The following is a 131,079-nucleotide window of genomic DNA, read 5'->3' as shown; positions in this document are numbered from 1 at the left end:
AGCCTGGCTGGTAGTGACCTAGAAAGTTCACAATGTGGCCATGTTACAACAGCCAAAGGCTATGAACCAAATGAAATAAACCACACAAAACACAATTAGACATTAAATCACAGAAATAAAAAACCAGGCTTACAAGACAAAGAAATGTTGCTCACTTCACAATCTTCGAGGAACACACAGAGCAAAGGGCTCAAGGATAACCCAAAGGCTGGTGGTTATATATTAAGTGAGGCTAAATTATACCATCACATGCAGCTACATCATGCATGGACGGACGGCTCGGAAGCTAGCCAGTAGCCACACACTAGTACAACCAGCTTTTATAACCATATGCAGATGCAAGGTGAGCTAACGAAAACACATAATGAATCACGATGATCACAGTGATATTAAATGGCAGCAGAAAACAACAGTGCCGTCTTAGCGACGTTATCAATGGAGCATTTTGCCTCCAGTCCACAATGATGAACCGCTCACAAGTGGTTTACTGCACTAAAAAAGAGAGAACGATTAATGAATGAATTTAAGAAAAACCCCCACCTCAGGTAATTCAAGTGGTTAGATTTACCTACCCCGTAGTAGATCGCTAGACCCACAGAGGATTAAGTTACTCACACGCCGTCTCGTTCACAACAGGCAACCCGCCAGCGTACAGAGATGTTACATCCGTTCAAGCACATTAGCCGCACTCGGATAGGGACAGCCTGCACCCACAAGCAACGTCGCAATAATTCGGACAGTAACCTGGCTCCCACGGAACTGCACGCGCACAACAACAAAGTCTGTGACGATGACGTATAACCGGGTAACCTGAACTCCGCCTTAAATAAGCCAGGGGTGGCTGCCGATAGGCTGTCAGCCCCGTCACTCAACACAAATCACAGGGCGGAATCTAACCCGCCTTGCCACAATCTACCCCCAGCTTTTGCATCGTCGCCCCGACGATGGACCTAGTCACACTACCACTAAGCGACTCCTAGTGCCAGGGCCTAAAGAGGGCAGAGACCGTATTAGACACAGCGGCCACCCTAGAGGGGTCATCCCTCACAACTTCCGGTGCCCGAGGGAGGTGGTGTCGATTCGAATGATGACCAGCATTAGCTCGCCCCGTCCGTCGCAAGGTTACCTCACCATTACCAGGTTGATCCACAGGCAAGGGTTCCATTACCCAGGCGGGTTCTGGAGCGACCGCACCAAGCTGTCTAGGGGTCAGTAAAGCCGTAGGGCTAACGCTCTCGGTTAAACATAGAGGAGCCGGCCCACTAACAGCCTGTGGGGTTTCAGGTACCAAAACCCACAGATCAACCTCCTCCGATGGAGATCCCTCCGATGGTGGTGCCTCAATCACCAAAGGGCCCCCTGTAGAAACTTCAACAGGAGAGTCCCTTCGTACACGGGTCTTCAACAGGGAGCGGTGGACCCGTTTTACACTACTCAAGTCATCCACCGGCGCAATTGTATACACAGACCCACCTGCCTGCGGTGCTCTCACCACCTGATACACCACTGGGCTCCACAGGTCCTGGATCTTATGGCGCCCTCTCACGCTATAATCCCGAAGGTAAACCAATTGACCCTCCCCCAATGGTGCATCTCGAACATGTGGGTCGTGCTGCTTCTTACGACGATCTGCCGCTACCCTTAAATGTTCTCGGGCCCCTTCGAAGGCCACCAACAACCTCGTTTGGTGCTCTATCACCCACTCATTCACCTTTCCGGATGCCATCTCTTGGTTTTTACCCAAAAGAAAATCAATAGGGAGTCTGGGCTCTTGGCCAAACATCAGGAAGTAAGGTGACTCACCAGTCGCCTGATGCGGGGTAGTATTGTAGCAGAAAAGCACCTGAGGGAGCGCAGAAACCCAATCTGCCTTTCGGGAGAGGGGTAAGGTGCGCAGAAGGTTATGCAGAGTCCGGTTAAAACGTTCGCACTGCCCGTTGCCAGCCGGGTGATACGGTGTAGTGCGAGACTTCTCAACCTGATACAGATGACAGAGCTGTTGTATTAGGGAGGACTCAAAGCTGCGGCCCTGGTCAGAATGAATGCGACCAGGTACACCAAATTTATAGAACCACTCCACCACCAACATGCGGGCCACAGTCTCAGCTCGTTGGTCTCGAGTAGGGACTGCAAGAGTGTATTTGGTAAACACATCAGTCATCACCAAAACACTTTCCAGCCCTGAGCGAGAAGGTTCTAGCAGCGTAAAATCAATGGCCAAGATCTCATTTGGCCGGGAGGCCAACAAGTGACCCATAAAGCTGCGGGCAACTGGCTGCGTATCCTTGGCGACCTGACACCTTTCGCACTTCCGACACCACTGGGCTACATCAGATGTCAAGCCTGGCCAATAGAAGCGCTGCCGCACAAGCTCGGTAGTCCGCTCGATCCCCTGATGCCCATGCCCCTGATGCATTTGTGTCAACACTTCCTTATGCAAGGCCGCAGGGAGAACTACCTGGAGAATCTCTTCGCCGCCATTGGAACGGAACACACGACGATGCAAAACCCCTTCTCTATCTAGTAGCCGGTCCCACTGACCTAACAGGACCCGGGCAGTTTTGGACAACTGTCGACGCTCCTCAAAAGTAGGGCGGGTTCCCAGTCTCCAAAACACCAAAACCTCCTCAATCACCGAATCAGCTTCCTGTAACTCCCTCATGTCGCCCACCAAACTAGGCAGAACAGAAACTACAGCCTGGGTAGCTTGTACCCCCAGATCTACCCCTGATGCTTCCGTCACTTCCGATGGAACCTCAGTCCCCAATAACAACCCTCTCACTGCCCCATGGCTAGCAGGGTCCTGTCTGGAAAGTGCATCGGCATTCCGGTTACTCCTTCCTGACCGATACCGGATCTCAAAATTAAATGCTGCAAGCTGCGCAGCCCAGCGCTGTTCGGTAGCCCCGAGCTTTGCAGTGGCCAGATGGCTGAGAGGGTTATTGTCAGTGTACACAATACACTGCTGCCCTAACAAGTACTCCCTAAATTTCTCAGTCAAGGCCCACTTGAGCGCCAAAAACTCCAACTTCATGGAGCTGTAGTTGGACATATTGCGCTCAGTGGGCCTAAGACTGCGGCTCGCATATGAAATTGGCCGTACCTTACCTCCTTGTTCCTGTGAAAGGACAGCCCCTAGACCGCCATGGCTAGCATCTACCTCCAGGATAAAAGGCAAGGAAAAGTCGGCATAGGCGAGTACTGGGGCGCTGGTAAACCTACTCTTCAACTCATCAAAACTCTGCTGGCACTGCTCAGTCCAGGCACTAGAAAAACCCTGCCCTGCTCGAGTCCTAGGCTTAATATCAGCCCATGCGGCAACCACTTTATGAAGAGGGGCTGCCAGTTTTGCAAACCCCTCAACAAAACGGCGATAGTAGCTTGCAAAGCCCAGAAATGAACGCAGCTCTAAGGCATTAGTGGGGCGTGGCCAATTAGCCACTGCCTCAATTTTACCGGGATCGGTTGACACTCCCTGTGCTGAAATAACATGTCCCAGATACTTTACCTCACGTTGGAAAAATGCACATTTACTCAATTTAGCCTTCAAGCCCTCATGCTCTAAACGACTTAGAACCACCTCCAACCGCTCTAAATGCTGGGATACCGAGGAAGAGAATACTATGATGTCATCAAGGTACAGAAGTAAAGACCTACACTGCTGGTCCCCAAACATCCGCTCCATTAACCGCTGGAAGGTGCTTGGGGCATTGCAAAGCCCAAAGGGCATGCGATTCCATTCAAACAACCCAAAAGGGGTGCAGAATGCGGTCTTAGGTCTATCTCCCTCAGTGACCGGGACCTGGTTGTATCCACTTGCCAAATCCATCGTGGAAAACCAGCAAGCCCCGGTCAAGGAGTCCAACGATTCCTCAATGCGAGGCAGAGGGAACGCGTCCTTTCGAGTCTTTGAGTTTAGTTGACGGTAGTCGACGCACATGCGTAGACTACCGTCTTTCTTTTTGACAAGGACAATTGGTGACGCATACGGGCTGCAACTCTCCCTTATAACTCCCGCCTCCAAAAGCTGATTGATGTGAGACTTCACCACCTCATATTCTGACGGAGGTATACGCCTGTAACGTTGCCGGACAGGAACGGTGTCTAACAGGGGAATGTCGTGAGAAATCAAACCTGTACATCCCAAGTCACCCTCGTGCATAGAAAACACAGACTGAAATCTGTAAAGCAGATCCCTTACCTGACCCTGTTCTACTTCCGATAAAACAGACAGATCAAGTGCTTCAATTTGTTCCTGAACACGAGGGCTCGCTTCAGGGGCTATAGAACCCACCATTGCCTCTACAGACCTGACCTCACTAATTCCTGATGGCAAGCTAACCACACAAACGTTATTTAATGTACCAAGGACAGTGTTAGCATAGAGCAACACGTCGATGGTTCCCACATTTACCACGGGTAAATAAACAGTACCTCGCGTAACTTGCACTAATGCAGGAGAAGCCAACAAACCAGCTGGTAACCCAGACTCTGGAGGCTCAAAAAGAACAGTGTTGTTGGCATATTGCTCGGAACAAGTAGCTGCCACAAACTTCATCATGCCGCCTGGGATGCGCCATGGTCTCCTCCCTCGCACTCTGACCCTTCCTGAACTTACCTCAGGGGGCTGGTTATCAACTAGATGACAATGTTGCAGCGCCTGCAGAACAGAATTTGGAACCTCGATGGTCAAAGGCAATTCGAAAAGGGCCGGGCCATGTTGTCCAAAACACTCCCGGTAGCATCGGCTAAGCACATTCATTCCCAGAACACCTGGGACCCGAGTGCACAAGCCACCAGGAGGGTCCCGTACAACAAGCACGCCACATCCCGAAATCAACTGGCCGCACAATTCTATGTCCAATTCCACATAACCAATATAGGGAATTGAAAGACCATTAGCAGCTCGAAGCTGCAACCACTGGCACGATTTAAGTCGATCCTGACCCCATGGCTCAAAATGTTTCTGAAAACAGCTCTCAGTGATCGTGGTTACCATGGAGCCAGTATCCACCAGACAGGACACTTGAACTCCGCCAATCACTGCGTCAAGGTGCGGGCAAGATGACATTAAATGCGACATATTTGAAAGTTTTGAGCCAGTTAATTCCCCATCCGTGTTATGGCCCTGAATCACGGTGGGAACTAGTTTTCCAACGTTGCAAATGGGCCAGGCTGTCCTCTTCCAGCTACTGACGCGACTGAGCGTGAGGGAAATTGAGCGCGAGAAGGAGCACGTTCCCCGTCGCAATCCCGAGCATAATGACCAGGTTTTTGACACCTTCTACATATTACAGGTCCCTGCCGGGGAGGTTGACTCCGTGACTGGGGGTTCTGCAACCGGGCAAAACTTTGTGTAAGTTTAGTTAACTGCTCCTGTTGGCTTTTAAGCATATCCCTCAACTCAGCCATCTCCGAACTCCCCGGTGAACTACGGATGCCAACAAAAGGATTCCCTTGCACCCCATATTGGATCCCATGAGCAGAGGGAACAGAGTGACTTCGGGCCCTTGTGCTTCCTGGCATACCCTCCCTCTCCCATCTAAGGGCTTCGCTACGAATCTCCAACAGAGTTAACGCAGGTTGCTGACGAATCAACTGTTTTAATTCGCGACGGAGGGCGCTATCAAAAACATGTTCGACAAATTGGTCTCGCAGTAAAACATGCGAATTTGGCATACCGTGAGGAGACTGTTGCTTCACTTGCTCAAGGAGACCCATCAGGACAAGGGAGAACTCCAACAAGCTCTCCCCTTCCTGTTGCTTTCTCGAAAAGAAAGCCTCCTGCAATGAAACATATGACTGTGAGCAACCATACAATTCTCGCAAAGCTGAAATAATCCTCCCTGGGTCCTTACGCTCCACTTCTGGGCGGTACTTAATCTCTTCCCTTGCCTCCCCTTCTAAGTGGTCAAACAAATAAAACGCCTTATCGGTTTCAGAAAGGTGACGAACGCGCATACAAGCCTGGGCCTCCTCAACCCACTCTTCAATGCCAATGCCCACCCTGCCATTAAATTTTGGACACTTTCTGTCTCGTGGTACAAAAACAAATCGGTCCGGTCGGGTGGCATCAACATTACTGTGTTGCAAAGGAACAGAAGGCCCAGGTAAAAGCGGTGCATCAACAGGACCTGGAGGCACAGGAACACGCTCCTGACGCAACCTCTCGTTGTCTGCTTTAAGCTGATTAATCATTTCCCTCAATTGTTGTAACTCCTCTTCCATATTTTAACTACAAAATCACTTACCAATGAAAGAAGAATAAGCCCACAATAAGGGCTAGAATTTATACACAAGACGTGCACTGTTGCTCTGCTGCCACTCCAAGGAAATGTCAATCCTAAAATACAAAAAGAAAAAAAGAAAAGACAAACAAAAACAACAACAAACAATTGTACAATTAACCCACGTCTCTGTCTCAAAGTGGAGTTCCTGCCGACTACGCCAAAATGTGGCGAGGTGATGGACCGGGTGAATTACAGTTACACTTATGAGGAAAAGTATAACTAATTGAAAAGCAGACTACGCCACCCCGTTTCACTGAACGGAGAACTTTATACAAGACACGCTGGTTCGTGACCACAGAGGACAAGAGACGTGGATCAAAATACAAAAATACTCTTTTATTTTCTCAACAATAATTTAATATATAAAAACTTTGAGGTAGACAAGTTTTGCACTGTTAAGTGTGCACCAGGCCAAAAACAAAGAAAAACAAAAATAACAAAACAAAAACACTTTTGGGCTGAGGCTTGCCAGCAGGGAGCTAGCTGGGCAGTGAGTGTCCTAAGGTCACCCCACTCATGAAATTCCACTCCACACAACACTCACACTCACTAGGTGAAAGACACACAGGCGCCCACGGCAAAACACTCTGTGAAGGAACCACCACCAAAAGAGGACAGACAGCTAGCTCCTCTGCAAAGGGCGGGCCTTCAGCTCCTGAAAGAAACAAAAACACAATATAATACACCTTCACAGTTGGCTGCGAGCTTATGAAGTTATAATAAAACAAATTCAACAAAGAAATCAACAGTCTGCAATTTACTGAGCACCGTAGTTAGCCTGGCTGGTAGTGACCTAGAAAGTTCACAATGTGGCCATGTTACAACAGCCAAAGGCTATGAACCAAATGAAATAAACCACACAAAACACAATTAGACATTAAAATCACAGAAATAAAAAACCAGGCTTACAAGACAAAGAAATGTTGCTCACTTCACAATCTTCGAGGAACACACAGAGCAAAGGGCTCAAGGATAACCCAAAGGCTGGTGGTTATATATTAAGTGAGGCTAAATTATACCATCACATGCAGCTACATCATGCATGGACGGACGGCTCGGAAGCTAGCCAGTAGCCACACACTAGTACAACCAGCTTTTATAACCATATGCAGATGCAAGGTGAGCTAACGAAAACACATAATGAATCACGATGATCACAGTGATATTAAATGGCAGCAGAAAACAACAGTGCCGTCTTAGCGACGTTATCAATGGAGCATTTTGCCTCCAGTCCACAATGATGAACCGCTCACAAGTGGTTTACTGCACTAAAAAAGAGAGAACGATTAATGAATGAATTTAAGAAAAACCCCCACCTCAGGTAATTCAAGTGGTTAGATTTACCTACCCCGTAGTAGATCGCTAGACCCACAGAGGATTAAGTTACTCACACGCCGTCTCGTTCACAACAGGCAACCCGCCAGCGTACAGAGATGTTACATCCGTTCAAGCACATTAGCCGCACTCGGATAGGGACAGCCTGCACCCACAAGCAACGTCGCAATAATTCGGACAGTAACCTGGCTCCCACGGAACTGCACGCGCACAACAACAAAGTCTGTGACGATGACGTATAACCGGGTAACCTGAACTCCGCCTTAAATAAGCCAGGGGTGGCTGCCGATAGGCTGTCAGCCCCGTCACTCAACACAAATCACAGGGCGGAATCTAACCCGCCTTGCCACACATGGATGACATATTTTTGTTGGCCAAAACCCAGAAACAAGTTATCATTTTAGCACCTCTGGTCTCATTGTCCTGAGGTCAGTGTTTTTGATTTTTGGTTTAATGCCTAAACACAAGCCAAAATTTAGTTTCCATGTTTTATTCCACTACATAAATGATTTTTTCTAAAGCTTTTTCTTGCCTTTAAAAGGCGATTGCTAATAAGTGGCTAAATGTCCTTTTGGGGACATTAAAACTCATTATGATGAACAGTTAAACTCATCTACTCACTAGTCCATACTTACAGTTCGTTGTGTCTATAATCACGATCTTGCGCTTATCTCAGAAATTTATAGGGATTTTTTAAATCCAGTTTTGTGTTATAATTTATTAGCTTTGATAGTCTGATCAAATACTAATTCCAGTTGGACACATTGTATTGTGGGAAAAGGATTTCCATGTGCTTTTCTGTTTATTCTGTGGCTACGTTCCATTTTAAAAAGCCCATCCCTACAAAGGGTTTACCCTCCTGAGTGAGAGCTTTGAAGGAATGAAGGGTTTAGGGGACCAAAAAACTGTCCTTGGAACACACTTCTGTGGCATCTTGCTGAGCCAAACAATAATTAAGCCTGTGCAAAGAATCATGGGATCAAAGTGTCCATCAGTTGTACCCTTTGAAATCCTTCATTTCGAAGGGCCCTTTGAAGTGGACAGTTTTGAGCACTTCGGTTTGGAACAACTCTTCAATATGGGGTCCATGATTGTTCTCAGTCTGAGGTGCCCTTTGGAGGTGGAATAATCCCGTTTGGAACGCAGCGTAGATGTAGTAGGTTGTTTGAATACTGTGCTTAGTGAGCATGTTGAATAGTGCAGAAATGCTATTCTGAACACAGCCATTGTGAGCAGTATGCATCAGACAGTCATTGAACGGACTGTGGGCGGTCTGTGGGCATGTAGCCTGAGGTTTTTCAATAGGTAATTATTATTTCAAAATCGCAAAAAAGACAACTAGCCTTAAGTAAAACAAAAGAAAAAAATATTACTGAAAAATGAAACCAATTGAGAGGTTGAAATTTTTAAACTCCAGGCGAGGAGATCACAACAGGAATGTAAAATATGTTCCAGTGACACTGAAAAGAAGGCGAAAGAAGGATTGAACAGGATACTGGGAAGTGTCGTGTAGCCTGCAGTGGTCAATTCCCCACGGTACGGCTTCCTTTGTCAAATACCCTCGCTACCGTCTAACAAACACACACACATATACCCCCCCCCACACACACACCCACAGTGCCTGAGGGTTTATGTCCACCATCTTATCACTATGCAGTGGCAGCTCTCTCTCTCTGGACTCTGGGTGAATTCCCTGCGCTGTCAGGGCACTGTCACATCAGCAGAGCTAACAGAATATAAGAGAGAGAGGGAGTAATTTCCAGAGTGAGATAGACAGAGGGAAAGGTGGACAGAAAGAGAGAGAGAGGGAAAAATACTGTATGTGTTCTATATAGATTCACAGCCATAGGCTACGTCTCAGCTAACCTTCCTCCACCCCTCACAACCTGAGCTCTATACTTCAGCTTCTGCTTCAGAGTTGCACAGCTGCATAAAACATCCTCTGTTAGAATTTGGCCCTCAAGCAAGATGTAGACTTCACCTGGAGCAACTCATGCAAGCTTAAATTTGTTGGTTTATCAATTTCAAGCTGAGGAAAAGATTCTTAATATGATATGGTATAGCATAGATAGGTAGCTTTATTTGCATATAATCACTTGAATGATGAATATTATGTTGTGTTTTATTGTTTTACTCCCTGATGATACACTTTTATAAATGGTTGTGACGAGTGGGGCGGGGCCGAGGGACATGTGAGCGAGGCCGGGGGAGTGATTGGAGATGAACTACACCTGTTCGTCCCACCGGTCTCGAGGCCCATGGTGGAGATGGAAGGATATAAAACTGGAGCGACGACAGTGAAGGACGAGAGAGGACCAGGCCTGGGCTTTTAGTTGTGTTTTGGTTTTTATTTTATGCGCACCAGTCGTCCGTGAGGGGCTGGTGCGCTGTTTTGTGTTTATTTTGTTATTAAAATGTTTTTGATTGTCCGCCGGTTCCCGCCTCCTTCTTCCGGATGAATATGAAGGTTGATATCGCTACAGTGGTGCCGAAACCCGGGAGAAGGAGGGACGCGCTGCTGAAGATCCCTCGCCGCTGTGGTGAATCCGCGGTGCCATCGAGCTGGCGAGGAGTGTGCCGCCATGGACGCTCGAGGCGGTGGACTGGAGCGAGTTGCCGGGGACGGGCGAGCTCGCTACCGGCCGCCCACGATGTGGAGAGACGGCTGCCGTCCGTGAGGGAGCGGAGGAGTCGGCGCCGTTCGCCAGGTGGCCGGAGCCTGCTGCCTCCGCCGGAACGGGGAGGAGCAGGGAACGGGGGACTCCTGCCGGCTGCCCAAAACCGGAGGAGCCGTCGCCGTCCACCGGGCGGCGGAGGAGTGTCGTGCCGTCCGCCGAGGGCCGTCCAGTGCCACCGCCAGGCACCGCGGAGGGGATCACCCAGCTGGTGGAGGGCCGAGCAGCGGTGCGTCTGGGAACCGGAATTTTTTTTTTTTTTTTTTTTTTTTTTTTTTCCTCTCTCCCCTCTCTCGTCTCTGTCGCTCCTCCTTCCATCTCCTTTTCTCTCGCCTCGCCTGTCCTACCCCCAGGTTCCCGCAGGTCCCCGGGAGCGGCCCCCCCGGAGGGAGGGGGGGGGGGAGTAGAGCGCAGTCTCGGGAGTACCCCCCGGCCTGCGAGGGGCGATGGGGGTATGTGACGAGTGGGGCGGGGCCGAGGGACATGGGAGCGAGGCCGGGGGAGTGATTGGAGATGAACTACACCTGTTCGTCCCACCGGTCTCGAGGCCCATGGAGGAGATGGAAGGATATAAAACTGGAGCGACGACAGTGAAGGACGAGAGAGGACCAGGCCTGGGCTTTTAGTTGTGTTTTGGTTTTTATTTTATGCGCACCAGTCGTCCGTGAGGGGCTGGTGCGCTGTTTTGTGTTTATTTTGTTATTAAAATGTTTTTGATTGTCCGCCGGTTCCCGCCTCCTTCTTCCGGATGAATATGAAGGTTGATATCGCTACAATGGTGTTTGCTAAGTCAGTTGCTCAGGTTTGAAGAACATAACCATAAGTATTCTAAAGGTGTGTTCCATTTAGGGCTGCACTATTAATCGCATGCGATTGTCATGCGTGTCTTGTAAGTATACCCAGTTCTGTGATTATCGGTAAATGTCCATCACCTCCTTTCAAATGGAGTGGCGATTATGAACACGATCTTGTGTAGCTTGTCAGCGAACTACGGCTCTGTCTATTAAGTGCCGCTTGACATGCATGACAATCGCATGCCATTAATCGTGCAGCCCTACTTTCATTCGACTGTAAGTGGACTCCGAAGTGGGTTTCACAGGATATTCCACCATCTTAAGTGAGATTCCTGCAAACATGTTCAGTTCAAAAAGTACTGCGAACCACAACTTTGACGTTCCAGGGCATTCCAAATGAGCGATTATTGTCAGAAAAGTCTACTTCAACAGATTTCCCATGCTTAGGAAGTAGAGAGCAGTGAACACTGTGTGGGGACTCTGTTAATTGGAATGTACCTTAAATGTGTAAGCTGTCCTTTGTTGAGTTAGTTGACCACTCAGAAAACCTTGACAACTGCATAGCAACAACCTTGCAACCAGTCAGAACATCAAACCCAACAGTCACCAGTAAGAAACCAGCTAGCAACAACTCATAACACCTTAGCAATCACATAGCAATACATTAAAATGACTTATAACACCTGAGAAACTGCATAGCAATGTGCTGACAATCACTTATAACAGTGCCTAGCAACAACCTGGCAACCAGACAAATTCTGAGGACTTTCTCATACATTGGGAGGTTTTCTTGCTTTTCATTTGGGCTAGATAAGTTAGCACTTAGAACACCTTAGCATTCACATACCTGGCAATCAGCCAGAACATCATAATAGGGGAACATAATCGACACATGGGGTGGAATATTTCAAGAGTGCTAATGAAGAACCACCTAACAATCAGATAGCAATACATTAAACTTGCTCATAAAAACTTTGCAACTGCAAAGAAACATGCTAGCAACCACCTGTAACACCTCAGCAACTGCATAGAAACAAACAACCTGGCAACCAGCTAGAATTTGAGGACTATTATTAAAACTTTGAGATAGCAAGGAACCACACAGTAACGGCCTAGCAACCACATAGCAATGTGGTAACGATCTTTTACAACTCATGCACATAAGCAAAATAACTTGTTGTCAACCACTCAAAACATTTCATAGGAGTATTATAGAGCCTCATTGGAAGCCATATAATAATGCCCTAGAAACCACATAGTAACATGCTAAAATCATTCAGAACACCTTTGCAACCATATAGTAAAGAGGTGACAATCAATCAAAACAAATCTGCAACCACATAGTAATGCCTTGGCAACCAGGCAGAATCTGGGGACAATCACTGAGACTCGGAGGCTTGCTTTTTTTTTCCCTTAGGCTTGTTTGCAAATTAGCTCAAAATGGAAATTTCAATTAAATATATTTAATTACAACTATTTTATCAATTGCCAGTAGTAACTACAGCAGAATTCATATTAAGGCAACTAATCTTTTCATCCAGTGAAAATTAAGTGTAATTTCATATCAACTACATTTTCATGGCCACAGAATATAACTTTCTTACAATAGGCTACTAGTGCATTTGGAGCATGTAACAAGAGCGAATCGTTAAAGGGACATTATCCACAAGCAGTGGCAGAATCAAAAACTAATTTTTATACACTGCTTTCGGTTCAAAAATCGTAGTTTACTTTCAGGGTATGTAAGTAACCATAGTAACTTGCTCAAGGTTAATCAACCGAAAGTTCAAGGTTTAGCTGGGTTCAGGGTAAATTAACCATGCTTTCTGGAATACACCCCAGGATTGAAAACCACTGCGTTAAAGAAACCAGAGAGTGGAAATATGGGAACGAGTCAGTTAACCACCTGAGCAGAAACCATCAGAGCCATTTTACAATGTGGTCTACAGCTTATACCAAACACCTGTTTTGTTTAGTTAAATGTACGATACTTGCATTGCCCTGGCCACTTAACGAGTGTCCGGATGCAGTCTTGGGTGAAAGTCTTGATGGTTTGAAGGTTTGGTGGTGTTAGAACAAGTTATTCCAGGCTTGAAGAGTGACGAACTGTAAAGATGTTTCTCTTACTCTGTGGGGATAGTGAGAGTTCTCTTCAAGGTGAAAAGTTGCAAAATGGCTTGCTGCAACTTTGATGTCCTGCCAGCGGACTTGTGGGTAGGACTCACAAGTTGTGGTCAGACTGGATGTCCAAGAGGCAAGAAGGTAAGTGCACAGAAGAAGAGAGAAGAGAGAGACAGGTCACTGATGTGAGGTCTTTTAACTTCTATGGTGATCACACCTCCAGGGGGTCAGTGAGTCAATGGTGACTTATACTTTCAGAGGGAATGTTTATGAATCTTTGTCTTCGAACAAAGGTATTTTGAATATGAATTAGATTCAGTGCTGATGCAAAAACTATTAAAGATTCTTAGAACCAGGGGCGGGTCTACACGGTGGAAAGGGGTGGCACCAGCCCTCACTGAAATCTGGTTGGCTACTCCTGGTAAATGTAGGCAGTTTCTACAGAGTTATCTTACTGACAAATGTCGAGAATACAGTAATGCAACAAGATAGTGCATCCATGTAATGCCCAAGCATGAATCTATCCGCAAGCGGATTTTCTTGGCTCTCACACAAAACTGGATGTGCACTTTTAAATAGATGATGTTCTCTTATGAATTGGCTCTGCTCTGGTTCCGATATTGCATGTGCGTGCTCAGACTTTGTCCTTGCATCATTAAAGACCAGAATCTTTTTTTTATTCAGGTGAGGAGTAGGCTTATCCCAACAAAAGGAAAGAAAGATGATTATAGTCAACCTTCTCTAGTTATTTCTTTTATTATTTAATATTTATTTGAGTTAAATGCTTATTGTTAATATGCATTTATTCGATTATTTTATTTAGTGCATTTGTGTTTTGTTGTTTCAGATGATTTGTCATTGCTTGCCATGGTAACTGGAGGCCTGTTCTGCCTTTTTGGGATGTTAGTTGCTTTTCAGGGGTTGTCCACATCACTCTAACACATAGTTTGCTTTTTGGGTGAGGGGGTTTGCTGTATTATTCATTAAATAACTGCATAGCAACATTTTAAAAATCACTCCAGGACCAGGACACTAGAATATGTGGAATATAACAGAGACACAGTGGAAGCCACATAGCAACTAAAAACCATTTAGAACATCTTAGCATCTGCATAGCACTAGCCCTGGCAACCAGAATAGGGTGAAAATCCTAGAGACACGTTGGAGACCACCTAGCAACACCCTAGCAACCACACAGCAACATGCTAAATGATTCAGAAAACCATAGCAGCCACATAGCAAAGTTCTGACAACTAAACAACTCAGCAACTGCATAGCAGCGCCTTAGCAACCAACTGGGGGCAATCACTGAGACTTTGAGGTTTGCTTTTTTCCCCCACTTTGGCTTGAAGGGAGCCAAAGCCATAGCAACCACATATCATATTGCAAGAAAAGATTAAGACCTTAAAGGTGATTACTAACAATATCTCTAATGTTTTCAACTACTTGTAAATCATGAGAAAATTCCCATTCTAAACAGTGACATGGGGCAGTGCAGTCGCCTGTCAATGACGTAGTTACCCCTTGTTACCGCCTTTACTGACGTAGAACCACATGACAACAGTTTCGTGGACAAATGCGGAAGTAGCTTCGTGACAAACTTCAACTAGAAAGAGATGCCTTTTACTCGACAGGTGAGTTGTTTTGATTCGTATTTTTACAGAAAACTTATGCTATTATAACGATCAACAAGATTAGTATTATGGGGCCTACACGCCAAACCCTGGGCATCGCGTCTCTAGACCCGCGTGAGGACGCATCTGATCCATCGTCTGATCGCGTCTTTGCATTTACTTTGTATGTAATCTACTCGCGCAAATCGTTGAACTCACGTTAAATCCATGATTTATTTTTCCGTCTGATTGATGGCCGTCAGCAGTTGGATAGAAGACAACACATCCCATCATTCCACGCTCCTTCTTAGCGTCATCAAACCAAACGATTGTTATTGTTTTGATAGTGCGCCCTCTCGTGGCAGGTCCTACAACCTGTACCTTTAACAACTGCACAGTATTGCTCTGCCAACCAGAACTGGTGGAAAATCATTAAGCAGGGATAAGTAACGTTGGTCCTGGAGTGCTGCTGCCCTCCAAAGTTTAGCTCCAGACCTAATCAAACATACCCGAACAAGCTAGTGTCTTCAGGATTACTAAGGCTGCAGGCAGGTAAGGTTTTTTTTTCAGGGTTGGAGCTAAACTCTGCAGGACATTGGCACTCTAGGACTGACGTTGCCTATCCCTGCCATAGAGACCCCCTAGTAACCACAAAGCAATATGTAAAAAATCATCCAGAACCCCTGATAAGCCCCCAGAACACCAAAACTGCAGAAATATCATAAAGAAACACAAGAAACTACATAGAAACATGCTAGAAACCAAACCTAGTACTGTGGCAGGGTTTTGCAAAGGAAAGCAGCACTCCGAAATCTAGTTTTAAGGAGAAAGCTGTTTCTCACTACCACAGACAGCTGAGAGGCATGTAGAGATCACACTGATAGGTTGTAGCATATAAATGTTAAAGACAGATAGACAGAGAGAAGCATGATGGCCCACGAGTGGAAAAGCAAGACACTGAAAGCGAGAAACTGGCAGTGAGGAAGGGAAAGAGCGAGAGTGAATGAGTGAGTGAGAGAGAGAGAACAGGCGGCTGTAATTGGCAGTCATTCTTTGTTGGAGAAGGCCGCTGGCTTTAATAGGCTCTGTTGGTGACTCGAGCAGTGAGGTGAAAACTGTGTACACACACACACACACACACACACAAAGCACCCATCCCCCAGATCTGGGAAGTGCCTCAACGGCCCTCTCACCTCTCATTGCCCTGTACCATACTATCAGAGCAAGAGAGAAAGAACACTAATGTCGTATTACAACACCAGCTAATACAACCTCACAAAACCTTACTGAGGAAAAAAAACATTCTGAATCCATGTACATGGTAATGTTAAATAGGTTTCACTCCAGTTTTGACATACCTGTATATCCAGCAGCCAAGCAGCGCAAGGCTATGTAGATTTGTGTGTGTGTGTGTGTGTGTGTGTGTGTATGCATGTTTGGCTGTACTAGGGTGTAATTGTTGAATGGGCCATAATTCCCTTTGGTAAATACTGTGTATAGATTGGTTTAGAGGAGAATGTCGGGTAGCTGCCGTGTCCAGTTAGGATTGAGATAGACCTCTCACAGTTCGTGAAGCTAAAAAACATGACATCATCATGTGCAAAGGATCCACAAGATGTGTGATTTCAACACTGAGCACATCTGAGTTTATTTAACCACATCACCAATAACTGTAGTGTATGTTTTTTAAAGGAATAGTTCATCCAAACATGTCACTATTTACTTGTCCTCATATCGTTCCAAACCTCTATGACGTTCTTTCTTCTGTGGAATGCAAAAAATATATATTTAGAAGGATTTTTAGACATTTTATACTTCAAAGCAAGTAAAGAAAAATACATTGAGACAATGTTTATAGTAATCATGGCAAAAACAACAACAAAAAACTCTCTAATTCACACTAAGATTGATAAGAGAAGATTTAATAATCATTTTAATTCTGTGTAAAGTCTACACCATAAATATAAAGTTTACAACAGAGGAACAATATGAATGGAATCACTTTCAGAATGATTTTATTTCCAGCGGATGATAAAAACATTGACTCCAAGAAGATCTATCCATCCATTTAGCTTTAAAGAGTTTAAAGCAACAGACAAATTAACTGCAGTACATGCTTAAAATAGAAATAAAGAATAAAGAAAATAAAATTGGAATGATTTGAGGGTGAATAATGTTGTCATTTTGAGTTAACTATCCCTTTAATGCTTCATTATGAAACCAAAGCCATATGTTTAGGAAAAATCATTCACCCAGTTAGAGCTGTTTACAGCACACACTGAGGCTACATTTAAATGACAGTGATGTAGTCAAAAATGGGAAAGTTTTCCCTTGCGTTTTTAAAAATTGTATACGACAACGTTTTCAAAACAATTAGTCTTTAAACATGTCCGCGAAAATGGCCAAAAACGCTTTATTATGTGTGCCAGGCCAGTAGTTAGTGCTGTCACCTTGTTAGTAAACAGTACCTGTAGGGAAGTGATTATTATATGTTGTATATGATGCGTCTCCGCTGTTGGATGTAATATTGGTGAAGAAAATCTACACTTTGCTGAAGAAGCATTAGCAAACTCTTGAGCAGCAACAACAGTACCATGTACTAAGCCATTGTTGTGTATGTTTGTTCGCACTTGCCTTTAAAATCGGCATTTACTGCGCATTTCTACATACCTTACACATACTATACTACTACGCATGCTCTCTTGTCATGTAATATGTCATGTCTGTTATAGGCTTATGTCTATACCGGAAAAATTCATAAATAAATAAAAAAAACCATCACAGAACAAACATTACAAATCATCAACTTTTAATCATTAAAACAATTAAAAAAAATGGTTTTCTGTAGTGTGTTTTGGGACATATTCCATTAGGATTTATTGGTTTTAACAAGCCACCAATAGAATGCAACCAATTACCAGTAGAGACCCACAGTTTAAATTACCAGTAAAACCAATACAAGTCCCATTATAACCAGTAAAACCATTATAAATTTTGTAATTGTGTCTATTGTTTGTATGTTTTTTTTAAATGTATCTCTGGACAAATGTTTATTTTGTGTTTTTTAAGTTTGTGCAAACATGTAAGTTGTTGTCTTGTGTATTGCGCATTTGACAAAGGAGTGAAAATATATAGAGAAAAGGTCGCAGGAGATTCAACTCCGCGTCAGCTGTGCAGCTTGTGAGTTTGCAGTGCGGAAGGGGGGGGGGGGTGAATTAGATGGCTTCCTCTCTGAAAGAGACCTGACCGTGGCCAGCAGCGTTTTCCTGCCACTGTACGCAATTAAAGCCAGACACCGCCTGGACAAAGTGGGGGCTGAGGGGGACCGGCAATTTCGAAGAGAGGAAAAAGAAATCTTTCTTTCTGTCTGTGGTGATAGTCCTCTCCCGAGCCTCCATTCTGGTAGATTGGCCTGTGAAAACAGTCACCATGTGAGGTTTCACTTCAAAAAGATCTGTATTTTTGCAGATAGAGACAAAATTACACGTCCATTTAAAAAGGTACAGTTTTCCCAGTGTGTGCTTAAAATAAACACCAATGACAGTATCATTGTGTTTCTATTTCTCTGAATCCGTGGTTGATTCTTCAAATTCATAAAATGGCTCTATATTCTGATTAGATGAGACACTGTAAATAGCCAAAATTATGTTGTGTTCATGTCACTGTTGGAATTACCATAATTACTGGAAAATTAGAACTTAGAGGGTAAATTCCAAATGGCTTTTTTGAACACTTCAAGGTATTTCGGCCTTCTCCAGAAGTCTGTTAGTGAAGGGATGGGGTTGACTTCGACTTCACATACAGTTGTTAGTAGAATAGGCTAATTAAATTTGTCTTTATTTTTATGTGATAAAATGTTTTTTGTCAGTGATACAAACAAGACTTAGGATGATAGTGTCAGCAAGTTTAAGCATGTTTAATTTGAAAAAGTTTAATATTAAATAAGACACAGTGAGACAATATTTAAATAAAATAACAATAATTAGAAGAAATATTTATTTGCAACAACTGATGGAGTAAAGAATTATGCACACATGCACATTATTGTCAAGGTAATGTTTGGTCAGTCATTCCCTTCGCCAAGGGAGTTTTTCAAGACAGCAATGCCCTACACCCTTCAAAGAACACACTTCAAGAGATGCTCACTTCCGTTTGGAATTCGCCCAGAGATTTTTCTGAGTGCTGTTTATGTCCTTAGACTCTAAATTATTTGTTACCATGGCAACTAACACCAGCATGGATCCATGTGCAACTTTGTTGGTGTTGTTTACAGTATATAAGTAATTACTAAATTAAATTGAACTTTAAGCTCTTGCATTTAAAAATGAAAGTACATTTACATTCCTGTAAAGAAAACTGAAAATTCCAGCAGCTGGGATGCTATAACAGCTTTTTTTTACAGTGTAAACCAAGAAATGTTGAATACAATAGCATATCAAATAGAAAAGTGTATGTAACTACCTTTAACCTTTTGAGGTTGCTGCCATTTTTGTTGTTTTACCCCGATGTTACAATGGATTTTTAAGGTCTTTGATAAAGAAGATGCACTGCCTGTACCATTGAGATGATGATGCTAACAAAGGTTCCTTTAGGGAAACCTATTTGGCAATAATAATCATTCCAAGGTTGGTGCAACTAGTTCTTCTGAAAGTTTATTTCTAAATAAAACAGGATATTTGACAAGAAAGAACTGAGCCAGACCAAATTCTTGTTTACTAAAAAGAATGCGTAAATAGCGGTTTGATTATTGGTCAAAAAACCATAAAGGCCTACTCACATAGTTATTTTAATTTCATTGTTCACAATAAGATCAGTTAAATAAACAATTTCTCTTATTCTCATGTTAACTAAAACTATATTATTTTGCAGAATAATTGTTTATTGTATGCTGTAAGACCTAACAAATGTCTTAACACTTTTTATTTGTCTTAAAGTGTTAGTTCGCCCAAAAATGAAAATTAGGCTGCATTTTACCCACCCCTGAGGCATCCTAGGTGTATTTGACTTTCAGACGTTTTGTTTTTACTTTTAGACGAATCCAGTCTGAGTTATGACAAAAATGGTTCTTAATGTCCAAATAAGTTATTTTTTTCCTTCGAATTGAATTCCATTAATGTCCAGATGCATAACAGTTAAAAAATAATAATAAATTGAAGAATTCCATTCATAGCCTTCACTACACTTTAATTAAGAGCAAAAAAAAGGCTTAGTGTAAATACCTATTTAAGTACATTAAAAGTTTCAAATGGCATGAACATTTCAAAGAAAAATAAAATGTTACTTATCAAAATAATAATAATAATACTATTTTTAAAATTGCCCACTAAAATAAAGAGGACAGAGCAATATAGGGGAGTAGGAGGAGGAGGATAGAGGAGATGAGAACCGGACACGTTGTGCTTTTCCGCCGTCTCCCAGCGGGAGTGTAATATCGTGGCTCCTGCGCGCTGACACGCACCTGGAAGTGCCGCTATGCTGCTCGCAGCACTGCACCAATTATAGCGCAACATCTCGCCCTGCCGTTACCATAGTAGCGCCGTGCTCCTGTTCCCCTGGAACGAATGAACCGTGGGGGAGCGAATATCTTATCAACCATCGCCCTGGTTACCGCGCTCTCTCTCTACGCGCGCCCCATCGCTTGAGTGAGAGGCCAGAGCAGGCGCCCTAGCTGCAAATGTGTGTGTGTGTGTGTTTTGGAAAGAGCTGCAGACGTGAGCACAGAAGGGTCTGGGTGATGTTGATAAGACTGAAGGAGCCTTTGCAGCGTCCCTCAGCCACTCTGTGATCATGGGCCATCATTTAATACGTGCACACGCACCCTAAATTGCATGCTAACGAATCTGATTTGCTCGGATATACAGATTCGATGTCGCATGTGGGGCAGGGCAGCATTCAAATCGTTTCTGATGGCCGTGCACCTGGATGAGAACAAAACACGCTCGGCCCCCTCTCTACGCAACCCCCACACACTGCGTTTGCTCTCTCTCCATGCGGCCCTACGGCTCGCTCTCTCTCTCTCATCGGATTGATGGCCTCGAGGAGTGAGACAGACTGACGCGGCCTGCAGAGAGAAAAAAGCTTTCACACTCTCATTCACTCCTACACTCCGGACAAAAATATCACGCTCAGTTCACTGGTTTAACCCACCCACAACACACACACACACACACACACACACAATCAACACGCATTCATTCTCACACTTGCGCACGGTTCAGTCAGAGGAAAATTATGAGTGCTCATTGATTTCACCTCACATGACTTATTCTGTCCATGACTTATTTGTGAACACAAAACAAAAATGAAAACAAAATGTCAAATAAGCATGTTTTAAAGAGCTTAACAAATGTTTGGTTTCACCTTGGTTTATTAAATTGAGGACTGCCAAGACCTCAGAATGGTTGGCTTTGGACACAAATACATGCATTCATTTACGCAGACCAATAAATTTGGCCCCATACGGCACGAGAATGGTGTGCTGTTGGATTTTGACTTGAAATCATTTTGGTACTGTGCATTTCACTCAATCTAGATCAGTATTTAAACTGGGGCGAACCTGTTCAGTAGGATTTCAGCATAAAAAGAAAAAAAAGAAAAGACAATTACAGCCAAAAAAAGTCACTTATCCAACATGTTGTCTGTGTTATGTGGATGGCCTTAAGCCCCTTTCACATGATTAGCATCAAGGATTCGATCCATGTCTCAACAAAAGCATCTTATGTTTTGACGCTTACATGAAAAGATACCATTACAGAAGGGTGATTTTATACCGTTGCTGGGAAGAAAGAAACCAGAGAACCATACACAATGAAAATGAAAGATCTCATGTTTGTAAGCTCAAAACAGAAAGAAAATCGCTTGTCAAATAAGAGTTCTTGAAACTTTTCTCATAATAAAGTTGTGTCATACAACTCAATGTGTCGCAATAGTGAATTGTCTGGTAATCCTTGTCTATATTATGAAATCTAAACAACAAATGAGTTTCATAGAACAATCGCTTGCCACAACTAGAGTTCATTGGAGTTAACCATGTGAAAAGGACTTAAATGAGTACTGAAATTCAGGTCTTGGTGTAAATCAGCAATAAAACATCCTAATTATAGAAATATTATCATAAAACATCAATAATGTCCTGAATTTTGGAGGCCCAGATCTGCTAAGGACCATGTCTTCCATCCGACCAATCCCATAAGGCTACAAGAAAAAGGAGGTGAGTCCTACACATAGCTGGTACACAAATACACCATCATCTGGTCTATATTGTGTAGTTCCATCAGCTTCACCCTCCAATCCCAGCAGACCTACAGCATTTAAAAACAAACAACCAGAACGACAAACCCAAAAGGACCTTTCAAGCATGTTTGAAGTAAAGGATGCTACATTGGAGCGTTTTTCAGGGTCGTCTTCGTATCAAATATTGAGCAACTTGAAAACTGAATAACAAATAAAAAACAAAAACAAATAAACAAACAAAACTTGACATAAAAAGGCAATCGTAACATTGTGGCAGTCAGTAAGAACCACTGTGCTAAATTACAATAGTGCTCCTTAATTATCACAAGCTTTAAAACAGAGCCTTGGGATTACATTCTCTAAACAAAATTACGGCATTTCTCCACACATGGACAAACAAAACCACTAAACACAAATAAAAATGATTGTCCGTTTACCATTTGGCGGCAAATAGTTCCAAAGCATCCAATAAAGGGCAAGATTCCGAAGTAGAACTCACATGGTTCCAAAATGGAACACAGGAAAAAAGAAAAACAGAATGACATTCCGCCATTCACTGTTTATTTTTGGTTCAGGACATGTTCATTCTCAAATAGTGCTTTAATTCTGCTCTTCTTTTGTTTTATTTGTTTGTTTGCACCTAGTGTTTACAAGCCCCACAGCTTTCCGAGGGGGAGTGGCGTCACCGTCAATCGGGAGTCCTTCATTATGGGATGGAAGTCATGGGGGGAGGGTCAAGCTGCCCTACGGAAACCATCGGAAAGGAGCTCCAGTTGGCAGCATCACCTTCTTGGAAAGACAGGAAAGACAGAGGAATGAAACAAGGAAAGAAAACAATGTGAGTCATTGATAATTTGACATAAACACCAACAGTAGAGCAACAAGGAAATGGGAACTGTCTCATTAAACTGGAATCTCGACCCTCATCTCCAGACCTTTTCCCTTTTCTGTTTCAAATCCCTCTCTTTCTGTGGAGCCAGACTTGCTAAGAACGTAAAGGGCTGAAATACCGCAGTGGTGCAAATGGCAGATTTTTTCCCAGCCTGCTTTGGGACTGGGCAGGGGTAGTCTTTGGCTGTGGGACTCTGGGAGAGTGGAGACAACGGCAGCATTTCCTGGGAAGACGTCCAGAACGAAAGAACGAAGGACCGAGGGAGAAAAAGAGGGAGGGGAGCATTCCCTTCATCATGAAGTAACATGCACAGGCAATGATTTCACCTTACATGACCTAGTCCCTCTCTCTGTTTCCCAAACACACTCTCCCACAGTCCTGCACTCTCATTACTCTCTGACAGGGTTTGGCGTTTGTATGCACGCACACATGCATCCAGACCCCCTTTTCCCTCACCGACCCCATAGACAAGCCAACACAGATGGGCTGTCGGCCCATGCACATGGCCAATCAGACAGAGCGTGAGTTCATGGACAGACACACACACTTTTTATTTTTTAACCCATCATCTCCTCTGTCTCTAAATCACACACAAACACACAAACACATACAAATACACAAGAATGAAAGTAAGAATAGTATTTTAATAATAATAATAATTATTAACAATAATATTTTAATGCAATTCTTTTTATTTCTATTTTTGTCAAAACTTAATGATTGTGCAACAAAATACAAACATCTATTTTGAATATGCTAATAATACACAATTATTATTATTATTATTATTATTAAAATAAAAATTATATTATAATTATGCTTTTATTACTTATGGTGATTGTTATTTTTCTTAATACTACTTTTTGTTATTTATGTAATTATATTGTTATTGTAATCATTGTTTATTTTATTGCCGTTTATTTATAATATATACATGTGTGAGTGTGTGTATATATATATATATATATATATATATATATATATATATATATATATATATATATATATATATATATATATATATATATATATATATTACAGTAGAAAAAATGTAAGTGGTGTTTGCTTGTGCAGAAGTCATCCCCACAATGCTAAGGTTTTATGGGTTGTTGTTAGGGTGGTGCTATGCAGCACTAATGACTTGCTTGTATTTTTTTATTTTTTATAAACACCACAAAATAAATGTCCAACGAGTATATGTAGTAAAGGTAAGCAGGTACAGATATATGTTGATATATTGTGTGTCGACCTGTCTTTGGCTCTTTCACACTGACACTGACACACGCTGTACCTAAAATACTTCAGCCACCTGGCTGTGAGACTGAGATTCCTCTACAAGAGGAAGGGGTGGCATCTGGAGGGCAATGTCTGAGGCCCCACCCACTTAATCTCTTTCTGCTTCCAGCTACATCAGGGACTTTCCGAGATACCACCCGCCACATGGACACAGTGAGATGTGTCATCATGCAGTAGACACACATCAACAAAAGTTGCCAGCAATGACATGCAAGGTAAGATCAATGGCCAGAAATCGAATGGGATTTGCACAAAACACACACACCTAACCTGGCTCAAAACACATGAAAGGTCCTACAAATGAAAACACATCTATCCATCCCAAACACACACACACATCAAAAAGTCAATAGACCCCCACACCACTGACTGTGACCTGTCAATAATGGCTCTTTAAACTCCATAAGTCCTCTATGCCTTATTCAACCACTAGACCAACCCTTCTGTCAATAAAAGCACACAATACACACACAGAGAGATATATGCAAACTCACCATAAATATATGCCTAAAACATTTTTAAAACAATGATGGACTGGTGCAGCTTGGATTGGTGCAACAAAATATTCCTTTTTTAGAACATAAAAAAAGATTCAATGTCATTGTTTACTGTCATCTTAGCAGTAGTGATGTTCATATGTGTTATTAGGGCAACTAAATTTACATTTATGAACTAGGCTGATGCTTTTTTCCAAAGTGATTTACACTGCATTTAAGGCATGCATGATATCAGTTCATGCATTCCCTGGGAATCAAACCCATGGCCTTGTCATTTCTAGTGCTATGCTTTATTGTTAGATCTACAAGAACTGAACACCAGCTAGTGACCAACCAGTACAGGACCTAGCAACACACAGGGACAGTCACTGAGTATGTACAGGATTTTAAGCAATACTTTACGCAAGTAGGCAAATGCACCACAAGCACACTGTCCCAAAGTGCTTGCATCTTTTGAAGCATCTTGGCAATGACACATCATTCTAAAAATGTGGCACTCAAATTAAAGCTACACTGTGTAACTTTTGACCCTTGAGCATTTGAAGTATAAAACTACTAAACAGAAGAACATTGTGTTGGTCATTATGTTAGTGCTGCTTTGGTTCTGCTATTCTGCTCAAATGAATGTGATGGCTTTAGACGGACCACTGTGTCCATGGTTACAAATGATTGCCTTTTCTGTATGAAAATATAGGCTTATATTTCTATTTACAGGTTAAAAATATAGAAATAAAGGCACACAGACCAAAGTAGTAACTGGTTAAGAGACTTGCATTGTTACCAACAAACAACAAAACTGGTTTGCTATAAATGTTGATTCATGTTTTATTACGGATACTGTCACTTTACATTTCAGCTTACAAACTAATTTCAGTTCGTGATTCAAGTTGTTGTGGCTTCAAACTACTTCCACTGTATACAGTAGTAGCCTGAACTTCTTTTCTTTATTTACAGATATGATGTAAAAAACAAACACACAAGAATGACAAATGTATGGGGAATCTGTCCCAATGGGTCTAAAATACAAATTAATATAGGTATCACAGTGATTTAAGGCAAGGCAAAACTGATGTATTCAGTAATTAATTAAATAATATACATTTTTAGTAAATTGTATTAATTTATTAATGAACAACAACAAAAATTTACAGTGTAGTTTTAAAAATGAGTTTTTTTTAATTCCACTGCCCTGATTCTCATGTTTTAAAAACATAAAAAATTCTGTGTGAATCACCTCTTAAGAATTAGCTATCATTAAATATATTTCCAGTTTAACTTGCTTTAAATTTCTAAGTGAGGTTATCTTGAAATTGTTGACTTCCAAGACAGTAGTTGACCTAAAAGCTGAAACTCTCTACAGATTTATGCTAATGCTCTATAGCGCCCCTTGCGGCAACATATTTGTTTTACATTATAGATTATGAATGCTACAAAATGTGAACATGTAGCTTCTAGCATTGGAATTCAAATACTTGCATGCGTTTTGAGCCTTATACTTTATAGAGACACATAAACACAAACTGAGACATCTAAGCTCTGGCACATACTGTACCAACACCTCAATCTTTACCTCACAGCTGTTATTCTCAAAGAAATCAAGCCGGTCAGTGGTCAATACACACCATAAACACAACCCCTCTCTCTCACACACACACACACACACACAGAGAGAGAGAGTTCATAATGACTTTCACTGGGTCTGTGTTTGCCTTTTCCTGCAATTCTATACACATAAACAGACACACAAATGCAGTTCAGGGCCTCTGGAGGACGAGAAAGAGAGGGGTTCTGGGACACATTGACACCTGGCGCTCCAGATGACAGACGCAAAGGCCAGATGGACCATATGAGGCTGCCACACGCACACAGAGACTCACACATGCGTGTATGTGAACATACATGAAAACAAACTCAAATGCTGTTAAAAAATAAATAGACAGTCGCACATCATGTATGAAAGGCCCCATCTGCACATTCACAAATTATTTTTATTACCTGTCAAACATTTATAACAAGTTTGCAGCATCAAGTAAAAACATGGACACATTTACCATTATTTAATTTTTTTAGCGACTTCTTATTTTTGCAGCAAAATCCAGTAATTTCGATGGGAATACTTGAAGATTTTGCAGTGTTGGCCAACAGAAAGCTGCTTGGTTTGAAAGTGACTATTGACATTAGACAACAGATCTTTTGCCTGCAAAAATAGCTAACATGATTGCACTCTGACGCAACAAAATCAGAACCCATTTGATATTTAGCATACAGATATATTGAGCAGGATTTTGAGACAATGAGATTTCTCTTGTGGATTGTGCCATTTAGTGCAATCAACCAAGATGTTTGGAATACCATACAAGCACTCTCTTGTTGAAGTAAATGGTATGTATACTATAAACAAAATGTAAATTTACCTACAGTACCAGACCTATTACAGTAAGGAGTACTGTATCACACAGTGCAATGTAATTGACCTTCCATTTCAAGTATGATGGATGATTTTTATATAATTTTTTACATATTTAATTAAAAAGGCAAAATTACCATTTTATTTAGAGTCATATGCAATGTGATGAGGTCATGTGACAACTTACTACTGTTTGAATCATTTATTGTGGAATAATGTCTACAGTTTTACTTACTATTTTTTAAAGACAATAGGCAGTTTGTTTTCGACAGTGTTCAGTAAGTAGTATGGTAGTTTTCCATTTCCAAACATACAGTATACATGATATGTAATAAATAGAGATACAAGAATATGTAATAAATAGAGATACAAGATATGTAATAAATAGAGATACAAGATATGTAATACATAGAAGGAGTGCTATGCTAGTATGCTATTTCCAAAGTCAGCTTTATAAATGGTTTTGTTGTGTTCAAGTCCTCCTGGGAATTTCATAATTACGATGTCAAGTGTGTTCAAATCACTTTGGTCCAAGTACTTTTTTTTATACAAAAATTCAAAAGATTTTTAAACTCTACGTTTACAAAATGAAGAATGCGCACTGGGATTTTTCAGCAAACTGAATCTTAATTGTAAAATAATATAGGATTTTGAATAGGCAACCTATAAAAAATTATAATTTAATTAATTTTAACAAATTTACCATTAATAAAGATGCTGCATCACCTACACGCCCCAGCTTAAAAACTCTGGGTTTCCCACTTGTAGTTACGACTTTGTGGTGACGTTCGTTCATGTTCACTTAGCTTGTAAATACGATCTTTCTGACATCACTTGAAAGCACCATATGCTATTGTCTTGGTGTGTTGGGTAGCCCCTCCCACAGTGAAATCTTATTGGTCCAAAGTCCCACATTCAGTACTTTTAGTAAAGACAGTAAACTTGATGCTGGAAACTTGTGCGTTGTGGCTGGTTGGAATCTGGTGTTATTTCAACATTTTATATTCATCCCATTCATTCAAATTCATTAAATGTGATAGCTGAAACTCTGAATCATCTCATCATAGCAGACAGTGAAGGGGAATGTTACCTGTGGAACATCATGATGCCTTAACATTTTCCTTGCAAGAAAAAAATATGCAACCAACTAGACCAATCTTACCATGACACCAGTCTCGCAAAGTTAGATCCTAACTAGCTTACATCAGCACAGACCCAGAGCTAATTTTCCCACACCTGAACCTGCCTGTAAACAAGGCAGAAACGTCTCAAATTACGGAGATGGGAAACCACATTCAGCTTGCCATTTGTCAGGATGAGTAATGCCCATATACTGCTTATGAAACACAAGCAGCATTAATTTATATGTAAACTGATGTAAAAACTAGGGCTTTTCAAAGGATCAAACATTATAGTTGAATTAATAATAATAATTAAAAAAATCTGATTAACTGATTTAATCACAATAAAGGCATTATATCACTGTTCCAAAAAATACAGATTAGGAGTAATGTACAGAGTTATGTGATATTATTTAAATGTTTTCTATATGCACAAGCGTGAGATGGGCTAATTTGTTTTCCAGTTGGGGTCACAATGCTTTTTTAAAAAGTGTCTTATTCTAAACAAATCTGCATTTGTTTGAAAAACAACTCAGTAAAATAGCAATATTGCAAAATAGTATTACAAATAAAAAAAGAACAGTTTCTACCTTAATATATTTGATAATAATTATTTCTGTGATGATAGAAACTGAATTTTCGGCATAATTTCTCCAGTCTTCTGTGTCACACGATCCTTCAGAAACTATTCTAATACGCTGATTTGCTGCTCAATAAACATTTCTTATTATTACTATATTATTATCAATGTTGAAAACATTTGTGCTGCTTAATTTTTTTGTGGAAATAACTGAATTTATTTGAAAGGGAAAATTATAAAAGTCTTTACTGTGACATTTGAACAATTTAATGCATTTGTGCAAAATAAAACTATTAATTTTTTTTTTTTAAGAGCCCAAAATTTTTAACAGTAGTGTAAATTGCTGAGAAGGTAGAAAATAGTTTGCTACTGTATGTGTCAGAGGTCATGATTTTACTACATTAATAGTTTTATTTTGTTATTCATTTTTGACTTCTTAACTTTTTAACTGCACTAAAATAACACATTAAACTAACAAATCTACTGAAATCCATTTTTAAACAAAATCCATAGTAAAGTCCAAAAATCATTTGCAATGAACTGAAGTCATTTACACAAAACTGATCCCTAAAATTATTTACACAGAAATTTGTTCTGCTTGTGTCAAAAACTTTTATTTTTTACTTTTAGCTGCTTTTATCCACAGGGATAGTAGATCGAACAGGAAACAATAAGGAGATTAGGGGAGAGAATCAAGACAATACACAAACTTGCAGCACCTGCATGAGCATCACAGCTCAATGTGTCAGAAGTGTGGCCTATTATGCCATGGTTCCCATGCAGATGATGCTAGCTTGCATTCAGGCAGAATTCAGTGAGAATGTTTATGAATTTACTGTGCATTGCTCACCATCTTACCTCAAGCCCGCCAGCAGGTTTCTTTTTGAGCTCTTCGCACTTGCGGAACTTGCAGATCTGATGGCCGGTTTTGCGGTTGCGGCAGCTGCTGCACTGTTCGCAGTTAATCCTGCGCCGGCAAGGTGGACAGAGGCCGCATCGCTTCCGCTTTTTCTTCCCATTAGCGCTGATGGCTGAAGAAATCTCGCTCTGCGTTTGCTGGTGTTCCGACGTGCCTGTCACATGCGAGAGTGCCCCATCAGCGAGGAACACTCCCGCTGGCGTCATTATGAACAGCCCCGGGTGATAAGGAAAACTCCCGCCCACTCCGCCATTGCCAAGCAATGGGAAGTCCATCACACTGCCCAGCGAATCAGAAGCAGAGACGGTCTCCATGTCCCCGCCCACACTGACACTGGATGGGTCGCTGACGGGAAGCAGCATCCCCGCCCGTCGCAGAAGCTCGGCGGCCTGGGCGAGATGCAGGCCACTCGGAGAGTCCAGAAGACCAGACATCAATGCAGCCCGGTCCAGTTTGGCGTACCCGACTTGTGACCTGTGCTGGCTAGCGGTAGAGTGAGCTTTGACACCTGTCGCCACCATTGAGCTCTGGGCGAGTCTGTTAGCGTTCGCGACACTGGCCACAGCGGCGGCCGAGCAGGTTGCGATGTACTGCGAGAGAGCTCTTGAACGCTTCAGGCTTTTGCTGAGTGGAGCGCTGATGATGCCACTGCGGTTTCTCCGTTCCACCACTGGGGATGAGTCTTCATCCCCGCAGCAGCTGTCCTGCGCCTCCTCATCCTCTACAGCTCGACTTCCCTCCATGGACCCTCCACTGGCAGACATGGGCCACGACGTGAAGGGGAGGGAGAGGGAGATGTTGGAGTTTAGGATGAACAGGGAATAGAGTTGCAATGTTCCTACAAGGACTGAAGCCAAGATGAGATTGACGTGTGCACAGCTGGAGAATCAGACCACTGGAGCGGCGGTCCACACTAGTCGAGTCTAAAGAACATCTCAGGGGTCCGTTCACTATGTCCTGAGAATCCTAGAAAGGGAAAATAGTACACATAGAGGTTAAAGACAGCATGGTTTGATTAAATGTATGGTAGATGTAAAGATAAATAATAATGGACATAATTTTTAAATAAATAATTTTTTTTCTTATGTTCCCCTAGGCTGCATTTATTTGATCGAAATAGAGCAGTGAAAACATGAAAATATTATTACAATTTAAAATAACTGTTTTCTTTTTTAATATATTTAACATTTGATTTATTTCAGATTCAAAGCTGATATTTCAGCTCTCAGAATCACATGATCCTTCAGAAATTATTCTGATTTGGTGCTAAATTATTATTATTATCAATGTCAAATTTTTCCTGCTTATTTTCTGAATCCTTTGATTAATAAAATGTTCAAAATAACAACATTTACTTGAAATAGAAATCTTTAGTATTTTTTTTTTTAATCTACTGCAAAATTTTGATTGGTAATGTATTACAATTTCCACAAAAATATTAAGATTTAATATTTAGCACTATTTTCAACATTGATAATAATAATAAATGTTTCTTGAGCAGCTAATCAGTATATCCGAATGATTTCTGAAGGATCATGTTAAACTGAAGACTAGAGTAATGGTGCTTTTTTCAACTTTGCATCACAGGAATAAATTACCTTTTAAAATATACTAAAATATAAAACTGTTTTTTGAATTGTAATAATATCTCTCAATATTACTGTTTTTACTGTATTTTTTGATCAAATAAATTCAGCTTTGGTAAGAATAGGAAACTTCTTTCAAAATAATGCAAAATGTATTCCAAACTTCTGATCAGTGGCATATATCCAAATCTAAAGAGCATGAGGAACACATCACGTCTGCCTCACCCGTCAACCGCAAATTAAATGATGTGATTCGTCTCGGCACAATATCACACTTCATCCTTAAATGCTAAAAAACATTTTAATGAATCTAATTCTTCCAAAATAATCATGTCTATAAACATATGCCATTTTATTTGTTTATTGTTTTGCCCTGCTGAAATAGGTGCAATTTCATGGTAATAAATAATGTACTGCTTGCTGTGGCCTCATCTGACCCATTTAGATTCCTTAGCCAACATTTATGTTTTACACATAATATCTGTCCTACATATGTGTTTTAGTAACAATTACACTTTGTTCTGTGTGAACTGTGAAGCTCATGAGAAAAAAAAAGAAGAAAATTTTGTGTGGATATTGAATTGGGCGGTTTGAGCCTGTAAAATTGTTATATTTCATAACCTTTACGTGTGGAAGCCCGTTCCTTGTGACAGCAATTCCCCTTTAGTGAGAGACGTCTATCAGGGTCCACAGGCGGTCTGTTCTATCATGAAACCAGAATCGTGAGCTCAAGCGCAAAGCCCCTGGGGTGATCCGACAGTGAAATCAGGATGTCTAGGTGCAAGCTCACCCACACTGACGCACATACACGCGCTCGTCAATGACTTAACATTTCAATTAACTGCCAAGCCTCAGTAAATCATGCTATTGGTAATAATCAGAGAAAAAAACATCTTAGGTTGTGAGTGACTGCCCACGAAGATGGGGTAATTGGGTATTCATTCATACAAACATGCATGAATGAAAGAATGTGTAAATAAATAAATAAATATGCATGTTAGTGAGAGTGGGGCTTGTTGTCACACAGGGAAGATGTCTCAGTAACTATAAGTTTTTAAATGTTGGTGTCAAATGAGTATTTTTCATAAATATCAGATTGGTTGTTTTAAATGGTATAATTTACAGTAATGTTGGCTAAAACAATGCATTAATATTAAATGATTTAATATTATTAATTACTATAATAGTACTAATATTACTATTGTGAATTTCCATTTTGATGTTTCATTTATAATTTTTTATATTTCATAACTGTTTTACTGTGTGACTTTTGTTATTTAATGACAAATTCCATTGTGACAACTTACCCCATAGTGTGACAACATGCCCCGCTATAAGAGCATGCTGTCACAATAGGTTAACATGTGATAAATGAACGTTACCTTTTTTTTAGGTAATAAACACTATAATGTTTGTGTCTATTTAAAAATAAACCTACTGTATGCTCCATAATGAAAACTGTGACAACTAGCCCCGGTCATCACAATAAATGTAGAGTAGGCTATTTCTTAATAATCTAAAAAAATCCACTTACTGGTGAACACTATGTATTAAGTTGATTCAGTCATACAAATCATATATCTGACCTGATTAAAAACATATAAAACACACTTTTACTGTAAGTTACCTGGCAAAACATTTGTATAGAGTACTCTATCCGTTAGCGAAACATATGACCATATCAATTATAATTACATCACATCCACATCAAAGACCTGTGCGTACTACTGGAGACAGGTAGCTCTCATCTGCAGGTAAACCAAGACAAAACCTGCATCAGTAAATTATTGACCTGGCTTACAGATAAATAAGTTTCTAGCAACAGTCCGAATGCCCATTCAGCAATTGCCTCATGTCAAATGCATGTCAAACATATAGCCTACGAGGCTCACATGCACTTGGAAATTGCTGTGTCCAGTATTGCGGCGAGGGACAATAGCGTGACTTAGAGAGATCTGGACATCACCAGGGAACAATAGCCAAACCTGCACAAATAGCCCAACTCTGCCTAAACAAGATGACCTGCTCATCAAGATCTACATGTTTTGTCAATCACCTCAATTAAACCTTTCCCAGATCAATCCCCCAAACAGACCAGGATAAACTGCATATATTCACGTTAGATTGTTTAAATAATTAAAATGCAAATAGCACCACAGACAAAAAGTTTGCATGTGACTCATAACAGATTAATAATAAACAGCACATATAACTTGCAGTCATACTTAATAATCTCCAAGAGGACTTCTGAATAATTCAGACATTCCCACTCGGTAAAGCCCACATGTTTTAATCCAGACAACCAATAAAAATGAAAATGTCACAATCGTATGTTTACAGTGACCACAGTACAGCCAAACAACAAACAAATTCCCGTGAATGCAACTATTCCGTGCGCATTATTTGGTTACGCGTGGCAAAGTTGCACCAATGCAGTTAATGCATATGGGCAAATTATCAAGCAGATGTAACGCCGATCATTTAGAAAGTAAAACAAAATCCCTTTTGTCTCATCTCGAGCGACGTGTCTATGGTGACAGCGCGCGGTATGCGCCAACACGTCGCGGTGGTTAAGCACATTCCCTTGTTATTTCACTGCCAACTTGTTCGTCTTGGCTGGATGTCATTGTAACTTTGAACAGTCCTCAACAAAGTCTCATTCCCCTCCGTTTGATAAATATAGGGCATCTGCATATTTGCAAACACAGGCGTCTTTTCTTTTGCACCGCTCGTGAGCCGAGGGGAGCGTTCCGACTGTCCGAGCGGTCCGGTGCTCTCACGCGCTGCGGAGATTTATATATAAAAGAGAGAGAGAATAAAAGGTAAAAGAGCCAAACGAAGGCAAATGCTCACCCAGACTGAATTATTCTCGCTGCTTCCTTCAGCAAAGCCCAAACACCGGCAGATACACGCAGAACGCACTTTGTCCGAGAGCGAGCGCGTGCGCTCCTCCAGCCTCTCGCGTTTCTCTATCCCACCTCCACATCCTCGCGCCCGGAGAAGAACATGCAAACACATTTCATAGATTTTTGGAGCTTCACACAAAAACCGAAGTGGACTTTCCGTCACGGGGGAAAAAAAAGAAAAGAAATAAACCTTAAAGAGGTGTGGATGCGCGCGAGGGCTGTCTGTTTCTCTGTGCATATGAGAGTAAAATATTGAATGAAGTATAGTTTTGGGAGGGCTGAACTTAGCCCATTGTTGACTCCATTCTTAATGGCTGTTGGCTGCGCTAATGATTGATTTATTATATCAGAACGTTTACACATTCATGCTTTCCAGGAACCTGAGGCTGATTGCTATTTTAATATGCAAAACACGCTTCCTAAATAACCATTCACTCATCTGAAATATAACCCTATTGGGTGCTCTATAAATGAAAATAAAATGCAAATTGTAACTAACAATTGCACGTTCATGGAAATTTAATAATAACAACAATAAAACAATTATTTGTATTACTTGTATATTTATGCAATTTGATATTGTTTTAGCACATTTGATATCAAATTGATTTTAATTCGTATTATTAATAATAATTTATGCATTAATTATTAAATCAACATTACCTAAAGTTTTTATTGCTTATAGTATATTTTAATTAAATATCGCATGTATTTAATTAATGCGTTTAACAACAATGTACTGTATTTATTTTTTATATTAGGCATATATTAATATTCATTTTATATTAACTGTTCTATAATGAATATCAAAGCAACTTATTCATGTATTTAATAGGAGTACTCATTATATTTATTAATTAATTATTTTGTAATCAATGAATTTCAGTGCAATCTATTAATGCATTTTATAAGAATACCCATATTGTTAATATTATTTAATAAATTATTATATTTTTAGGTAAATTATTTTTTATAATTAATATCAATGCAATTTATTAATGTATTTATTAATATGAGTACCCATTAACTATACCCCTATAAAAAATACATTCATTTCAGTTTCTCTAACAGCATATAAAGTGTTATTAATCTTTGTGAAGAAATCAAAGGAACTGGACTTGTTACCAAAATCGTCGTGTTTTCTCTGTGTTGATGACTTCATCTGTGACCGAAGAGCCATTTTGCTGTGGGTCCATCATTTGTCCGTCCGTCCGTCCAGTCGCTCCTCCTCGTCGCTTCGAGTCCACTCCACCTCTTGTGAGCGTCCTGTGTGTCTGGCAGGCGGCCAGCTGAAGTGTGGGGAAGTGACACCGCCAGGGCGGCAGAAATTTTCCTCCGTTTCGGGCTCCTTCCCAATCGCAGACGGGCGCGCGTGCATTGGCTGGAAAGTGGAACAGCTCGTCAGGGACGATCAATGCGGATCGATGAGTGCGGCGCTGCTGGCCGCGGGTTTAAGGGGGGTTGCGTGTTACAGTCCTCCACAGCTGCATTAAGGGGAAAGTTTAGCCTTGAGTAAAGTGACAATCCTTAACGGCTCCACTTCCCATCATAGTTTTTTCTTTTCTTTTCCATTTATCTGTATTCACAAAACGCTAAATTATATTCTAAGAGCATGGAATTAAGTTTTCGCTTACAATAGGTCTACGTCCTGGGTTAATACTATGGAAGCATACTGTAGCCCACTTCAAAAATACTATAGTATTACCATCATGGTTATGTCCAAAAATATTGGGATACGGTACGATTAACATATTCATTTATACATTTTTTTTTACACGTGAATGGTTGAACTCAAATGTATGGTAGCATCCATGTACCACGTTCCACACCATTGCATTCTTGGAAGTTTACAACTTTTTGGACTGTACCAAAACTGTACCATGGCACACAGCCACAGCACTTTTTGAAAGGGATGGCACTCAGTAGTATATCAATACTGTGGTATTAGATCATAGTTGTGTGTCCAAAAACATTTTAGCACTTTGGTAATTTGATACTTGTTTTATGTTTTATATACTTTAAATCATACAACAATTATACTATAATTTATTAATATTTATAAATATAATTATATAATTTATTTATTTAATATATTAAGATATATACGAAAAATTAAATAGATTTACACAATATAATATATAAAGAAAAAATCAATATAAACTATGTCTAATATAATTGATTTTTATAAATTGAGAAAAAATAAATATGTATATTTATAAATAAATATAAATATTTATAAATATCAACCATATCTAAATCAATCTATATATATATATATAGCAATAATATAATCAGTGTAAAGTGGATTACTCAGAGCACTATTCCAGGATGCTTGACTTGAGCCAGGGTTGTTTGTGAGCTCATTGACCAGACCTTTGAGTCCTGAGTTGCATCACACCCTGAGTTCACTCTGGAGGTCCTTGCTATGTGACAGAACACAGATCGTCTCCAAATGAAGCCACATGACAGATCATTAAAATAAGTAAATAAATAAACAAATAAACACTTGCCTATCCTTGAGGCCACATTATTCCCAGATAAGTTTTAAGACCTCAGGTCCCCTCCTCTCTGAGGATCTGGGGGGGATTGTGTGGTGGTGATTGGGGGGGGGGGGCGTTGGATTAACGTCACATGGCTCTCTCTGGCATCCAGACACATGACCCGCTCCACAGGAGGGGATAAAACCCACTTGAAAGACTACTGCATAGAGATCGAGGGAGAGGGTGGGGGGGGGGGGGGGGGGGGGGCAAACGTCCAGTTTTCTTAGACACTGAGGAATGCTGTCGGCCTGCTTCTCGAATGCAGAAATGAAGTAGACTCATTGCCCCATGAGATCCTTTCCATATTTCTTCTGCTCTCTCTGTTTCTCACTCCTGTGAGTTACCTGTGGTAACTTGGGCACCATGTTGTGACTGAGATCTCCACGGCCCCCATCCACATACTGTTTCAAAAAGATATATTAGACAAGGAATTACCAGCATACTGTTAATGGACTTGATATTGGTCTCTATTTCACTAGCAATTTCTTTTTTAGAGATTTGTTTAGAGAATTTATTTAGCCTATCCCATGCCAATCTGCTACGAAGATGAATCATAGCTAAAATTGTGTGCCTATTTCAGGAGAGGTATACAAGTATTTTCCAAGCAATTAGCGGATTGATAATTTTCTCCTAGTAGATGATAAAATCATTATATTTTTGTAGATTTACATTGAAATAGGTTTTCATGTGCCTACCTTTAACCTCACGGATTACCAAACTCAAGGTTTCTGTAATACGTATACACCATATATCTAGATATGCCAAAAATTCACTTCCAAATTAATCACCTTTAATACATTTATATTGGTAAATATGGTGAATGGTAAATATGCATGGTAAAAGTTCAACAACCTTGAATCCGGTGCAAAATCCGCATGGAGGTAACTTTTTGCCTCACATTTCCTTCGCACAGCATTATAGATCATGAGGTCATGTTTACCGTTGCTCTGTGAAATTTTGTCAAGAAATCCAGTCATTCCAATAGAAATCCACATTTTCGCGCGAGGGCGAAAAAAATTCCCAACGCTGTTATCACAGTGTGCTTAAGCTGACCAACAGAAAGATACTTGGTTTGAAACAGACTTCTGAGAAATGTGCTTCATACATCATTACATGGACAACACAATGGACCTTTTTTTTTGCCAGAGAAATAATACAAATTTGATAATGTGACCGTACTTTCACAATGAAAAACCTACATAAAACTGAAAAACACCATAATAAAGATGCAAGAACAGTATTTAAAAATCAACTATAACTCTTTAAAATAAACGCAAGAGCACTGAACTGATACAGCGGCTCCCTCTGGTGGCTGTACGCGGAACTGCAAAAGGGCGACCTCCATTATTTCCTGTGTTTTGCAACATTACAGGAAGTAGATCACATTGTCTCCCACATCCTGTTTTAAAACTCTAGCTGTTATAACCCTGCCAAACGACACAAGGGTGTACATTTCAAATTATGTTTATTCAAAATGTACATCTCTATCGTACAGCAAAATACACATGGCGTCGTATAACACATCATGATAGAAAATATATTTTTATGCTGCTTTCAAATGGAACCTGGTTTAGTTTTACACCCAATATGGTAAAAACTGCACAAATGTTCAAGTCATAATCACTGAAATGTTAATGAAACTGCGTAGTAGTTCTGACATCCTCTCATTCACATTCATCTGCTCTGTGGTGCCGAGATATTTTACAGTATATTTAAAGCACATTTCAACGATACGGTTTGTGTTAGAGGCGGAGAGAAAGATCAAGTGCAAAACCACACGTTTACAGGAAATACAGTATGTTTGCTGATGCATGTCTGCAGTGCTACAGGAAGTCCTTATGTAGATGAGAAATATTAGCATCGAGAATTACAGTTATTGTGATATTTAACACTAAACCAGTGTTCCTGTGGCTCAGTGGTAGAAAACAGCGTTATCAGCACAAAAGGTTGTGGGTTCAAGTCCCAGGGAACACACATACTGGTAAAAAAAATAATAACAAAATAAAATGTGTAGCTTTGGATAAAAATGTCAGCTAAATGCATAAATGTAAAATTCCTCAAGGGAAGTCGTGGCCTAATGGTTAGAGAGTCGGACTCCCAATCAAAAGGTTGTGAGTTCGAGTCCCGGGCCGGCAGGAATTGTGGGTGGGGGGAGTGCATGTACAGTGCTCTCTCCACCTTCAATACCATGACTGAGGTGACCTTGAGCAAGGCATTGAACCCCCAACTGCTCCCTGGGCGCCGCAGCATAAATGGCTGCCCACTGCTCCTGTGTGTTCACAGTGTGTGTGTGTGCACTTCGGATGGGTTAAATGCAGAGCACAAATTCTGAGTATGGGTGACCATACTTGGCTAAATGTCATCATCAATTGCATCACTAACACGGATGCAAGCTGAGTATTTAGGGGTTTTTCTTCTTTATGATCAGAGGTCCAACATTATCGGCAGTTTCCTCATTGTGTTTGGTGTGCGCGCCGTCACAGTAGGGAAACTGTCCAGGGAACAAACCAATACATACAATTCACAACCACACATGATGATCTTTCAGACAGTATGATGTTGACATTTTTAACAATATGAAAACTTTTCTTATGATTACTCTACAAAACAAATCATTAAATATTTCACAATCAAAAGAAACGTGTACCACATCCTGAAGGGGGCGTTTTTACGATTATACTAAAAGACCTTACTTGCTAAATAAGTATCAACTATATCAGATGACACAAGACATGAAGAAGGTTGAGTATAACAGGATTTCTTTAAACAATGTTTTCATCTTGTTATTAATTTAGAGGCCTTTGAATTCTGCTGATACATTATTCTTTATATGGATAAAAACGATTCATACAGATGAGCTATAATCAGACTAGCGGGATCATTCAGCACAGGCATAAAGAATCAACACACCATCCTATTAATATGAACTCAATCACATGATCCACTGAGGAGGTTTCACTCACTTTCTTGGACCTCCAGCAGCGGCAGTAGACGGCCTTGTTGCCGATGTCCTCCATGTCGAAGCTGTGGACTACTTTGGGGCTGTCTTTGTTGATTGTCATGTTGACCCTGCACTTGGGGCTGCTCTGTGAACTGAAGTAGCGTGTCAGCAGGTAGGTGCTCAGAGCAGCGGCCGCTGCAACGGGAATGATGGTGGTCAGCTGATCTGCAAATGTACGCATGAGGAGGCACTCGTTTTTGTGAGGGCCGAATAACTGCATTATCTCAGCATTTGAAATAAGTCCATCCTTAGCTCAGAAAATAAGACTGAATAGTATGTGGTCATATTTTAAAGCTCCCTGGTTCCAATAAAAATACAAATAAAATGATTTTCTATCTTCATCATCACTTATTTATATATTTTATACAGCCTAATCCAATAGCTAAATATAATCCATATTATTTTCTCAAATTAAGAAAATGTGAATTTAAATTTAAAACGCCAGGTAGTTATTAATTAACAGTTTGGAACAAACTACTTGCCGTTTGGAACAAACTACTTGAGACAAAATAACTATGTTGCAGCCTTAAAACTAATGTTATGCATGTAAATATTACAACTGTAGCACACATTTAGCTTATACAGCTTTTAGTGCCCTATAAAACACATGCAGTACAGAATAAAGGTGTTTATTGATATTATAGAGCAGGGATGAGCAACTTTAATAATGATGAGGGCCAGTAGCCTACTTTTTCTCCTTTATATCAAGGGGCTAGATTACTAATTCACATCCACACACCTTTTATACCGTCGTACTTACTTTCCCTTTTAATGAAGGAAATCAGAGTATAATTTACTTTGTTTTAAAAGATTTTATTAACTATGAAACTTGTGAAGTTATGCAAATTAAAATTGGAAATTTAGTTGTCAGTTGACGCTAATATTACCCCAACAAGCCACTGTAAACATCTCAATTGCATTGTCTGTAAATTTGCAACAAACAAATGTACAGAGGTGCAAAATGTAAGATTTCGGTTTAGGGTTGGGGTAGGAGTAGACGTTAATAAAACACAATCTCATAGGTAGACATTATCTATTGTTAACTATTGGTAAATCCAAGGAGTACATCATCTCAGACTGTAAATCCTGGTCAGGTGAGAAGGATTCACTCTTAACTAATCATAGTATGATAGCAATTCTTTGACAACATCACTTGATCACTGACATCTCGACATGACATATTATAAAGCTAGAGTAAACTGTTTTATAGTTCAGCTGCAAACGTATTTTAGCATGTTTTTTAGTTGTGAATGTGGACGAATCGTACATAAAACAATCGAGTTTATCAAGCTCATGATATATCGCATAACAAATGATGCAGAGCGACATGGCAACAATATGCATCTTTATTATCTACTAAAACACCACATTCATTTAAATATACTTTAAATATAAAAGCGATAATTGTATTTGAATGTTTAAGTCAACGCAACATATGTAGCCTACTTATGTGCATGTTAAATAGCATAGCACAACATAATGTATAATCTAAAAGGAATACAACACAGAATCAAACACGCTGACAAATGGGTGTTGATCCTTTCTGAAATTGCTAGACTGCAATCGATCAAGGTTGCCATCGGCTTTATATTAAAATAAAACACCACTCTTACCTTTAGAAACCTTAAAACCCGGTATAAGCCCCGGTTTAATCAGAGCTGAAAGCCCTGGCACTTGGGATGCCATGACAGAAGGGTAGTTTGGACTTCAAATTAAAAGGGCACCACAAGGTCTGAGACGCTGAACCCGAGTGGCGGCGTCACTGCAGAAACTCTGCGTGATTGCGTCACTAGATATCTGACCAATGGCTGGACAGCGCTGTTCACGCGCACTGCTAGTTCAGATTCCTGTAAACATGGGGCCCAGATCCCTCGTTAGTGTGCAGCTGGCAGTGAGGGTTTTTGTTATACTTTTCATCCCTGATATTTAAATGTTATGTAATATTAAAGGTTACATAAATGTCAAACATTTAAAGCCTATGCACATCTATGCTCTTAAAATAACTTTAACACTTCACTTTAACCTGAATCAAAAGATTTTAGTTAAAATAAAAAAATAATAAAAATGGTCTCCGATCTATGGACAACCAAAGTATTAAAAAAAACTTGGTAAATGATACAAATAAATTCATATATTTTTTTAAATAGCCCATATAACACTTCATGATTTCACCTTTATGAAATATTAACACAAACTGCACATGGGGCATTAAATTGATCCAGTCATTTTAAGTGCTTTGGTCCTCTACACCAAACTGGGGAAAAAGCTCCTATAAAAGGTTTGTCTAGCTACAACGTGCTGCTCAAAAATCCCTCGCAACTTTGCTTGCTAAAGTACAGTAATTGTGACAGTGGCTATCACGAGGCACACATTAAGCAGTCATTGCACATTTAATACACTTTTTCTATAGAAAAAAAAAGTCAATTGGACAAGCAGAATAGATCTGTGCAATTTTTCATTTTCAAAAGGACTTGAAATCAAAAGGTTTGCAACAAGACCATCACCTTCTTAAACACTAGGAAAAACCATGCAGACACAAAGCATTTCAGACTTTAGTAATCATTTTATTACACAGTTTTAATCAACACACAAAGCTCAACGAGCCTGTCAGGAAATTAAATATACAGAAGTTTGTCTGAGGAGCTTGTGTCCTCTCACCCAGGGACCCAATCGAATCTGGCTGAACCATGTTAGCATCTAATTCAACAAGAGCAGGAAAAAGAAGAAGAAAAAAGCAACCTAAGAGTTACAAGGGTGATTTGGGGGAGAAAGAGAGAGAGAAATGAAACAAAAAACAAAACAAAAAACAGTAAGACACATGTTATAGAGACTGTTTTAAATAACTGGTCTGAAATCCTCCATGTGGTGAACGTTTGTAAAGTTGGTCATGGCTAAGGAAAGGGGTAGAGACTGTCTTCGCAATGACAAATGGAAACAAAATATATATATATATATTCATAGTTTTCAAGTCCATTAGAATACTTCGGAGGAGAGGACAGGAGGTCCATTTTCCTTTAACTACTATGATTTTAAAAGAATTTGTTATAGATTTTATACAAAAAGATAGCCAGCATACCCCTCCCTTCTCTGCAATAAAGGAAAAGAGAGAGAGAAAAAAAAAAAACTTCCTGATCCAATGTACAGTTGGAAGCCCAGGAAATGGAAATGAAAAAGTAAACTGTAAAAAAACATATCCCTCTATGTCCAGACTATCACAAATTGCAGGGAGAAAACAAAATATAGCCCTCCCTTCCCAGTTCTTAAAAATGACAAGGAATGCTTTTAGAGCCATAAACATCTTCTACAGCAAAACTGATACGGACTGATCCTAAGCAGCGGGTACGTCGCTATAGCAACGGAGAAGATAAAGCAGGAACTGTAGAGTGGAAGTTTGAGTTTAGGAAGGAAAAGGGGCTACAGTTGTGGTTGGAGTATGTACACCATGGCTGCAGAAGGCTAAAAGTGGGGGGAGGTGCTCTGGTGAGGGGAGGCGTGGCTTAAAGAAAGCACTCCAATGGAAACCAACAAGATCGTTTTTTTTCTTAAGCTTTTTTTCTTCTTTTTTTTTTTTTTTGAACGTTCGAAATCTCCCCTAATCTTAAGATGGAGGTGTAATTTTTCTCCCATCATGATTCTAACTCCAAAACTACATTGCATACTTTTGTGTCCATTCCCGAGCTATTCTGTTGTACCTGTGAAGGAAGAGAAATAAAAACATTACCATCACATCAATTAAGAACCATTTTGGTTCCCCAATGAACCTTTCAGTGAACCGTTCTTAAGATTTTTTTTTTTCTTGTGTGAATATTTAAACAAATATTAAGAAACTTTTTCCACTATATAAAGAATCTTTTATGCAACAGAAAGGTTCCACTGATTCTAAAGTTTCTTCATGGAACCACAGATGCCAAGAACTCTTATTTAAGTTTAATAGGTAATGCAAACTTTGCAAAGAGTAGTTGAAAGATGGGGCGGTTAAAATTATATTGGAATTAAATATCAGTGTGGGAAAGTAAATGGCCGAAAGAATGCCGTTTCTGAGCTCTTAGCATGTATGTGAAGTACAAATGAACTTCTCAAATGATAAAAGAAAAATGTGAATTGTGCCCTCTGACACGGTCAATAGCCCTCTTCATGTATTAAGGGAAACTTGGAAAAAGTTGGGCATCGGCCAGCAATTTACAATCTATTATAAAGGAACTCTTGAGTTCTTACAAGGTCTGGCCCTCAGCCTCAATTGCGTTTTCCACCCACATTTGCTAATAACAGTAGTTTAAAACAATAATAATCTTACAGGAGTTGGCATTTAATTACTTTCTGTTGAATTTGATGATAATCATTTTCCAGTTCAATTTATTACACCCAGCTCAGTCTGGTTTAGATAAAATAAAACACTGTTGCACGCTGAGCTATTGAAGCCTAGTTTTTGGAATTGCAGCTGATAACATTTTCACATTGTCTCTACATAAGTCAGCTTCAAAGCTCAGCAACAATAAAAGTAAATTATTCACAAAACAGGTCTTCAGGGTGTCAGTGTATAAATACAATCTCCCCAGGGAAAAAGAAAGTTGACGAATCTCAAAACGGGAAACTGCATAGACAATAACTTGGCTATTAATGCTAACTTAGCTAATGAATGACTGCATGACAGCACCTGTGGAAAAGCATTGGGGCAAACACAGTGTGCAGTACTGATCTAGTGCATAAGAGGACACTTACTTTTCCCTGTCAGTCTTGTAAATGCGGGCGATCTCAGGTACTAAGGGGTCGTCCGGATTGGGGTCACACAGCAGAGAGCAGATAGACAGGAGAACTGAAGGGCAAGATAAGAACAATATAGAAAATTCAACTTAAAATAAAGCAAACAAACATAAAAAGAAAAAGCAACAACATTCTTGTTTTAACAGACACTCATTTCTTAATGAAAATATTTGAACACACCAATAATTTGTTATAAGCAGCTCAAATACACATGAATAAAAATGTAATCGATGTAGTCAGAAATAACACTCAAACACTAAAATGCCCTTAATCACTAAACATGAATAACTGCCAATTAATCAGATTCAGATCAAGAATCTGGTGTAAAACATGAAATATTTCAATGGTGTTTGAGTTTATTGCCATAAATGTTTCTATTTCATGACACATACATAAGGCCCTATGATTTCCGCGATGCAGAAAATGCAGAATCCAGTCATAAATGCAGAATGTCATGGAATTTGTCGAATTTTTTATGAATTAAAGTATGTCATTACACTTAAATAAAATCCCAATATTACCTAGTGTCTGTAAATATTAAGCCGCAAATGTCGATTTAATATGCATGTTCTGCTCGTCTCTGTTAATGAATGTCAAAGACGCGCGGTTTCGTTTACTACACACATACTGAAGCACGCGTGATGCTTGCGGTGATTTCAGCGACTGTCGTCTCACTAAATGACAAACACATGAACATCTCCAGAACTGCTCTGATAGTCACTTCATGTGCATTTGACCGTGTGATTAGAGTAAAACTAGCATCATATCACATACACAGAACTGTAAAGGTATTCACGGCAACCCGATTATTGTGGCCAACCCGAGGGTCTAGGGCAGATGCGAGAAGAGTTAAAAACATCAACTTTTCAGAATGCCGCAAGCGCAACGCAGGTTATGTGACAAGAACTAAACATTCAGCTTCATCCTTTCCCTTAACAACGTTGAAAGCTCAGCCAAGATGAAGGAACAGCTGATCATAGCTGTATATGGATTGCCATTTTGAAATAAATTTAGTAGCAGAGCTACTGAAAGCGATTTTTTTTGCTGCAAACTAGTGTTGTCATGGTACCAAAATTTCAGTTTTCGGTACCGATACCAGTGAAAATCCACGGTTCTCGGTACCAATTTCAGTGCCAAAGCAAAACACAATATGCTAATTAAACAAAAAAAATTTTTTAGCACTAAAAATAAAACCAATGCCATTCTTTCTACTTTACAATTGTGTTTAAAGTTTTTCTACAAGTTATATAATTATGAAAAACAGTAAACAAGTTTCACCCAAATTTAATTTGTCTTTTAAATGTATGAAATTTAAACATTTTATTTTTGGTAAATAAAGGGGATTTGCTATTAAAATTAAAACATGTAAGAAATATTGTGATTTCTTTAAAAAAATAAAGTTTTATAAATTTTTTCAACAGTAGTAGCAGTATCACATACATTTGACTAAATAATAGTAATATTTCTAGCACAATGCCTTTATGTAAAAATTAACTTTTAGGCCTAATGAATGCATATTTGTTATTTTAACTGAACTTAAGACTGGTGGTGATGCTTAAGATATTTTTGGTCATTAAGGGTTTCTGTAAAAAAATACTAATGTATATACAATGCACTATGAATTAATGAGCTGCTGGGTTCATGAATATTAATCACGTTGTCTGTGTTCGGTCAAAATGATTTGCTGAAATCAAAACAGGGACGGTAAGAGATCAGCGCCAGCCAATGAAATTGCCATTTGCGCATTAGCTCCGCCCACTGCCAGAGAAACCGGTATGTCTTCTGCTTGGTCGAAAATGAATATGAATAATTCTTAATGAACTCTATTTTGACAAGAGAAGATAACAAAGAATAGATTACATATAGCGTGTCGCATCTTCATGGAGAGAGCAGGTCATTGTTGCTTAGCAACAGCAGACGCCTCTGGAGCGCTTCTGCCGAAGCGCTTTGGAGAAGGAGAAAGCGGCGCACCTAGCGTTTTCCACACGTTTTTAGGCGCGATATGTGAACGGCCCCTTATTCATTCATTAATACATTTTTTCTTGCATACATCTTCAATTATGCCGTGGAGAAATCACAGAAAGTGACCAAATTAGGTTTTGTGATTTTTTTTTTTTTTTGCGAAATTCGAATATTTTTATTTATCGAATAATTAGAGCAGAACGAATATTCGACTATCCGTGCACACCCCTAACTAATATCTGTAAATATTAAGCTGGAACAGTCCATTTAAATATGAATCCTGCATGTTCCGTGTGTCTCTGTTAATGAATGGAGCAGAAGCGCGTCTTCATTCATTAAACACACTGAAGCGTGCGTGACGCTCCGGTAATTTCTGCTGTCTTACTAAATAAGGACGTGAACACACAAACAACATCTCCAGAACTGCTCTGACAGTCACTTCATGAGCATTTGACCGTTTGATTTGAGTAAAACTAGCATCACATCACATACACAGTACTGTAAAAGTATGTCAACCCGTCAAAATAAAAGTCCTGTATTACTATTGTTCAGCAAAATGTACATAGCCTATTACTAAAAAAAAAAAAACATTATTTCTTTTAGGTTTAATCACACAACATTTCTTCCATGTTTTATTTTTAATAGTAAATCCCGTGTTTACCAAAAAGTTAAGTTTGCTTAATTTTCAATAATTAAAAGATGAATTAAATTAATTTTTTTTTTCTGTGTTTATTGTTTAATGTGCATCTCAGAAAATGCTTTTTTTTTTAAAGCCCAACTGAATGGCACTTAAATGCACTTAATTCATTTGTCAACTTTATTGTCATTGTTCACAGTACAAGTACAGACAGAGAAACAATGTGTAATAATTAAATTTTTATTTTTGATGTATGCATTGCATTCTATTCATTTAAAAGGTAAAAAAAAAAACTAAAAAAGGAAACGTAGTTGTTCATTTTAAGAGACCCAGGAGTCTTATTTTCTCTTGCATAATTAATATTGCACTTTAATTAAGCAAAAACACATTTTATCCGATTACTCGATGGAATTTTTGGTAGAATACTCGATTACTAAAATATTCATTAACTACAGCCCTGTAGAGACTGTGGAATCTACACTGTAGAGACCAGTGGAATTTCAAACAAACAAAAAGTCCTTAAAATTAATTCATCTGTCAGTAATAAAAAAAAGCAAAGGACAAATACAATAGAATAAAGAAAATACAAATGAAACAAACTGCTTTAATTTTTTTTTATGCTAGGCTCTAGCAGTTTACAGCCTACTACAGAAATGAATAATTAAAAGTAAAATAAAAACCGCAGTTTTCACTGTAAGAATTAAACTTTTGTGTTTCTTAAAGCTACAAAAGTCCTTCACTCAAGAGGAGTGTGATTATGAATTTGTTTTTTGTTGTTTGATTAATAAGCACAGTCGCAGCACAGATCCAAATGACTGTTACACGTGCATTTTCATTCTCAACTCTTTATGTTCATTTATTACATGACAGATAAAGGTATACATGAATAATCACCAAATGCAGCATTTTTACACATTTTTGCGTGTATCTGACCATTTAGGCGCGCACCTTGAGCTAAAAGATGACTTTTAAATGTTCATGTTCTGTTCAGTCTCTGAGTGAGGAGCAGGTCAAGTTCTCTTTCACGCTTTTAAAAACATGAATAATTGTACTTCGATAAATCAAGCACGTCCCATTTTGCAAATGTCATGTTACATGATATTACTGATTTGAATGGGAAATTGGGCTTTTATGGAGAAACGAGCAGCGCTGCTAAAGGGGGCGGAATGGGGCACGATAATCATTTCATCTCAATTATTGCATTTACGTAATCGTTGGGAGGCCAAAATCGGCTTTTGCTGTAAAACAATGTTTGAGAACAGAAGTGTACCTTTGGAGATGGTGAGTGCTGGTGACCACTGTGACCTCAGAATATCAAGACAAATGCTGCCATTGCTGTTGATATTTGGGTGATAGATTCTTGTGGTAAATGCAACCTGAGAAAAGAGTGACAAAAATAAGCATGTAAATCACAACCTTTACAGGCTTAACAGTAAAATTACAGCCAGTTTCTAATTACTGAATATTGTAATCCAAACACTGGCTTCCTTCAAACGCTTTCCTTAAATTCAACAATAGGATTCTCTGCATTCTACAACTGCATATGACGTACAGTCATAAGATGAATTATTTGACTATATGGTGGGAGGAAAAACATTTCCTTATGTCATGACAGAAAGTACAGGTTGGTAAAAGGAGGATTCAAAGGAACAAATAATTAAGCAGCACCTGAGAATAACCAAAACACCTGAGAAGCTGTGCCTGAGTCAAACAGGTGTAGATATTACTGACCTTTGGCGGTTTGAAGGGGTAATCTGTGGGAAAGTGTATGGTCAAGAAGAACACTCCGCCCTGGTAAGGACTATCATTCTGTAGGGTAAACAAGTTTAATTAGCATGAATTACATATAAAAATATATACATCACAATTCAATAACTCAAAATTATATACATTTACTAAATATTTCAAGAAACCAACATGCTTTAAGTTCCAGAGATTCCTGTAATGTTACATGCTACTATAGAAGAAACAAAATAAATACTTACTGGTCCCATTATTGTGGCCTGCCAATGAAACACTGAAACAAGACAAATGTCAGAGAAAGGTTTTATCAGTCTCACCATGTTCATCATATTCTTAAAGTTCTTTTCCTCAAAAAGAGGAAAATAATTCTCGATTGCAAGCTTAGAAATCACTCTTGTCAGAATTAAAAGAGCCCATTGAGGAATACAGTATTAAATATGATGAAGCAAATTTGGGTACAATTATGTTGTCATATTTCAGTCATGTCTCTGAGGCACTAAGTGGGTCAGATGGTTGCACGAGTCAGTTTAATAAAGTGGTGACTCTCTTGAGGGAAGCTATATATGCTGTTTGTCAGTTTAAACAATCCACCGTCTTGATATTGAGCTTCATACTTAATATTGATGAGCACCATCGATCACAGGACACAAACACCGCAAGACAGGAAAAAGCACCTCTGACAGCATGTCTAAAGCCATTATGACATTCAGTTCCTATAAGTTCTGTATACACAAGACACCAAGAAAAACTGATTCTATTGATTTAACTTAACATGCTAATAATAATAAAATCATATCTATGCTTTATAGACTCCACTGTTTAAAAAGTCAACCGAAAGATGCTGACTAGTTCTTAAACCACAGGTATTTCTCCTCAAAATAAACGTACATACATGAGAGGCTTCTACTATAATGTAAATATATGTATGTGTGTGGTCTTTGTTAAACATACACATATAAACAAAGACTCATTTTTAATGCAAAGAAAGTAAAAACATGGCAGGCTTTGAATGAACTGGCTCATGAAACGTGGTCTGCACATTAAAATGTGGTCGATAAGGAAGATCTGAGAAAGAAGGGATCTGGCTTCACCCGAAGTTTTTTTTTCTTCTTTGGAGAATAACGTGCACTGATTAACTGTTCACAACAAGACCAGCAATATGGATTTTTGAGAGATTTTGACAGTTAATGCTATCACAGACTTACATCCCACCCTCCCAAAAAATAACTAATATTTTTTGCACTTTTTGGAGGGGTTTTCCCCCTACCTCATTACACCTGTGGCATTACTGATCAAAAATGGCCAGCAGATATAAAATTGCTTATAACTTTGCTATGCTATATTACCTAGATACAATCTTTTCATATACTTGTTTCTTTAAAACAGCACAGGTTTTTTTTGAAGTGATTGATAATAGGCCTCATCGATTAGAGCTGAAAAAAAAACACCTTATTTGTGGATAATTGGCATACACCCAGAAATGGATGTGCTTAAGATCAGTTCAATGAGGCCCACGGCCAATCAGTTTCAAAAAGAAATTAAATACCTGAGCTAATTGAAAGAAAACAATTTGACAAAAGGAATCCTAAATTTGATGATAACATAGCATAAGAGATTTACAAACATTTTTTAAAAGGCCGGTCATATTTTAACAAACACCAAACTAGGTAAAGGTTTTTCAGCACAGCACAAGTGTTAAGAGTTGAATTTTGGTTACACAATCAAAGCTGAAACTAAGATGATTATCTGCAAAATACCTGTAACTCAAATTTGAAGTTTAAACTTACACCAGTTTATTGAATACACTGGTGGGCAAAGCAAGTTACTTACTATCATCCCCTACTGGGCCCGCTGAACACTGAGCAGGTGGGTCACGGCCCAAATCATGCAGCTCCTGCAACACACCACAAATAAAATTGCAGTTTAAAAACAGTTCATCTATCATGACCTGAAGACCAGCAGGTAAAGCTCTCCATCCCCGGTCCAGACCCCTTCCTGAAACACCTGCAGTGTCTGCTGCTTCCAATGAAGCGCACCAAAATAAAACAGAGAAACTGATACAGAAACTTAATACTCCAAGTATCTGTGCTTTTGATAAAGTTACAGAGAAATGCACAGAACAAAAGCAATGGATTGATAATTTAAAGAAAGAGTTGAATATCAAATCAGACACATAACAGTCTGTGTAATGGACTTATTGCTGCTGTAATGACAGAGAGGTAACCACTGCTTATATAACTCAGATTTTTCCGGGTTAGTCCGTTCTACTAAACCCCAAGATTATTAAATCGTTAAAATTGTAAGAAAAGCACAATGAAAGGTCTGAAATGTGAAAATGAATGCTTTGGACCACGTCCATAAAGCCATTTGCTTGCGCCACGATCTAACTTCAAATCTCCAAGTACATAACGTAAGAGTTTGGCTATACAAATTAAACAAATCTACTAAAAGGACTAAATATTTAGATCGTGGCGAGCATAAAAAGACATACAATATGAACACCACCAATATATTATGAAAATTATGTAAAACATCAATGCGATTATAAACTGAGTCCAGGTGCCTCTACCGGAGCGGTTAGCCAGTTAACAACCCAAAACAGCACGAAATAAAGACATGTAATATAATGATAAAACACACTAATATTTAAGTAGTAAAAAGAGCCAATTCAAGAAGCTGTGGTGGATACAAATGATTTGTGTTCAAGGTTTCCAAATGGGCCTTAGCATTGGTGGCAACGAGGGGTTAGCATGCTAACACGTTATCGTGATCTTACATTAATCCTCAAGTAAAAAAAACCTTTTCAACCCGACTTCAATTCCAAATTACTTTTTTTTTTAGTTTGAGATATTAAAAAAAGAGTGGAAATAAAAAAGCAGTGACCGAATATACATTTATTTATCAATCACACACAGTTCGACGGAGGATCGCTAGCTGTCGTGCTAACCTTAGCCCGAGCCGAACCGTCGAACCGGGGTGTTTCACTACACTTGTCACCCCACGAAATGCCACACTTAACACGCGTAACTTCTCAATAATATCTCTTAAATCGCCTTTCCGGCGTAAACGAGGAAGGATGGTGCGTTTTCGGTGCGGAACAGAGTTAATGGCGCCCGTGACTTCCTTCTCTTACCTTGTGGATTCTTTTCAGAGCCATTGTTGTGCTGATACTGCTGTCAAAAACACACAAAACCAGCCTTGTAATCGACTAAAACAGCGTTTCTTCAACTTCGACGCGACCGACCCCTCCGGTGTCTTAATAAACGCCTTGGGGTAATAATTCAGTCGGTGTTCAGTGTGTGACGGAGCCGGTTGGTGTAATTTGAAGGCGAAACTGAAAGGTGGTGCTGGTAGCGGTTCGATCCTTCCTCCTGCAGCAGCGGGCAGCTACCGCATCACGCACACTGCGCAGCTCTAATCAGATCCTTCCGCCAATGGACGCAGTCGCCAGAGACAGATTGCGCGCCGACTCCAGTTACTAGATAGTGCTGTAGTGAAACACGAAACTGATGCAATAGTTTCGCCAGTATGGCGGATCGCGCTCAGTAGTTACTTCAACGCTTATTGAGCCCAAATGAAAGCCTGTTGAACGCTTCCTTTTCGAGCCGACAAACGAGTAGATGATCAGCTCAGCAATAGAGTGGAAAGAACTAGGAGGATATAAGTATGAAATGTCGAGATGTTTATTGTAAGTGGTGTTCATGCGACTCATTTTCATATGCATATGAACAAAACGGTTAATATAATTTTTACCATGAATGGCAATAACATATTTAAACCCTCGTTCAGAGGAAGTTTCACCAGTGCGAAGGGATATTTGACAAATTGATGGTTTATCGCGGCAAGAAACGAGATTATCTTCCATAGATAAAAGAATGTGTTTAATTTAAATTACATTTAAACCTAATTATTTTACCATGCCACATTGATCTGTATGCACTTTACAAGTATGTTTTGTTTAGTTTAATCATATATATATATATATATATATATATATATAGCCTATATATATATATAAAACCTGCTTTTGTTCTCATTTCTAATATTTGATTGTCCTAACAATTACAGTTTTTCTCAATTGCTTTGGCACATTATTCGAAACGGTCTTAACATTCTCTAAACTGTGAGTGCAAATGTCACAACTGTTTGCAGGAACTTCAAAACTTTATAGCATGTCTGCAAAATGTAGTTACTCACCCAAAACATTTAATTCATGCTTCAAAACCTAGTTATTGTGTCAATAATTTGGCCAAGGCCACCAAAATCTAAAGTATTTTTGTCATTGTGTGACCCACACTGGTCAAAATGTTTAGTTGTTTTTTCACCACAACAGTCAACCATGAAAATTAAGGGTTTTTAAACAACAAAAATCTCATATTTGTTGAGCAAAGTCAATAGTATGTAGAAAAGAAAAAAAAAGTCTATGAATATTTGTATTTTTACAGTGTTTATTTTTGTACTTCATGTGTATATACACAATACAAGTGTATTTACTGTACATGTAAAGTAACTGACAAGAGTAACAAGATTTCACTTTACATTTCATATTTGTGTATTACCACAAATACACAAACAACAAATAACATTCATGGGGAAAAAAAAAATTATTCTTGGTGGACATCTTGTCGCTCACGTTGGTCAGGCCAAAGATTTTCATCAACATCACATCTGATGTTTTCCATTGCCACACACCGTGGAAAAAATCTCCTTGAATGCCGCACCCATCCCCTGCAATGGTCAGCTGTGATGTCCTCACATGCAGCATTCATGGCATCCAACAAAGACATCTGATTTTGTGGTCTATGATCATACACTTTCCACCTCCATGCTGAAAAAAACTCTTCTATTGGATTTAGGAATGGAGAGTATGGTGGAAGGAATTCCACTGTTATCCTTTCATGTGCAGCAAACCAGTCCCTAACACTGTTGGTTCGGTGGAAGCTGACATTATCCCAGACAACAACATAATTAGGCAAATGTGGTCAAACTAAACCTCTTTCTTGTTCTGGAATCAGGTCTCTGTAAAGTGCATTTAGGAAGGCCAGGAGAAGTTGGGTATTATAGGGCCCAATGTGTGGAATATGTGTGCTCACACCGTTCTCTGAAATGGCAGCACACATTGTAATATTGGCCCCACGTTGGCCTGGTGTGTCAATTGTGACTCGGTGTCCAATGAGATTGCGACCACGTCTCGGCACAACACAAAATATTGCTGATTATTAATGCATGACAACAAAATAGTGCAAACTAGAGAGTGGTGAAAGCATAAAATATCAAAATGGACCAGGTGGTATATTTAAAACGCACTGTGTTGTTGTGGTAGCATGAAAACGTGATTCTTTGATAGCTTGCTATTGAATGACTACATTATGTACGCGGTTCTCTGTTATTTAAAAAATAATAATACTAATAACATTGTATTGCCATGGTACATGTTCAGAAGTCAATGGTATTACCATGTGTGGGATGTAGTGACCAAAAACAATGGAAACCATGAATTATTTTGTACTTATGTTAATGAAACAGAATTACAAAATAGTATTTGTACAATATTTGGTTGGACACACAGATAAATAGATAGATAGATAGATAGATAGATAGATAGATAGATAGATAGATAGATAGATAGATAGATAGATAGATAGATAAAAGAACAAAGATAAGCTGGTTGTTTTTGCAACATTCACGCCGCCTTCTGACTTTCTACGTCATGAAGCATTAAAAGACTGACATCAATAAAGCAGCAACAAGGCCTAGCGCAAGCTCTCTCTTATCTCGTGCGCAGGGAAACCCCGAATCAGCCTCCGCGTGATGGCAGTATGAGGCAGTCCCTGCAAACCAGTGCGTGGGAGTTCCTCTCTTCGCCATGTCGGGGTGGTGCTGCAACGAGCTGAGGATACCCTGAACCGAGCAGAAGTGTCCCAGCCCCCCTCCTGCTACTCAATCCATCCATCTAACTGTCTACCCATCCGCCCCCACACGGCACCAGGCAGAGTCCAACATCTCCAGCAACCGTTTTGCCGGATCGACTGCGACATATCTTCCCCCTGACCGTCGGTGGACGGAGGAGAGACGCACCAAGTGATGCGGCTTCTGCAGCCCGCGCATCCCGCAGCACCGAAGACCGCACGCTCGCCTGTTAGGAGTCGGCGCACTTTCCCCATTATCTACAACAACCCATGAGAATGTCCAGCGCAGACATCATGGGTTTAAACGCTACCGACCGCGTAATCAAATGTAAGTGCATTGTGTTGTTGGGTACCTTTTTAATCATACTCAGCATGTTTGAGCATGCATCGTTTAGTGCGATTGTGCATGATTCGCGATGATTCTGTTTGATGCGCTGTAAGGAAGATATTTTTTTTTATCAAAGATGTTCTGAAAACCTCATACGTCATGCATTAATGATTGATCAGTGATCAAAGGATGCTTCGGATGGTGTGTTTTGCATCCAAAAAAAGTATTTCCATTATATGAGATTGCCAACCCATTAAGGTTCCCTAAATGCCCAGCAATGCTGATGCAGACGAGGTAGCCTACGGCAAGTCATTTTAGCATTTATTTTTTTTAAACTAACATATACCTTAGCAAATTAGTAACGTGCTTATTTATCAGATACTACACTGTAAAACTAATTTTAAAAGTTAGAAATAAAAGATTATTGGAGTACGTTTTTCAAGAAAATACATATTCAGGTTTCAATTTCAAAATGTCAAGTTTAATTCAAGTGTTAACATTTCTATGTATCTGTGAAATTTACTACCACTTTTGGAGTGAAAATGGTTTCTTCTGTATTTATTTTTTGTAACGAGTCACTTGAAAGTATCTACTAGTCATCTAAAAATTAAAGGGAAAACACAGTTGTTAACTAATGAAATAAGAATGCTAATAACAACTGGGGTGATGTCTAAATGGGCACTAGTATCTAATAAGTGCAATTAACTGAAATAGCCTACATTGTTCTTCTTTTTCGAAGATGTAAATAGATTACTGAAGGACGTTTTTTTAATACCATTTTCATGTTTAATTCAATGTAACTTGCCTTTTCTTTGTAATTATTTGTGAATTTACTAGTAGTTTAGATGTAGTCACTAATAGGTACTAAAATCTATATTACATATAAATATGTAGTAATTAAAACAAAATTGCAGTCACATAAATCTAAGAAAGTTTTTGAAGACTACATGCGAAACGGCTTGCCACATCCGTGGAGCGCATCGACGGCTGCGCGCGCCTGCTGGCGGATGGATGAACTGTTATACAGTGCCAGGTTACCCGAGAGAGAGAACCATAGAGGGGGAGGAGAGCAAGAGAGGGATTAACATCTCGATCCAATGAAATATTTTTGGCAGTTTGAGGATGACAGCGAAAGGACGACTTAAAGGTAGCGTGGCTTTTGCATTGCATTCCTGCATTGTTTCATGCATCTCCTTCATGCATCTCCTTGCGCTCGCCCATACGCATCTTTTACTCCAATGTCAGTGAGCGCGCTTGTCGGGTAGCTACCAGCGCTCGGATAACGAGGTGATCTCGTGAGTTACCGTGTCGATTGTACGTGCAATGATGTTAAATGCCTCGAGACTTTGCAAGAGTGCACTCTTGTCAAGCGGGGAAAATGCGCTGAGATGCTCGCAATGTCAGCTCGTGCACTGACATGCACATCCTTGCATAGATGGCCTATGAGGGTATTTTAGTGTATCATTCCGAGGCAGTTTATCGATTCGTTGGAATCATTACAGCATTACACACTGCAAACAAGGCTGAACATAGAAAATGCACTGCATCCAGAAATCCCAGTGGCATTAAAGCTAAATTATAGCAGAAAAACAAGTTGCACTGCAGTACAATAAATTTTATGTGATGATGATGAATCGATACGTTAAAGAACTATGCAAACCCATCATAACTACCCTATATTAATGTATGCATGCACTGTAAGCTCAGATTATTCAAAGCTATTTTATATTTCCAGTTTTTGCAATAGATAATAAATATAAAATAACCATTAGAATGCCAAATAGTGAAGATGTGGGCATTACAGCATTACTGGATGATGGGATATGTGTGGATGTATAGTGTGGGCGGTTAGCGGAGAGAGGGGTTAATTAGACTTCAGCAATGCCTGTGCATACTGAAAAGCTACCAAAAAAGCATCTGTTCCCTGTGTATATGTGATCAATTTGTTTGGATTATGGAAGACAAAAAAAGCAACATGGGAGGCACGTTTTGGACCACACCATAGTGTTTGAGCAAGTTGGTTTGGGCAGATAGAGATGTACTGTAAGGTTTATCCCTTCAACCCTGGAGTGTGGCCGCCTGTAATTATTTAGCAACATATGCCATTCTGCATTAAATAATCATAGTGCAGCATGTGTGTCACATTTATGTAATATTAACCATTAGGTATCTTGGGTAATAAGCTTTAGGGAAGGTCTGTGTGAGAGTGTGTCCAGATATAGCTGGTGTACGAGGAAAGCAAAGCAGCCAGTGTGAAGGTGAGAAAGGTATGAGGAGGACACAGCGTAAGTTAAAAACTGCATGATGGTTCATGGAAACCTTAAGGAAAAAGTACAGTGGGTTATCCTTGATATGGAATAATGGTAATCAGTGTTGGGGGTAACGCATTACAAGTAACGCGATTTACTTAATCAGATTAAACTAACTCAGATGAAACTTATTTCATCTTTTTTAACTTTTTAATTTACAAGAAAATATCGGAGTTACTTTTTCAAAAAGATTAATAAAATAATGCTAGTTACTTTGTTTTCCCATTTATTGACTGACAAGTCTCCTGTCTCCATATTGGGAGGAATCTGAAGTACAGAGGCATTGTGTGCACTGTGTGAACATAAAGTAGTTCTAGACTAAATGTAGTGCATTAATTCATCCCACTCTAAAAAAATTAAAATAAAATTCACCGGATTTAGTTTTTATCAAAATGAATTAAACCAGTGAAATGCAACCTCAGAATAGGATGCAAACCTGTGATAATTAAAAATGTTAAACACAAATGTATCTAATCCCATTTTCTTGCTGCTGACCTTTGATGATCCAGTTCAACCATACTAATAAGCAAAAATGACTTTAGATAAACTAACAATTTTGCTTCATTGTTTTATTATTGCTTAAGAGTGTTGAACCTTCTTCTCCTGTGTTCTATTGTACAGATGTGAATTTACTTTTCTTTCAGCCTGATGTTTATTCATTAAAATGTTTGGTGTGAAAGGGCTTTTACATTTGCTATAAATAGAACTTCTTATATTAAAAACAATCAAGCAATGCTCATATTTAAAAAGTAATGAAAAAGTATTGTAACATTACTTTCCATAAAAAGTAACTAAGTAACATAATTAGTAACTTTTTTAGGGAGTAACGCAATATTTTCATGCATTACTTTTAAAAGTAACTTTCCCCAACACTGGTGGTAATACCATGGTGCTTTGATATTGATATTTGATATTTGGTATTTACATGTACTTCCGTGTAGGTCAGACAGTTCTATGGTATTACCATGATATTTATATGTGTTCTAATCTAGAAACTATGTGGTACCAATGTTCAATATTTGGAGAATGGCATTCTTGACATGATTATTTCAATGTTCTCCAAAAAAACCCTCCAAAACTTTTACTATAGTACAGTATCCATAAAAAAGCATGGTTTTGCATTGGAAGATGGCACGATTGAGACAAACACAAAGTGAGTAAGCGTGTAGATTGCTTGTTATGAATTTTCTCATTTCCACAAGTTATGTGCTGCATTCTCTGAGAGACAGAATGTGCCTCTCTGCCATCTGTCTCCTCAAAGAATGTTGTAATGCGACAGTAATAACTAGATTATTCTAATTGCTTCATAGTGTATTTTTTTATGATTTGTACTAATAGGTGTTCTTGGCCCCTAGGAATGGAGAGGTTTTGAAACAGGACAGTATTATTTGCATGAGGTCATAAACACACACTTTCACTGCATTATCTAAACAGCTTCAAAGATCGACATTATCTCCAGATTTTGTGTCTGTTCTAATTCATGCATGCCTCCTGCGGAGCACCGACACGCAACGGGATGTTAAGCCCAACACTAAAACTAAGAGTGTTGACATGAGCCTGGCGATAAATGAAACAAGAGCAGGTGAAAGAAAAGAGAGGGGGAATGTGTGAAAAGTGCAGAGGATGAGAAGTGGCAGAGACAGGGAATTAGGCACTTGACAGCAGATAGATGGATGGATGTGCATGTGCTTGTGTCCCAGCAATCTCTTTCTCCCAGACACAGGGGCAAACTCTAAGGCAGTGTTTGGATGAATACTGTGTACACAGTGTACACAGTGTATAATGAAAATTGCCAACTATATTTAAAAAATAGTATGTAAAAAAAATAGTATGCAGACATTATGCAATTCTAATATTGTAGAGAACAAAAATGCTTTTTGCAAGCAGAATGGTGTAGCTAACTAAACCATGCTAACTAGCCAAACCCATGTTGCACAAAGTAGGATCAAAGTACTTTTTAAGGAAAATAATATTTACTTGGTGGCCATATTTAAAATGCCTCCAGACAGCTGCTTCAGGCATGCAATACAAACTATATATATATATATATATATATATATATATATATATATATATATATATATGTGTGTGTGTGTGTGTGTGTGTGTGTGTGTTAATAGGGAAATATTTTCAGTTTTCAATGCTAAAATTGAATAATAATACAAATTATAATGAATGCTAACCAAGGAAGTTTATAATACTTAGAGAAAAAAACATTAAACCAATAAAAAGCAATAAACAATACAAAACAGTAGAGTTAAATGTAATGCTTGGCAAAAAAAAAAAAGACATGGTAGTATTATTACATTGTACTTCAAAAAAGCATGATAATGCTTTTGCTTTTAGTGAGGAAGGTAATTTACATATTACTCAAAAACACCTCAAAGAATACCATGGTATTAGCATGATACTTGTAAATATCATAGAAACAATGGTAATATTATTGACCAGTGTCAAATGTTGGGAAGATGGAATGGAATTGATCCAAAACATAAAATCTGACCTTAAAGGGGTCATCGGATGCCAACCAGGATTCCAGCAGTTGATATCTTTAGTTGAATCTTTAGGGTCTTAATGAAAAGTCTGTAACATAGTTTGGTTAAAATTTCTCAATCGTAGTGTAAAACAACACCCTTTTACTGTCAAAAACAGCTCTTTTCAGATCAAGCAGTTTTGTAGCATTTTCCTTTAAATGTTAATGAGCTCTGCTGACCCCGCCCTTCTCTTCCAGGCCGTTCTCTGAGGCTACGTCTACATTAATCCGGATACATTTGAATACGGCGTTTTCATTTTAAAACTCTTTCCGTCCACACTACCGTTTTCAAGCGTTTTCCATAAGTGTCTCATCCACACTGAAACATCAGAAAACATTACATTTGCTTTCTGCGCATGCGTAAAGCTCAAAAAAGCTCACTGCAGATGATACACCCGGAACAGAAACGAAAAGTTTTCATGCATTTTTTCTGACATTAAACTTTATTTATTTTATTTACGAAAAGAATTAGCCATTCACTGACACGTCCAGATAGCACACACTCACGATTGTATGTCTGATCTATAACGCAACTTCCCTCATGTTTTTCCGCAAATAGAGATCGCGAGTAAATTTGCTTTCATCTTTGAAAAACTGCGATATGAAGAGTGTACATAATAACATATCTATAGTAATAGTGTGAAAGTGCATAGCACATAACATGCACAATACCAGTATAAACACGGATATCTTTTGGTATAATATGCGTCACATGACAACGTATTAGTGTCTACATGGCCTGAGGAACTGTTTACTTTAGTTGCATTCATAGTGAAACTTGCTAATTAGCACATTATTAGGTCGGCGTGATTTAAGAAAGGGGAAATTATTTAACCACATCAACTCTGGGGACCCACCGGTGGGTTCAATACTGCATATGCCTAATTCTCAAAAAATCAAAATAACAGCTGAAGTGGTTAACGAGATAAAAAAAAAAAAAAAACACTTAGTGGATTTTTATCATTATAGGGCGTTTGTGTACACACACTGCCAACACACATTTCAGTTCAAACAGCTTGTAAAAGTGCATGTAGCATCCGCTGACCCCTTTAATCTTAGATGAGAAGCTAAGCATAACCAGGAGCTATGAGCTTGACTAGACAAAAACAATTGCATGGAACAGCTAAAGTGCTTCAGTACAAGGAAAAATGGCAAATCAGGGTTTAATTGCAAGACTATGTGTTAATCACATGACTCAATCAATGACAAAACACAACTACTAAACAAGATAACAAGACAAACGGACATGAACCAGTGAGTGAACAGAACTAATAATGAGAAAAGACGATGAACCAATGAAAACATGACATGAGAAACAAGCTGGAAAAGGAGGTCACATGACACAAACATGACTGAAGTAAAAGTAAAGGAGATGACATAAAAGACTTGACTAGATAGACCTGAACTGAAAACATGAACAAAACCCTGACAAACGTGACATATATAGCATTTTCAGATCGGTCCTGCCACTGCACATGTGCAGTCCTAAGTGCGAGTCTCAGGTTTCTATGGGAACCAGAGCTTAATGGCAGCTGCAGTGGTGAAGTGACAAGAGCCATCATATTGCGCATTGCAGTTTCTCCCATTCATTAACTTTGTCACATGACCTCATTAAATGCATGTATAATCCTCTTGGGATGTTCCTGTTTATGAGTTTGGGGTCATAATTATGATGTGGCTACATTTAAGATATTTTTTGGGGGGGGGGGGGGGGGGGGTGTATTTGTTGGCCAAAATCTAAATTCTTTTAATTTCACTACTGACAAAAAACATTTAAAGAAAAAAATTGCACATATGGTGTGTAATTGATGCTTTGTCAGAGCTAGCATTCTCGTTCTGCCACAGAGAACAAAATGAATGCTTTAATGCTAATTTACAATAAACAAAATGTGTACAAATTACAATTGTACACAATTACACAGTTGTCACAATTACTTAATCATAACCAATACCAATTAGTTTCCGCCATTATTTTTTAATTTACTTGCCTCCAGCTTAGAAAGTCAGACTTTCTTGCTGGTAATTACAACATTTTGTGGGTTTCATATGCATTAACTTTGCAAAAATTATCATTCTTATGACTTAAATGCAGCATATTACAGTAAGTGCAGTCCAGTTTCAGTTTTTGGAATTTTTTTATCCAATTTTCTATAGTCATCTTAATGCCTGGCAGAATGTTCAAGTAATGAGGCCAGAAAAAGTTGTGAAACATTGCAGCTGATAATACTCTCTTCATTTGTTACACTGAAAATGGAAGTTCAAGTGAGTACACTGCATTGTGGGATATAGTGCTCAGTTCACTGCATACTGCAGTACACTGTTGTATTCTGCTCATTTTGGCAAATGGCATACTGTAGGTCATCCAGGAAGTTCATGCATAGATGAAATGAGTATGCTGTAAGCAGTGTGCATCCTTCATACTGCATAAATAGTAAGACTAGTACTGTAGTATGAAATATGTAGTATGCTGTTCTGAAAGTAGCCACAGTTCAGTTCTGCTTTCATGCATGTGAGATGCTTTTATCAAGGACTAAAGTGCTGGCCAGCTAACCAGATACTGAGCTAATCAACTTCATCGCCCACCTGAATGATGCAATGGAGAGAGAGAGTGAGAGAGAGTGAGAGAGAGAGAGAGAGAGACAATCTTGCATCAAATGCGGTGTACAAGACTGCAGGAAAAATTATGAAAACTGTTTCCTCCCACACAGATGCACAAACACACACAGACACACACATATGTTACGGGTCACTAGAGATGTTAACTTGAGCACACACTCACACACACGATGCAAACAGATGTGTGTAATGGAGAACGCTCACACGCTTGACAACTTTCACAAACCACAATCTATTTCACACACACACACACGTTGTAGGATGGAAAACAAAATGCAGTCATCTGTGCCCTGGGCAGGACCTCTGGCTAAAATCACACTCACCCCATAGTCTATCATTCATACTTTTTATATGTCATGGCTTCCTTCAAATGAATAGTGCAACTCTGACATTGTTTAATTGCTTACAAACCTGTATGCTATGGCTGTACAATTCATTGAAATAAAAGAAAATCATGGTATGGCCCAGAGCACAGGCTGTTGTCAACAAAAGAAAAATATTAAGGACTTCCACCAAAATAAAGGTTAGATGGTATAAGATTTGAAAATGAAGAAATTGAGACTTCCTTAAATATTAGTTATTTACAGTTTATAAATAAAATTATTATAGTATTTTTCTTGAATGGTCATATTTTTTCTTAAATGGTCATTTATTGATGTATTTATCAACTGCAATCTTTATATATAAAAAAATAACAATTGGGTTTTCTTCCCTTAATCATGCAGCCCTGTAATATTTTATCTTTTTCCATAAAGCTGTGCATTATTTTTATTTTATTATATTATTATTATTATTATAACATGGGGCCAATTTGTGCTGCCCAACAAGCAAGAACAACTTGAAGCTTTATTATGATTGTTGTTGTTATTTTTTATTTAATCATATTCATAATCACAGTTTTTTTTCTCAGAAAAATCATAATTAGATTTCCCCAAAACTGTAATCCCTACCATATGCTGAATTTTTTTTTTTTTCTTTTTTTTTTTTTTTAGAATTGATCCTTTGTGTTTGATGAACAAAACATAACATACATGTTTGTCTCAACATGAGGGTGAGTAAATACTTCTAGATTGTTCATTTTTCATGACTTCCAGGAAATTGTAGGATATTTAGAATCATTAGTGCACAATATAGGATTTGGACTGGGGTAACAGTATCATGCCACCACATACAGATACCCATACGAAGAACCAAAACAGACAAAAGGTGAAACAGAGAGGAAGAGAGGAAGAATGAGAGAGACTAAATTTAGCCTCTTTAACATAAATACTTTGGGTGTGAGTTTGGAGCACAGAGGACAGTAGATAGCGCAGAGCTGAGACCTAACGAGGCCATGCAAAAACAGGAATGCTTCTGTGATCCAGGAATCCAATAGAACGGTTCTCTCTGCCATTTATCCTGTGTTTACTGCTGCCTGAGTGGATGACCTCATCATTTCTGGCCTGTCAGTTAACCCAGCATAATCTGCTGATTGGTTAATCAGTCTGTTTGTCATCTCAAAGGCCTGTCTCCCACTTTTGTGCATGCGCAGATGGCCCCTTCATGTGTGAAGTGTGCATTAATTGTGCAATATCAAATCAAAAAACAGCACTTGTAAAAATCCCTTCGTCAGAGGCATGTGATGCTGTACCTTCTCTCAATCTGGGTCAGGCGCAAGTCTCCCTCTTATCCATCTCTTTAGTCAAGTTCCCATTCCTTCAGTCCCTTTTCTTTCTCTTTGTCTCATCTCTGCAGAATTCGAGGATTGTCAGAGGACGTGGCGGGTGTATCTTTGAAGCTCGACTGTAGTAACAATATAACACTTCTGTCTGACACGCAGCAAAATGTGTCTACCATCGTTTTTAGGTCTCAGGGGCTGAAACTGAGCCGTCCCGTGGTTGTGTGATCACAGGATGATGTATTTCAGATTGTCAGCAGTTTAATTACAGGATCTTGCTGCTTGCACAGTGGAAGTGCTTCTGGAACGGCACCGTGGGTGTCTGATGGTCTTCGGCTGCTACAGTTATATGCCGCTTTAGATCACACAAGTTTGTTTTCTGACATCGCATCCCCCGCCCCCATCCACCAAAAGCCATACGTGAGCTTTTCCACTGACAACATCTGCAGCGGCAGTGTTGTATTGTACAGTGAGTTCACTAATAATCCAGCACGGCTCCAGTATGACCTAATTAGGAACAGTAAATCTCTGCCTCTGCATACGTTACTGTGCCTGAATCATACCTGATGTACCTGTGAATCACTAGTCCAAAGTCCGACATGTAAAGACTGAATAAATTTTTTCGGTTTGGAAGTTTCCTCATATTTTAAAACCCCCTAAATGAACATTCGTCATCATTTACTTGAACCCTCGCATCATACCAAACTAATGAAAGGTTTAGATTTTCAGTTGTCGGTAAGTACACTGTCATTCAAAAGTTTGGTATCAGTAAGTTTTAAAAATAATTCTATAATGTTCACCAAGCCTGCAATTGTTTGATAAAAAATACAGTAAAAACTGTAATATTATTACAATTTAAAATAACTTTTGTCACTTTTAATACATTTTAAAATGTAACCTATTGTGATGCAATGCTGAATTTTCAGTATCATTACTCCAGTCTTCAGTTATCAGTTGTTATCAGTGTTTCTGGTTTCACAAATTCTGTGATTTTTTGTGAAAAACATAGAACATTTTTTCATGATACTTAGAAAGTCCAAAATTAACATTTACTCATCATTTATTTGAAATGGCATCTATTGAACAGTAGAGTATATTGATAAGAGTAGTATTTTCAAAAATAACTTATTTTATTAAACCCAACCAAACATTTCTGAAAACATAACCCCAACAGTGTACATGAGTGTTTTATAAAACTGCATTTCACACAGCTGCGTAATGGTACAGGAGGTTTGAAGTAGTTCTAAGCAGGTGTGTGCATTATAATCACCGCAAAGCACTGTATTTTGTGCCAACTCAACATATATTGCTCATGCCCCTACTGGAGAATCATCAACAGGAAACTGCATGAATGTCTGAAATTGTGGATGATGAGGCTTACACCCATAAATAGTTTGTAGCTTACTGATTTCAAGATCAGAAGAAAAGGAAAAGACCTCTGTAGGGATAATAACACATGTGGAGATGTTAATCAGAGTCTCAGTTAGTTGTAGTAGGTCCCTCAGGTCTCATAGGCCAAGGTTGTTTTTTTTGATCCAGCATTCCTCTATTATAGCCACAAGGGGGGCTGTATCCAATATATTAGTGTACACAGTCTTCTTCAGTCATGTTTCTGATGTTTACTTGATTTCAAATGTTGGATTTAATTTGGTATTTTTTAGAGTAATGTTTACAAAGCCCTGAGGGTTCGAAATCTCTGTTTTCAAAAATGTGATATATTTTGACATAATGCTGTCCAAACACAATGGCAATCAAACAAACAATAACAAAAAAGCTATTTTACCATCCGAAAATTCAGCATAAAAAAATTTAAAATCTTCAGGGCACAAGAACAACAGCAATAACAGCAGTTTTGAATGCATAAGATCTGAATGCAAATCACTCTCCAAAGCCACGCTTCCTCCAAAATAGATGAACGCACACAGGCAGACCAGAGGTTAACCAGCGACACAATGAGAGATGACGTTGGTGGAGGGTTGAATGCAAAGCTGTCAGATTACCTCATGTCTCATTCAATGGTGAAAAAAACATTACAGTACAAAGTGTATAATATTACAATAATAACGGCTTCCATACTCGGTCTGCAATAGCGCAATGGAACACGCTGATGATATATCATGTCTGTGCAATTATTCTATGCTCCTATGCCTTCCACAGACAATACAAATACATATGATTAAATATAGATCACTTAACTTGATTGCTGTTGGGATGCGAAGAGACTTTCAACCAGCATAGCAAACTTTTTTTTTTAACCAAATCACCTACCATGCCAACAGAGAAATCCGATTGTAAAAGAAGACAGCTTACACAAATGTCCACTATAGCACTCCTAGTGGCAACACTGAGAACGCAGCATGTACCTGAGTTGTCAATTACACACTGACACATGTAAAATCAAGTTTAGCATTGCTAGAGGAGTCTACATTCATGTACTTCAGAGTATGTTTTGACCTAAAACCCTAAAGAAAGCACAATCTACGTAGCATTCAGCCTGCAGTATTACAGTATAATCAGTTTGAACTTGATTCCCAGATTTTTGTTAAAAGCAATAATCTTTGTAAACTTTTGCTCTGCTATGACAGTAGTTGAATTAAAAGAGAAAAGCCGTTGTAGAAGAAGACAGCTTATGTGAATGTCCACTATAGCACTCCTACTGGCAACACTGAGAATGCAGTATGTAGTTGTGTATTTTGCGCTGACAAAATTGTGTGAAATACATTTTAGCATTGCTAGAAGCATCTAGATTCCTGTACCTCAGAGTATGTTTCGACCTTAAATACTTACAAAAATAATCATGTTTGGCTAATGTGAATCTTTATGATAAAACGGTAGTCTTTGAAGTCGGTTTGTTTTGAGAGGGCGTGCTCATGGCGTTTCTCCACGTGGAGAGGTGAACTCGAAGGCAACCCTTTGTGAGTGTTTTCCTGTAAGTTGGGGTCAGGACAGGACGAGGGCAGGAGTGAACGGCCAGGGAGGAGGTGAAGGAAAGAGTGAGAGAGAGAGAGAGAGAGAGAGAGAGAAAGAAAGAGTGAGAGAGGCTCTAGCACAGCTGTGACCTGAATGAGTCCCTCCCCTCGTACCTCTGGGGTCCGGGAACAAGCACGAGCCTGTCAGCGGCCTACTTTCCCAAAGTATGATTCTAGGCCATTATGTGTGTTACCACTGGTGGGGCTCCAGCAGGCTCAACGGATCCGCAGAACAATCCTTTTCATTGCCTGTGAACATTTGAGGGAGGGCTGGCCAAACGTTTGTAAGTGTTACTCTGAGAGGTGTACCTTACAGGAGGGAGTCAAGGTGAGGTTGACTACTGGGAGCATGAGGACAGAGAAAGAAAAAAAGCAAGGAGATTTGGGAGGGAGATTATCAACCAAACTACTGCACATTGTGACTGGACATTACTTTTTTTTCATTTTAAATATAAGGTTCTTTATTGGCATAGATGGTTACATGAAGAACATCTGTTTAACATCCTTTAACTGCCATGGAACCTTTCCATTCGACCAAAGGTTCTTTATAGTGGATAAATGTTCTTTTGTTCTAAAAAAGGTTCTTTTAAATACTGTTCACTGAAAGTTTCTATGGGGAACCAAAGTAGTTCTTCTAAGGCATCATCACAAAAAAAAAACCCTGTTTGGAAGAGTAAATTAGTAATGAGTATTTTGAAGAAAAAAGCAGTGAAACCAGTTAAAAAGAATATCCTTGGTCATCTCTATTCCAGTTGAGATCAAGAACAATAACTATAATGAAAACTATATTAAAGGGTCATATAATGCAATATCAAGTTATCCTTTCTCTTTGGAGTGTTACAAGCTGTTCGTGCATAGATAAGAGTCCTAAAGTTGCAAAGACTAAAATCTCAAACCCAAAGAGATATTCTTTATAAAATTTACAACTCGTCCACGCCCTCCTAAAGTGCTTCGTTTAAAAACGCCCCCACATACCTACGTCACTGTGTGGGAAGATTTGCATAACATTGCCCAAATGGGAAGTCGTAACTTTTATTCTCGCTGTTGCTGGCGCCGCCAGGTCGTGGAGACGCTGTGTGTTTCTTTGTGAAAGAGAAACTACTTAGTTTGGTCTTCCAAAAGAGGACACAACTAGAAATCAGTGGTTAAGTTTTATTTACAACACTGTTCCAGAACAGTACAACCCAAATATTCAGATAGGTACAGTGCATTTTACGGAGGACTGTTTCCTGAACCTGGGAAGGCTGTGTACAAAGGTTGTTTCTATAAAGTGGGGCAGTTCCATCTTTGCAAGGACAGTCTGGCGCTTCTGACTCATAGCCTTTGTTTAAAGACTCATTTTAATGTTTAAAGAATTTGCTACTGTTGATTCAAACTTGTTGTTGGCCGTTTCTCCGATCGCAAATGCAGCTTGGGAGATCGCACACCCCTGTTACCTGATCACCACTTAATTATAGAGAGAATAAAACATTGGACTCAACCACTCCTCTTCACTTCGTCCAGGGGATCGACACCCTCTGGAGAAGTCACTTGTTTTGCGAGCCTTTATTTGTTTACAGTCCATACCAACCTTTTCTCCTCCCCATCTGGATTATGATTTTTCCCCTTTTTGATTTTGATCCCTAGCTTTCATTATATTAAGTTATTTGTGTTTTTGAAGACTAATAAAATCTTGCAAGTCATTTCTTCATTTTACTTGTATACTTTATGTACGGTCGAAACAAGCTGGCCGTAACATAAATTGGGGTAAATTAAAACATAAATTAATGTTTTATGTTTATACTGCGCGATATGCAATGCAATGCGTAAAAAGATATTATAAGTCATTAGTAATTATATCCCCACTCGATGCAACAAATGCCTTATTTGTAATGGCTTTTATTGTTTTTGTCTCATTGCACAAGGACACGGCATCACAGTATGGTAAGGTGCATAACATTTCTGTCACACGCTTGAGGTATTCAGCCAATCACAATGCACTGGATAGCTAGCCAATCAGCGTACACCTCGCTTTTCAGAACGATGTGCTTTGTAAAAATCAACACGTTTCAGAATGGCGGAGCATAGAGGAGCAACAATAATGTACTGTACAGTATGTGGAAAATAATGTGTTTGCTGAACCTTAAACCAAATACACAAAATAATGTTCTTTTTTACCAACGTCATATGACCCCTTTTAAACATCACACATGATAGCGTTTATTGTAAGGCCTAAAAAAAAAAAAGTTTGGTTCCGGTTTCTGACAGACCCTGTCAATTTATGTGCGACCCAAATTTATTTTATGAGACTGGGGAAGAACGGTCTTTCACACATCGTTAATTAAATTACAGTTTCCTTTAAATGCTGTTTTACACTTAAGTAATCCGTTAAAAACCATTAAGTATTGCATCAAAACCCTTTAACTGTCAATTCCTAAAGTGAGCTATAACTTAAGGTTTGGAAATCGTAACATTAAGAGAAACACGGGGGGAGGGGGGAGTAAACAATATATCGCGGAACAGAGAGGGCACTGACAACATGCTGACAGACAGGACATTAACATTACCAGCTTACTTTTGGTTATTTCACCTTTCAAATGTGGTCATTTTTTAAAGAAATGTAAACAATAAATACCGTTTTGTGGCTCTTGAATGTGTCGAACAGATCGCTGTAAGTTAGATCATCAGTTAAAACTAACTGATCGTCTCTTGCTTCTAGTTAATTTATAGCATCAAAATCAAATAAACCACATAAATGAACATAACAAAGAATGTTGTTTGACTACAAAAAGATGTCTGTACACTCCGTTTTTCAAGTTCAAATCCTCCATGTTAATCTACTATGAGATCGCCTGTCAAACTCCCGCGAAGGCTTTTTGTGTGTGTGTGTGTGTGTGTGTGTGCGTTTTGCGTGTCTATGGTAACAACAGACTTTAAACGGGAATACAGAATCACTGTCGTAAAAGTACCGGTACACACATTTAAAATCAGCGCGCGTGTGTGTGTGTGTGTGTAAAACTGCCACTGGAGAAAAAATAAATAAATTAAAAAAAAAAAAATCCCTACCGACCAATGACCTCAACTGACAACCAACCGGAACCAAACTTTTTTTTTTTTAGGCCTAAGCATTCTACCATTATGTAATCTGCTGCTTTAAATGCTTTGCTACTTTGACTGGCTGTCAATGTTTTTATCGTTCATCAGCTGGGAAAAAATGTTTTATAAAAAATCATTGTTATAGCTATGGTGTGGACTTTACTATTCTTAAATAATTAGAATGATTATAAAAAATTATAGTAACATTTATTACACGGTTGCTCACATTTAAAGGGACAGTTCAGTCAAAAAGGAAAATTCTGTCTTTTTCTCACCCTCAGCCAAAAAGCACTTCAGCCTCACAAACATGTATAAATGACATTGCATTGGATGCAGCAACAATGGACCCCCATCAACAAACAATTATATGTATATTTTTTAAAGTATCTTTATTTGTGTTCCACAGATGAAAGAAAGTAATTTGGAATGACATGAGGGTGAGTAAAGTATAACAGAATTTTCATTTTTGAGTTTGAACTGTGCCTTTAAGGTTAGTATTCAACCTTGATGAGTTTTTAGACAATCCCTAAGCTCTCTGATTAATCAGTTCACAGGCTCAATGCGAGCCACTGTTGTCTCTGTCAATATACTATCATATTCCTCAGAGTCAACAACTGACTTGTTATTTCAGCACAATTTTAGCTGAAATAACAAGTTAAGTAACAAGTTTAACTGCCATACAGTGGCCTCTTATGTCTCCTGTCTCTTTACTCACCAACACTGCTCGATTGAAAATGACAATAAAAACAGTATTGTGAAATTTTACATTTTAAAATAATTATTTATTGTCATAATATTGTTTACGATGTTGTAAAATGTCATTTATTTCTGTGATGATTTTCAGCAGCCATTATTTCAGTCTTCAGTGTCGCATGAATTTGAGTTCAGATTGAGTTGGGCAGGTCCTTCCACCTGGAGGGAACATTTAATTTAAAAGTGTGTGAAAGTGATTAAGTGAGTTTAAATGGTATAACAAAAAAAAATCAAACCAGTTAATCATGTTCACAGACAAGACTTTCAACTCCATTTCCGCTTACACAATCGCAAGCTAGGGGACAATAATAATCGCAATCTTCAATCGCAATCGCAAGCTTCAAACAATAATAATAGCTCAAATTGAACCACATTATGCTTTTTTGTACTTTTTAAAGTTTTTTACAGCCACTGGTCACTGAATGTTTTTATTGTATGGAACAGAGAGAGCAATGTAAACATTCAGCAAAACGTGTATTTTTCTGATCAATAGAAGAAAGTAATGTGAGAATATGTAGTCAGAGAAGCTTTTTGTTTGCTTGTGAATGAATTTGAAGCTTTTGTGAGTGTATTTGTATGTGCATTTGAGTGAGAGAGAGGGATCAGAGTTTGTGTGTGTGTGTGTGTGTTTGGTCTGGTGCTTGTTTTTTCAGTCCCTAGTAGATGCAGAAGGAGTCTCAGCATCTGTCTCATCAGCTGGAGGTTGTCACACACACACACACACACACACACACACACACACACACACACATGCTCTCACACACGGGTCAGTTATCCTGACCTCACACTGCTGCTGCTGCTTGTCCTGCCTTGACCTGTTCCATCACACACACACACACATGCGGAGTGTACAGGCTGTGAAAGTGCTAGAAGGAAGTTTGACACAGAGAAGAAAATAAAAGCGCAGCAAGTATTCATGAAATGCTGATATGAACGTTCCATGCCATGGGTCAAAGGTCAACACCAATGCTGACAAAGAGCAGATGGCAACTCCGTATTGGCATTGCTGATCACAATATACAAAATAAATGTGGGTAGTTGACATGAAATACATGTCCTATTTTAGCCAGCATTTTGCTTTGTTTTATAATTTTTTTTTTTAATAGTTTTTTTATTGTTTTGCTTGTTTTTTTTTTACCTGTTTATTAATTAGAGACACTACTAAATTTTAGTCAACTACTAAAGCCAAAAAATATATAATAATTATATAGATTATATAATTATATACATACTGTATATATATATATATATATATATATATATATATATATATATATATATGTTTAACCTTTTTAATTCTTAAAATGAATATGCATTTTATAATCTGCATATTATAATGTAGTGATTCTTGATTTCACTAAATTCAGCATTTAATATATTTTAATCAATTGAGGGATTACATGGCATATTTGTACTTCATATTTTCATAGTTTTACTTAAGAAACATTTAAAAATGAAATACTAAAGCCAAAAAAGTGATTAAAAATAGTGTCAATTTTATAACCTTAAAGTGAATCCCTAAAATCTTTATTTTTTCTTTTAATCCCAGAATTAATATTCATTTTCATTCTGTACATTATAATGCACAATTTTAAAAATTCACTAAATTCAGCTTTTAAAATGGCTGATGTAATTCTTGTCTGTTTTGATTTTAAACATAATGGCATAGAATTTTCATAAAACGTAATAATCTGTTTAATAATTCGTATTCATACAGGTTCAAACTCATAGGTTCATGGACACATTATATGTCAACTATACTCGTGTGTTTATTGTTTAGGCTCGTGCTGCTTCTCTGCAACAGTCATGTTTATATTTAGCTCACATTGTTTTGTACGGGTTCGTTCCACTCTTCGATCAATGATTCATGGCGTTTCATTTCAATGTTGTGGTTCATAACCCAACATGTTTATTTACATAGAAACGCCTGTGAAAAGATGCACCACATGTGTGTTTATTGACATTAGAGGGCATGTGAGGCCCGTCACTGTATGACTGTGTCCATGACAACAGTAATTATGCTCATGTTCAGAAAGAGGACAGCGTACAGTATGTGCTTATTCAAAAGTAATGTATGCAAATATCTGTACTGTAAAGGTGCGTGTTTGTGTTGCTGCAAGTGTTTTTAGGTACCCAGGGAAAATGTTGTTGCTCAGTTTGCTTGTTCTCAGTTGTTATGACCATTTCATTCAAGTTTTTTTCTATAATTTCTTAGGTGAAATCAAAATTGATACAAATGAGACCGTTGTTGACATGGGGTAAGATTACAGAGCTAAAATTAGTGAGGACAGCAGCTCAATTTATTCAGAAGAATGTGATGAGAAATATGTGAGTTGATACTGAATCTCCTTCGATTCATTCACTCTCTCTGTTTTCATTAATCAATTGAGACATTAAAGAGATGTCCTTTCCTATGAGTAATTTCAAGTATTTTTGACAAATATTTGCAATTGCATGCACATGTCTGCCTTTGCACGAGTCGTGCTTATTTCTTTTCTCTTCTCATGAGCGTGTGTGCGTTTATCACGTGCATGTGAATGCTTGTGGAGTCGGCTATGTGTGTGTGTGTGTGTGTGTGTGTGTGTGTGTGTAAGAGAGAGTGCATTTGCCTGAGGAGACAGTGTTATGCAAGAGATCTCTGCTGCATACTGCACTTCAATAATGCACCCATAAAGGCACACACACACTCATACTGTACACACATACAATAACAAATCATATACAAAGCAGATTAGATTCTTAGGACATTCATTGTAGATCTTGTCCTAACAAACTGTGCCTAGCAAAATGTCATCATGTTCTTATCAGCAGGAAAAAAAATCACAAATGAAATCTCTCTGATATCTCAAACGTTTCTCTTAGACTAGATTGTGATTTAAATGCAGGATCTCGTGCTTCTCAGTTTCTCCTGAGAAAAAAGTCCCTAAATATCTCTTTTAGGGTTTTAGCAGTGATCTTCAGCTCTTCTCAGAATATGCTCATATTTGACCATAATCATACTCAGATGCTAACACAGAGAAAGTTGATCCTTATAGGTGGCTCTTTCATATCTCATGAGACTAAATGTGTCTGTGAGGATTTTAAGAGAAAAGAGTTCATAATGAACTCATCTTGATTTAGGTTTCTTCTGAAGCTCTAGAAAAGTCTCATGAGAGATGTTTCAGTAGAACATTAGAGACATTAAAGAGATTTACTTTCCTATGAGTATTGTTTATGAGTATTATGAGTATTTATCTTTTTGAAAACTATTTGAAAATGGAAGCACAAAATAATTCTCTTCAGATTCTCGTGACACTCTGAAGCTTTTAAGTCATCATCAGCAGGGAAAGAAAATCATAGTGATGTTCTCTTTGACAGCTCAAGTGTTTCTCCTAGATTAGGATTAAATGGAGACACTCAAATGCAGCATTTCCTGCTTCTCAGACATTTATCTTGAGAGATTTAGCTATAGAGGAGATCTCAATAGTGTCTCTATTTGACCAGAACTATTCTCAGATGCTAACTCGGAGAAACATTTAATTTCCCTATATGTTGCTCTTCCATCGCTCATGAGACTTAATCAGTCTTGGAGGAATTTTATGCAAACTGTTTGAGTTTTTATTGAAATCTTGGAGACTCATAATGAGAAATGTCTGAGAAGCAGCAGACAAAACACTCCATTTGCTCTCTATTTAGTTAATCAAGAAACAACTGAGATATTAAAGAGATTTAATTTGTGATGTTCTGCAATCAAAAGTCAGAGATTTCAGTGAACTCAAATATTTCTCAATAAATTCATTCCCATTCCTTTTATAGCTCTAAACTTTTTTCTGCCAACCTTTCTCTATGTCTCGTTTGTGTCTCTTTTTTTTTATCGCTCCAAAGGAATTTAAGAAGAATCCTCTTAGACAAAGTTGATAATTTAGCATGCTTGAGAACTCAATGAAGTAATCTGGGCAGTAGAAGAGCAAGATTTGGGCAATAAAACTTTTCTCTATGTACAGTATGATCTGATGTCCTGCATCATGGAAGTGACTATTCCTTTGTTTCTAAAATATGTTAATGTTATCTGACTGAATTCATCTTCACAGTTGTTGTTTTGGCTGCTGCAGCATGTCTTGTAAGGCTCAAGCTGGAATACAGGCTGAAAAATAAGTTTCTGAAAACTCATTTTTTGGATGTGGAAAAGGGTTAGCATGTGGGCTGCTATGACTCAGTGTATGTGTGTGTGATGCGCTTCTCTGGTGGCATGCCAACCTCTGGCTGCTGTTGCCCGGTAACACTTTGCCACACTTTTGTTCTCATTTCACCTTTTTACAGACTTTTTGTCTTTTTCTCTATATCTGTTTTTCCCCTTCATCATATTTTCCAGCTTGTTATAATGATAATGATGGAAATGATAATAAACCAGTATCACTGTTGTTTTATTGGGATTACTTGCCTGTCCTATCCTTTTCCCTCTTTTTAATCGATAAACTATATAGAAACTAAAATTTTATAGATATTGGAGTATGTTTTAAAAGAACATACTATTTCAGTCTTTCTATCTCAATTCTTTCTCATTCACCAATTTCTGATTGAAAATAGTCAATTCTACCCCCTTTTTTCAGTCTATAAGTAATCTGTTTAGACATTTTGGTCAGTGTGTGTTTTACTGTGTAATCAGTACATTAACATTAACCGGTATGCATGACTAATAAATATGTTGGCCCACCCTCAAGTCTTTATAATATTTTGGTCTTTAGATATGATTCGATCCTTCCTTCAGTGTAATTGAATGTGATTTTTTATTTTTACCTGTTGTGTTCTGTTTGTGGATTAGAACCATTAGTAGAATATTATTTATCAATATTACTTTTGTAGATTGTGTTGGTGGATATTCCTGAGTTGTCTATCATCTAAATAGTGCAGTCAGTCTGGTTTCTCATCCTCATGTTCCTCACAAAGTCATCTGGAGGTATTTCATTGAGTATGTCTAATGCATTGTGGCCTGAACGCTAGCTGTATTCAGGAACAGAGTTCGCTCAGCATTCTGGATGTGTAACTACAATGGAAGTTTTTTGTAATCTTGTTCCCTTTTGGTTTTCTACACCATGTTTCTCAGTTCTTTTCTGTGTCCTTCTCTCTGCAGCGGTGCCGTTTCCGCTGAGCCACAGGTTAACCATGCGAGAGGTGTTCGACTGTGAGGGGAAACCGCGTGTGGACCTGCTGAAGGCTCACCTCACTAAAGAGGGTCGCGTGGAGGAGCCTGTCGCCCTGCGGATCATCAACGAGGGGGCCGCCATCCTCCGCCAGGAGAAGACCATGCTGGACATAGAAGCCCCTGTCACAGGTTACTGATACAGATATATGTGACAAGAAAACAGGGCATGATCTGTAGACAAAAACAGAAACAGTTATTAATAGATATGTTCATTGAAGGTTGTTTTCTTCTCTAAAGGAACCAATTTTGGTCAAAAGTTTGTTCTTTTATGCTCATCAAGTCTGCATTTATTTAATTAAAACAAGGTAAAAACAGTAGTATTATTACAATTTATATATACTTGAATATATATTTAAATGTTACTTATTCCTATGATACAAAGTTGAATTTTCAGCAGCCATTACTACAGTTGTCAGTGTTACATGATCCTTCAGAAACTATTATCTGAGTCTAATATGCTGATTTGCTGCTCAATTATTATTGGTGCTTAATTATGAAACAAATAATGGCTGGATGGTCGAGATGGTCATTAGTTGGTCTACCAGCTGCCATGCAAAACACAACAGACGGTCTACCAGCTTGTACCAGCTAATGACCAGCTATTAACCAGGTTAGCTATCTTCCACAGCACATCTTAATCTGGGTTAGAGTATCCTAACTGAGATGTAAGTGACATAATTGGAACACTACATAGGCAGCAACTCAATGCATTACACAAGTAGCTCTCCACACATGGGACTCAACTCATAATTGATTCCAGTATGCTTTTAGTTTGATGTTAGCATGTTGCTAAGTTTGCAACTTGATACTCTAATTGCAATAAAAATACAGCATGCATAAATACAGGGTGTAATAGTACATTTTATTTATTTTTCTTAAATTATATGTAAATCGCCAGTTCATGCCATCTTTTATTTATTGTTTACTCTGAGATTAATACAATGTATTAATACAATCTACTGATTTGATAATCCCAAAATGCATTGTGAAAATTTGGCAGAGATGTGTAAAGTGTATTGTTGTAAAATTTTAATATACACCTATTTATTCAAAACTAAAAATATTAATATCTAAAATTGCAGTATTGCAGTAAAATCTAGAATTGCAGTATTTAATGTAATGGGTTGGTACTAATTTATGATATAAATACTTTTATTCAAAAGTGACAGAGTATACATTTATAATGTATAACAAAATATTTTTTTTATGTTTTTTGGACGTCCTATTCATTAAAGAATCTGTTTTCAACATTGATAATAAGAAGTGTTTCTTGAGCAGAAAATTAGGATATAACAGTGATTCTGAAGAATCTTGTAACACTGAAGACTGGAGTAATGATGCTGAAAATTCTGCTTTGCATCAAAGAATATAATACATATACTTTTAAGTTATAATAATAATTAAAAATAATACTCTTTTTCAGGCACGTGCACACATAGACATGAAAGGGGGCTTGAGCACCTGCCCTTTTTATTCCTGGAGAGAAAGTGCCCTTTTTTCTGGGATGCTTTTTTTATTTTTGAAAAATAATATATATTTCTGTTTGCACACAGCTTCCCTGTCAAACAAATATATTTATTGAAATATAGTATCAAAATATCAGGTCAGGAGTTCTGAAGCGCTCCCTCTCCCTCTCCCCCGATTGTTAAACCCGATTGTATTACTTCCGCTAAAGAAAATAGTCAGCTCCGTCTCTACGTTAGAATCCTGTGAGTCCATAGCAACGCTCTGTTTTTCATGGCAACGGTCTGTTATACTCCGCACAGCGGTCTGTTGGTTATAACAGACCGCATTCTACATTGGAATTCAACCAAGCCATGTAATAAAATAAGTTAATAAAATAAGCATATATCATCACCAGGTGATATGCTTTAGTTATTTTGTTTATCCTATTTACCTGCATTTCCCTGTCAATTAGATGCAAATGTGCGCATTTTAACTAGTTGACGCCTAATTTGCATACAGAACGTCCCCAGTTATTGACTTACATCAAGAGTCTTTCCCCCTGAAATTTAGAAATCTAAATTGGTGAATTTAGAAGAAATCTACACATGCAAACAGATGGAGGATACACTCTAAAAAATGTAGTAAATCTGAGTAACTGCATCTGGTACATTAATAAATAAAACTGAGTAGAAATAAGTTAACATTAAACTTTAAAAATAACAACATTTATAAATTAACTATTTAAGTAATTTAACTTTTTGTATTTCCTCGAAACCTTTATAAAATAGTATTCCATACCACCACAAATACATACATGACATTGGCTTTTATTGAATTTTTACTCAATTATTTTGGTAAGTTTAATTTTAAAGTGTTATGTATTCTGATAATACCAAAATAATTAAAACGATGTAGTGCCTTGTGCAAAAATAAACAAATTATTAGTAAAACACGCCCCTCTGTTTGATGCAGTTATTTAGGTTATTCTAAATATGAAGAGTTCAGATGAAAAATCCTCTAAGTGCCATCTGAAATTTCCTTCAATAATGATCATTTTTATCAAGCTTGTATGTTTATGTTCACTTATTTCACATTACTGGCAATGAAAATTACCTATTAATTGTCATTTAAGTTAAATTACTGAACTTAAATACGAGCTTGAAAAAAAAAGCTCATAAGAAAATATCAGATGACTCTTAGAGGCTTTTGCATCTGAACTCTTCATATATACTTGAAACTAGTAGCATAGAAAATGTTTTCAAAACATGCACATTGTGGAATGGTTTCCTTTGCTGGTCTATAAACCTGGTGAATACTAAGGAGACCATGGTTTCTGTGAACTGATTATTTTGTAGACATCTTTTGAAAATGAAACAATTGCGTGAGTTTGAAGAAGATAAAATTTACTTTTTAAATTATTTTTTTTTTAAAAGGAAGTCAGAGTTGCGTTAATATATATATATATACTTTTTTGTTTAAAAAAAAAAAAAAAAAAACTAATTATGAGAAGTGCCCTTTATTTCACTTGAGCCCCTGCCCCTCAAAATGTCTGTGCACGTCCCTGCTCTTTTTATTGTATTATTGATTAAATAAATGCAGCCTTGGGAAACATAAGAGAAAATAAACTTCTCAACCCCAAACTTTCGAACAGTATGACAACCAAAATTTAATACCGGTGAATATTTACCTTTACATACATACATCATTTTGAACAAAATGAATTATTATAGTCACGTTCTAGAATAAAAAAGGAGATATTTTGTCATTTGTGATTTAATTTCATCATGTATCAGATGATAAAAAGATACATACTGTACACAAATATATAAGCAGACTACAATATGAACATGTATCTCTTAAGTTTAAGATATGCATGCTCATGTACTAATACAATTACACTACATACTGATTGATTTTACAACAAAAAGAGGTTGCACTCTTGCACTAATAATGTAGAAGCTTTTGAAACTACAGGTTGAAAAGACGTTGGGGAATACATGGCATTGTTAGGAGAGGTCAGATAATGAATTGCACCTTGTGACCTTGATTTCCCATGAGTCAAAGTGAGGTTCAGCACAGGCAGTAGGTCTGACACAGGACGAAGATGTTGCTCATCAGCTATGAAAATGCTATCATTTAAGAAGCAGAGAAGCTGAACACGAGGACCTTTTCCAGTTCTCGCTGGCCTCACATCTGAGACTGAACCTCTACCTCTCTCCCAGCATGCATTTCTGAACCCTCGTCATTTGCTGGCCTGGTGAATTTCACACACAGGAGTCATTAAACATTAATGGCTCACTGGGTAACTGGTTTAATTCCCTGGAACCCATTACAGAGAGAGATGGTTAGTTTTGTGTGCTTTCAATCATTCAGACCTCGTGGCCTTTAACCCTTTGACCTCCCACTGGGAACACACACTCACATGTGAACAGCTCCAATTAGAAATCTGCATTTAATATAAAACAACACTCACCTTCTCTTCAGTCTCTTACTCAATCTTTTTCTCCGATACACACACACACGTTTCAGTCAAAATAACAGAACTTTGTATATCAGAAAATAAATGCAAGAGCCATTTTGATTTTCTAATCTTGCTAGCTACTTAATAGGACCTAAAAAAAAATCCTGTTTCTCCACACTGTGTGTTTATATATGTTTGTGACAGACAATAAGCGCAAGTTCTTATTGTGTGACTTTTAACTCATAGAAAGATGACTTTAAAAAACTTTAAGTTGAAACATAAGATGAACGTTTTAATATCCGCCTTTGTTTTTTACTGATAACTAACTGTATGCCAGTGACATCACTGAAATATTATCATACTGAATTTTTTTTTTTTACATCAGGTTTATTAAATGTAAAACTGAACTATAGTTAGGAGGTCTCAATTAACCCCTCTATCTTTCTGTGTTTGCTTACAACACCTCAAAATGTCATTCTGCTAAAAACTTCCCACCATTCTAACTCTATTGGTTTACTGTTTCGCAAGCACTACTGTTTCCTTCAGCTAGTCCCAATTTTTATAATTTTTTGTACTGTTGCAGTGTGCGGGGATATTCACGGGCAGTTCTTCGACCTGATGAAGCTATTTGAGGTTGGCGGGTCTCCTGCGACAACGAGGTACCTGTTTCTAGGGGACTATGTGGACCGAGGGTACTTCAGTATTGAGGTGAGTTTTTTTCCACCCTCCTTAGGGACACGAGTTTGTAGTACACACCACATTTGCCTAAATATCTTGAAGTGGCCTGTTAAAGTATCTTTCATTTTGTCTATATTCTGTCCTTCAGTGTGTCCTTTACCTCTGGTCGCTGAAAAGCCTCTACCCAAAGACGCTGTTTCTGCTACGGGGAAACCATGAATGTAGACATTTGACTGAATATTTCACTTTCAAACAAGAATGTGAGTACTGACACGAGGAAAACTCTTTGTCTTTTCAGTAATGGTGTCTCTACACTTACACTGAAGGTGTGAAACTATCCATTTCTTATAAATACAACAGTTCACCTCACCTCTCCTCCGATGGAGGTCTTTTTCTGGAGCAGTCTCTTGTCAGACAGAAAGAGAGATGCAGCGAGAGAAAGAGGGAGTATGATTAGCAGAAAATTAATTTGCCTGTTAATGTTAGGCCCAGGGAGCCTGTGAGTGTGATTTCCCTGATGAGGGGAGTGAGGAGGAGTGGGTGCCCTCCTTTACCATCTGCAGACGGACAGAACACACACACACACAGACACACACTAATACACTGAAACTTATATACTAAATGTTTACAGTGCTATCTAAATTGGAACACACCATACACTTAAATTGAGTTTAAAAATAAAGGTAAATAATAATAATAAAGTAAATCATTTTAAATAATTACTCAAAAAGAAAAGAGATCTCTTTATTATATCTATATATATATATATATATATATATAAAAAAAAAAAAAAAATATATATATATATATATATATATATATATATATATATATACATAAGCTCCAATGTTAAATATATTAAATAAACATAATAAAAAAAAATTCTAATTAATTAAACATTTTTATTAGCTCTTATGTAATTTAAGTAATTCAATATTTATTAAAACTATAGTAGTAGTAGTCTAATTATGTATATACTAAAGATAAGGATTTAAAAAAATTGGTCAATTATAACTAATACTGAACTACTTTTTTGCATTTCGAATAAAACGAAGCAGCATTGTTTACATTTTTACATTTACATGTACACAGTGTACATTTGTATTCTTACACTACTACATTACAGCATATTAGAATTTGTACATATTGATTGATCTAATGTCTTTAGTGAGACAGTATTTGTGTGTGAACAGAGGGAAGATGGAGGGAGAGATGGAGAGATAATGAAGAGTGATGCAGTGATGTGGCTGAACAGATTGGTAGATTTGGAGCAGTGAGATTGACACAGCAGACTGTCTCACACACACACACACACACACTCATTTAGTGTCCTCTGAAAGTGTAATTGAATGAAGCAGCTTAATGTACAAATTAGATTCACACAGAGAAAATAAACCCTTCAGAAGAAGCTCACTTAATTTCTGAGCTCTGGAGTGACGTTACTTCATACTCTTCTTCTCATTTGTATCTCTCCTGTGCTCTCTTTGTTTGTCTGTCACTCTCTGTCCCCTCGGGTGAAATCAGATGCTCCATGCAGGTGTGTGATCTCTGTCTCTCTTTCTTTCAGGTAAAATCAAGTACTCGGAGCAGGTGTACGACGCGTGCATGGATGCATTCGACTGTCTGCCTCTGGCTGCTCTGATGAATCAGCAGTTTTTGTGTGTTCATGGTGGCCTGTCTCCAGAGATACACACGTTAGACGACATTAAGAGGGTGAGGAGTGTATATGAACATGTCATGGTTTCCAGAAAAATGTTAAGCAGCACAACTTTTCAGTGTTGATAATAAAAACAAATGTTTGTTGAGCAGCAAATCAGCATACTTAAATGATTTCTGAAAGATCATGTGACACTGAAGACTGGAGTAATGATGCTGAAATGATGCTTGCATCACAGGAATAAATGACATTTCAAATAAAACAATAATGTAATGTAAATGTAATAATATTTCACAGTGTTATTGTTTTTACTGTATTCTTGATAAATGCAGCCATGGTGAGCATAAGAGACAATCGTACCCACCCCAAACTTCTGAACAGTACATCCAGTTCTTGTTCCCCAGACAGACCTTATCAAGCAATCCTGGACAATTTTTTATGTTTAATGACTTAAGACTCAGCTCTAACAACAGATGTTTGACAGATCTTCTTTAAATCTCCTATTATGTTTTTGGTGCACTTTCTTTAGCGATGCACAAACACAGCTCAACAAACCACACCGTTTTTTTTTTCCTTTTTTTTTTCTTTTATAATGATTCTTGTCTTTTTCTGGCTATTTCAATTTATTGTGCTTTATTTAAATGACAAGATAAAAAGATCTTTTTTTATTTACAATGCAAAAAAATAAATAAACACAAAATAATTATGCAAATGGCATAAAAACAATTATTAACATATTAACATTTACATAAAGATAAAAGAATAGTTATATATATATATATAAAAAATTGGTTAAATATGAATAATGTCGTTCATTTATTAGTATTATTATCATATTTAGTAATATTTAATTATAGTGATGTTGACTAGGCAGACGACTCACTCTCTCTCTCTATGACTCTCAGCTGGACAGGTTCAAGGAACCGCCAGCGTTTGGCCCCATGTGTGATCTGCTGTGGTCCGACCCGCTGGAGGACTTCGGCAATGAAAAGAGTCAAGATTACTTCAGCCACAACAGTGTCCGCGGATGCTCCTACTTCTACAGGTGAACCACACAACCTCCTTAAGTATCTCCTAGACAGCAAATTGAGACTCTCCTGCTTCCCACATGTTTCCCCACAGAAAAAGCCCCCAGTAACCTCTCATGTGGCAGAGACCTCGACAATGACCTTTGATTTCATACTTAAATCAGAGCAGTCGATATGTACTCAATCATTTCTTTCAACACTGAAATGATCTGAACTGCTAGTATCCACATTTATTTTACAAGCACTGTACTCTTATTGTATGTCAACATTTTAGTCATTTATGTATCTTTAAATTTCCCATAGTGTGTTTTTTTAGAGAGACATCTTAATTTAATAAAGTCTTCTGTGCTGTGAACGAGCAACCACTGAGCAAAACAATGTTCCTCGGGGACGTTAGTGCACTGAAATAAAGGTGTAGATGAAAGTCCAGCACCTGAAGTGCTGCAGGAGTTTAACTGGAATTGTAAAGCAGTCCGAACAGTGACCAGCCTCAGCTCAACACAGAATCCCCACAATCCCACGGGAATCTGCGCTCTGCCGTTACCATGGCAACTGGCTACTACTGCCAGATCCGCTGAGATATGAAGATACAGAGATATAGTGAGAGCCTGAGAGAAAGACTGAAATGATAGAGCAGAAAACGAAGAGAAGATAGAAAATAGGGCTGAGCGATTAATCACAATGAAAATGAAATCGTGATATGGCTTAGTGTGATTATCAAATCACGAGGGCTCAGACTGAATTAAATAAATAGTGAAGCATTTTGTAATGAGAAGCATTTTTAAACCTGTAGCCAACAAAGGAGAAGCAGTTTCCCACCAAAATGAGCACACAATGTTTTAACATTTTAAACTATAGAAATGAATACGAAAATAATAGTATATTATATGTATATATTATAACACATAATATTATTTTTCTGTTGCACTGTAAAGTTAAATAATATTAATTTAGAAATTATGTATTTCTTATTGTTTATTTCTATTTAATAATAATATTATAAAAAAGTATAAATCAAATACTGTTAAATATAAAATAAGAAACAAAAATAAGAAATATATAAGAATTTATAGATTATTATTATTTACATGTATTATTACATTGTTATTTATTAAATATTAATTTATAGAAAATGGATTTTAATAAATAACAATGTAATAATAATACTTTATTATTATTACTATTATTATTATTATTATTATTATTATTTTGTAGTCATTGATTCATGAATATTTTGGCAAAATTGTGCAGGCCCACGATGAATCCAAGCAAACCTGCATACATGGATGAATTAATTAATGAATGAATAGCATTTTAACTGTTTTTGTTTAGAAGAAAATCACTATTAAATTCAGGCCTATGGGGAAATATATAGAGAGAGGAGAAAGAAAGAGAGAGAAAAGGGATAGTTAATTCGAAGCTAATTTATTTACAACACCGCTAACGTTGCGTAGCCTGTGAATGAGAGCCCCGGGTGTGAATGTTATCACCCACAATCCTCACTTCTTATGAAACCTGCTGAAATCATTGAAACACAGTGGATGATCGTCGTGTCTGTGTGTTATTTTCAATATTCCAGTATAAAAAATAATAGACAAAGACTGCTAAGTTAAAGTAAGGAATAACATGCAAGTCTAATCTTCAACATGCATCATACAACACTTAGTATGTGTCATCATCTCTTTACTAGTATCACATTTAGGCACTATATAAAGAAAACATATTATTATTATTATATTTAGACCCTGATTTTAACTGTAAGCTGCACATTTACATCACTGCTACCCCCTGGTGGCTGACAGCAGTAAGACAATAATAAAAACGTTAGCGATGTGTTGAACTCCACTATCAGAGATATCAGAACGACTGTATAATCAAATTAAATCTGATGAACTAAGAATGAGGTTTCAATGGTTATGTTAGATCTAAATCACAAGTGCTAACTGGACTGATAACAACACTCGAACATCCTGTAGAAAAAAAAAAGTCTATGGTGGTTTACTGATCATCACTTCTGGTGGTTTAGCTGGTTTTAGATGGTCTCTGAGCCTGGTTAAATAGGTATTTAGCTAGTCAGGAAACCATTAAAAACAGACCAGGTTACCTGAGGTGTTTAGTCAAATGAGTTGTTACATCAGTGAAGAACTGTAAATAGTGTTTATCATGCCTCATTAATGTTGTCTGTTTTATCATTTTATACAGCTATCCTGCGGTGTGTGAGTTTTTACAGACCAACAACTTACTGTCTGTCATCAGGGCACATGAGGCACAGGACGCGGGGTAAGAAAATAACACCAACATCACCTTTCACCTCGCGACTCTTTCTATATGTCTGCTTTTCACTACTTCCTCACCTCCTACAGACATAGAAACCAGATGAAACACCCTTACAAACACACACACACAAAACAGTATTTATATATTGACAGGCTGGTGAAGTTTGTGTTGATGGACGATCAGTGTGCAAATACAGCAGACAGTCAGACGCAGAGAGCCATTGATTCGCCATAATCCAAATACATTACAGTACAGTAGTGTTTATTGATCTGAAATACCACCAATGCACACACGTTCACCTATTCACCTCTGCCCAGGCCCACTTATCTGCCAGAGTGCAAAGGTACTCTACAGTACTCAACAATAGTAAACTATATCTTACAGCCAGCTAAACAACAGTCAGCAATGCACTACAACAACCTACAATACTCAGTACAACAGCAGACAGCATGTTAGCAGAGTACATTAGTTCATTTTACAGTAATAATATGCATTATAATGTTCATTAATCATATTTAAAGCATTTTATGTTCATAATTTTGTGTTGTGTTGAATGCCTTTACACTTTAAAGACCTTGTTCTAATCATAATCGGAAACTGATTTGATAAACTGAAGTTTTTTTAGGGCTTTAAACAGTGTCCACCACTAGTAAGTACTTATTATTAATGTTTAGCAAAATCTGAGGAAGAAGATTATTATTCCCTCACTTATTTCCCAGTGTGATTCTAATTAAGTCTCTGATTGTTATACTGAAATGATCTTTGTTTTCTTGCTCTCTCAGTTACCGTATGTACAGGAAGAGTCAGACTACAGGTTTTCCTTCTCTCATCACCATCTTTTCTGCCCCAAACTACCTGGACGTTTACAACAACAAAGGTCTGAATTCAGGTTTCCTCTCTGCCACATGATAACCTACAAGCACATGCCAACACACATGGTTCATTATGTATGATCCGGTGAATCTCAGAATAAAAGTAGTTATTTTTTTACAATTTTCTATTATTTTAATGTGGCTCTTAAACTCTATTGTAGATCAGCATTTATTATTCATATACAGCATATTAACTTCCTGATTGTCCTGAAAATACTTAATTTTCTTTGTACAAAATCTTTGTCTGAAATATGAAATGTGACCCAGACATGTCGTTAATAGGTCTTTCCTACACAAAACTGTTAGCATTGTAAGATTTAGAAACACTCAAGTATGTCAGAGGCCATTGCATGTCATGCAAAGTTACAGGGCTTTGTGTTTTTGTTGTGGGTCAGTCATGTGCAAAGTGAAAGTAAGTTACAGATGTTCATTAGAGAAGTAGAGATATTTATGTTCCTATAAATATGATTGTTTTGTGTAAATGCTTTTATGCCATTCTGCAGCGGCCGTGCTTAAATATGAGAACAACGTAATGAACATACGACAGTTCAACTGCTCTCCACATCCGTACTGGCTGCCCAACTTCATGGATGTCTTCACCTGGTCTCTTCCGTTCGTTGGGGAGAAAGGTGGGAAATTAGAGGAACCATGTTGTACAATGTTGCTAAACAGCTTGAGACATCATCGTTCTGACTTGAGACAGCCAGTCGGTGCGATTGCACAAATTTTGTTTTCTTCATTCTGGGTGTCTGTGTGAAGAAAGTGGATGCACTGTTCTGCTGACTTGTTAAAACAAAGATGGAATAGCTCCATCTTTTCTATCTCAACAAGTCAAATTAGAATCAGGCAAATGAGCCATCCAAAAATGTTTCATCTGATAGAGATGGAGATTAAAGGATCAAGTTTATCTGGTGTATCAATATTACCATGACATTTCTTATTATGTTGTTGTTGTGATTAGAATTGTTCAAGATTATCATGGTTTATGCTAAAATGTCAAGAGATCTTGCTGTTTTTACATTTTACTCCTCTACAGTGACAGAAATGTTGGTGAATGTCCTCAGTATCTGCTCTGATGATGAGCTTATGAACGACGAAGATGAGATCTTTGATGGTGAGGACTGCATATTCCTTTTAAGCTTATCATCTAATGTTTTCAGAAACGCACAGGTCTAGACTTTAGATGATTTTGAATGATTACACCTAGTTTTTAGTGTTCCTGTAGCTCAATTGGTAGAGCATTGCACTATGAAGAGCAAAGTTGGGGGTTCAATTCCCCGGGAACACATGATAGGTAAAAATTGATAGCCTGACTGCACTGTAAGTCGCTTTGGATAAAAGCGTCTGCAAAATGCATAAATTTAATTTAATTTTAATTTAAATATGACCAAATGACAAATAAATAAACCTGTTGCCTAATTTTTGGCATTCTCTAATTAACAACTGTGGATACTTTAATAAATTCTTTAGCAACTGAACAGTTAACATTAAAGTACAGTAGCTTTAAAGATAACAATTAGACAGATGTGATATGAAGAGAACCATTGTTTCTTTATAAAATCTTGTTATGCAGAATATTCAGCTTCAGTATGTTGTTCATGAAATACAAGTTTTTTTCCTGGTTCCTCTCAGCTAACGCTGCGGCTGCCCGTAAAGAGGTTATCAGAAACAAGATCCGCGCCATCGGCAAAATGGCCAAAATGTTCTCAGTCCTGCGGTGAGTCTGGGAGGGGTTGGGAACGCATGTTTGTGCTCCGGATAAAATATGAATAAATACTAATAGTGTATAAATAATACACAAAAGTATAAGAGGCTTTCTAGATATTTCTATAATTGTATTTTTATCAATTAAATATAATTGTTGTAAACTTGGTATTCTGGCATAAACCTTGGTTACCACGGTAAATTAAAATCAAGGGAAATGATATTACATTATTGAATGCTAATGATTAATTTATGGGTTAATGCCACTTTTAACCTCGGTTAACACGGATTCTAATTACACACCTAATCCAGTGCCAAATGTGTCCAATCACAAACTAAAAAATAGTTACATCATTAAATATTCATGTGTTGATTTGTAGAAACATCCATCTGTTGTGTTATTTGTACTACATTTCAGAAGACACATTACCACAAACGAACAAGCAGTTATTGAAACAGGTTGTGTGGTGTGCTTGTCATCAACCTCATAATTGATATTAACCTCATAAAATGAATAATAACCTCAAATAAGAAGGGCTTACAAATGTACAGTATGAAATATCAAAGCCTGATAAAGTATAGTAGTGTAAAATAAGATAACCCGGGTTTAAAAAATGACCATGGGTCAACAATTATTTAGTATTATTTTATAACATTACAGTTTTTATTTAATTCATTTTTACATTGGCAGTATTCGTTTTAATTGAATTCTTAGTCCTTTTTGTGTGCTTTTGTCATTTTTATTAGCTTTTTAGTTTAAATTATTTCTATTTAGCTTTATTTTTGTTTTATCTTTAGTACTTATTGTCAAGATTTTCATCTAATAAGGATTTCAGCTTCATTTTGATGAACAGAATGGATTTTTAAAAGTTTTCATTAACATGAACAACACTGAATGTGACCAGCACACTGTCGAGTTTGTGTGGTGTATATGAGTGTTAGTGGCAGTTGTTGGTTGTATTTTGACAGAGAGGAGAGTGAGAATGTGTTAACCCTGAAAGGTCTGACCCCCACCGGCATGCTGCCAAGCGGCGTACTGTCTGGAGGAAAACAGACCCTGCAGAGCGGTGAGTTACAAAAGCAGACATCGCTCTTTCTCTCTCTCCCATCACAGACTCTTTTCTCTTTCAAGGTCAATGAGACAATGTCTTACAAACTCATGGACATGTTTGCTAACCCCTCTCTTTTTATCAAACACTTTCACTCATTCTCTTCACTAATTAAACCATCAGAAATGTGCACACACATACAGGGACACTAGCTGGCTAACGCTAACTGCTAACTGCCCGCGGCAGCTACTTGGCAGCTTGTGCTGCATGCATGACTGTCACAATAAACTCCCCCATCCATCCTCCCTCTCTCCCTCTCTCCTTCTCTACGTCTGTCTTTCTGTGCCTCCTCAGCTACCATCGAGGCCATTGAAGCCGTCGAGACGGTTGAGGATGGAGAAGGTAAACTGGCCGGCCTCTATCTCTCTCTGTGCTGCTCAGAGGTTTCATAGAGACCGCCGTAACACGCTAGCTAGCTAGACAGCACAGCCTAGCTAACTGAGCACGTGGGGTGCTATGACTGCTCAAGGACTGTTTTCTCACTGTCACACACACATGTATCTAGACATCTAAATGGGTACATACACTATGTTCAAAAGTTTAGGGTCAGTAAGATATTTTTAAAGAATTTAATACACTTATTGAGCAAGGATGCATTAAATTGATCAAGTCAAAATTAAAATGTTTTATAATGTTACAGAGGATTTCTATTTTAGATAAATATTGTTCGTTTGAACTTTCATTCATTCATTAAAGAATCCTGAAAAATACATATAAATGTGAAGCTGCACAACTGTTTTCAACACTGATAATAATATTTCGTAATCATTATTATAATGATTTCTGAAGAATCATGTGATGCTGAGGACTGGAGTAATGATGCTGAAAATTTAACTTTGCATCACAGGAATAAATTACTAAATTATTAAAATAGATAACACTTATTTTAAATTGTAATAATATTTCAAAATTTTACTGTATCTTTGACCAAAATAAATTCAGCCTTGGTGAGCAAAAGAGACTTCTTTCACAAACATTAAACATAAGCTTGTTATGATTTTAAGCTACTTTAATGAAAAAAAAACAATTAAAGTATATTAACTTTATTTAATAATCTTATTTAATTAATTGTTATTTTTTTTTACATTTGAGTATGTTCCTAATGGAGGTTTTGTCAGATTTAGTTTTCAGACGCAATTTGTTTTCTCTGAGGTAAATTTGCGTTTCACAGATTTACGTTTTCTTTCTATTTCTCAGTATAATGTGAGACATTGTATAATTTTAATGAATTCCTTCCCATTATAACAGTACACATAATGTCAAAATCATATTCCCACTTAAAGAAACAATGTAAACCAGCCTGGATTGTTTTTCTGGTCTCTCATGCTGGTCATGCCAGTCTGCTTTGCTAGTTTTAGGGGGTTTTGGGCTAGACCTCCTTAAACCAGCCAAAACCAGCATAGTTTAAGCTGTTTTTTTGCATTGTATACATCGTAATGCACATCCAGCCAACAGACAATTTCATTTTAGTAAAAACTAGTTTAAATCAGTATATAAAATAAAAAATGTCCTTTGTTGATAATTGCTGTTTAGAGAGCTAATCCAGTCCAAGCCAAGAGTGTTAGAATAGACACACACACACACACACACACACACACACCTGTGTCTTCCTGCTTATGCAAATGCTGGTCTCTGCTCTGCTGTTCTCCACCCTTTTTCCAAAGGCACACATTCTTATGTACCTAATCATCAAGGTTACAGAATGACTCAGCAGACAGCAAGAATCTGGGCCATGGGCAGGTGAGGGCGCGTGCCCCTGCCTCTCACTAATGACCCAGTATTCTTACAGCACTCCACCCCAAATGCTGATCACCCCAGTGCCGCTACTTGCGCACTCACTCTGGGTTTGGTCTATCATGACCATGTGATCTGCAGGGATCATGTGACCTCTCTATGACAGGGTTTGTTTTTTAGACTCATTCTAAACGTTTTTTGCTCATATCATCTAAACAATGACTTAAAGGTCAATGAGGAGTCTGGATGTTAGAGGAACACTCCACTTTTTCGATCTCTGGTTCTGGTGGTAGCAGTTTTAGCTTAGCTTAGCATAGATAATTGAATCTGATTAGATCAGACTTGATACTTCTGTAATTAAATCGTGTACTAAGACCAACAGAAAATAAAAAGTTGCCATTTTCTAGGGCGATATGGCTAGGAACTACACTCTCATTCCGGCGTTTCGTTCTCAAAATTCATTTGAGAATATTCAAATGGTTCTCTGAATTAACTCATATGTATAGCATCATGATTTATATCAGAGCAGGTTGGTTAGCTTCAAGGTTTATAGCTTCTTATCAAAAGCCGCATTTCCACTGTTGGGCCAGTGCGAGCCAGGGCTTAAAGCGGGCCGGCCGGGGCTAATAGCCTCGGGCCAGTAGCACCGAGGCCAGAATTGCGCAGCGTTTCCACAGTCAGGGCCTGGAGCTCCGCTGCGTGTCACTAAAACACGCCCTTTACACGCCTCTCAGAACAACGTCACGAAACCCCATCATTTCAGCAACAAAGAGAAGTTATCAGAAAACTAAGAAATAAGTCACTGGAACATGCGCGATCACAAAACGAACATGATAAAAGCGTCCATTTGTTTGCATGCTTTGTTAAATATTCAAATTCAAAAGCATCAATGTTTTACTATAGAATACGTGATACATCGATCATAATGAATCAATTTATCAGGACTCAAAATTAATCACACAGAAATAAATGTATTTATATTTTATTTATTTATTTTTAATGCTTATGAAAATAGCCTGCTTATTCAGTCAAGTCTGTTTCTGTTTATTTGTAGTCAAATTTAGAAATGATAATATCTCTATTTTTATAAAAGCTCCCGAACATAAAACATTATTATATTTTTATGATAGGCTACGTGGAGCTAAACTCTCGAGACGAGACTTATGACAGATAAAATATGTTACTAAATAATTACACGATTGTGATAGAGAATAAGCTGACGTCTGATTTCTCCAAGTGGTTGCATTTACTATGTTTACTATGGTAACGTTAATGTTTAGCGTGCATAGTCTTTTACATCGCTTATAAATATTTCTGCCTTGTTTAGTGATTGTAATCCACTTTGGATCGAGTTATTTCAAACACTCGCTGCTGACTAAGAGTGAGTTTTGAGCTCAACTTATTTAAAAAAGTCTTTAAAGCTGTTATCTTTCTGAAATGATCCATGCTGAGCTCTCCAGACACAGAGAAACTCAAGTCTTTGATCAATATCACTCCTCTAGCCCCAGCTGACCCTCTTTGGCCCAGAGGAAGCCCCGACGAGGCACAGTGGAAATGCGGCTAAAGAATACCTATGGAGAAAATCAGTGGCAAAAATACTTTCACAACTCTTTTTCCGGATCAGTTTCAATGTATTTGAAAGCCAAAAACATCTCTGTCGTCGAAGAACAAACCCAAGAGAGGGTCTCACATCATCTCTGACTGTGATTTGAAGCACTATGTTTCCATCAGAATGGATCAAAGTACATTAAAAACATTAAAATTTACATTACAAAAAGAAACTACTTTGGTGCTGGTGAAATGGGTTTGTTTTCTAATGGAAACATTGACTGTGCTATTGGTCCTTGTGAGGTTTTCCAGTTAACGTGGGAGTGAAATTGCTAAGATGTAACGTCCATTATCATCGCCACAGCTGTTCCCTTGTACACTGTATTTTGTGTTTGACTGGTTGTGAAATATGTCCAGTTGTGAATTTGTGTTTATAATGTAACTATTATATAGCAGAGTGGATCAGTGAGTGTTTGAAGAGATATCTGTGTATGAGTGAAATTTTAAATCATTCCAGGTCACATTTCACACCAGTAATCAAAACAAAAAAAATTGAGTAAAGAAAATATTAATATATAAATAGAAAATATTAAACAAATTGCATTGAGATATTATTCATTAATTTATGTTGTAATATTATGGCCCTGAAATGTCCAATATTGTAAAATAACGTATTTTATTATTTAAAAGTTCCAAAAAAATTTTTTATTAAAATGTAGTACAACAAATACCATGATGGTGTATAAATGCTTTAAATTAAATAAGTAAAAAAGTATATATATATATATATATATATATATATATATATATATATATATATATATATATATATATATATGCACGCATATACTTAAAATAAATATTGTAATTTTTTTCACATTACAGTAATCAGTTTGGGAGGTAAAATATACAAATAATTTTTTGTATACATAAATACATACATTTATATATATATTTGTATATATTGTATTTTTTTTTTAATTTCACATTGTAGTAATAATATTGGGAGGAAAAAAATTAACAAAGAAAAAATGCAAAATATGATTTGACGTGAAATATGACCCAGACATATGTATGTGTGTATCTCTTGATATTGTATATTATCATCATGTCAAGAGAACACTCTGTGTTTGTATCAAATGTGTAGAATAATACACTCATCTAACAGTATGTGATCACTTGTGTTATGTCTGCTTGTCTACTTTAGATTCTGCCCGTACGCAATTGTTGACAGCTCTTCTTTTCTCTCTCCTTTTTTCTCGTAGCCATCCGTGGCTTTTCTCCACAGCACAAGATCGCCAGTTTCGAGGAGGCGAAGGGTCTGGACCGCATAAACGAGCGAATGCCGCCTCGCCGAGACTTGGTCAACAGCGTGGGGCTGTCAATTGGCAAGATGAACATGGCCGAATCCAACGGCACGGATGACAACAATATCCAGTGATTCATCTCCTCCTCCTCCTCCTCCTCCTCTTCCAGTCCCTCGCTCGCCCCTGCTTCTCCTCCCATAATGCAGTTCTCCCCTCTCCCCTCATTTTCACTGCTACTGTCCATGTAGCAGATGGATTATGTGATATATTTAGACAGAACTCCCTGCTTGACGTTCAACGGCCTCAACAACAAACATGATACGGGCCACGCGAAGGAGTCCATGCGTGAAAGTTGCATGATGGGATATGTAGTTTTATGGATATGGGGCTATGTAATGGAAATACGAACACAGAGTGCATTTCCTGATCCTTGGTCCGAAGAGATGTTTATTTATGCGTGTTTGCACTTTGCGTGCGTGTCTGTGGGCGTGTGTGGGCGACATGTGATATATAATTAATATATGATGATGATAAGTAGGTTTTCCACAAACGCTTACTTTTTTTTCTTGGCCTGCTGTGAAACATAAAACAAGGCTGACGCTCTATTTATTCAAAAGTGTCAGAGTGTACGTTTGCGTTGGTATGTGTGCAAGAAGCTTATAACCGTTTACTTTCACTTTTCTCTTGCAGTTTTATGTTTTGCTACTAGTAATCACTATATCTATTGAATAACTAATATTACACAGAATAATTTCACACAGGTTGTCACGATTAATCCACAAATAGCGGAGAGGCTTGGAGTCGCCGTGATGCCCCTCATGCTGTGTGCTCTCTGTGTTGTGTAAATCCACCATTGTCACGTAGTGCTGCGCGGTTGCTATGGCAGTCTGACACTTTCCCTCCTCCCCTGGTGCTCCGGAGCAGAGCGGGGGGGGGAAGCGTTCAGTCAGCTGCGTATGTGCACATTTGTGCAAATGTATGCGAGAAACAGGAAGATGATTTGATCTGAGGGATTGCATCGGGGTGCTATGGGTGGTTTCAAACAGGTCCCTGTCCTGTGTTGGTGCACTAGACATGGATTTCCAGCCACGCATAATTCATGGGAGTTTATTTTGTACATAAATGGCGTATATTTTTAAGGAACGTTTTGTTATTGCTTATTTCCATGTTATTTTATTTTGTATTCAAGCCATTTATTTATTTATCGTTTGTTTGTTCTTGGCTTTTATGTTTGTTTGTTTACATTGCTGTACAGTTAATTAAGCTCAGATGAGGTGTTAAACCTCTTGTGTTTCTTTTTCGATGTACAGAAGTTATCCAGTAGTGTGAAGGAACATATAATTCTGTGAAAAGACATCCAGGCTGCCAAAGCATGACTGCATGGTTATTTCAAATGTAAATCGAATATGGACACACCTTAACGTGTCTCACATTTTTAAGGAAAAGTATATTCTGATCATTATTCTAAACAATATTCTGGTCGCTTATGATTATTATGATTATTATGATTATTATTATTAAGAGTTCTACTGGTTTATTCCACTTTGCCTCATCCTTGTTTTGGTTGCTCATTGTACTTTACTTTATGAATAATGGAAAGGTTCATGAGTTATTTGTGATTATATATCTTGTATTTTTCTCTGGAGCTTCATTCTGAGCATCATGATTTCCTGACCTACAGTATGGACAGTGTGAGCATGCCCTATGGGACAAATCTCTTTTTTTACTCTTGAATAAAATATGCATGGACCTTTTGGATTTTTCTGATTTATTCAACTCACATGGTCAGTGTGTCACAGGCCTCACAATCATTAAACTACAAATCAGCATGGACATCAGCATCACCTCCATAAAGCAAAAAATGTTCGACATATGCCACATTAGTGGGTATAAATCATGAAGATATGACCAGGACACACACACACACACACGTTTGTTTTTGTGAAAAGTGGGGACATCCCATAGGCGTAATGGTTTTTATACTGTACAAACTGTATATTCTATGGCCCTACACCTAACCCTCACAGGAAACTGTGCATTTTTACTTTTTTTTTACTTTTTTACTCATTCTGTATTTTTTGTAGGCGTTTTGAAAAATTGGGACATGGGTTATGTCCTCATAAGTCACCCTCTCCTTGTAATACCTGTGTCATACCCATGTCATTACACAGAGTTGTGTCCTGATATGTCACAAAAACAAGAGCACACACACACACACACACACAAACAAACACACACACACACACACACACACACACACACACATATATACAACCCGAATTCCAGAAAAGTTGGGACGTTTTTTAAATTTTAATAAAATGAAAACTAAAGGAATTTCAAATCACATGAGCCAATATTTTATTCACAATAGAACATAGATAACGTAGCAAATGTTTAAACTGAGAAATTTTACACTTTTATCCACTTAATTAGCTCATTTAAAATTTAATGCCTGCTACAGGTCTCAAAAAAATTGGCACGGGGGCAACAAATGGCTAAAAAAGCAAGCAGTTTTGAAAAGATTCAGCTGGGAGAACATCTAGTGGTTAATTAAGTTAATTGATTTCAGGTCTGTAACATGATTAGCTATAAAAGCTTTGTCTTAGAGAAGCAGAGTCTCTCAGAAGTAAAGATGGGCAGAGGCTCTCCAATCTGTGAAAGACTGCGTAAAAAAATTGTGGAAAACTTTAAAAACAATGTTCCTCAATGTCAAATTGCAAAGGCTTTGCAAATCTCATCATCTACAGTGCATAACATCATCAAAAGATTCAGAGAAACTGGAGAAATCTCTGTGCGTAAGGGACAAGGCCGGAAACCTTTATTGGATGCCCGTGGTTCTCGGGCTCTCAGACGACTGCATCACTCATCGGCATGATTGTGTCAATGACATTACTAAATGGGCCCAGGAATACTTTCAGAAACCACTGTCGGTAAACACAATCCGCCGTGCCATCAGCAGATGCCAACTAAAGCTCTATCATGCAAAAAGGAAGCCATATGTGAACATGGTCCAGAAGCGCCGTCGTGTCCTGTGGGCCAAGGCTCATTTAAAATGGACTATTTCAAAGTGGAATAGTGTTTTATGGTCAGACAAGTCCAAATTTGACATTCTTGTTGGAAATCACGGACGCCGTGTCCTCCGGGCTAAAGAGGAGGGAGACCTTCCAGCATGTTATCAGCGTTCAGTTCAAAAGCCAGCATCTCTGATGGTATGGGGGTGCATAAGTGCATACGGTATGGGCAGCTTGCATGTTTTGGAAGGCTCTGTGAATGCTGAAAGGTATATAAAGGTTTTAGAGCAACATATGCTTCCCTCCAAACAACGTCTATTTCAGGGAAGGCCTTGTTTATTTCAGCAGGACAATGCAAAACCACATACTGCAGCTATAACAACAGCATGGCTTCGTCGTAGAAGAGTCCGGGTGCTAACCTGGCCTGCCTGCAGTCCAGATCTTTCACCTATAGAGAACTTTTGGCGCATCATTAAACGAAAAATACGTCAAAGATGACCACGAACTCTTCAGCAGCTGGAAATCTATATAAGGCAAGAATGGGACCAAATTCCAACAGCAAAACTCCAGCAACTCATAGCCTCAATGCCCAGACGTCTTCAAACTGTTTTGAAAAGAAAAGGAGATGCTACACCATGGTAAACATGCCCTGTCCCAACTATTTTGAGACCTGTAGCAGAAAGCAAAATTGAAATGAGCTCATTTTGTGCATAAAATTGTAAACTTTCTCAGTTTAAACATTTGCTATGTTATCTATGTTCTATTGTGAATAAAATATTGGCTCATGTGATTTGAAAGTCTTTTAGTTTTCATTTTATTAAAATTTAAAAAACGTCCCAACTTTTCCGGAATTCGGGTTGTATATATATATATATATGTGTATATATATATATATATATATATATATATATATTCATTAGTAGTTAAATTACTTTCGGATTACAAGAAATGTCTCAACTGAAGTGGTTTTCAGAAGTCTATATTTGTTGATCGATGAGAAGCTTGTGATGTTTAATAGGTAATCTTAACTTCTCTCTATTTTATCTTCCCAAGACGTTCCTGAAAGTAAGAGAGATTAATATTCATGTTCTAGCATCACATACGAGACTGTTGTGATCAACAGATGCCAATTCATGAACAAACTAGCCCTACATATTGTACAAACAAACATTGTTTGGTTCTTGAATGAAACTGTTTTTGAACGAATCAGTTGAACTACTCACTTATTAGGGTAGTTGCTTATTTCGTGTGCCTAAATTAATTGTTATGAAGGCATTCATTCAACTAATTCATTAAGAGTCACTGAACGATCTGGAGCTGACTGTAAGGACTTGTTCTGATCATCTGTACATATCACATTATCAGTATCATGAATAATCTTATTTTATTAGTGACCTAAAGTGCAAATCATTGCTTTTTTATCTTAAATTAAGTATTCAAATATTTGCAGGTTTGAGTCCCAGTTTTTCAATTTGGTTTTAGAGTTATGGACCCCACTGTAATTCCCTATAAATATGGACTCTTAATATGATTAATATTTTACACTGTTTTATATTTACATTTATTTTTGAAGGCATCATAAATTTGTGTAGATATTATTTAGAGATTATTTGTAGTGTGCATTAAAAACTATTTGGAACCTACACAGAACTCCAAGCTTGTTTGGAGAAATACTTTAAATATATTTTCATTACTGAAAGTGAAAGTGAATTTGGCCAGACAAAGAAATAAGGTGTGTTGTGAAAGCGAAGACGAAACCAACCAATAAATTCAAAGAGCATGAGAAGGTTTAGAAGATTGCGCAGATGAGAGAGAGAATAAAAATCAAACTGATTACAATCAAAGCTAATTTAAGGTAAGCTTGAACATGGATTATCATTTATTAGAATCAACCTTCTTATAATTTTGAATGTACAGTAATTGTTTTAGAGGGCAAAATATCAAAAGCAAGTGGGGAATAGGTAAAGGATAGCACAAGCCTATTTTAAAACACTTTATCTGATGCTTTGGCATTCGTTCCTGTGTATGGCTTAAGAGATCAAATATTTTTGGGGACCACTGTATATGTTTAAATTTACCAAAACAGTTTTATTTAATTTACATTGCATATAACTTTGTTTATTAGCTAAACACTCCCTCTGGTCAGTGGTATCATGATAAACTTTCTATAAAGGGGGACAGATATAAGAAAAATATATATATTTTTTTAATCTTTAGGATGTTTTGTACATGTCGGGGTTAGATTTCTGTGGGTATTACAGTTAGGTATCGAAATAAAGCAGCAGGTGCTGTGGATGTCTCAAACAGCTGCAGCAGTTTTTTCCCTCACTTGTGGTTTGTGTTGTCTGTACAGTGTCTGTATAGTTGTAAGTTCTCTATCTTTCAAATCTGGGTAAAATGCAAACAAGCTCTGGTAAATTATGTCTCTATATCCAAATGTATTGTAGAGAAGACTGTGGCGAAACAAGGAGTGGCATTCATTTTTGTAAAACTTGTGGTTCCCGTAAACCTAGGTAATGTATATGATGCAATCTGCACAGCTGTAATACAACACTGTGTTGAGAGAGAAAAAAAAGTCCAAAACAAGAACCAATTCAGAAATGAAATTAAAAGTAGAATTTCTTTGGAATTTTAAAGTTAAAAGCACAATAGAAATAGATTTAGATGTAGATGGGTGTTTATTTAACTATGGAATGTAATATTCAAGAAATTCAATTCTCTTTAAACACTTTTTGCACTCTAACTAGAGTTTAATGTTTCTAATGCATCACAGGAATATTCTATGCATGCTGTGTTTATAAAACCATGAACATTTTATCACATCTCAAATTCTGTACTGTATTTAAAAGAAATAACATTTTGAACATTTGTTTTGGAATAAAACGGCCAACTGTCTTGCTAAGGCTAATTTCATTTTAGATGTTCTGAATAAATAATAATTATATTAAAATATTAACCATAAATGAGAATATAAAAATTCTTAATTGTCTCATATTTCATCAAGCTTTCAAGCTAAATTATTCAGGAAAATAAATGTTCTTATCAAAGTGACAATATACTAAAATACTATACATTTGTTAAATTAAATGTATATATATATATATATATATATATATATATATATATATTAATGAAGGCATAACACCAGTACACCAGTTGAATCTGTTGAATCAATAGATGGCTGATGTCTACACTGTGAATGTGTTCAGATGTCAGGTGTGATGGGAGAGGACAGTCTGGTCCCTAGAGCGCGCAGCAGTCTGCCGGTGGTGTGTACTGGTGGACTGGGGCTTCTTACTCTGCTGTGTGCTTGGCTGCTGGACTCTGACAAGTACATTGAGAGAACTGTAATGATCGCTTTTTGCATCACTGTAGAAATGTTTATACACAGTATGTGTTTGTTTGCCGAGGAGTGGCTCTTCCATTCAAGACAAAGGTAAGAAAATAAATTATATACTTTGTACGTCCTTGCATTATGCAATTTAGTTGCAGAATGTAATATATATATATATATATATATATATATACAACATTTAAAAAAACTAAAGAATGGAATGGAAAACTATGGATATTAAAGGTTCTTCATGAAACCATAGAGGCCAATAAAGAGTGTTGGTTGAAAGTATTAAAAAAAACATATTACTTCATTTTATGATATGCTCTTTTCCAGGTATCAAGGCAGAATAAATGAGATCTTTCAAGCTTGCTTTAGAGGGCGTGTCATTTTAGGAATGTGTGCAATATCCCTGGGGTTGGGGTGGAGTTTCTCAGAAGAGCAGTGTAGTACCATGGCCCTCACGTGTGCTGTTTACCTGCTGCTCAAATGCTTGGGGGTTCTGGTAAGATTAATCACATGACCGGAGAACAAAATGTCCAAATCTATTGATTATGTGAACAATATTCAGTACTTACTTGTTCAACTGGTTCAGTTACACGCTAAATGAACAGTCTACAATATTGTACAGCAACTTAAATTTGCAATGACATGGTTGAGTCTACTCTGAGTGTGTAATTGCAGTATTTCTCTTCAGAAACCACAAACCATATCTCACAAAATGTCATCCTCCACAACAGATTAAATAAAACAAGTAAAATAAAAAGTATTTGTATTTTTTTGCAGGGCCCTGCTCCAGTTGAGATCTCCGAAATCTGTGAAACGAAGAAGATGAATGTGGCACATGGTTTGGCCTGGTCCTTCTATATTGGCTACCTCAAATTTGTCCTTCCAGGTACATTCGTTAGCCCTCTTTCTACTGTAAATTGTGAGACGATACTCATCGAAGCCTCTAGGGGGCAGTAATGACAAGATTTACTCAATGGCTGCTAACTAAATAGCGGGATATATTATTCATGTCATAGCTGTAACCTAATTTCATTTAAAAGCCAGCAAATACATATTTTTTGTGAGATCCCGCAGCGTAATAAGAAGCTGTCATGTAGTAGCTGCATAGACCAGCTAGCATCATTAACAATTAACCAAGTTCGGTCAGAAATCTTGGTGTAATCATTGACGATCAGCTGACATTCAAAGACCACATTGCAAAAACCGCTCGATCTTGCAGATTTGCATTGCACAACATCAGAAAGATCAGTTCCTAATGGAGCATGCTGCACAACTTTTTGTCCAGGGCAGACCTTTGTCATTTCTAGGCTGGACTACTGCAATGCCATTTCTGGCTGGACTTCCATCATGCACTTCCATCAGTTTTGTATGCAGCAACACAACTGATCTTCAATGCGCCCAAAATGGCCAATATAACAACTCTCTTTATTTCCCTCTACTGGCTACTGGTTGTGGCTCTAGTATTTTACTAATCTGGACAATGTCTGAAACTTTGTATTATGAGCACTTCCAGCGATTAATTGCTTCTTGTATTTCTCAACTGTAAGTTGCTTTGGATAAAAGCATCTGCTAAATAAATAAATGTAAATGCATAGACCTTACTCATGATAGCGCCATATTTAATTTTTGAAAGGAATGGAAACAAGGCTGTGTGGGGTAGACGCTCAGTAAGTTCAGTGTATTGTACTGTTGTTTAACAACATTGTTAATCGATCTGCTGCGTGAGGTCACGTGAGGTGCTCCCTCTGGCGAGATAATCTCAATAATATCTTCCCTCAAATATTAAACATGCACACACTACAAGATTTAAATATTGTGGCACATCACACACTGCAAGATATCATTAATCATATAGCCATCATCATCCCGATTTAAATCTTAAATATCAAACATGTTTGATATTAATTGGGGCTTCCCCGATTTGTGCGCAAGCAGATCGGTAGGTGCGAGATTCGATCGGTGAATGCCTCTTATTACCAGATAATCTGCGCCAAACATTGGGACAGATCGAGGTGCTCGACAAGATGTTTGCTCCAATTTTAGGGACGGGAAATCGGGGTTAAATCGGGCTAAATATCCTGTAGTGTGAGCCAGGCTTAAGATCTATTTCTGTAGCTCAAACAGCAGAGCATGATGCTAATGCAATGTATACCTTGAATGCAATATAAGTCTTTGGATAAAAACGTCTGCTGAATGCATAAATGGCTCAAAGGGAGGACTCCATAGGGCCCTGAGGACTATGGATATGTTCAAAGTTGACACAGTATGAGGGCGAGGTGGATTCAGTCTCAGAGCTCCCCTCAGAAACTTAATGACTAAGTAAATTCTGCCGACTGACTGGGCAACCATGAGAGAATGATTCACTGCGATGGCTTCCAACATAAACTTTGATTGTGGAAGGGGTGCACCCCTTATACAGCAACTCTTGTAGAAAGGTTAGCACATGGGACACTTCGCAAGAAGACGGGTCATCGTTGACTGATCATTGAAGGGCATAAAGTCATCTTGTAGATGGAGTTCTAGCCCCCATAATTGTATAAGTTATACTCGCGGGGAGCTGCAAACATGAAGGTTCCACAGCTCTGGCCGGGGATGCAAAATCATGCCCTTTGTTTGTGAGAGGAGGTCCTCCTTCATTGGGATTGGCCAAGGGGCTGCCGATAGCAGCTGAATCAACTCAGGGAACCACATCTGATTCCTCTAGAGTGGAGCCACCAGGAGGACTGAGCATCTTACTTCCCAGACCAGTCTAAAGACGTGAGGAATCAAGGAAACTAGGAGTAAGGTGTATAGGCAAGTGCTGGGCCAATCGTGGGCCAGGGCATCTTGCTGTCTCAAAAAGTACATTGAGCAAGGAAAGTTGTCTTCTGGGGGAAGAGATCCACCTTTGCTTTTCCAAAGACAACAGAACCTGTGAGCATTTTTGTCCTGCACCGAAGTCTGAATAATAATCTCACCCTAACTCTGAATTGAGTAGGCCTGTGAGCGAACTGAACCGGGTATCCTTGTTTTATGGTTTTTAGAACCCAACTTGACACATCTGGGATAGTTTTCCAAGCCTGAATCTGGATGGCAAGTGATTTTAGTTTTTCGATTGGTAATTCGCTGCACAGGGTGGAGAACTGACATTCATGGTAATGAGGAGAGGATAAGTGCTCTTTTAAGTATGTGGGTCTGCAGAGTAGGGTGGACCTCCTTTATTTAGGGGCAAGACTCATGCTCTCGCAGTGAGAGCATACCATCTCACTGAGTGCAGCTCCTGCATGGGCGCTGCCCAGACAGGCGACACACTCACAATGCCCACGGGCCACATTCGCAGTGTGACATTTGTTGTATTTGGTTGTTTTTGGAGCATGGTAGTCCATGATCACTTTATGCTTTTATATGGATGAGTGCATGATCATAATTTCTCATGTTTTGCAGAAGAAATGAAGTCATGTTTCAAATGTGTGATTAAATTATGTGAAAGCTTCAGCTCACTTCCTATTTTCGCTTTTATGTTCTTTTACCTGCAGATTTACACAACAAGGTCAGCCGGTATTCCTCCACCAGGGGCAACCTGAGGTCTCCACGTCTACATATCCTTCTACCCCTCAACGCAAAGGTTCCATCCAAACCTGAAGAGGAGGACACTAATGTAGTTTTTCACGAAAACCTTCCAGAACTGGAGCGGGATACAGCAGGGGTGCGAAATCGTAGCTACAAGAACAGTGTCTACAAAATCACCCAGAACAATGAGGTGGGCTAATGCTGGTACTGCATTACTGGTAATTGAAGTCCTTTGATACTGGAAATGATCAAGAACTTTTTCCAAAAAAAATAAATAAAAATAAAAACATTGCAAAGATATGATAATACACAGCTAGCATTTAAACTAGCAGCACAAGTCTGTCCTTTGATTCACAGATAGATATGTTGCCTACTAATTCACATGCCTCTAGTGTGAATTTCTCTGGTGTTGAGAAAGTACATACTTTTAAGTATGTGGAAAGGTAATATGCTAGTATTAATGCAGAAGTTTGCACACTTAAAATCAACAGAACCAATTGCTTTACAAAATGAAATGCCACATGCTGGTGATTCCTGCTGGTCAGAATCGCAAATGTTTAATTGAAAGTGTTATCTATAACATCCAAAAACATCTTATACCATTAAAACTGTCTATACAATTAGTGTACAATTAGAGTTATTTTATTAAACTGTAGAGCTTGTTTTGTTTGTTTTATGGAAAGCTTGGTTATTCAGGCTAATAGACTATGAACAACTCCTTTTTATTATACAAATGTGTCTTTAAAATGTCTTATCAAACAGATCGGACATCAGGTATAGACACTGTTTAATGGACTCACAGAATCACTAGCACACACACAACTGAATTAATGTTTTTCTTCAAAACTATCTAAATGTTTATGCCTAAACGCTTGTAATTACATTAAGACAAAGACCTAAATTTGCCTTAAAATAAGTTAATTGAATTAAAATATATTATTACTTAACATTTGTAATGTTTACCAATTGAAAAACAACTGTGACAGCTTTAATCTTGTATTCTTCACCAACTGGAAATGTCCAAAGTTTTGTTATATTAGTGGGTTTCAATGTTATTTTAGCAGCATTTTAATATTTTGAATTAAATATATTTTTATTGTTTTTTTCACTTGAATTGTAATTGTAATTTTTATTATTTATTTATTTTTGTTTACAAATAATTCTAGTTTTTGTTCATTGTTATTAATTATTCAAGTTAATGAAAAGTTGTCTTGTCAACTAGCTAAAATAATTTTTATGTATTTAGTTAAATAAATAATAATAAATAACCCTGGTGAGTACAGAAACATACTTATACAATTAACCAGAAATACTATATCATCCAGGCTCCACTGGCATACTGTTGTTCAAGTGCATTATAATAGCAAATAAAATATGTAAACTCAGAAGCAGCAACACAAACATGTAGTTGTCAAAACAGCATCTCCTTGTGGCTAAAAACTGTAATGACACTGAAAATAAATCCATGGTCTTCTCTGTGTTCCTGCTCCTAGGCATTTAGCTGTGTTCTGGAATATGCCACACCACTGCTGACACTGTATCAGATGTCCCATGAGAGCAGTGCAGGATTTGGAGAAAGAGAACGAAAACAGCAGGTCCTGTTGTTCTACAGAACCCTCAGCCAAATTCTGGAAAATTCTCTAGAGTGCCGGAACTGTTACCGGCTCGTCCTGCTCAACGGTCAGAATTTTAGAGTTTTGAAATAGACTTTAAAATCATAACTGGATATAATTCCTACAGTGGTTTATCCCTGTGTCCATACAACTGTTTTTCAGATGAGCACACAGGTGACCCTCATTACCTCTCCAGAGAGATCATCCAACACCTGAAACAGCAGGATGGAGAGATTTACATGGATCCCATCCAAGAGCCACCAAATGAAGTCCATCCTGTTCCAGAAGAGGGTCCGGTTGGGAATTTTAATGGTGCCCTGCATGCCACTTTCCCAGAAGACCCAGTGAGCAGCAACCCCACCCTCATGTTCAGCCAACCACAATCTTTAAGATCTGAACCAGTGGAGACCACTGATCATTTTAACCAACCTAATGCAAGGAGATGGTATTGAGTTTCTTAGAATCATTTAATTGACTTTGATGTAATAACAATAATTAACAATCCATTAAATCAGCTGCTCATAACCACCCTTATTTTCTTGCTGTTATATTTTATTCTATTTCAATTTCAATTCAATTTTAATGCTAATTTTAAGCAATTATAATTTTTTTTATTTGAATTAATGATAATAACCCTGCCTGAACACTTTTCAATGACCTCAAAATGAATTTGGACACCTGTGTCACAAATTAATGTGCACATGTTTTAAACACAGCATCATTTATTTACACATTTTGATATTATATAGAGGTTTTTATACAATCATCAGAGACAAATATATCTTTTTGAAAGATACAGCCTTATTAACACCTAAGACTTTTTTATTGCTCTAACTAATCCAATTTATTTTTGCCTATAAAAAAGGTAACCTTAAAATGAATGTCTTCATATATATATATATATATATATATATATATATATATATATATATATATATTCCAGTGTATGTTTTTTCCTTACCGAAGAACTACTAATTCTTAATAAATGCTGTTGAAAGATTCCTTGCTTCTTCTAGTGAAACAGCTCTCCTTTGACTGACGGTGTTACTTTCCATGTCCTGCGGCTGAGCAGTTACAATGAATTAGAGAAACAAGATTAAACAAGTCATGAGGATTGAGGTGATTCATAACACTGGAAATAATTTAAGACGAATCACTACACTAGTCCATGACTAACATGTTTTAATCTACCATTTATCCACAGATCAAATATCTTATTCAGTTGATATAGCTGTTTTGAAATGATCATTTATAAAGTGTTTATTCGGAAGCTGAGCAATTTAGCTGAGCATTATTTTTTTATGAAGTAATAAACTAGTCTATCAGGTTTGTGAAGCGGATTGATAGACTGATTTATCTGACACTGATAAATGAAAACTAGCAGTTATTTAGTTTATCTCTCTGCACATTTGTTCTTTTTTTATTTTATGTTTTTTAAAACATAAAAACATAAAATAAAAAAAGAACAAATGTAATGTAATATAATTTTTTTTAATATATTTTTATATTTTATATATATTTTTTTTATATTAATTTTTTTTTTTTTTTTTTTACTGACTTCTGAAAGATGATCTTAAGACACATGTAGATTGAGGGTTTTTCTGTGAATCAAATCCTCTAAGTCATCCATCTAAGCAGCTGATTTCAAGAATGTGTCCATCAGGTTTTGCTTTGACATTAATGGATTAATCATGAATTATTGATGCATGTGTTTCACTATCATCCACTTGTGATCAAAATCAACAAGGACTAGAGTCGCGAGGAGCTGTGAACTGGACAGGAGGAATAAACATATTTCAAAACATTGCTGAAAAAGTCTTGTCTAAGGTCACAGGAGTGCATTTTCTTAACAACTGATTCAGTGAAGACACACAACCATATTCTGCACGTCACGTTATGAAAGCACTCCACTGTCAAAAGTTTTACAAATAGTTTAATCTTCCTTCCTCATTCACCCAGTCAGTAAAACATCAGAGATCTGTGGTTCATTTATTTTCTCCTTATTTACATAATATGTAAATTTTGGAAAGTGATTCTACAGAAGTCTTTAGTTCCTCATTATAATTTTGTAAGAAGGTTCTCCATTTCTGCATACTTGAGTGGGGCAATGTGACATCACAGTAGCGACCGGTTGGTTAATGACAGAGAACAAAGAGGTCATGAGGAAAAGTCCCCCACGGTGACTCAGAGACGTGCAGACAGACGGCAAACAGACAGTTTCTGATGATGGCAGTAAGACTGTAAAAGCACTTTCTAGATCAAACCTGCAGCAGATCAGACAAAATTAAGTCACTGATTCGTAACTTAAGTTAGATTCGATTCAACTTTATTGTCATTGCACATGTAAGGTATAAGGCAACGATTGTACGAGTGTAAACGTGTTTCCTGGGTCATCCGCATTTCATAGAGAAGGCTGCTGAACTGGATTTTACAGACCATGGTATTTATCTTTCTAGTCATGTGAGTGTCACCTGTGAATAATCACACCTCATCTCACACTGCTTCTAGAAATCACATGTTTAATACAGCACAAACTTGTTCTGCTCATGAGAATTTCCTGTCACAATAAACATATAGAGGCACTTCAGTCATTAACCTTCACTCTAAATTTCTGTCTCACTGATAAATTAGTAGGATAATAATTTCTTTTCAGTATTTGTACGTTTTTTTGTTTGTTTTTTGACAAAAGGGTCTTAAATGTTGTTATAATATTCTAATAATTGTCTGCTATTAAAACAGTTATAGAAATATTTCTGATGCCACATTATCATTCAGAAACTACATGTAAAACAAACAAATAAATAAGCAAGGAAGCATTGCAGGACTAGTGAATTTCGGGGGAAAAAAAGGTAAAAGTAGGTACAAAAATTTGGAAAAATAAATAATAAACAAAATACATAAATTACATACTAATCCCATAATTGTCTGCTACAGATGAAAGTAGTTAAGTAATGTTTGTGATCTCATATTATTTGAGAAACTACATGTAAACAAACAAATAAATAATTGAATGAATGAATATTGCAGGTGAATTTCAAAAAAGTTTAAAGTGTAAAAGAAATTGTGGAAAAAGTAGTAGTAAATAAAATACAATAAATAAATGATAAAATAAAATAATAATGCTGTAATATTCCCATAATTGTCTGCTACTGATTAAAGCAGTTTAGCCTTGTTCATGACTAATTAAATATTAATATAATAAATATTGTATTGCAATTTTATATATATATATATTAAAAAAAAGTTAAATGATTAAAATGGTTGAAAGAGAAAAAAACATAAAACACTAGAAAAATACTACAAGATTATATTTAAGTGAATAATAATAATAATAATAAAACAGCTTAAAAGTGGTTAAAAAAATAGTGACCAGTCAGATAGTAAAACATACAATTTCCATAATAGAAATATATAACATTTAGCCCTAATCCAAAAAGTTAATGTTCATGTTGTCAGCTACAGGGTTTATTATTTTATTTATTTTTTTAATATGAGGTCTATAACTCTCTCTCTCTCTCTATATATATATATATATATATATATACACACACACACACACACATACATACATATCTCTCTCGCAAGAAGCAGGTTCGGTTGCATGACCTCGTGCCGTCTGGTCTGATTTAAGATCGCTCGGCTTTGCGTCATGTCGCCCATCCCACAAACCTCAGCTGATGCAACATCACAGACAGCTGAGCTCACTGAGCTCGGTATAAAACAGGCTTTCGTGAGCGGAGCTACACATCTCAGCCTCTCGCATTCATGGATGGAACAAAGAAGCGGTCAGTGGAAGAGTTTGGCGAGCTCTTGGGGAAACACTCGGAGGAAATCACGTTAAAATGGTCTATACCCAAGCTCTCGTGTTCGGGAACGGGATGACCGTCAGGAGCGAGCAGGACAACCTGGCGGAGGACCTGAGCTTTCTACAGCCCTTCAGATGCGACAGAGACCAACTCAAACACTGCGGCAGACTCATGAAAGCACAGAGCTCATCAAGTAAGTATCTTATTCCTGAAACCGGGGCAAGTTGTCACAGGTGCTCTGTCTACCTAACTATAAATTCAAAGTCTGGGTTTTGCATGTTGATTTTAAATAACCTAGCTCATAAATGTAAATTTGGTATTTAACAAAAACTTGATGTCATTTAAAGCAAAGGACAATTAAAAAGTCAAACCAATGTTGATGCCAGTTGTCACGTCTTTTGTTTCTATTTTATAAATTTCTATTTTATATATTTTAAAATTGACCGAATATTACCATTCTGACAACTAACCCCATATATTGTGACAACAAAATGTATTAAAACTTCCTTTTTATTGTTCAAAAGCATTTACATTAGACGTGATTAGATGACACACTCACATGAGCAGGGATGTACAATGTTCCAGTTTTCCAAAACTGCAACATATTAATTCTGGCCATGGTTCATGACGGCTTAGATCAGCTGATGGCTCTGTGTTACAGTCTGACGGTGTTAGTTTCTTGATCCTAATCTAATGAGCCATCGCTCGCTCTCAAACTGCTGAGGCATGAAGTTTCCTGTCTGATCAGCTGAGCCTGACACAACCTTCCTATTTACTCATTCACAGGTCTGGGATCTGAGTGCAGTTTGGAAGAGGAAGGAGAAGATGATGTGGGTCTTCAACTCAACCTATCCAAACGCATTGAGAAGTGCCTCTATGAGGCCAAAGGAGCCAGTCTGAGGTGTCAGGAGCTGCGTCTGCCCCGGCACATGACCGCACGTGTGGCCGGAGACATCCTACAGTCTTCCATGGATGAGCCGTGTGGGATTCGAGGCGCACTGATCCACATGTTCATGGAAAGCAAGGGCACACTACTAAAGCTGGGCACCATCATTCCCGATCAGAGTCTCACACCGACCTTCGAGGTCTCGGTGGTCCTGCAGCCTGATCTGAGCGGATGGCCTCCGCTGAAGATCCTGTTCGGAGGCGGGAAGGTCTTGAGCCTCAGACGTGAATATCGGCTGATCAAACAGAAACTCTACTCGTCCGCCACCCCTACTGTACTTGAGTTTTATTAAAAGTGTGGTATTAAAAATAAAAAGGAGAAAACAATGCCTGAGGTCTCCCGGGGGAGACGACAAGTTTAGGAAAATTTCACTTTTTTTGCACATTATTTTTAACTGTTACATAAGTGTATTTCAAAGTTTACTGAAAGGGGTTTAATTTTGATAATGTTGAATGTCAGAAGTTGATCTTGTGCAAATGACATTTCTAACATCGTATGAACAGCTATGTTGTTAAAATACTGCATTATATATTGCCTAAAAATCATTAATATACATACAAATAGAATGTGTATATAACCTGATGCATAAATACTATCATTCAACAGTTTGGGGTTAGGAATTTTTTTTTTTAAGTCTCTATGCTTAATAAAATATCTGGTTTCTATTTTAGTTTATATTAAAATGTATTTATTATTTTGATGGAAAGCTCCACTCTTAAACCTTCAGATGTCACACTATGTTGATTTGCTTATCTCGATCTCGGAGACAAACACTACTGTCAGGTGACACGGCCCGTGTGATCCGAACATCTTTGGGTGTGCTGCAAATGTGAATGTTCAGTTGTGATTCTTCACTATTGTTTACTGATGTTCAGGGATATAGGAGGGTTCATGTTATGTAAGAATCACCCGGCTGATGTAAGCTGACATCATTCATGGATATCTGTGTGTTTTCTCATGACTTTAAACAGGACAAGCTGGTATTGTCCTCCCAGTGAAGCATTTGTACTAACAGTTTTTGTTTGAAAGCACAAGTTGAATAAATTATTCTTAAAATACCATTGTGCAATTGCAGACTCTCATGTTTTATTAAAACATTTCACGACACAATATACAAAAACACTGTACACAAAGACCCTGTACAAAACTATGTTCTTTCTAAACGTACAGATGTCAAATTATTATGACTCGCTTTAAAAAACGAAAACAAACTGAACATAGTACAGTAGGCCTTTAACTGCAATCCAAAGCATCCATGATCCTGATAGGACAAAAAATCAAGTTTAAAGAAACTTAGGATCCATCTTCATTCCTATAGAAGAAAAAAAGCGTTCTTTTATTGCTCTTTCCTCCGTCGTTCAGCATTCCACATCATCTCAAACTGATAAGGCGATAGTAATCTTTGCTTTGAACAATGGCTTGTAAGGTTTCATTCTCCGTTCTAGAAAATGGCACCCTGATTTCTAACCATCCAGTGGTCAAGACGGTGGTACATTCAGCTTTTTTGAAAGGCCAATAACAGCTATATTTGTGACATCGAGTCAAAAACTTTTAACCAACTGCTCTAAACTCAAACAAACACATGGTCAGTTTGTCCTGTCCTGTGTGTCTGGTCTCAGGACACACTTGACCAGTTTTTCAGGTCTAGGTAATTCATTCGAATTGCCATTCAGTAATGGTTTCTGTGAAAGAGGGTCAAGCCCTCAAAAAGTCCCTTCTTTTTGTGTCCTGTAATTGGACTGTTGAATTGCTGTGTCAAACCACCGAAGCATTGAGTAACTAAACTTAGCCAGAACGTCTTAAAGAAACGGAAATAACGCCTATTTGCACTTCCATAACAGCTGGATTGAGACATCTCAGTTCACTTTTTCATCTTCATATCAGCTTCAATGGCACTGCGACGCCCTCTGGTGCCTCCATCCTGGAAGAGCAGAGAAGCAGGAGGCTGTGAGAGAATGCAAACAGCCTGTCATCCACTGCCCTAACACACCAGACCATCAGTGTGAGAAACTAACTAGCTTTGACCTGAGAACAGGAAGTGTACGTGTGTTACTAGAACAAGCGAATCATCTCAAAGAGACGGTGGCATCAGAACTGCGGAATACATAGTAACGAAACCGAAGAGTACAAGCTTAAAAACAACAAAAACTGATTAGATAAACATTAGGGAAAGAGCATTAAAATGTGGTTTAGAAGTAAATTAGTTGAAGGTTAAAGCTGCTCATGGAAGAGTTGTGTCTTAAGGTATTTTTTTGAAGATAAATAAAAAACATTTCAAAGGTAAGTTCACGCAAAAAAAATAAAATAAAAATAAAATCCTCACCAAGGCTGACAGTTAAGGCTAAAACATTTAAATTGTGAAGCATTATTTATAATTTATTTTCTAAATTTCTATTTGTATTTAAATACATTGTAAAATGTATTTAATCCTGTGATGCAAAGCAGAATTTTCAGCATCATTCATGCAGTCTTCAGTGTCACAATCCTTCAGAAATCTGTTAACCCCTTAACTGTCACTCACGTTTTTGAAGATAGACTTTATAGTGCACGATCCAAACTTGAATTTTTATAATTCATGAAAATATTTTGTAACATGATATTGATCTACCGTTTACATGGTAATGCAATGGCTGATTTAAAATGGGTTTTAAATGATGAATTTTGAGATTTTAAGTTTTCAGTTGATATATAATTTCTGATGATTTCTAAAATGTGATAGAGAAAAACGCAACGAAGAACAAAGGTCAAAACTGTTATAATGTAGATTTTTGAGGGTGCACTCTTGTCATAAATTAATGTATTACTTTTCCTACATAATTTTTAACAAAAAACATTGGTGAAATATATATTTGGGAGTTTTAGACCTTTCCAATGATATATAGTTTGTCAAGATTAGATTGTAATATAGTACAGTAAACGTAGGCGTCCCGTATTCGGGAATACTTTAATTCAGGACTCTTTTAATAGAAAGTTCAAAAGAAAAACATTTATTTGAACCTCTTTAGTTATAATTTAAAGCATCCTTGCGTAATAAAAGTATTTATCTGAGAAAAAAAAAAACCTAGAAATAAATTGTACAATTTTCATTTTTAATGGATTATTCTGCTAAACATATCACAATGCTCACAACCTTTTAGCATACAAACCTGGATATCATAACAACATGGGCCAAAATCAATCCTGGTGCAAGCGATCAGCTCGAACCAAACAAAGAACTGTCACAGAACGTATGTGTGTGTTTGTGTTTGGTAAGAGGGGACGGGAAATAACTTGATCTTCAACCTGGATACTTACAAAGAGAGAGAGAAGGAAAGCAGGAGAGGCCATGGATAGGCTGTCCTGTAGAAGGACAAACAGCACAGTGAGAAAAAGAGAGTTCACTATTTAAAACCTATTCTAATAGCCAGAGAGACAGACATGAACAACAGAGCAAAAGCAGGTGTTTTGGGAGCAAACACCAGGTATACTAATCTAAAACATCAAAGACATGTGCAGAGACCAGAATGACCAGATGTTTTATGAGCCTTATCGCTTCGTATATTGTCCTGATGGATTACATTCACTTGACCCATTAGTTAGTTTTAACTTTAGTTTAATTGCTATAAATAAACATTTTATACTGACAATGCAGTGATTTGATGTAGCCTTAAATGACAAGGATGTATGGGATATTTGGTGTGTTCCCTTTGAAACATGAAGATATAATAAAAAAATATATACATATGTCATGCATGTGCAAAATGACTGACAAATGTTTTTAAGTAGATAGTGATGCTCTTATTTTATTGTTCGGACAAAAAAATCTGAAAAAAATAGGTGATTTAATCTACCTATTAATCACTTATAAAAAAAATCTACTCATGATATTAATTATTCATTAACATTTACACATTTAGCAGACTCACTCGTTTTAATCTGGCTGACCATTTACATTGCCAGTCATCTTAAAAACATCTCACGATGACTTCAGATCAACAAAAGGTTTGCGTTCCATTGGATTGTGTTTCTAGATGGTTGTAGACTAAATCAAAAACATGAAGTTTTACAGCGGGTTGGATATGGACTTGAACTCAGGTCTCCCGCATATAAACATGTTGGAGGATGGAGAAGTTTTCCATCATGGTCATCTGATCACCCTAGAAAGATTCTCTGCATGTAGACACACGGCTGAGAAAGAAAAGGAGGATGGAATCAAGATGGAAAAAGGAGGATCCTATGAATGTAGATACTAAAGGGAGGATTTGAGGAGTTGATGAGTAATAGAGACGTGTATGTGTTAGCCGGATGAAGATTAAGGTGTTCATGTATGTGTGAGTGTGTTGGAACCGTTTCCATGACAAGCGCAGCACTCCAACACAAACTCAAATAGATGGTGATGAAATGAGTGTCTAGTCATCTGAATGATCTCAGTCACACAGCAAAAAGCTCAGTGTGAAAGCATCACTGAGACTGAAACCATGCCAAAAAAAAAATTTGCTTAACTTTGGTCTGGTGTGTGTTAAATAAATAAATAATAAAAATAAATGAAAATGGCACACCGATTCGAAAAAATAAGACACCAAGAGCCTGTTTAACCCAACACTTACACCACATACACGAATAAACTGTTTTATATGAATCACATTTCTATCCTGTCTATAATATGGTGATATACACTACTGTTCAAATGTTTGGGGTCAGCAAAAGTTAAGACGTTTATAATGCTGATAAATATTTCTAATTGAAATAAATGCTGTTTGACCTTTCTGTTCATCAAATAATACTGAAGAAAATCCAGAAACATTGAGCAAATGTTTTCTTGAGCAGCAAATCATATTAGAATGGTTTCTGAAGAACCATGTGACACTGAAGACTAATGATGCTGAAAATTCAGCTTTGCATCAAAGAATAAAATACATTTTACAATACATTTAAATATTTTTCTAGCATTTTTGATTAAATAAATACAGCCATGGTGAGCATAAGAAATGTTTTTCAATGTAAAAAAAAACATACTGACCCTAAACTTTTGAACGGTATTTTGCATGCATGCAATGTAAGTATGTACACATTTATTTATTTGAATAGACATCCACACACACACACACAAAGAAAGCAGACAGACAGATATATAGATAAACAGATATTCCACCACATTTCTGAAAATGTTAGATTATTTTTTGTATAACCACACTTGTGATACAATCATTTACAGAACAACTAGGCCTCAAATATGGTGCCTGGAAGAGAAACTCTTGAGGGTTAGACTCCCTGTGTTTGTGAAAGGGTTAGTACAAAAGACACCTCACCTGCAGTGCCCTTGATTCTCACCTGCGAGTGCATGTTTGTGTGTGTACAACACTGACCTTCTCATTAGTGTCTTGTTTGGAGTTGTTCCTTTTCCTTCTGGCTGGTGGTTCTGGCTCTAAATGAGGGTCTTTGTGTGCAGGACTCAGGGTCTACATACGAGACTGTGTGTTAGTGCAAGTAACGCTAACCTTACTGTCAGGGACTTCAGCAGTTCATTCGTGTGTGTGTGTGTAAGGGACATAACGTCTTTTATTTGGGTCCTATCAAGAAGGGGTTTCATCTATGAGCAGGATGTGGAAACCAAATCGCTTCTGGATCATTCTTACAAAAACATGTCCAGCCCCATTTCTGCCCAAAACAGAATCAATAACTCACAATTCTTGTGTGCTGCAGCTTTAAAAGTTTTATATATATTTTTTTATATATAAATTAAATATATAAATATAAATTATTTTCACATCCATCCACACTCCATAGTCCATAAAGATGCCTTTTTGAAAAGCATTTTATTGCACATGCATGCAATATTTCAGGGTTTTTTTTCTCATTTTAATAAATGTGCAGACATTAGAAGTCTGTTTTTAACTTTGTCATTATTGTATGGATTGCTGTGAAATTATGTCCATTTTAGCATAAGGTTGCCACATAATAATGAAGGGGTCTGAGTACTTTCTAAATGCACTATATTTCATATTTGTCATAAAGAAACAGAACCATTTTCATGTCAATTTAACGTGGTTCTTATTTCATGTTTCTCATTTTGGGTTGAAATATGAACAAGTTTCTGACAGGTTTTGTGAGATTCACTATATACAAGGTTTGCATTTCTGAGTTTGTACAGAAAGTATTTGGACAGTGACACTTTTTCCTGCATTTCAGCATTTTTGGGTTTTAAATAAAACTTAGCTCAGGGACTGAGTGCTGAAACGACACTGAGCGCAGCCATCCCATTAAGAGCTAGAAAATCTATTAGTGCAGATTAACCTGTGAGCAGCATTACAACAACGTCATGTGCAGCTCGAGGTTGCAAATCCATTTTGTGTGTATTGACAACCATTAAGTCTGCAGGCTAAAGACATTACGAGTTATATTTCCTGATGATGCATCAGTTTGTGCTTTCCCATTCAAATCTCAGATGGACTGAAATCAGGTCAATTTGCAGGTGCTGGCTGTTTGGTGCCATTGCCCGCCGATAGTTTGAGGCAAATGGTTTTAAAATTATGTTTTTTAGGACACTTTTGAATTAACGCTGCTTCAGCAGAGACAGAATTAAGAGCCAGTCCCACAGCGTTTTCCTCACAGATAAAGCTGTGGTGCACAGGGAGATGTTTTTCACTTTCCTTTCTATGACTCAGAGCTTGCTCTTTCTAAACCGTTACACGGTCCACAGCACTTCACTTCAGATGTCTACAGACTCTTTGATGTACTCTGATGTCCCGTCCTTGACACATTTGAAGCTTCCAGCCTGTTCTCTGAAAAACATCTCAGCCTATATCCTGGATTTGGATCAAGTATCTTGATTTGTTCTAGAGATGCTATTTTTCTTCATAACTGCACATGCATTTCACTCAACAATCCAGTGTTGTTATTGCTAACTAAAACTGAAATGTTTATATGTATTTAAATATTTTTAAATAAGAATTTAAATACGTTAAAAAAGTGTTTTATATTATATGAAAAAAAAAAAAACATTTAAATATTATTTGAAAAAATAAAAAGTTTTAAAACTACTAAAAATTACAAAAGCACATACAATTACTAAAATAAAATAAAATATATATGAAATATAATTAATAAAATATAAATGACTATAGCTGTATATAATGCATGTCTTAAATCTCCTTTAATGTGTTCCTGGTTCTTTAAGCTCTCTTTTGTCTCACTGAATGATCTGCTCCAATACATCAATATAAGTTTGTCTATTAAATGTCACTGGCCAAATAATTGGCAGTGAAAGCGTTGTGATTATGTCTCCTTATAGTGCTCACTGTGTGTGTGTGTGTGTGTGTGTGAGACGATATTCCTCCAACCTTCTCCACAGCATCTTGTTTCCACTTGTGCTTTGTGTGTGTGTGTGTGTGATTATGCATGTGTGTCCCTAACCTTCTCATTGGGGTCTTGTTTGCGGTTGGCCTCCCTTCCGCGCAGGCTCTTGGTGCTGATGCCCGATTCTGATGTTTGCATGATCAGCTGAGTAGCCAAGAACTGCTGGATCTGTTCCAGAACATCCCTCTGCATCTCCAGGGCCATGTGGTAGACATCGTGATCCGAGCTGTTATACATCACCGCGTTCTGGAACATCAGCATGATGTCACGCTGGAACTCCGCCGTCGTGCGGATCTGCCCAGACTCAATGTTCTTCTTGATGGCTGATAGGTCCATCGGTCTGAGGAGGTGGAGATTTCAGAGATTACATCTTGGATTTTCTGATGGTGAATACATTTTCAGGTGAACTATTCCCTTAATAACATGCTAACAAATAAACATTAAGATGAATAAATGCTTACTAATGTTTAGTGCCCTATGAAATTCATTTACCGGTAATTTTTTTCCAAATTCTCAATTTATAGTAAGAAAAATTTTCCCCATTTTATTTTTTCATTAAATCAAATATCAGTAGTTTTAGTAATTAAAAAGCATGTCTGTTCCCTTGAAATCATTAAACTTATACTATCTAACAACAATATATTAAACCAAAATTAAATTTTTAGGGCCCTATAAAATGTTTTATGTTTTCGGTTTAAATTTTTCTAGATTTTATTTTTATCATTTAAATACATGTTAATAAACAAAAAGCGTGGCAAATTTAATTCATGAAACTTTAACAATTTAATTATTTATTACAATTTGTATAATAATAATAATAGTAAAATAAATGAACTATGAACAGTTTCATTAACTTCAGAAATGTCTCTCAAAATTTTTCTGGATTCATGATTTAATACGGCTTTATTATTAATATTCACAGATACTTGTCCATATCTTTCTTTTGGTTTATTCACCCAAAACACATAATTGGGTGTAATACAGTAAATTCCATTTTGATGACTGGCTTCCATGATTATGTTCACATTTTCACAGGGCCCTACATACTTAAAAGAATAAGAGGGTCTCATCTTGATACCTGTGTACGATGCTGTGATAACCTGGGGCGATGTCATCAGACACAGGTTGCAGAAACACACTTGCATACCTGAAACACAAAACAATAAATGACAAACACATTTCTGTCTGCAGGTCGGTGCTCATCATACAACAGAAGCTGAGGTAAGTATGAATGAGAAGCTCACCTGTGATTGGCCGCTGCCCGCCACACCAGCATGATGGCTTTCTTCCAGATCTTCTGAGCCTGCAAGGCCTCTTGATCTTCACTACACATGGAGCTGAGAGACAGAGTTGTTAAAGGCAGACAAAAGATTAAAACACTCATAATACACGCTAACATACAAACACAGACACTCACAACTGTGATGAGGCTGGGCTGCTGGCGGTGGAGTCCGCTGTAGTGTAGCGCTGAGAGTGACTGCCGTATCCATCCTCACTCTCACTGGCAGGAGGATCGACCTCAGAGAGATACGGCCCTTCTCCGTCCCCATCGCCACAATCTTTCATCTCCATCCCTTCATCCACATCCATCTCACTGCCAACATCCTCTTCCTTCACCTCCCACAGCATTTGAAGAAGGAATATTAAACAGAGTTACTAATAATTTATTATTCATTTCTAATATATAACTTTACCACTGTTGCCGCAGGTTGTTTGTCATGTCTGCGGTTTGAAGAGACACCAAAAACGCAATATTTAGCCCCCTGAAATGCTGATTTCACCTGGGAGCCCCACCAAAAAAAAACATGTATTTTAACCCCCGGAAAATGTTTTTTATGGGAGGACCCCCCCCTCAAAACATGCTGACATGCTATATTGAAATGACTTTGAATGCAAATGATTTATAGCGGATGAAGCTAAAAGTTATTTGGAAAGGAAAATATGTTAACATTGTGAAATATTATTTCAATTTCAAATAACTCTTAGCTGATACCTTTGTGTCTTTTGCCGAGGCTGAGCTATCTTCTGAGTCCAGACAGGGCGTCACAGTCTCTGGCTGAACCCAGTCTTCCCCCTCACACTTCACGGCCAGAATCGGGGTTCTGTTCTCCTGCTGCTTTTCCTCCATCCCTCCTTCTCCCTCTCCTTGCCGCTCGCTCTCAATCTTAATCTTAATCTCAGAGTCCTGGCTTTGCTCTGTATTAGGGGCGGCAGGCACCACAGTGTCGCCTGTCACTCCGTCAAGCACTTCGGTTTCTGTAGCCTCCTCTACCAGAACCTCCATTTCTCCCTGCACACCTGCAGGGTCAGGGCAGCTCTGTGGAACCGCTGGGGCAGGACTCTGCTGGACGATGGGCTCTGGTTCTGCCTTAAAGGTCTGTGACTCCCAAGGGCTGGTGAGGGAGTGGCCCCCGACCACTGGGTCCTCACAGAGAGAGAGAGCCGCCTCCACCGCAGCTGCGTCCAAAACCTCCACAGGATCATCCACCTGAGACAGAGGTATTTCAATACTTCATTTCAGATTTGGCAACAGAAAGGAAAAGCTTTTGAACTATTTTCTGTTTTAAGAGTTAAAATTGAGGGACTCATGAAAGCGGTTGGTGGGTCAGAAAGTCAAATGGAACCCACTGAGGTCCATGGTATTTTTTTTTCTCCATACTAGGGATGGGACGATAACCGGTTTTATTGATAACTGTGATAAAATGTGCTGAAGGTTAGTAATATCGTTTAAAAATGAATTATCATTAAAACCGTGTTTGATTATCGCGGTTTTAATAACTCACTATTAAATCATGTCCAGCCAGCAACAGTCTGACGCAAGCGCAGCGCACAATGTTTTTTTTGTTTTTTTTCGAGAAGGAATGGCGAAAGTCAGTGACTTTTCTATGCTTTTCTATGCTTCTACACTTTTCATTGTAAGGAAGGAAATGCCACAGAATTTAATCTTTCTTTAAATTAAGTGCATAGAGTTGCTTGTTTTATTAGTTGTTTGTTGATTATTAAATATAAAACTTGCTGAAATGTTTTCAGTGTGAGCATCAACTATTTTTGAACACTTTCATCTCGTTTCAACAAAACCGTGATAATATTGATAATCGTGATAATTTTAGTCACTATAATCGTGATATTAAATTTTCATACCGTCCCATCCCTACTCCATACTTAAGTAAATGGCTACCGTCAACTGTTTGGTTAGCAACATTCTTCAGAATATCTTCTTTTGCACTCAACAGAAAAAAGAAACTCATACAGTTTCGGAACAACTTAAGATCTAATCTCATCATCACAATGGTCCACAGTTGGTTGTATGCGTGTCTGTGTGTGTATACCTTCTCCTCTATGATTGCAATGATGTCTCCCACTGTCTCCAGGTCCAGTTCGTGAGCCATGTATGACACCTCCACCAGCTCGGCCTCTTTCCCCTCCACGTCTGCCAGCGTGGATGACCCTGCCATTACTGCTTCTGCTCCAGAACCTTCAGCAACGGCTACAGCTCCTACACACAACAAGAAACACATCTCTTAGAGTACTCTTACTATGGTTAATCTGCTTCATGAGTGCTCTGAAGAAGTGATGACACTTTTTAAGACAAAATAACACAATGTTTTTAAAGGGATAGTTAACTCAAAAATGAAAGTTCTGTCATCGTTTTCTCACACTTACCATTGATCCAAACCGGTATACGTTTCTTTCTTCTGCTGAACACAAAAGAAGATATTTTGAAGAATGTTGGTAACCAAACAGTTCACGGTAAGCAACTGACTTCCACAGTATTGAAAAAAAAGATACTATAGAGGTGAATGTCTACCATTAACTGTTTGACTGTAGCCATTGATTTGCATATTATGGGGAAAAAAAATAGTATGGAAGTCAATGGCTACCATTAACTGTTTGGTTACCAACATTTTTCGGAATATCTTCTTTTGAATTCAATAGAATAAAATAACTCCTGCAGAAAAACTGGAGGGAGTAAGTGATGACAGAACTTTACATTTGTGGTGAACCCTTTAAAGGCTGAATTTGGCCTTTGTGGTCAGTGCCATTTCTTTGAAATAAATTATTACTTTTATTCAGCCAAGATGCATTATATTGACCAAAAGTGACAAATAAATTTAAAATGCAACAAAAGATTTCTATTTCAAATGATTGCGGTTTTATTTTTTATTTTATCAAAGAATAATCAAAAAAAGAAGAAAAAATTATATATAACTCTAATATGAACAGTGATAAGAAATGTTTCTTGAGCAGCAAATCAGCTATTAGAATGATTTCTGAAGGATCATGTGACACTGAAGACTGGAGTAATGATGCTGAAAATTCAGCTTTGTATCACAGGAATAAATTACATTTTAAATTATAACAACCTGGACAACCATTTTAAATTGTAATTAGGTTTAACAGTATTACTTTTTATTCCTGTATTTTGATTAAAGAAATGCAGCATTGGTAAGCATAAGATACTTTCATTAAATAAATAAAAACTCTTTCTGATCACAAACTTTGTTTGTATTAACGGTTATTCTAAAATATAATCCAAGAACTAGCGCAGTCAGTGCAGTCTGAGTGATTTGTGACTGGATGAAGATGATGGGATGAACTACACATCACATGACACAAACAGACTGCCTGAACAAAAACTAACTGACTTCTACGGAGAGAGCTGAAGAGAGGAAAACAAAGATCAAAGACCTGTTTTGGGCACAGAGAGGTGGTCCGGGGCTGGGGGGACCACTGTGGGGGGTTTAGTGGGATCAGCAATGACAGGTTGCTGCACTGGGGTGGCACTCTCCAACAGACGAGATAATGTAGGAGCATCTGACACAGAGACACACATATATAGCGCTACAAACACACACAGCTACTTTCACAATAATCAAACCACACAGTAATAAATGGAATACAGAGAGCAGGGAATCTAAAAGTTGAATGCAGAACGCATGGAAAAAATGCAAAAGAATAGCCAAACCAAAGCAAAGAGCATAACTCAAAAATCAGTGTGTTTAATGACACAGAAAATGTTTAAGGTTGAAGAGAAGACATTCAAAACACACATATAAAACAAACAGAAAGAAGAGTGTGTGCGTTTACCTGCTGTAATGTCTTGATTAGCAGGCAGAGCAGTTGCAGCAGTGTGAAGCTCAACTCCATGAGATCCATTACTCAAACCCGTGGCCACGTCCCCTTCAACCACCTGCCCGGAACACACACACCCACAACAATTATCTCCACTTTTAATGATAGTCAAGGTTTCGTGTACCAAAACCAATCATAGGTTAGTTTCTAATATACACTGGGTTATTATCATTAACTAAAACTAACACTATTTATACAATTTTTTTTATTGAAATTAAGATGAAATAAAACCAAAATACATATTAAATGAAAAACCTTACATGCAAATTCAAAATATTGTCTAATTAATATGAGAAAACAAAAACAAAACAAAAAAACAATACATTTGAGAAAAGTGCATAAGAACATTACTACAAAATTCAACTGAAAACAAAAAAACTAAAATATGTTGCTGGGGTATGTTTCTAGCAATAGCCAAAAATACATTGTATGGGTCAAAATTATTTTATGATTTTATTTTATACCAAAAATCATTAGGATATTGAATAAAGATCATGTTCTATGAAGATATTTTGTAAATTTCCAACTGTAATTATATAAAAACTTAATTTCTGACTAGTAACATGCATTGCTAAGGACTTCATTTGAACAACTTCAAAGGCGATTTTCTCAATATTGAGATTTTTTTTTTACACCCTCAGATTACAGATTTTCAAATAGTTGTATCTCGGCCAAATATTGTCCGATCCTAATAAACCATATATCTATGGAAATCCTATTTATTCAGCTTTCATGGGATGTATAAATCTCAATAAAAAAATGGTTTTGTGGTCCAGTGTCACATATATTAATATGAAAATGTTGAAAATCTATAAGGGTACATTCATAAAACTAAAACATCCCTATACAACCTGCTTTCTGACTCATATTGGTAAACATGCGGTTTTGTCACAGCAACTCTAAAAATGCTGTTCACATAAAGGCATGGCAAAGGGATCACACGACATGCTGTCTGGTGAATGTTTACATAGAAAAACTATTGAAAAGCAGCATAGCACAATGTAAAAAAAAAAAAGCCCGTACAACTTTTTAACATAACATTTTTGACCAGCTGTGGCCTAATGGTTAGAGAGTCAGACTTTTAACCTGAAAGTCGCAGTTTCGAGTCTCGGTGCTGGCAGGAGTTGTAGGTGGGGGTAGTGAATGAACTTTGCTCTCTTCGACCCTCAATATCCTTGACTGAAGTGCCCTGAAGCACTGAACCCCCACCCAACTGCTCCCTGGGCACTGGAGAAAACAGCTGCCCACTGCTCCGGGTGTGTGTTCATGGTGTGTGTTCCCTACTCACTGCTATGTGTGTGCACTTGGATGGGTTAAATGCAGAGCACCAATTCAGAGTATGGGTTTCCATACTTGGCAAATGTCATGACTTTTCTTTTTGCATGTGAAAGGAGTACTAAAAACTTGGCCCTTTGTTAAAATGTTGAATACTCAATGAATGTAAATCTTGTTAAATGTTAATGTGCTAATCTTTGTGATGTCAAAATCAAAACTTCTGCTGGTCCATATCCGCAGTTTAATTAGTATAAATGGGCTGGTCTGAAAACAGAGTTTACATTGTGAATCTTAAGAGTATGTTGACTACCATGAAATTTTTCTGGGTTCTGGTGACTTTCTTTATAGGACAATATAATGTAGACATGAATGTAGGATTGAGAAAGGGAAAATGGGTCTGGGACATAACACAGGCAAAATCCTGTTTGCTGTGACATGCCACTTAAAGCCAAAGGCTTAAACTAAAATACTTTAAAGTATTCCCCACTCACCAGTCTAGAGCTGGCAGCGATGAGACTGCCCTTCTTCAGCAATTCAGACAGCAGCGGGGAGGGAGGTGGTGTGGCTTTCGGGGCAAGGTGCTTCTTCTGTGGAGAGTCATCTACCAGAGGGCTCAGACCTGACTCTTTAGGCCCTGGACCCGTGACCTCTGACACAGGCATGAAGACGGACAGTCCTTGAGCCTATATGGAGAAATCAAGAGTTGTACCTCTTAGGCTTTAAGTTAGAGACCTGCACTTCTGCGGGAGTACCGCGGTACCCAATGCAACGCGGTACCCAATGGGTGCGGGATGTGGGAGAATAAAATAATTTGCGGGACTCCAGCAAAATATAAATATCTAAACATAAAATGGCTAATAACATACATTTTTATTTATCTGTTGCACAAAAGCAAAAAGAACGACTAACATTAACATTACAATTATTAGTATGCACAAGCTAGGAGTTTCAATTTATATCACGTTAGTTAGAATCCACTCACAGCAATGCTGCAATTCTGACATGCATTTCTGTTACAGTTTTTCTGATATGCTAAAACAGTTTTTTTTGAAACCATCACTCATTTTCTCAAAACCTTAAACACAAATCCAAATTCATGAAACATCTGACTCTTTCATCAAAATCAAACAATCACTGCAAAACCATTTCACTTGCACTCAAAATCAAACGGTGCTCTCAGATCACTCACTCACTCACTCCACTCACACACACACAGACACACGAGTTAATAAAATAAACAATAAAGAGCATTCATTAGACAGTACTGAGAAAAATGAATAACACAGCATCCAGAACATTACATAAAAAAGTAATATGTATTTCAGTAAACAGTTTTGCAATTCTGTTAAAAAGTATAGTGCACTGCAGTAACTGCAACTAAGGTGAATGTATAGGCTTACTGTATGTACTGCAAGAATTGTATTGTGCTGAATACTGAATAGTACTGAATGTTTGTATATATTCAGCACTTGGATACTGAAAAAATACCGCATGTCCAACAGCAAAGGCCAAAAAGGTCAAATAAAACTCTAAATGAATAGCATGTTAAAGTACACTCAAATACTGTAAGTTGTGCAATTGTAAAATCAGGGTCAATGAGAGATTCATTCTGTCTCAGCATCATGTCTTTGTGCTCGAGTCCGGCCTAAGGACTTTGTCCACATCACAAGTAAATGTTGTCTTTTTTGCTAGTCAAATATAAAATAAAAAAAACTCTGGTGTGACAGATCCAGCCTTGATAACACACTTTAGACCCTACTCTTTCTCTCCTCTTCCTCCTCATCCTTCACTTCTTACATGTACTTTGCAGATGGTTTGCATCGGTTGTTCATATCAACATTCAGTCACCTGTACCACTTGTGCATTCTGAACTGGCTCATATTTTGTACAGTTGGTGTGATCACATCATCAGAAACAAGTGTGAATAATTTTGAGTCATTGTGTGTAAACGATGACAACTGTGCTTTAGTTGTGTTTAACTTTTGCTGATTTTGTTTAGCATTTTTTGGCACAAATAATAAAAAATTGGTTTAAGCTAGTGAGAATTTGGTTCGGAGGTTGGGGTTAAGTGTTTTAGCAATTAAGAAAAACTTAAAAAAATTATTTGTTTGTGAATGTTGATGCTTAAATGACAAATATTTTATTGGGATTGTTTATGCATTTATGCTTAGGAGATGTTACAGAACCATTTCATGTTAATTTCTTCGATGTACTGAAAAAAAAATCTATAGATTACTTTTATGCGGGCTTTTGCTGGCAGGAGCGGGACGAGATAACATATTTCTGTGGTAGAGGGCGGGCGGGCATGGGTCAGAATCTTGCCGGAGTGGGACTGAAAAATGTAATTAAAAAAAAGAGACAGGATTTCACCTTTGGACTGGAACAGGATTCGTCCGTCATTGGCTGCAATGTGTCTGGCTGTGAGACATCCATGCAGGCAGAACTAGCACTGGGTGGAGAACGTACTGTCACGCTGGGAACTCTCTTTGGTGTGTTTTTAGCTGCCTGGCGAACTGGAAAGAAAGTAAAAAAATTCTATAAGTTAATCATTACGCAAAATATACATTGCATCCCCAGAAATAAGCCCAAAGTAAAAAAAAAAAACAGAAATTTCCTAGTATTTGAAATGTAATATATTTGCAATAAGATGCATGTTAAACTAATATTATTTGCAAGTGCATCAGCAATATGTTACACCACTAAGTTAATATAATTTTTAAATTTAGTTTCTTTTGTGGAGATATTAACTTATGAAAGTGCTGAGTGAATGTAAATCTCACCCTGATATGCTGCCTCAGTTGCCCTTTTCTTCTGCTCAGCCTCCTCTTCTTCCTGCTTCCTCTTTCTGACATGCATGAAGACATGTACACAATGGCAGGTTGTTTACAGAATTTGTGTTTAAAATATGTTTAGAAGATTACAAGTAATAAAATGTTTTGTCTGTGTTCAGGTTTTACTAATCATAAGGCAAAAATGACAACTTTGATTTTTTATTTAATCAACATAAAACATTTTTTATAACCGTCAGTAGTAGTCACTGATATCTAAATATATATCCAAATGCAATAACTAATAATAGTAATTAAGTCAAAACACACACACACACGACATATATATATATGAGGAATATACGCCATTCATTAAAAAATACAGAATAATATGTATTTTAAGAATATTTGTTTTACATAAGATGATTTTTTTAATACTATGAAATCCTCTCAAAATACATAGTATACATGTATAAAAAAAGAAATATGGTGCATTCATTTCAGAAAAATATTTACCACCATTTCTCAGAGGACTTAAACAAATGGGAAATAATGCTTGTTAAGTGAAATCACTACAAGAGTGTTTGAAACTACATTATATTGGGAGACATGTTAGAAAAAGAAAGGCAAATAACATGACAGAAAAACAGTAGAGAGTTGCCTTACAGCTCTATATCTGCCCACAGCTCCTCCAGTTTAGGGTCCATATGACCTGCCTGGATCAAATCTACCTCTTTCTTCAGTTTCCTGAAGGGACAGAACACATTTATCACATGTGTGTGACCGATACAGAAAGGGAGAGGGAGAAGAAGGTGGAGATGTACCTGTATTTCTCCTGTGTGTCTTTAATCAGCCTCTTGAGTTCCTCGATCCTCTCTGCTGTCAATCTGCGCACAATCACGTCTTCAATGGTCTCGACCACCTCCCCTTTCTCACCCCGTTTACGTCTGCAGGGAGTTCGAATGTCAAACTTACCAGTGAAAATATACACTGAGATGATTTAGGTTGCAATGTTAACGATCCTACTATATATATCATGCTAACTGGATAATAGCCAGAATCTAATTACACAAAGTCTATGCAAAAAAATCATAAAAAGCTTTTTCACATATTTACTGCTTAACATGCGCAAATATAAATGTTTTAAAATATAAATGTATACAAATGTTTTAAGAACAAGAGAGAGTGAATTACTTACTTTGGGGCCTCTGTGGTTTCCAGCAGCTCAGAATATTGTGAGGCACAATGCTGCAGAGGTCATATTGACATGTTAAAACAAAAATCTCTAAGCAAACCACTAATACTAATAAAACAATCACAGTCACTAATTTAAATGACCTTCTGAGAGAACCAGTCTGGGGGTCGTCCAGACTCTGAGAACGGCTTGATGGCTCTGCTTACTGACACCCTGACAAAAAATATAACAGTGTGTATCATACACATTTAACAGCAACTCTTTATGAATAATTACATACACTGAAGAATATTTGGTGTAGCAACAATTTTCACTCAGAAAGTACTAGTTTAACTTCTTTAAGTCAAAATCTTTAAGTCAAAAAACTGAAATAGTATTTTCTTGTAAAACGTACTGCAGTAATCTTTTGTTTTATTTACAACTTTTTGGATAATAGTTCAAACTATAAACTTAGAAATAAAAACAACATTTTAGGATTTTGAAAAACAAAAGTCATGGTTTGAAATTAATATCTATTTATCCATCTATATATATGCTATATGTATATATATATATTATTTTTTTCGTCATTCTGCATTACACACAGGTCAATAATCAAATAAACAAATCTGTGACACTGACCATATGATTTTTTTTTCAAATGTGATTTCCCTCCCAATTCTTAAGCACAGAATTCTCGTTGCTATTTAAATTATGCTCATAATGTAATTTAAAAAAAAAAAAAAAAGAGAGACAAGAATAGAATAATTTTTACTAGTGGCTCCCATATTAAGTGCATACAAATATTATTATTTTTGTTTTATATATTAATGATTGTATCTTCAAAAATGTAATTAAACATTAAATCTGATATATATATATATATATATATATATATATATATATATATATATATATATATATATATATATATATACACATACACACATATACATATATATATATATATATATATATAGAATATAGATTACTTATTAATGAAATCTAATATTAGAAATTAGTTTTATTAATTTATTAACTACTTATAATACACTTTAATAATTAACATTACATTATTAATTCAATTGCAAATGATCATCGATATCTTATTATTGTGAATGAGTTCAGTTGTAATAATCCTGTTAATAAAGAACTTTAAGACGAAAAGTTTGAGACAAAAAAACGTCACAAGTTATGACAAAAATAAACATTATTTCACTAGTAAATAGTATGTTAAACTGTAAATGTTAAATGTTATGTTAAACTACTATTTTCTGAATATACAGGAGCAAAGTGTTGTTGCACCGCTAATTAATTATTATTAAAACATTATCCATTTAATATAAGACATATTTTGAAAATGGAAAGGAAATTGGAAAGGAAATCATATATTATTTCTTTTAAAGTGATTTCAGTTCAGAAATATTTGAAATGTACACAAAATAACTATGAACTAATTACGTCCTAACCATAACAATTAACACTCAACTGCCACAATCCTCTGTAAAAGAAGACGGTTTTAAATCCTTGTTTAAGGGTTTAACCATGCCCTCATATATTAGGAAAAGCTACAATACAGACACTGCTGCGGGATAAATCTACTATGCTACAATCTTAATACAGTTGTAAGATCATGAGGGTTAATGTTTATTCTCACCAGTTCTGATCTCCGCTTCTCATCACTGAGGAGGCCAGACAGAGCTTCTCCCGAACTGACCAGGGTTCAGTCGGACCCAGAGACAGCATCTTGTGTTCTACAATAACATACACGTGTTCTTTGAAACTGTATTCAATGCAATTTATAACAAAATTGTGTGGGTGGATGGATTATGTTGAAATAAAAAAAAAATGCTGATCATAATGTAGTGTGACATTAGGGACTTAATTAAAACAACATCCACCATTCATACAACATAAAATAATTTATAATACAAACACAGAACGTGAAATAGCACATTTTGTTCAAGAACAGAGAGAAATGTGTGTTGACAATGTAAACATTGATCGTCTTTGTTTTCATGGAGCCAGCTAGCGCAGCAACTAAATTGCTCACAACAGCGTTACTAAGAGCATTAGTTGCTCTATTTACATGGTATAAAATGCTCTAGAATCCCATTTACAAAGTGCTTTGATTTTAGACTGTATTGTGACTCTGTTTATGAATTAAAATAACACTTACTTCCCACCCCGGTCGACATTTTCACGAAACAGGCCGCGCGGCTGGTTCTACTCACTTCCGCCGGCACTATTGTAGTGTAACACCTATAGGAGCGCTATGAGCTGTCGCACAAATATATTTCCGACAGGGATTCGCTCAAATGATAGAGCGCTCGCTCGTGAGATAGCGGGATCGATTTCCAAACACTCCAACCATGACAGTTGTTTAGGTAACTTAAATTAAGTACAATACAGAAAACACATAAGATGCATTTTGAGATTATTGAGACGACTAAATAACAATGGTTGCAGTTCCCTTATAGTTTATTTATCATGCAGGCAGAGGGATGTAATGACAAACGTTTAGTTTACAGTTCCTTATAGATATTTTAATAATGAAACATTAGATTGCTCTATAATAGAAATGGGAATCTGACAAAAATCATTATGTGCATCATTAAATACACGGTGTTATATATTTTGCATGGTAGAAAGAGTAGTACGCAGTTGGATTCACTTAAAAGAACCGACTCTTTAGAATCATTCGTTCTGTAATCGGACTTTCCTCGCGCCAGTATGATTGATCAAATTCACCAAAAAGAGCCGGCTCATACGAGTCATTCTATAACCGCACTACACTTGTTGTGTCATGGACATATAATGCATTTTAATTCTATATGTGTTAAGCTGAATGTTTCTGATTAGCTAAAAAGAGTCATGAGTTTTGGAATCGGACTACTGTGATCGCGCTGTCGCTGTTTGTGGCGCCACTGAATTAATGCCGAGAGAAACTCAGAATATTTTACATTTAGCCGAAGAACCCACATGTGGTTCCAGTATTGTTTTAGAAAATGGAACCTTGACTATTTATTGAATTATTTTTATAAACATAAATTCACGTATTGCAA

The 131,079-nt window shown here is 37.6% G+C and overlaps 7 protein-coding genes across 15 annotated transcripts; 3 read left to right on the top strand and 4 right to left on the bottom strand.

Moving 5' to 3' along the window:
• Window positions 1-21,820: 21,820 nt before the first annotated feature.
• LOC132113895 (CXXC-type zinc finger protein 5-like) lies at window positions 21,821-35,654 on the bottom strand. Of its 6 annotated transcripts, XM_059521938.1 has the most exons (4): window positions 35,391-35,654; window positions 34,213-34,346; window positions 29,713-30,739; window positions 21,821-22,850 (listed from the first exon to the last, which is right to left on the bottom strand). In XM_059521938.1, exons 3-4 carry the CDS (start codon window positions 30,535-30,537, stop codon window positions 22,806-22,808), a joined length of 870 nt encoding a protein of 289 aa, XP_059377921.1. In that variant the 5' UTR covers window positions 30,538-30,739; window positions 34,213-34,346; window positions 35,391-35,654; the 3' UTR covers window positions 21,821-22,805. The 6 variants fall into 6 exon arrangements, with proteins under 6 accessions (XP_059377921.1, XP_059377922.1, XP_059377926.1 ...); XM_059521939.1 differs by lacking the exon at window positions 34,213-34,346; XM_059521943.1 differs by lacking the exon at window positions 35,391-35,654 and having other exon boundaries at window positions 29,705-30,739; window positions 34,213-34,703.
• A 2,599-nt stretch (window positions 35,655-38,253) lies between these two features.
• On the bottom strand, window positions 38,254-41,693 carry LOC132114275 (CDGSH iron-sulfur domain-containing protein 1-like). 2 transcript variants are annotated; one of them, XM_059522386.1, is made up of 4 exons: window positions 41,420-41,693; window positions 39,769-39,971; window positions 39,190-39,296; window positions 38,254-38,879 (listed from the first exon to the last, which is right to left on the bottom strand). In XM_059522386.1, the coding sequence occupies exons 1-3, from the start codon at window positions 41,490-41,492 to the stop codon at window positions 39,207-39,209; spliced, it is 366 nt and encodes a 121-aa protein (XP_059378369.1). In that variant the 5' UTR covers window positions 41,493-41,693; the 3' UTR covers window positions 38,254-38,879; window positions 39,190-39,206. The 2 variants fall into 2 exon arrangements, with proteins under 2 accessions (XP_059378369.1, XP_059378370.1); XM_059522387.1 differs by having other exon boundaries at window positions 39,769-39,941.
• Window positions 41,694-42,349: 656 nt separating this feature from the next.
• LOC132113893 (ubiquitin-conjugating enzyme E2 D2) lies at window positions 42,350-52,325 on the bottom strand. Its single transcript, XM_059521936.1, has 7 exons — window positions 52,043-52,325; window positions 50,740-50,803; window positions 49,152-49,183; window positions 48,898-48,975; window positions 48,437-48,542; window positions 44,526-44,619; window positions 42,350-43,498 (listed from the first exon to the last, which is right to left on the bottom strand). The coding sequence occupies exons 1-7, from the start codon at window positions 52,064-52,066 to the stop codon at window positions 43,453-43,455; spliced, it is 444 nt and encodes a 147-aa protein (XP_059377919.1). The 5' UTR covers window positions 52,067-52,325; the 3' UTR covers window positions 42,350-43,452.
• Window positions 52,326-54,755: 2,430 nt separating this feature from the next.
• On the top strand, window positions 54,756-95,815 carry LOC132113892 (protein phosphatase 3 catalytic subunit alpha-like). Of its 3 annotated transcripts, none has more exons than XM_059521933.1 (14): window positions 54,756-55,146; window positions 76,169-76,369; window positions 80,731-80,855; window positions 80,974-81,085; window positions 82,393-82,538; window positions 83,388-83,527; window positions 85,713-85,790; window positions 86,570-86,664; window positions 87,163-87,288; window positions 87,696-87,773; window positions 88,292-88,376; window positions 89,333-89,430; window positions 89,767-89,814; window positions 94,020-95,815. In XM_059521933.1, exons 1-14 carry the CDS (start codon window positions 55,089-55,091, stop codon window positions 94,193-94,195), a joined length of 1,566 nt encoding a protein of 521 aa, XP_059377916.1. In that variant the 5' UTR covers window positions 54,756-55,088; the 3' UTR covers window positions 94,196-95,815. The 3 variants fall into 3 exon arrangements, with proteins under 3 accessions (XP_059377916.1, XP_059377918.1, XP_059377917.1); XM_059521934.1 differs by lacking the exon at window positions 54,756-55,146 and adding an exon at window positions 56,138-56,293; XM_059521935.1 differs by lacking the exon at window positions 89,767-89,814.
• A 2,971-nt stretch (window positions 95,816-98,786) lies between these two features.
• sting1 (stimulator of interferon response cGAMP interactor 1) lies at window positions 98,787-106,386 on the top strand. The gene is made up of 7 exons (XM_059522384.1): window positions 98,787-98,927; window positions 100,282-100,508; window positions 100,743-100,911; window positions 101,193-101,301; window positions 103,931-104,154; window positions 105,458-105,644; window positions 105,740-106,386. The coding sequence occupies exons 2-7, from the start codon at window positions 100,282-100,284 to the stop codon at window positions 106,027-106,029; spliced, it is 1,206 nt and encodes a 401-aa protein (XP_059378367.1). The 5' UTR covers window positions 98,787-98,927; the 3' UTR covers window positions 106,030-106,386.
• A 2,908-nt stretch (window positions 106,387-109,294) lies between these two features.
• On the top strand, window positions 109,295-111,387 carry LOC132113890 (DNA damage-inducible transcript 4-like protein). The gene is made up of 2 exons (XM_059521931.1): window positions 109,295-109,576; window positions 110,170-111,387. The coding sequence occupies exons 1-2, from the start codon at window positions 109,420-109,422 to the stop codon at window positions 110,619-110,621; spliced, it is 609 nt and encodes a 202-aa protein (XP_059377914.1). The 5' UTR covers window positions 109,295-109,419; the 3' UTR covers window positions 110,622-111,387.
• A 259-nt stretch (window positions 111,388-111,646) lies between these two features.
• LOC132113891 (bromodomain-containing protein 8-like) lies at window positions 111,647-130,312 on the bottom strand. Its single transcript, XM_059521932.1, has 19 exons — window positions 130,194-130,312; window positions 129,672-129,768; window positions 128,179-128,248; window positions 128,039-128,088; window positions 127,665-127,787; window positions 127,507-127,587; window positions 126,853-126,917; window positions 126,443-126,585; window positions 124,564-124,755; window positions 122,753-122,855; window positions 122,354-122,479; window positions 120,994-121,160; window positions 119,658-120,152; window positions 119,082-119,281; window positions 118,909-119,001; window positions 118,743-118,811; window positions 117,722-118,004; window positions 115,675-115,767; window positions 111,647-112,250 (listed from the first exon to the last, which is right to left on the bottom strand). The coding sequence occupies exons 1-19, from the start codon at window positions 130,210-130,212 to the stop codon at window positions 112,191-112,193; spliced, it is 2,529 nt and encodes an 842-aa protein (XP_059377915.1). The 5' UTR covers window positions 130,213-130,312; the 3' UTR covers window positions 111,647-112,190.
• Between the last annotated feature and the right edge of the window lie 767 nt (window positions 130,313-131,079).

The sequence above is a fragment of the Carassius carassius genome, chromosome 33 (assembly GCF_963082965.1).
Source record: "Carassius carassius chromosome 33, fCarCar2.1, whole genome shotgun sequence".
NCBI classification, from domain to species: domain Eukaryota; kingdom Metazoa; phylum Chordata; class Actinopteri; order Cypriniformes; family Cyprinidae; genus Carassius; species Carassius carassius.
Note: the sequence above shows the minus strand (reverse complement) of the source record. Positions and strands in the feature narration are given on the sequence as shown.

Coding starts and splice junctions, on each gene's coding strand:
- LOC132114275 (XM_059522386.1), bottom strand. CDS start 41,492: ATGGCATCCCAAGTGCCAGGGCTTTCAGCTCTGATTAAACCGGGGCTT. Junction 39,972..41,419: donor GGGTTTTAAGGTTTCTAAAG/GTAAGAGTGGTG, acceptor GTACATTTGCAG/ATCAGCTGACCACCATCATT. Junction 39,297..39,768: donor GCTGCTGGAGGTCCAAGAAA/GTGAGTGAAACC, acceptor TTCCCTGGACAG/TTTCCCTACTGTGACGGCGC.
- LOC132113893 (XM_059521936.1), bottom strand. CDS start 52,066: ATGGCTCTGAAAAGAATCCACAAG. Junction 50,804..52,042: donor CTCTGAAAAGAATCCACAAG/GTAAGAGAAGGA, acceptor GGTGTGTTGCAG/GAGCTGCATGATTTGGGCCG. Junction 49,184..50,739: donor GGGCCCAGTAGGGGATGATA/GTAAGTAACTTG, acceptor GTCTTGTTTCAG/TGTTTCATTGGCAGGCCACA.
- LOC132113892 (XM_059521933.1), top strand. CDS start 55,089: ATGAGAATGTCCAGCGCAGACATCATGGGTTTAAACGCTACCGACCGC. Junction 81,086..82,392: donor TTTCACTTTCAAACAAGAAT/GTGAGTACTGAC, acceptor TCTTTCTTTCAG/GTAAAATCAAGTACTCGGAG. Junction 87,289..87,695: donor TCCGTTCGTTGGGGAGAAAG/GTGGGAAATTAG, acceptor ACTCCTCTACAG/TGACAGAAATGTTGGTGAAT.
- LOC132113891 (XM_059521932.1), bottom strand. Junction 126,586..126,852: donor AACTGAGGCAGCATATCAGG/GTGAGATTTACA, acceptor CTTTCTTTCCAG/TTCGCCAGGCAGCTAAAAAC. Junction 119,282..119,657: donor CCTCGGCAAAAGACACAAAG/GTATCAGCTAAG, acceptor ATGCTGTGGGAG/GTGAAGGAAGAGGATGTTGG.
- sting1 (XM_059522384.1), top strand. CDS start 100,282: ATGTCAGGTGTGATGGGAGAGGACAGTCTGGTCCCTAGAGCGCGCAGC. Junction 100,509..100,742: donor CTCTTCCATTCAAGACAAAG/GTAAGAAAATAA, acceptor GCTCTTTTCCAG/GTATCAAGGCAGAATAAATG. Junction 100,912..101,192: donor TCAAATGCTTGGGGGTTCTG/GTAAGATTAATC, acceptor ATTTTTTTGCAG/GGCCCTGCTCCAGTTGAGAT.
- LOC132113890 (XM_059521931.1), top strand. CDS start 109,420: ATGGTCTATACCCAAGCTCTCGTGTTCGGGAACGGGATGACCGTCAGG. Junction 109,577..110,169: donor GAAAGCACAGAGCTCATCAA/GTAAGTATCTTA, acceptor ACTCATTCACAG/GTCTGGGATCTGAGTGCAGT.
- LOC132113895 (XM_059521938.1), bottom strand. CDS start 30,537: ATGTCTGCCAGTGGAGGGTCCATGGAGGGAAGTCGAGCTGTAGAGGAT. Junction 22,851..29,712: donor AACCTGCTGGCGGGCTTGAG/GTAAGATGGTGA, acceptor TGTCTTTCCAAG/AAGGTGATGCTGCCAACTGG.